The sequence below is a fragment of the Ammospiza caudacuta genome, chromosome 18 (assembly GCF_027887145.1).
Source record: "Ammospiza caudacuta isolate bAmmCau1 chromosome 18, bAmmCau1.pri, whole genome shotgun sequence".
NCBI classification, from domain to species: domain Eukaryota; kingdom Metazoa; phylum Chordata; class Aves; order Passeriformes; family Passerellidae; genus Ammospiza; species Ammospiza caudacuta.
Genome location: NC_080610.1, coordinates 14,782,300 through 14,910,341, shown reverse-complemented (window position 1 = coordinate 14,910,341; position 128,042 = coordinate 14,782,300). Strand labels below are relative to the sequence as shown.

Below are 128,042 nucleotides of genomic sequence, written 5' to 3'. Positions count from 1 at the left end.
TGAATGATGGTTTGGGGCCAGGACATGGCAATGAGAATTTACCAACAGTGAATGATGGTTTGGGGCCATAGTAATGAGAATTTACCAACAGTAAATGATGGTTTGGGGCCATAGTAATGAGAATTTACCAACAGTGAATGATGGTTTGGGGCAGCCCATGGTAATGAGAATTTACCAACAGTGAATGATGGTTTGGGGCAGCCCAGGCCATGCTGGGCAGAACCTATCCCTGGCAGCAGCACAGCTCAGGGCCAGCTCTGGGGACCCTGCAGGCTGAACAAGCACTGCCCTGTGTAATTCAGTTTCCATTTGGGATGCCTTGGCTCAGCTCCAGGCACAGGTAATTATGGCCATTTCTGAATGTTAATCTGACACTTCTCATCAGGGGGATGAGGCCTGAGTGACTCCAAGGCTCAGCTGATTCCTCCTCCCCATCTCACCTTGCAGTGGTTCCACCCCAGCACAGAAATGAGAACCGACCAATTAACTCCATGGCTGAGCACTGCTCCTCATTAATGAAGTGCCTTGAAGATTCAGGGTGTGAATTTGACATTCACTCCTGGTTGTCCAGAGCAGGGGGAAGATCTGACAGGAGTTACCCTCATGGATGCTTTTAAGCCTTTGTCTTTCCAAGTGCCTCAAATTCAAAGCACAACACAGAGAAGCCCTTGTTCAACATGAGAGGAGGTCTCTCAGTAAATTGACTTGTAAAGAATTGCAGAACTAATTAGCATTGCAGGCTAATTACAGCCTCCCCAGGCTCCCACCAGGCCTGAAGGAGGGTGCCTGGTTTTATCTGAGATTACAAGGTGGGTGCATCGCTCATATAACGGTGGATATTTCCAGAGCACAGTAAAGCCTGTTTTTTTCCTGCCTTTGTATCTATACTGAATATCACTCCTCAAAAAAGGGAGCTTTTTTCATTTATTCTGCTTATGTAAACCTCCAGCATGAGTTCAATTACAGCAGTTTGAACATCCATCACCATTTCCCTCTGTAGTCACTCCTGAGTCGGTTTTATTTGTGTATTTTTGGTGTTAACAGAAGTTGCTCAGGGCTGGCATGAGACAAGGCTGCTCAGCCTGACAATAAACTGGTGCTGGAAGCTGCACTCTGTGCTTTCCAAAAAGCAATTTCCAACACCAAATCTTATCCCAGTGATTTTGTTTCTACGCAGAGCAAGCCGTGGCACTGCAGCAGAGCCCTCTGGGGAAGGAGATGAGAGCGGTTCCCATCTGAGCAGGCAGCGTTTGAGCCAGGCTCATTTCTGAGGCTGTGGAACCCAGCAGGGCTGGAGGGAGGGCCCTTACCTGAGAGCCTGCAGCTGCTGGGGCAGGGGCACTGAGCACAGAATGCCATTCTCTGGTTCTTTTTCTGCCTCCTTATACACATTTCTCATTGCAGGGCAGCCCTGCAAGCTGCACATCTGTGAGGAGCAGTGGCAGCAAGGGGCTCCAGGCAGGAGATGCCCAGGGCTGGGCTCACCCCCAGGCCCAGGCAGACACTGAAATAATTAAAATGTGGGAGAGGGTTCCCGTTAATTGACTGCACATTTTAGAACTTGGTCAAACACTGAAAGTCTAGAGATGCCCTAATTCCAACAGACCTGAATGTCTCTGGTTCAACCTTTACCTTTCTCCTTCCCTGTCCCTCTCACTGCGCAGGGTTAACAGCAGGCACTGCCACAAACCCACCTGGCAAAGCCTGGCACCGATGCCTTTGCAGGCTGTAAAGGGTTTAATAATTCCAAAAATTATATTACACACAATGCTCATCATCTCTCAATTCCAGCTCATCAAATGGATGAGCTTTAACGTGAGGAAATTGTTCTGTGTGATACAAAACTGCCCAAATTCAAGCCCTTAGAAAAGCACCAAACACTACCATAATTTCAAGTGGGCTTTTCAAAGCCCTCTCATGCTGCTGGAGCACTTCAAATATTTTTACAAGGATGTCAAAGCAAAATATGGTCAAATAGCCTTTTGAAGTAAAAGCAGCAGACATCAAATCATAAATCCCCAGGCTGAGAAAAACACTTGGAGAGTCTTGAAAAGCAACAATCCCAGCTCATCTGCAGCCTGCAGCTTCCTGGAGCAGCAGTGTGTTTGCTGATGGGGTTAAAAGCAGCTTTGGGTGCAGGAGCGGCTCCTGTAAATACCAATATAAATACCAATATCCACACTGCAGAGCAGCTCAGGTAAATATCAATATCAATATCAATATCCACACTGCAGAGCAGCTCCTGTAAATATCAATATCAATATCCACACTGCAGAGCAGCTCCTGTAAATATCAATATCAATATCCACACTGCAGAGCAGCTCCTGTAAATACCAATATCAATATCCACACTGCAGAGCAGCTCCTGTAAATATCAATATCAATATCCACACTGCACAGCAGCTCAGGTAATTATCAATATCAATATCCACACTGCACAGCAGCTCCTGTAAATATCAATATCAATATCCACACTGCACAGCAGCTCCTGTAAATATCAATATCAATATCCACACTGCAGAGCAGCTCCTGTAAATACCAATATCAATATCCACAGTGCACAGCAGCTCCTGTAAATACCAATATCAATATCCACACTGCAGAGCAGCTCCGGTAAATACCAATATCAATACCAATATCCACACTGCACAGCAGCTCCTGTAAATACCAATATCAATATCCACACTGCACAGCAGCTCCTGTAAATACCAATATCAATATCCACAGTGCACAGCAGCTCCTGTAAATATCAATACCAATATCCACACTGCAGACCTGCTCCCCATGCCCATGCCCTGGTGCCTGTGCCCACGTGGCTGTGCCAGCCTGGCAGCAGCACAGAGCTCTGGGACACTCCCAGGATTTCCAGGAGTGGGTAAGTTCTGATCCAGCAGCCTGATGTCCATGGATTTTGGAGAAGATTGTTAATTTGGGTACAAATTCATTTTGTTTGGTTTTGCAGATACCAGTGAGGTTTGACAGGAGCTGCTTCCAGTGCCACTGGTGCTCCAGAATGCAGTAGGGAAACATGGCACGATAACATCCCCCTCCAATTTCCTCTTTAATTTCTGTACAATAGCTGGATTCTCTCCTGCCTTCTGCAGAGGAGACTAATGCATCCCCAAAGTTAATAAAATGATATGGGGTCATTTTTATTGAAAGAAAGTTAAACATCTGCTGTGTCTATGGCAGTATATTAAACAATATTTTATTATTCTCACTTCCCTGACATGATTCACGTCCCTGGCGGGCGCAGAGCCCCATTGTTTGCTTTTCATATACATGTAGCACTTTAAAATGTGAAATAGAAGCAGGAGATAAAGCCCAGCTGCAGAGAGGGAGCAGACAGGGGCAGGGTGCTGAGGGTCCCTGCCTGTCCTGGGGGTGCTGAGCTCATCCTTTTCCTTTTCCTTTCCTTTCCTTTTCTTCCCTGAGCCCCTGGCACTGCCCTGGGGCTGTCCCAGCCCCGAGCCCTCCCTGCAGCCCCATGGTCAATGTGAAAGCACTGGGTTTGCAGGACTGGATGTGCTCCCCATCACAGGTTAGCTCAGTGAGCTGGTTTCACAGCAGAGATGGATCTTAGCTGATAAAAGCCCTCCTGAATGTGGGTCTCTGTACCTCGGGGTTTTTTTGCCCCCAATCCAGCAATTTTGATAAAGGGAAAAGAATTAATTTACCTCTGAGATAACAAATTTTATGCTAAATTTCAGCCAGATGGTACAGCAAACAGCTGAGAGATTATAGCCCCCAAACCAGGCTTTAAATAGAAATGATAAGTTGCTATAAAGCTGCCACCAGCACCATTCTAACAATGGAAGAGTTATTTCCCTCATTCACTCTCACATTCCTTATTAATCTTCCTGCTCTTCATTATCCATTTTATTGCACTTCTCCCACTGCTCATTATGTCAGAGGGAAGGGCTGGAGCCTCAGAAGCAGCAAGATTTCCTGCTTTGCCTTGAAGTTCTCTTCAAAACTCCTGTTTTACTTCACAGAAACACTCTGGAAGGTGCAGCAGCTGGGAGATTGGCTCAGCAGCAGGAAAAGCTCCTTGGAGGGGTGGGTGGCACCAGAGCCCAGCTCAGGAGCTGCTGGAGCTCTGCCCAGGTGAGCCTGCCCCAGCCCGAACGGGACACCACAGTGGCACTCTAGGGCTCCCTTTCCCCTTTCCTTTTCCTTTCCCCTTTGCTTTCCATTTCCTTTCACTTTTCCTTTCCTTTCTTTCCATTTCCTTTCCTTGAAATTTCCCCTTCCCTTTCATTTTTCCTTTCCTTTCCTCTCTCATTTCCTTTTCCCTTTCCTTTCCTCTTTCATTTCCTTTTCCCTTTCCTCTCCTTTCCTTTCCTTGAAATTTCCCCTTCCCTTTCATTTTTCCTTTCCTTTTCTTTTTCATTTCCTTTTCCCTTTCCTCTTCTTTTTCATTTCCTTTTCCCTTTCCCCTTTCATTTCCTTTTCCCTTTCCTTTCCTCTCCTTTCCTTTCTTTCCTTGAAATTTCCTTGAACTTTCCTTTCCTTGAAATTTCCCCTTCCCTTTCATTTTTCCTTTCCTTTTTTCATTTCCTTTTCCCTTTCCTCTTCTTTTTCATTTCCTTTTCCCTTTCCTTTCCACATTACCCTCATTATTTCAGTGCTCTGCGCTGCCCTGCTCCACTCTCATCTGCCCTGGGTTCAAGGTGTGCTGAAAATGTCTCTCTGTTTTCCAGCCTGGACTTCCATAATGCACAAAATAACACAGCCCAGTGGAGGAAGTTTGCTGGAATAATTTGTGTCTTTTTCTACAAACCGATTATAAAAATTTACCTCCTTGATGTATTTTTCTCCCTTAAACTGTAGTTATGTTTCCTTGAATAGACAAATGCAAGATAAATTCAATTACAGCATAATTTCTCCTGGGGTGAATAACCTTTAGATCAGCTCTGATCTCAGAACACACTCTGAGATAACTCACTGTCCATTACATGGCTGAAATTGGGGCCACGGCCGTGCCTGCACTTGTCACTGTGAATATCAAATTATTTCTGTTCTTCTTCGCATCCCTGAATGCCAAACAAGCTGGGGAACGTGAATGCCAAACAAGCAAGGAGAGCAGCAAGAGCTGGTTTTCATGGGGGAGGAGGTGGTTTCTGAACAAAATAACCTCTCAGGAGTTCAGGACAGCCTGGGGCCAGGCAGTCCCAATAGAAATATAAATAAGTAAATAAAGAAATGTTTTTAAAAAATATATATTATATAATACATATATATATATATATACAATATGGCCATCCACATAAATGTGGTTATATCTCACATATATTATATATATATATATATATAATATATACAATATGGTCATCACATAAATGAGGTTATATCTCACATATATTTATATATATATATATACACAAATATCATATATATATATATAAACATCATACATACATATATATATCATATATATATATATATACACACAATATGGTCACCCACATAAATGAGGTTATATCTCACATATATTGTGTGTGTGTATATATATATATCATACATATACAATATGGTCATCCACATAAATTAGGTTATATCTCACATATATTGTGTGTGTGTGTGTGTGTATATATATATATATATATATATAATACATATACAATATGGTCATCCACATAAATGTGGTTATATCTCACATATATTGTATATATATATATATATACAAATATCATATATATAAACATCATACATACATATATATATCATATATATATATATATACACACAATATGGTCACCCACATAAATGAGGTTATCTCTCACATATATTGTGTGTGTGTATATATATATATCATACATATACAATATGGTCATCCACATAAATGTGGTTATATCTCACATATATTTTATATATATATATATATATATATACAATATGGTCATCACATAAATGAGGTTATATCTCACATTCAGTGGTCTTGGATGGGGGTTTTTATTTTAAGACACAACCTGACCTGAACTAAAATGCAAACACGACCCTGAGCCAGGGAAGCACAGAGCTGCCACGTCCGGGGAGCCCCTGGAAATTCTGTTTTCTGCTCTGAAAGCACATCCTGGTAACACTTGCGCACAGCAGCACGGGCAGAGCAGGTTCCTGCACCACTCGTGGGAAAATGATGGAATTTGGGAACATTTCCTGAAAGGGACGGGAACGTGTCGCATGCCAGGCTGCGAGTGCCACCTCCTGGCTCCCAGCAGCGACATCCCCGGCACTGTCCCGGGTCAATCCCTGCATCCCCGGAGCTGTCCCGGGTTAAACCCTGCATCCCCGGCGCTGTCCCGGGTTAACCCCTGCATCCCCGGCACTATCCCGGGTCAATCCCTGCATCCCCGGCACGGTCCCGGGTCAACCCCTGCATCCCCGGCACTGTCCCGGGTTAACCCCTGCATCCCCGGCACTGTCCCGGGTTAACCCCTCCCTCCCCGGCACTGTCCCGGGTTAACCCCTGCATCCCCGGCACTGTCCCTGGTCAACCCCTGCATCCCCGGCACTGTCCCGGGTTAACCCCTGCATCCCCGGCACTGTCCCGGGTCAACCCCTGCATCCCCGGCACTGTCCCGGGTCAACCCCTGCATCCCCGGCACTGTCCCGGGTCAACCCCTCCATCCCCGGCACTGTCCCGGGTTAACCCCTGCATCCCCGGCACTGTCCCGGGTCAACCCCTGCATCCCCGGCACTGTCCCGGGTCAACCCCTCCATCCCCGGCACTGTCCCGGGTTAACCCCTGCATCCCCGGAGCTGTCCCGGGTTAACCCCTGCATCCCCGGCACTGTCCCGGGTTAACCCCTCCATCCCCGGCACTGTCCCGGGTTAACCCCTCCCTCCCCGGCACCGGGAGCTGTGCTGGGTTAACCCCTCCATCCCCACTCTGGTAATTTCCATCATTCTCCCTGCTGACAGCTCCTTTCTGAGCACTGCAATCTGGCCCAGGAGCGTTCCAAAGCACAGCAACGCTTTGCTGCCATGGCTGCCTGGGCTGGGAGCTCGGCAAGGGAAGGAGAAGGAGGAGTGGAAGCACTGGGGGTCACTGCCCTGTTCCCATCCCATCCCATGGGGTGCAGCACCGGGAATTCCCTGCCTCCCTGCTCTCCTTTTTCAGGTCACCTCTCACATTTCATCAGTCTCGAAGTATTTCTAGAGCTGAGCGCAAGTGAGAGCGCTGGGGAGGGAATAGGGACTGCCCAGGAGCTCAGGCACACCAGCAGGACCTGGGATGCAGCAGGACCTGGGATGCAGCAGGATTTGGGATGCAGCAGGACCTGGGATGCAGCAGGACCTGGGATGCAGCAGGATTTGGGATGCAGCAGGACCTGGGATGCAGCAGGACCTGGGATGCAGCAGGATTTGGGATGCAGCAGGACCTGGGATGCAGCAGGATTTGGGATGCAGCAGGGCCTGGGATGCAGCAGGACCTGGGATGCAGCAGGGCCTGGGATGCAGCAGGACCTGGGATGCAGCAGGACCTGGGATGCAGCAGGATTTGGGATGCAGCAGGACCTGGGATGCAGCACTGGCAGGGGCTCCCACGGGTGGGCACCAGGCTGCCTGCACCTCACTCCTTTCCCAAAGCCATGGCAGGATAAACAGTTTCTCCTGCCGATTCTCACACTTAAACCTTAAAACTTCCCCTTCCCTCCAAACAGAACTCAGTAATAAAAAAGAGTAAGAGCAGAACTCACTTTTTGCCCTGAAGTCCCTCCTGTCCCAGTGGCCTCAGCAGCAGAGGAGCTTCACTGACCTTCACCTGCTCTCCTGTCCCACAGGTGCCTCTCATCACACCCATCACAGCTCCCACCAATCCTGACCTTCAGATGGCTGCCTGGCCAGGTGATTCCACTCAGTGCCCTGCTCCAGGTGATTCCACTCAGTGCCCTGCTCCTGGCACCAGGGGAACACCCAGCACTGGCTCCTTCCTCTTCCTCCTCCTCCTCAGCCCGCTCACATCTCCATCCATCCTTCACAACTGGGAGTCACTGAGCTGCTCAGATGAAATGCTCTCTCTCCTCTAAGTGCAAATTGTGATTAATGAGTTTCTGGCCTGGCTCCTTGACAGAAGATGCACCTTGCAGCCTGTTACCTTTGCCTGTTATCTTTGCAGGATGTTATCACTGCAGGATGTTATCTCTGTAGCCTGTTATCTCGGCAGCCTTACACCCCTGGCACGGGCAGGTTCCTGGCAGGTGAGCTGAGCTGGCAGCAGGGAGGCTCCAGCAGCTCCCGTGCCCATCCCAGTGCTCTGCAACCAAAACTCCAGAGATGTGAATGCTGCATTGAGCCCGTGTGTCTCCAATAAATGACATTTCACAGCCCAGTGCTCCTTCCTGCTGAGATGATCGCTTGTGGTGGCTCACTCTGAACAGGGCTGTGACAGAAATTTTGGTCGGTGCAAGACAAATTGAAAAGTTTCAGTACTGGCCTCTGAAGCTCCATGTTCTGTAGCTTCAGACAAATTAAATGTGAAGGCAGGGCTCAGCTTTTTCCTTTTTTTTTTTTTTCCTTTTTTTTTTTTTACCTCCCTCTGCTGTCTTTTCAATTGCAGCCTGTCCTCCTGTGCCCAGAGCCAGCAGGGTTTGGTCACCTTGCTCCTGTGCAGCCAGCGGCCCTGGGGTCCTGGAGGTGCCACCCCTTGTGGCTGCACAGGGACCCTCCTCAAAAATGTCCCTGGAACTGGTACCTCCTGTGCCACCACACCATCGTTTCTGCTCCAGTTCTGAGTTTCTGCCTCCTCTGCTGCAGCTCCACGCTGTAAATGCCTTTTCCATGTCAGGGACACCTGTGTTTTCCCAGGAAGAGCCACGTAATTAATAAATTAATTAATGAATGAATTCCAGGGGTTGCCCATGCCAGGAGCAGCGTCCTGGAGCTGCTGGCGCAGGCAGAGGCTGAAGAAGATGGATGGTGGCACTGCCCTGCCCTGTGCCTGGCTGAGCTGCTCCTGCCATCCATCATCATCACCAGGCTGAGAGGAAGGCTCAGAGCAGGGAAAGCTCCCTCACATCCCTGTCCTCCCTCCAGAAAGGGGCTGAAATCCAGGGCAGGGATGCAGCACTGCACAGAAACCACAGAGGAGCACCCCCCTGAGCAGAGAGAGGTTAATTTGTCAAGCCGTGTAAAGCATTTTAATTACAATTCATATAACATGTATAAATAAATATTACATTCTTTCAGTCTACAATGCATACTAGGCATACCTTGTTAAAACGTCCATCTATGTTATTGGGTGGCAGGATTGACTTTGTCCAAGTAAAAAAAAAAAAACAAACTACAGAGTTTAGTAATTAAAAAACCCAAACCAAGGAAATTGATGGCAAAGACAGGACGATGCAAGTGCTTCTGGCTAACATAATACTGCTTCCAAGGGCTGGCTCTGCCACCTCCTTTCATCAGGAGAGCTTTGGAGGACACTGCTTTCCTCTTTGAATGGATTCTGATCTGTGCCCTCCATGAATGTGAACTGGCACTGAGCCAGCACAGTTCTGCCAGTTCACACCACAAATTAAATCTCTGTTTTGTATTTATTAAATCTCTATTTTGTATTTGCTTCTGATTTATTACTGCCTTGGTATTTGCTTGTTCAAAATTCAGATTTACAATCTAGTCTAAACTTTTCAGTCTTTGCTGGTCCAATGGCAAAAAAAAAAAAAAATCTATAAAACAGTTCCAGGTATTTCTTGTTCTTGCTTCAGCAATATTTCCCTCCCTCCCTCCCAACAGTGTGCCCAGAGGCCAGCTCTCCCAGTAAAGGGAATAAACGTTTGGGGCAATCAGGGTCCTTCTGTCCATTCCTCTTCTTGCTTTCAGAGCTTGATGAGAGCTGGAGACACCAGAATAAACAGAAAAATGCAGCACAAAATTATGAATTCATGAACCTGGCAAAAAAAACCCCAAACCCAAACAACCCAACTGCAGGCTGTGCATATTTGGCCTGCGGTGGTCTCAGTTCCAGGAACATTTACAGTGCACCAGAGGGGCACTCCCATTGCTTGGTACTTGTAAAAGCTAACAGAAATCAGCACCTCCTTCCCTTGGTGAAACACAGGAACTTTGGTTGTGGAAATTTCAAACAAGCAACTAAACAAACAACCCAGCCTGAAAGGAAAATGAAAATTCTTCCAAACAGAACATCTTTCTTGCCAGGGTGAAATGGAGGCTCAGGCTTTCAGAAGAGACACCATGTGGAAATTATCAGTCAATACTTATCCCCTGAATTCTTTAAATGACAGGAGACTGTTTACAGCTACCTTAGAAACAGAATGTTCTTGTCCCACTGTGAACTTATTGAATTTTAAATTTTCCTGTTTTCAGGATATTTAAAAGAAAAATACAAGAGGGAAAATGATTCTGTTTCAATTTACAAGACAAATGGAAAAGTAAAAATGAAAATACCAGGTAATTTCTTCCTTCTTCACATGTAATGCCAAAGACACATCTTCATTTCAAATGAAGGAAAGACAAGAAATGGCTTGAGAACCAATATAAAAATTCTCCTTGTGGGTCACATGTCCATAACTGTGATGTTTTATTGGAACCAGAACAAGTTATTGTTTGCCTCTTGCTTATTCTTTTCATGCTCTTATATTCTCTCATTTCTTTTTACAGATATTTTTGGTACTGTGAAATATTACTATCGTTATTATTTGTATGACCCATAAAATGAATTTTCACAACCTAATCTTGCCCAGTTCATCAAACTGGTCATACCATTTCCTTGTTCCTTTCCTTTTGTATTCCACTTCCTAAATCCATGAGTAGCAGAATAAGCACTGGGAAAAAAATAAACAAACAACAAAACCCCAACAAAACAAAGCGGAAAAACAAAAACAAACCACGGACAGTTTGGCAAATTTCTTTCCCTGATTATAAAAACTGCCTCATCGTTTCTCCTGGCGATCCCTTCCCCTCCCCTTCGTCCCAATATATACTGTAGAACTGAAGGCATCAAGGTGTGGTCAAACCCAAAAAAAACACCCCAGCAGGGAGCTACGCTTTGTCTTTGAACTTCCCCACGTAGTTTCTGATCTCTTTGGAGTCGCCCAGCTCCATGTCCTGGCACACCCACTTAATGTCATCGTCGTGGCTGCCGAGGATGGAGTTGACGGTGGGGCAGCCGTCGTCGGGCGGGATGGTGGTGAACGTGGTGAACTTCACCCGCTTCCTCTTGGACGTGGGCGAGTGCAAAGGCTCCACCTTGTGCTCCTTGCCCAGCCTCCCCCCCGGGTCCGCAGCCCTGTGCAGCTGGCTCTGAGCGTTCTTCGGGGCGCTGCCGTTCAGCAGCTGGTTGCTCTCGTCGGCGCCCGAGCCGCGGTCGATGATGGTGGTGTGCTCGTCCTGCTGGGGCGACGCGTCCGCCGCGTTCTCCAGCAGCTCGGCCTCGTTGCCCAGCCACACCCAGTCGTGGGAGTGCGTCATGGTGCTCTGTCCTTCCACCAGCACCTGCTTGTGGCGGTACTTGAGCGCAAACGTTGCACAGTTGATGAGGAACACCAGGATGGCCAGGCAGAAGACGCCCAGCAGGGCGTACATGCCGATCTCCAGGTCGCTGAGCCCGCGGGGTGTCTGCACCAGGTCGTTGTCCTCCATGCCAGCACCTCCTTTGGGCAGGTCCACCTGGGCGGGGAAGTTGGTGAAGTCGATGGGGATGTTCTGCAGCTGGCTGTCGTCCGAGAGCTTGCCGCCGTCCGGGCGGTTGTTTTTGACGACTTTGTTTTTGAGGACGGACTTGGCCGTGGTGCTGGCCTTCCTGAGGGGCCCCTCGGGGTCCCTGTCGGCCGAGGAGCCGCCGTGGTAGCGCCCGTCGTGCCCCGGCTCCGGGCCCTTGTGGCGCCGGTCGCTGGCGCGGTTCTCGATCTCGTCGGCGTCGTAGTCGCCGCCCGCCTCGGCGTCCGCGTCGTTCTGCCCGAACTTCACCCTGATGCTGCCGCTGCCCACGGCCAGCACGCTCTTCCTCTTGGACTTCTGGCACGCCTCGGAGATCATCATGTCCACCTTGACCAGCGCGCCCTGGCCCTCGCCCTCGGCCGCCACCACGGGCCACCGCAGGGCAGGGCTCTGGTGCACGGACACCACGGCCTCGTCCAGGGACACCGCCGACAGCCAGAAGTCCTTGGGGTCGTAGATGTCCAGAGGGGTGACAGAGCTGTCACTGAACTGGATCCAGGTGCTTACCACGGCTTCCTGCAAGGACAGGGACGTGGTTAAACACAGGCCTCTATCACAGACATATTTTATGAAAAAATCCTTTCGTTAGGATTTTTTCTCCTGAGAAGCCTCAGAAATGAAATGTAAACAATGGTTATCTGCTGCTGTGGAATGCAACAGGTGGATCTTTGATTGGTCTATGTGAGGTGTTTCTACTTGATGACCAATCAGAGGTCCAGCTGTGTTGGGACTCTGGTCAGTCACAAGATTTTATTATCATTCCATTTCTTTCTTTTCTAGCCTTCTGATAAAATCCTTTCTTCTATTCTTTTAGTATACTTTTAACATAATATTTTCTTTTAACATAATATTTTCTTTTAATATAATATATATAATAAAATAATAAATCAGCCTCCTGGAACATGGAGTCAAGATTCTCATCTCTTCCCTCATCCTAGGACCCCTGTGAGCACCACCACAGGCCTGCAGTAAATCAGCCCAGCCCGCTGCAGCCCATCCATCTCCCAGCTGGAGGAAATGGGACACAGCAACTCTGCACTGCATTTAAAGCAAACCAAGCCTCGACTGATGGGGCACAAAACTGGTCACATTTGTCACTAAGGGTTCCACTGTTACTCTCCCTGCAAATGTTGTGCACAAGGACGTAGAAAATAATTGATACAAGATGTCTTTATTACCCAAGCGCCCATTAGCAAGGTACAATTTTACAAGCTCTGTAAGGAAAGTCATTCCTGTGGTACAAAAGCCAAAAGAGGCAAATCACAGAAATTACCAGAGGCACTTGACAGAACACTTATTTCCCTCATGTAACACATGCACAGGTGTCATGGGGAGCTGTCAAATTAAGGCATAAGGATCTTAGCAGGAGTAAGGAGCTACCACAGCATCTTGGAAATGGCTGGAGCAGAAGATTCATCTGAAAGAAAAACCTCACAGAACAATTGCCATTTTGCTGGAGAAAGGCTTGTTTTAAGCAAAACACACTTTATCCTTGAGATAATTAAAAAGCCCACCAAATTTCTGTGTCAAGAAGAGGAAGATGGGGATTCTGGCATGATGTCTGCAATAAAAATACAAATGGCCTGGATTTAATTGGCCTGTCTTTGTGCTCTGCAGGTAGCACTGGCAGAAGTCATCATTAGAAGCAAACACAAAGCCAGAGGTCAGCTCTCTGCCATGTGAAATCCCACCCAGATGACACAGATATTTACTTCTCCAGATCTCAATAGCTTTCTTTGCAGGGCATTTCTTTAATTTTTCATTTGTTCTGTGCCTTGCCTGCGTAGCCAGCAGACGGCCAGGCAGATTGCCAGAGTGCAACTTCCCACAAACTGAAGTTCTTTCCTTCCCACACTTCAACCACAAATGGCTCTAATAACTTCACCCTTGGGTACATCAGAACAACTGGGCTGAAAAACCAGCTCTGGGGAAAAACATTGCCACCCTGTTAATGTCCACTCATAATACAAATTTACAACTTAATATGGTATTCAATTGGCTGCAATTTGTTATGCTATGGTTATAAACAAAGAGAATTGCTGCCCTTCCAGTTGAATTTAAAGCTGTTCAGTGAAAACAGCAAGGGGCATTTAGCTGGGCAGAAGGTTGGGCCATACTGAATATTTGATTTCCAAAGCACTATCAGCAAGTACTTGAGAGACTGAAAGAAGAAAAATAAATTGTGGCACAACAGGAAAGAAGGCAGAGTTCTTGGTGATTCAAATTTACTTCAAAGAGCTGAAACGGAGCCAGGGTAGCTCAGAAGCTGGGAAGGGTGAACTGCAGAAGGAAATTAAAACATCTGATCCTTCATTAGAGAAACAACCCTGAAATGAGTGAACAAACACAAAGCTGCAGGGCACGGCTCGAATTTCTATCACAGAAATCTATAGCAGAGCAACCCCAGTCAGAGGAGAGCAAAGGGGTTTTTAATGGGTATGGGCAGAGAGAAAAGGATTCACCTCCTCAGGCAATCCAGCATGCTGCTGCCTCCCTTCTCCCCACAACAAAGGTCAGCTCATGTGCCACTGGGGAAGGCACGCTGTGCCAGGAAAACACCAGCATCACTTCCAGCCCACCACCACTGCCTGCCACCGTGCCCTCCTCTGGAGAGCAGGAGAGAAAATAAATTCCTGCAGGATTTTGTTCAGGTGGGGCTGGAAAGGTTGGCACCTGTGCCCCTGCCCAGCTGGGAACAGGCACAGCTCCACACCCTACCATGGACTCACCTCACTGAACCCTTTCTGCATTGGGACAAAGTTACCACCAACTTCAAAGCAACTTTTATTCTTTATGCCACTGCTCTACAAATCTGCATTTCTGGTTTTATGAAGCAGAGACAGAGAAAAATGGGATGGCAGTCAGCTGAAATTTGCAGGCACACTTTGTGATTTACTGTAGGTAACAGAGGTGTGCACTGGCTTAGCCATTATTTTCTACCAGCACTGACATTTTTTATTTCCAAGAGAACATTTCTTCATAGGAGGAACCAATTTTTTTCTCAAAACAACATTGTCATGCCTGTACTACGGACAACATTAATTAAAAGGGAAAGAAAACAAATGAGAGAAAGAGGGAGAGAGTTTAAAATCCTGCCCAAATATGTTGGATCAGACCAAATATTCTATTTGGCAAGAGATCATTTCCTCTCATTCACATCATTAAAGGAAAGCCAAAGGCAGGGCACGGAAGTGAATTTCCCAAATGATTATAAATTCTGAGAAGCTAAAAAGAAAAGAAGAGAGAAAAAGGAAATGATTTAGTGCCGTGTCCTTCAAGGAGCTGTTTCTGCAAATCCTGTGTACCACATCAATAAATCCCCTCCAAATCTCTGACAAGGTCCCTCCAGTTACTCTCAGAAGATGAAGATGGATGGGAGCCTTCTCACCTGCCAAGCTGCTGCCCCTCGTCTCCTGCCCCCAACACTGAGGTGACAAATGCTTGTGCCCTTTAATTACCAAGCACAAACAAAGGGTGTGAGGGATTAGCTTGCTTTCCAGCCTTTATTTCCCTCCCTTTTCCTCTCTCACACACTCAGAGTGACCACAGGGACACATCAGTGCCAGCGCTCCCCACAGAGCAGGAGGATCTCAGTGCTGAGATGTGGAGTCAGAGATTGCTCATCAAGTCATGCTAATGACAGCAAAATCCAGCCCAGAGATGTAGAAACTGCTTCCCACAACACTGTTGATCACCACCAGGCTTTCCTTAAGCACACAAAAACCTTCATCAAGACATTTTTTGTCTAAACTTTCCCTTGTGCCTTTGCTGCTCTCTTCCCCCACCACAGGTGAATTTTCAGCTCTTGGTCTGTGGCAGTTCCACCACTTTTCCTGGCCTTGAATTACATTGTGGCTTATCAGTCCAAAGATACCATTTGATAAATCTTCTTGGATAAACTGGTTGCATTTTAGAGAATTCTGCTGCTTAGAAACACACATTGGGATATTTGATTTTATTCCATGCTCAGAATAAAGCAGCCATTTAATGGTCTCCATTCACTATAGCACAAATAAAAGTATTTGTGAGTAAGCCCTCAATTGCTGGGGTCAGCTGCAAGGGTCCTGGAGTGAGGCAGGACAGCAGAGGGAAGAAATGGTTGGCTCTGCAGAAAAAAAAATACATCCCTCCCTCAATAAAGGCAAAGGAATATTGTTCTCAGCAGCTTCTGCTGGGCCAGCTCTGATTGCTCTGTCTGGGGACTTGGATGCTGGAATGATTTCCCTAGCAATTTTATCACATGAAATATCAAAGTATTACTTGTGCATTTATTTTTAAGCCCGTGGCTTGTGTAGTAAAAAATTGGACTTGATCGTTATGATGTGGAAATGAAAGCAGCCAAGATTCAGATCTTAATTCAAACCATGCATTCCCCCACTGTGGGTTTCTCTCTCTCCTTTTTGTCCAATCTGCTCATGTGACATTCCAGTGGGAATTTGCTTGTATTTGCAGGGGAAGAATTCAGATTCTTATCCAACAATGCATCCCTTCTCCCCTTCCCATGCTGCTGAATTCCTTTGTCATTCCTGTGAGCCACTCCATTGCTCTGTCAGCTTAAAGCAGATATAAATACAGTCTGGGTGTAACTCACACTGCCAGGATGGGGCAATGAACCCACACCACAACAATACTGCTAATATCTGTTATAAGATATAAATACAGTCTGGGTGTAACTCACACTGCCAGGATGGGGCAATGAACCCACACCACAACAATACTGCTAATATCTGTTATAAGATATAAATACAGTCTGGGTGTAACTCACACTGCCAGGATGGAGCAATGAACCCACACCATGACAATCCTGCTAATGTCTGTTCTGAACTGTGAGGGCTCAGTGAATTCTCAGGAAGGCCAGGAGCTGAAGCAGACCATCCAGAAGGCAGGGCCAGGACAATGATCCACCCTGTTCTGCTGCCCAGGGATGTTCTCCCATTCCCAGAGAATGAGAGCAGAGCCAGGGCTGGAGCAGGACTGCACCTGGGGAACACCAGAACTTGCCTTTGACAAAGCACCAACACTGCTCTTTTTCCCTGAGAAAGTGTCTGCAGCTCCCCAGGAGCACTGAGAGATACTTTAATGCACAGAACTGTTTATTGAAGGCTTTTTTCTCCTTTCTTCACTGACCCATTTCAGTTGCTCAGCCCCCATGCAATACCCTACAGTGACAAAAAGCTGGATATGACTGTGAGTTCCCCTGCAGAGCCAGCTGAGCTTTGAGAGTCCTTGAAGCTCACTTAGATCAGAAAACATTTAAACACTGTAGGTTTTCTTTTGTTTACATTTTGGAGAAGCCTTCAGGATGACAGTGTTGATTTAACAACCATCAGCAAGCCAAATGCAGCAGCCTTCTACCTGAGCAGATGGCCTCCAGAAATAGATAACTCACAGCTAGAGTTTCCAAATTTTAAGAAGGCACTTCATCTTTGATATTTAAAAGTTGGTCAACCCGTGTCTATTTTTAGGCACCTAAATCACTGATCCACTTTTCAGTGCCAATGAGCTCCCCATTGATTAAAAAATAATACATGGGCTCAGCATCCCTCAAGGTCACCTTGCCACAGCAGGTAATTAGCTGCTCAGCTATAGATAAAGGTATCTAACTTAAAGCTTCCAAGGTGAAAAAACATTGGCTTATCCTCTTTAGAGAGCTTTGTACTTATGGAGAAACTGCCAAATTTCAGGGCTTGTGCTTTGGCTGCTTTGTGCTGTGTGTGCAGACAAGGTGTGGTCATTAGAACTGAGGTAATCCACTCATTATGGTCACTGAAAAAAGCCACAGCAAAAATGCTGCATTTTTGTTTTCCAGTTGCATCAGTAAGGTTGCATGAGTTATCTGGGGTTTTTATAAACTTGCCTGAGAGGAAAAGACACACTTAAGTAATGAAGAACTCACAATGTTCAAGTACAGGCTTAGTTCTGGGCTGTCTCCTTGGAAAAAACCCTCTTTCAAAAGGGCTTGATTTTCAGCAAACACTCAGCATTTGCCTTCACAATTCCAGCTCAGTCAGGATCTCAGCTGATGCACTCCAAATCATGAGTCACTTCTTGCAAAATTTAGCCACAAACATTTCCACATTTGCATTAATTTTTCTAAGGGAAAGTGACTTAAATGTTATATCCTTCATTCAAGCTGCAATGAAAGGAAAAGATGTCTGTGACTGTATAGGTCACTCCTACACCATTTCCTTCCACTTATTTCCCAGTGTGAAATCTATTCCTGTCTGGTTTTGGTGATGGAGATACCCTGCTCACAACCAGGGCCTGACTTCTGCATCAGAAATGTGTCACCCTCAGCAACCTGAGACTGTCCTGCAGGGAACAGCAGCCTAAACCAAACACTTCACCAAAATAATTTAACAGCTCAGATGATGGGAAAAATAATTTCAGCCCAAATCACATTTACACGTTCTGACTGTTCTGTATGCCTTCCTAACGTGCCAGTTTCAGCGACACGCAGTGACATGTCACATCACATTGCCACGCCATAGGCAACAGGAGGTGGCACAGGGGGCACCCCGGCATCATCTGCCATAACCTGGTGCTGACAAATGTCTCTGCATACTCAGGACAGACCATCCATAAACCACAGAGGCTGACATGGCACTGGGCAGCCTCTCCAGACCCACAGGCTCTTCTGTCTGCAATCAGAGCCACAATTCCTCCAGTGCTGCTGCAGGACTGGTGCTGCTCTGGCCCACAGGACAGGACTGGCTCAGGAGGGCTCCAGTTTTTGTTTCACAGGCTTTGTCTGAAGACAGGATGCCAGATGTGGTTTCTAAGCCCCGAAGAAGGGTACAAATGGGTTAATTACATAAGATTCTTATGTTTACAGGATGCAACAAATGGAACAGATGGGCACCGTGTCCTTCTAGCTTGGACATTTCCCTGTCACTAAGTTATAAAACAAACTAGATTTTTTTTATGTTCCAGAAAATTAGGTAGCAATAATCATGAAAACGGGCCATAAAACTTGACTTGAGATCTCCCTATCTATGGGAGAGGAAAAATGCAGTAGCTGTGGACAGATTTAATTGTGTGGTCCCCAGTCCCAACCCTCAAACCAACTGACCACGGAAAGATGTTCCAGTGCTGACCCTTGGGTTTATTCTGGGCCAGAGTGAGTGTTTGCCTTGACCTGCTGGTGTTCTCCAATCTTCTTTTCCACAGAGGTTGTGACCTAGACAAGCTGTTTGAAAGACCCCCTTTAGAGAGATGGGAATTTGCTGGCTTAAATAAGATCAGCACATGAACTAGATGATGAATTCCCCAAAATCCACATGAAAAATAAAAGGAAAGATGAGCCTGGCAGTGTGTCATGGCTCCAGGAGGGAAAAAGAAATGGATGTGGCCATCTTCTGCTTTTTACAACTCTTGAAGATATTGAATTGTGACACACAGAGCTCTGTGCTCTCCAGAGCAGAAACAAAGGGCATGCTCACGGACCAGGATCACTGTCCAAAATCTGTCTGTGCAGTGAAAACAACACAGGTTCATTAGCTAAAGAAAGTATTAAAACTGTGAACAGCATAAACTTCAGTGCAGTTAGGACTTTTACTGCAGACTGAAGTCCCTGTTGGAAGGGAAGAAATGACAAAGCAATTCCAGAGTATCTGTAGGGAAAAGAAACTAACATGCAAACAGACTGCCCCTGAAGTTTAAATCCTAAACTGGCTGTGAATTCTCATCTGTGCTTCACACTGATAAGTCCTGCCCCACCCCAGAAGGCAAACCCAGTAAATCCAGAGGGCACATCACCTGCTTGGGAGTGTGAAGCAGCTCCTGGGCCACGGCTGTGGCCACGATGGCCCTGCTGGTGGCTGCACTGGGCTGCAGGAAGAGAGACAGCCCAGACACCAGCTGCACCCCGAGGTCTGTGATGGTCACTTTGTCATCCAGCACAGTCACTGTCTTCTCTGCCAGGATGGAGTCAGACAGAGGAGACAGAACCTTTGGAGAAACACAGAAGAATCAATTTAGGAAAAGGCTGATCAACTGATAAAACCTTTCCTAAGGTCATCGTGCCTCCTTGTCTCCAAAGCTTTATGCACAGAAAGGAGGAGCACAGGAAAGGCAGTCTGATTTCATTAGCAGGGTCAGAAAACCTCAGTGGAGAGGCTGTGGCTGAGAACCATCCCAGAGTGGGAGCTGTCCTGTCCCAGTTGTGTTATTTGCATTATTTCACCACGAGAGTGGAATTAAAATTCTCTTCTCCTGTTACTCTGTCTTCCCATGTGGATGAGCTCATTAAACCTCCCAGCTGCTCCAAAGGGGGTTACCAGCCTAGGATTTGTCTTTCCTTTCTTGGCTTGGAAATTCTGTTCCTCCAGCTTTTTCTGTTTCTGATGGAACAGCAAGACAGTGAAATATCCCTCCCTTAGCTGAAACTAAGGGCCATGCTGCTCTCGTCAGGAACCACAGATAGCCAGCTCATACACACGCTGTCCTCCCCACCTCCCTCATAGCCGCACAGATCAGCTCTATCACCCTTTATGCCCTGGTTTGGTCAGGATTGCCATGTGCAACCCCACAGATGAGCTGTGGGGCACGGCAGGAGCGGCACACAGCCCACCCCAGCCCTGCCCAGGCTGTACCTGCATGGTGGTCATGCCCACTTCCCGGCCGACCAGGATCCTGCCCTCCTGCAGCCTGGCAATGTGGGGATCCTCCAGCTTCATGAAGTCCCTGACCAGGTCCGTGATGTCAAAGTGCCAGTCGGAGCCCAGCAGGTAGCTCAGCTGTCCCCAGGGCCCCGAGTCCTCGGCCACGAACTGGGTGAGCACCCTGACCATGGCGTGCTGGTACTGCAGGGTGCAGCCCCTGCCCCTGCGCTCGTCCTCGTCCTCGTCGTCGCTGTCCCGCGTGGGCCTGGGGCAGGAGAGAGCACAGCGTGGAGAAACGCTCCCAAAACATCACTGAACATAACACTGGGGTGATAATGGACAGTGCCCCTCAAACACAGCCCTCCCTTCTGCATCTCTGGACCATGGATGCCCACCTCACGTGATGAAGGACCCCACAACGGCCCCGTGCCACCTTTTCATCTGTGCATCCCAACACCACCTCTGCCAGGGCACCTTACCAGAGTCCCACACTGTGTTTTGCTGCCCAAGACAGACACATGCACAGAAGCAGAACTCCCACAGCTTTTACAGCTTTATTGGATCTGCAGATGCCCAGTGCAAAGCTGTGCCAGTACTGCTGCTCCTCAGGGGAAGAGGCAGCACTTTGGGAGCATTCCTTTCACAAATCACACAAGAAATGCAGTGACTCCAGCCCACCTTTTGTTGGAAACCACGGGGACTCTCCAGCCTTTGATCTGGCTGAGCTCAGTGTCAGAAATGTCGATCTGGAGGGGCAGGCGTGGCACCCACACCGTCATCTGCAGGGGGGCACTCAGGTACTGGTAGGTGAAGTTCACCAGGGCGTTCACCTTGCCTTTCATCTCCTTGCCGTTGACAAAAACATAGTCACACCTGTCAGACACCTGAGAGGGGGAGAGAGGGGAGGAGAAAAGGTGATCAGTGTGACAAAATGCGCTCCAAGTGCCACCCTGGCAGCTCAACCCCAAACAAACAGAGGCTCCCCTGTTTATGCACGTTCACGATGGCCTGGTGCAGTGGGAGCAGCTGAACACCAAACACCTCCCTGGCTCAGGACACAGTGTGCTGGAGATGCCCAAGGGCTGCATGCTGTTTATGAAGCTTGCAGTTGATTTTCTGCCATGCAGCGAGCTCCAAACTGATGGCAGAGCTGGGGAATCCTTAATGAGCAAAGCTCTTCCCAGCTTGGTCAAGAGGAACCCAGCAGACCCAGACTGGGCTCCACAGGGGCAAGCAGCCAAAGCTCTGCCCTGAACACGACCTCCACCAGGGGTGATGCTGCTTTCCCCACTGGCTCTGCAGTAGATTTCACCCACTGAAGAGTAACAGAAGTCATTTCCTCTGCAATAAACATTATCTGTTTGTAAATGTTTACATTTTGATTAAAGCTGTAAAGTATTTCTAAACACTACAGTAGATTTATCATTAATATGTAAATGCTGTCCTGGAATATAAGCAAGCATTATCATAGCCATGTAAGAGTTATATCAGTAATCACTTCTTTAATCAGTGTTGTAATTTACAGACCATTGAGTTTTCTCATTTATTATGTTACTGAGTACCAGTGATAAAATCACTCCTGGATATATAAATCATTAAGAGAGATGCAGATAGTATGAAGTGACTCCATGTGATAAAGTCATTGTCATTTCTATTCCTAAAGGTGTCATAAATGTCTGGGGAAATCCAGTGGCACATTAATCATACATTAAGTGGTGAGCAATGGGAGCTGTTACATTACTAAATGAGCTGGTATGTCTGCAGAAATTACCAGCAAAGCCAGCAGATCCCAGCTCCTGCTCTTGCTCCCATCCTGTCAGAATTCTATTTCATCACCCCTAACGAGCATGGATAATGGTGGAAATGCTTCTCCCACCTGAACATGTATTTATATTATCATCTGCTCCCTTCCACCCATTCCCAGCACCTTTTTATTCAAATGAGGATTATCAGCTGGCAGTGCTGGTTCCCCAGACTAACCAGTTATTCAGGCAGGCTTGGCTACACTGCCTGGATCTGTTCTCCTGGATGGAAACACAGGGCTGCTGGGGACAGCCAAAGGCAATGGCACATGGAGCCATGGAGGAAGGATAGAAAGCAGATTTTTAAAAAAAATGTGTCATATTAGAACCCAAATATTTTTTTTAATTAAAAAGGTATATTTGTTGAAGAGTTTTTGACAGACAGAAGTGCTTTTCTGTTTTCCTCCAGGCTTTTGCCAACATTCTGGAAGGTCAGCGAGCAGTGCAGGGACAATCCCTCAGCTCTGGGTCCTGCCACTCCAGGCCAAGAAGGTTTCTAACAGTGGCTGGAGACTGTGAGCCCTGATGTGTCTCTCATCTCCTGTAGTATTTATGCTTTACTATGAAAACATCCTCCCTCTGAAAGTGCTTTTTATCTCTGCCATCAGAAGAAGTGAGCAATGATGAAGGGAAAGCCTGCTCAGCCACCACCTTTAAGTGATTGGGTTTTTTCTTTCCTGCTTAGCAGATCAGCAAGAAGTTTTGCATTTTAAAGAGCTCTCTGATGCTATTTCAGCAGTTTCTTTCATTATTAAGCTGCATTCAGCTACTTTTCCCTTTTTTCTATTTTCCTAGCTTCTTTCTCCAGATTAAAACTAAAATAAAGAAGCAGACAGCAAAGCCAGGGCTAAGCACAGTTCCCGGGAGGCCTCCTCTTTGTCTTTTCCCTGGCATTATATTTTTGTGCCCCCTTGTAACAAAGGCCATTGCCTTTCCAGATGACTTGGACAGATTCTCTCTGCAACAAATCACATTTTATTGAGCTGACAGAGGAAACTGCTGCCTGGAAATGAAGAGAGCCCCTCCTGGATGGTACCTGTGGCACTCTGATCTGGAGAGGCAATCACAGATGGGCTGCAGTGAATGTAAAGGACATTTCTGGAACTGTCACCAGGCCAGTGCAGAACCCCTGGGTGTCCCTTCACCTCCCCATTGCAGATGAAGCTTTGATCCCACCCTGGCTCTGTCCTGCAGGAGCTGCTGGAGGTCACACAAAGGGTGTGACAAGGACACACAGCCAGGCAGGGGCTGCTGGCACCTCTGGGGAACACTGGGTTTGCCAGGTTAAATCCCACTACAGACTCCTGAGAAATCTCCCCTCAATTACAGGCAGTTTTAGAGAGACAAATTTCACGTCAAACACAGGCTAAGGGATCTTTCCTGTCAAAGGATGGAGAACTCAAGGCACTGGTTTGGGTCTGTGGTACACAGGAGTGGAAAGGATGACAACTGTAAAACCTAAAATTAAATGAGTGGTTGCTCATGTGAGCCTGCTCTAGTCCAAGCTGCTTTATTCTCCAGTGGTTTTCACCTCTGGAGATCCCAGCCCAGTTCAGAAGGACAGAAAGAGAAGTTTTCAATGCAGCAATGCTCTCAGGTTTATGGAGACTGACAAACTGGGAAGCATCAGTGCATTTTCTAGGTGGCTGTGTGGTTTTAGGACTGAAATGGGGAGATGTGGTTACAGTGGATGTCCCGCTTGTATTCATCAGGTTCAGATCTTGCATTTTCGTCTGTAAACCCATTTACCCATTTCTGTTATACTGATGTAAATGTTGCTAACATATTCAAAGGTTACATAAATGTTTAAATATTTATGACAGCACTTCTGTGAGCAGAGAGCTTTTTCCAGTGCCTCTTACAGGAATCTCAATTTCAGTGAAAAAAAAAATAAAATTACAGGATAATCAGCAAAGAATAGTGGTGTTCAGCACTTTTCATCCTCGTGTTCAGCTCATGCCATCCCTCTGGCACACCAGGAAGGCACCTGGAGCCCATCAGGTCAGGCTCTGGGAGCAGCCACTCATTGCACTAAGGAGCACAGAGCACCAGGATCACTCATTCACACAGACTAACACGGCATTTACAGGAATTATTAGGCTGTGATAATTCCACATGCTTTGGATATTCGTGTCCTTGCTATAGAATTTCTCCCAAGATTTCTTTTTAACAAGGTGCTCTGCAGAAAGGGAATTACCCTCCAATAAATTCTCCAGGTTTTGAAAGAGGGACTCTGTGTGGCTGCCCAGCCTTGATTCCAATTAAACACCACGGTCTCACACAAAGGAAATCCTCTGCTACAGGAACATTAGGCTTCCTAAGAAGGATTTCAATGCCTGGCTGCATAATCCTGAATAATCAGTAACCTAGTGGAAAACTGAAGCTGTCTCAAGGCCCATGTACTCATTTTTTCAAATTAAACTCTTTAAGTCTGCTAAAAGTTAAAGCTTCAGACCTGAGCTCTTCCATGCTATTATTTACAGCTTTGTGGCCATGTCAGAGCAGCCTTGAATGGAAACCTCCATTGCAGGAGCTGCTAATTGCGCCAGTGGCTGCATTTCAGGGCCAGCCCTGGCTCCCAGGGATGCAGCTGAGGCTCAGGGGCTCAGGAGGGGCAGCCAGAGCTGCCTGCAGCAGCACAGGGCACACACAGCCCTGCAGCATGGCCAACCCGAGCACTGCAAGGGCTTGGTTTGCTCACATCAGTCCAAGAGCCCTTTCCACCTGTGACCCCCCAAAGAATGAGTCTGTTGGGTGGGACAGCTGAGAACAATTCCCAGCGTGGCACAGGGAGCAGGGCAGCACTGCCTGCATGGGCTGGTTTCAGCTGCACCCCTCAGAATGAGCAGCCTGCAGCTCTCAGAGGCACCCAGGGCTGGGGGCTGGAGGGGCTGGGTGCTGCTGGGAGCTGCACACCACAGAGTGGGGCCAGTGCTCAGGACAGATGACACAGATCCACCAGTAACACAGATCCACCAGTAACACAGATCCACCAGTAACACAGATCAGTAACACACACCCATCAGTAACACAGATCCACCAGTAACACAGACCCATCAGTAACACAGACCCATCAGTAACACAGATCAGTAACACAGACCCATCAGTAACACAGATCCATCAGTAACACAGATCCATCAGTAACACAGATCAGTAACACAGACCCGTCAGTAACACAGATCCATCAGTAACACAGATCCATCAGTAACACAGACCCGTCAGTAACACAGACCCGTCAGTAACACAGACCCACCAGTAACACAGATCCATCAGTAACACAGACCCATCAGTAACACAGATCAGTAACACAGACCCGTCAGTAACACAGATCCATCAGTAACACAGATCCATCAGTAACACAGACCCATCAGTAACACAGACCCGTCAGTAACACAGACCCATCCCAGAGTGGATCCAGCCCTCAGGCCAGGCTCCCAGCACCATTTGGCAGCACAAGGATGGAGCCCCAGCCCTGCAGAGCAGAGCTGGCTAACACCAGGGCTGTGCTCTGGGTGCACTCTGGGCTCTCTCTGCTGAGCAGGGGCTGCACTTTCAGTATCAGCAGCCAGATTAGCAAAACTAAGCAGAAAGCCCCCAAAGCAAGAGAGCTTTTCTCAGGGCAAAGGCTGTACATTATCTAGTCTCATTAGAGAGATTTCAGAGGCAGCCTTGCAGAGCAGCAGCAGTACATTTAACTAACTGAATATCATTCACCACGACAGAACAGAGAGTAAAAGGGGCACAGAATGCCAGCTGGGACTGGAGGGCATCTCTTTGCTCCCACACGCCCAGCTTCTGAGGCTGAGCTGTGCTGTGCTGAGCCACAGGAGCTCCTGCAGCTCCCATCATCACAGAACCCAAATCTGCCTTGCTCTGTGCACTCTCCAGTCAAGCAATTTCTGGAAATGGGGACAAACAGAGGGCTTGGCTCCTGCTCACTGGGGATGTGGCAGCCCACATTTGCAGCATGGCCCCAGATATCCGGCTTGGCAAGGCAGGATCCCAGGGTGGAATCACTTTTAATTCCATCTCACAGTTTGGGCAGTGGTTGTGCATTTCCATCACAGTGTTTGTCATTCCTTAAATCAGTGTGTATCCACAAGGCACAGATCCACAGTGAGTAAACTACAACCAGGGCAGAAAAGCAAAGCAGAACCAAACCATCCTGTCTTCTGACTGTGTCACTCAGGTCTGGAGCAAACTGACCATCCTCCCATCACACCTGGCACAGGACTGGTGTGGTTTCTCCCATTTCCTTTCCCAGACTTTGTGTTGGAGCTTTGGAGGTGATTCTGAAGCACTTTCTGTGGAACTCCAGGAGCTGTTGCTGTGATTTTTCACTTGGCTCTCCACCCCCAGTGCAGGCAGGCAGCTGGGCGATGGCACAAGAAAAGGGAGGGAAGTCTGCAAGGATATAGTTTAGCAGTTTCTGCAAGGATATAGTTTAGCAGTTTCTTCAGCTGCCCTTGAAATTCCTGCCTGTGATGTGATGGCAAGGCATTTACAGCTTCCATGGTGAATGTATCTCGGTCCATGCCCATTCTGAGTTTCAGTTTCCACAGAGGCAGGCTGCTGGGCTGGTGCTGCCCACTCCTGACAGAACAGCTCCTGTGGGAGCTCCAGCCACTGCTGCCCTGGTTATCTGCTGGCATCTGACAGAAGGGTGTGGTAAAGCTTCATTTCTATTAACTCCTCTCAAGTTCTGCTGCTCTGCTGAATACATTGATCCCAGAAATCACAGCACTATGGGAGTATGGAGGAGGGCAAGGAGGTGGAGGTTCCATTTGTTATCCTGTTCAGAATATAACATAGCACATTTGCCAGAAGAGAAACCTTCCAAGTCATGGGGCTTCAGAGCAGCAAAACAATGGCATTTCCATGCTGTGACTTTCTCCCCTGTTCTAAAGGTGTTCAGTTTGACACAGGTGACTCTGTGTTCACACAGCATCAGAAGGGAAGGAGGAGCCAACAGAGAAGCAGGTTGCTGGCCTGGACTCACAGAGATGCTGCTGTGTCACAGACATCTTTTATGAAAAATCCTTTCCTTAGGATTTTTCCTCCTGAGAAGCTGGGAGGCCTCAGGAACAAAATGCAAACAATGGTTACCTGCTGCTGTGGAATGCAACAGGTGCATCTGGGATTGGGCTCATGGGGCTGTTTCTAATTAATGGCCAATCACAGCCCAGCTGGCTCGGACTGTCTGAGACACAAACCTTTGTTATCATTCCTTTCTTAGCTTAGCTAGCCTTCTGATGAAACCTTTTCTTCTATTCTTTTAGTATAGTTTTAATGTAATATATGTCATAAAATAATCAATCAGCCTTCTGAAGCATGGAGTCAGATCCTCATCTCTTTCCTCACCCAAGAACCCCTGTGAGCCCTGTCACACTGCTGGCCTGCACTCACAGAGATGGAGCTGCTGCTGTGCCAGGGCTTTCGGGTTATTTGGAGTGTGGTCAGTGGGAACTGCACTGGAGCTCCTCAGCTGCTGAGCACAAACCTCAAACCCTCAGGGCAGGGGATGTTGTGTTCCTCGCACAGGAACCACACCTGTTCTGCAGGAGCCTGAGCAGGGTTTGCTCTGAGCAAAGGGCACAAAACACCAGCAAAAGCAGCAAAACCCACCTGAGCTGAGCAGATGGCAAGGAGCCCCTGCATGCAACTGCAATTGCCATTAATGCATCCAGACAGATGGATCCTATTGGTAAATTCCAGCTTGGCGAAATAAAATTTGGCTTTTGCTTCCTTTTTAGTGTCATAATAAATTTTGTGTCCACTTTTAAAAGGTTGGACCACTGTGTGAAGGTCTAGAGCACTCAAAGGCATTTAAAGTTCATGAAATCAGCTGTAAATTTGGAAATAAAGACTGGGAACTATGAGACAATAAAAGAAGTAAAAGGAGTAGCAGTCAGCACATTTAAACTGTGCATTGAGCTGCCCTGGGACCATGAGGATCACTCGGAAACTCTTCCCTGCTATTTGCAGATAGATCTTAAACTCAGATTTCCACTGGGTTCTGTCACTGAGAACAATGTAACTCAGCCCAAGTGAAGTAAAAATTCATATAAATAAGCTTTGAGCTGATGGCCAATTGCTGGGCAGGAGCATTACCTTTAAGCTCTTTACATGAACCACACAAAGGACATTTATTTGCTAACTAAATATTACAGGCCAAGTGCAGACAGGCACTGAGCATCTTCAGCTTCTGGCCTCAAACCTGCCAGGTTTGGCTGAACCCAAACTACCAGAAATTCCACACAACAAAAATATCTGCCTGAACCTCTAGATGATAATATGAGTAACTATTAAATAGCTCTCAATAGCTCTCATCAAAAACTCATTTTTTTCCCCTAAGTTTGTGGTTTAAGGTAATCTACAGGCTTTATATGAGCTGTAAATGCATTCACACAGCCCTTGTACCATGGGCTCTGCCCAAAAGACAAAATTTATGAAGACTGGATTTTATTTTTCAGCAGAAAGGTTACTCCCAACAAGGTCTCTACACCAGGATTTCACAGAGCAAGATATTTCTAAAGAATTGAACATAAAAGCTTGATGGAGAATTTCAAAATGAATTAAGGATGAAAGGCCTCTGTGCTCATTTGAAGCTTTCTGAGTGCTTTTTAAAATCTGAACCAATTGAAGATGTCAATTTGCCTTGAACCCCAAACCACTTCCCCACGTAAAGAAAGAAATTTTGTGGAAACAAGAACATTCTAGATGGAAAAAAATTTTTAAAAGCCTTTTCTCCTTAATGATGAGATGAGCAAAGCTTTTTGTTCCAAGCACTTCATTGAGCTGTGCTTTCCAGCCAGCTGTATGTTTTACAGCAGTGGGCACTCGTGCCACAGCCACATCCCTCCAGAGTTCTGCACATGTTCCAAACACACAGGAGGCACCTTCTCCCACCACGTGAGCAATTCCCAACCAGCCCTGAAGAGAGAGAAATTACACCTGAAAGTGTCCCTGCCTGATCCCAGTAAATGCTGTGTTAACCTCCAGTTATTTGTTCCACTTCAGCTCCAGAGTGCCCCAGGCAGGGGAGGCTCCTGAAGCCACTCAGAAAGTTCTGGTGCTGCAAACATCCTTGGAAGGAGCCCTTTTAGTGCAGGTAAATTATTTCTGCACAGAATAAGGGAGGCGCACAGCAGGGCCCCAAGTGCTAATCAAAGGACAGGGTGCTTCAGGAAAACATTGTTCCCAAACAAATGGCTGGAGAGCTGCAGCAGCCCAGGCTGTGCCTATTCCCAGGCTGTTTCCCTTTTCCCTGCGAAATGTGAAAGCCCAGGAGCCACTGGGTGGCAGGAACTTACTTTGATGACGTCCTCCCCGGAGGATTTGCACTCCACAGACTCAGAGATGTCTGTCACAGCACTGTTCTCCTCGATGGACACCACCTTGATGGGCACTGCCACCGTCCTGCCCGTCAGGATGGCCGTGTTCAGGATCTCCGTGTCCTGCACGAAACAAAGCACAGCACTGCTCACACCAGCCTGGCTGAAAATCTCCGTTCATTCCCGGAGAGCACAGCACTGCTCACACCAGCCTGGCTGAAAATCTCTGTTCATCCCCAGAGAGCACAGCACTGCTCACACCAGCTCTGGGGGCTGAAAATCTCTGTTCATCCCCAGAGAGCACAGCACTGCTCACACCAGCCTGGCTGAAAATCTCTGTTCATCCCCAGAGAGCACAGCACTGCTCACACCAGCTCTGGGGGCTGAAAATCTCCGTTCATCCCCAGAGAGCACAGCACTGCTCACACCAGCCTGGCTGAAAATCTCTGTTCATCCCCAGAGAGCACAGCACTGCTCACACCAGCCTGGCTGAAAATCTCTGTTCATCCCCAGAGAGCACAGCACTGCTCACACCAGCTCTGGGGGCTGAAAATCTCCGTTCATCCCCAGAGAGCACAGCACTGCTCAACCAGCCTGGCTGAAAATCTCCGTTCATCCCCAGAGAGCACAGCACTGCTCACACCAGCCTGGCTGAAAATCTCCGTTCATCCCCAGAGAGCACAGCACTGCTCACACCAGCCTGGCTGAAAATCTTAGTTCACTCCCAGAGAAGTGCAGCCTGGTGAAAGGCAATGAAACCCCAGCCCTGTCTGATCTACTAAATAAACACCCAGCACTGTTCAACAGCACCATTCTCTAAACTCAGGTCAGGCACACTCCACAGGTATCACCTGCTTTTCAGATATGAAGGGTTATTCCCAATATTCATCTTCCAACATGTGATTTCAGAGTTTTTACTAATGTAGGCTTGACTGGCAATCGCTTCTCAATCCTGACTTGACTGGCAATCACTTCTCAACCCTGCTCTTCATTTATCACTTTATAATACGAAGGCTTTTGATATCAGCTGCAGAAGAAAAGGGAAATGCTGTCCAGGAGGGACACCAAAAGGGGACAGCCTGACGCCTTAGGGTAAGGATAAAAGAGCCTCCAAAGTAAAAATGAATCCAAGCCCACTGCAGAGACGGGGCCTCTCCGTGAACTTTGTGTCTGGAACTGTTTCAAGATTATTTAATTTCCTCTGATATGGTCAATGAAGCAATGTAAGGAATCCAGGAGTCAGTGATGCTGTTAACTGCAGGGGAAATAACAAGGAAATTTGAAGTCTGAGCTGGGGCTGTGGCATATAAAAGCCTTTCCATGCACCATCGACCAGGCTGACACTTGGAACTCCTCAACTATGTCAGCATCACTGTATTCCCGAGATTCCCACGCAGGAAAAACTTCAAAGTTTTCTCCAACTTTTCAGCTTTCAATACAAAGTGAATAAAATATTCAGCAAATTCCTCAGCACTCAAGTCATGAGGACTGCAGCCACTGATGTCGACAGCAGCAAAATGGGGCACTGACACTGTTGATACTGTTTTCAATTCAAGTTCAGTGAGTCTGAAATTTAGGTCACATTTCCTTTTCATCTGGCACCTTGTTATTTCTCAGGTTCTCCTGCAGCTCTCTTAAGAAATCCCATGAAACTTAAAAGGAGATGCTAAAAAGGAATGTTGACTGTTCCAGAAAGGGAAGAACCCTGAATGATTCCTACTGCAGCACGAGAGATGCCCAGCACTGGGAGGGCACTGGTGCCCACCCAGCCTCAGCCCTGAGCAGAGATGGAAACCTCTTGCCTTCCCCTCCCCTGGAAGCAGCCCCAACTCATGGCTGTTACACAGATTAAGAAAGACTGATGTATAAGCAATTCATATATTACACACTGCACTAAAAGCAATTTTCAGCTCTGCCACTTCCCTTTCCCAGGCTCCAAGTGCCCTGTGATAGTTAAAACAAACCAGAAAAAGAGAGCAAGGAGCAAAGCCTGGATTTTATTGTGTTTTTTGTTTAGAACTAAAATAGAGAAGCGTGTATCCCCCATGCCTGGATGCGGAACAGCCTTGTGGCACAACTGCTGCTGCTCTGTGTTCCCTTCATATTGCTGAATAAAGCCAAAGGCATCCCAGGGAGAATCACCACAAACCTGACACAAAACTGAACAGCACAGGAAACAACCACAGCCCAAACTCCCCAAAGGCTGAACTGGAACACATCAAATCAAAGGAGCTCAAGCAGACTCTGTCTGTCTGTCTGTCTGTCTGTCCATGAGCACCCAGATTTGCCTCCCTGCATTCTCCCACCCCCTGAACATCCTCTGACAAGCACAAATCCCATCCTCAAGGACAAGGACCAGGACAATTCTTTTCCATCAGCAGCAGAACTGGGGCTTCTGGGTCTCATTTTCCAATGCAATATCCTGCCCTGACTGCAGGCTAATCCAGGAGTACACAGACAGCATTCCTAAGAAACTTTCAGAGAGAGACTACAAATTCATTTAAAATGAAGGCACTTTTCAAAATCACAATATCTTGGCCATTTCCACATTCTTTAATTTTTAAAATCCCCCAAGAACTAATCTACTTTCTGTGCAGGCAGCAAGTAGACTTTTAAAATGAAATTTATTTTATGTGACAAAAAAAATTGGAAGCATCTGATAGCAGTGTTGGACTTGTTCCCCAAGAAATTCAAAGATGAGGGAAGTAGAGTAAATTGAAAAAGCACACAAGGAAGATGCACTGTAAGTCAGCACCAATATCCAGGTCAGAAAGAAGTTCCTGTAAGTGAATTGCAAACTCTAAAAAAGCCAGGGCTGGCACTTCCACAGCTGAGACAGAGCTACACAGATAATCCTATGGAAACAAGGGAGATCCTGGCTTTGGAACTGTCTTGGCAGCACAACGCCCAAATCCCAACAACATCTGACTTCCACTGCAGAGGCTGAGCTGCCTTTCCTGCCTGAAGATCATCTACAAACTGTCAGGAAGGTTCTTTCTGTTACCAGGGCATCCCTTCAATGGGTACAACATGTGAAGGAAATAATTACTATTTAAACACATTTCATTAACAAATAGTATAATTAAAGAACAAATTTCCCTCTAATGATTAGAGGAAAACTCTAGTGGTTAGGCTCAAGGAGGTATCAAAGGAGATATCTGGGAGCAAATAATTGAATTTTGTGTGTAAGAAATTACTTTAAAATGTATTGACAGAATTTGATGCAAACCCACCACAGTGCAGGAGATCTCCAAGCGCTGCTCCTTGAGCTGCTTTTACAGCTCAGAGCCCCACAAAGCTCCTCTCGTGTTCTGGCCATGCCTGGGTCAGGTTTATTTGGATGAAGCCACCAGCAGCAACACTCCCTTCCACAGCTGCAGCCACTGTGCTGCTCACAGCAAACTCTGCAGGGCTGCTTTGCACAAAAATCACCTCTTTCTTAGCAAGGGGACAGAATTCCCCAAAGCAAATGTGCTCTAGGCACCCCTAGGGCTGACTCTGCAGCCATCTCACCTTTTATTCCAGCCCTTTTCAGTCAGGGAACCTGCACTGAGGGCAGTGGGAGCTCTGCACACAGAGCAGGAACACAAAGTGCTGCTTGGGCTGAGCTGAAGAGCAAACCTGATGTTCATCCAAGCTCCGGGTTGTAAGAAGGCAAAGCATTCAGCCATGACTGATTCAGGAACTAATTCAACATTGAATTGTGGCAGAATGAGGAAGCAAAGTGACAGCTGTTTAATTAAACTCCAAATCCGATTAGATGGTGTTATCAAGAGAAATCCATGGCAGCCTGAGGTCACGAGAATGGTCCAGCGTGCAGGCTGGAAACTCTGAGGGTGGAGTCTCCCAGGATGATGTTAATTGTGGCTCAGCATTCAGATCTGTCCCTCTCACAGGCACAGCACCTCAGCAGTGACAGACCTGTGGCACAGACCTGAAGGACTGACACACGAACGCCAGCCATGCCTGGAGGGATGTGGGAAAGGGCACTTGGGCACTGCCAACCTTAAAATGAACCCTGCAGTTGTCTCACAGACAAGCATAGTGCCAGGGAGACAAAGGGCTGCAGTGGGGACAGAGCCCACCCAGGAGCTGGGCTGTGCTCCCACCGAGGCTCCCCATCCCCGAGGAACACTGACACTTGCCACAGGAATGTAGGAGATCTGAAGTGCCCACGCCAGCTGCAAACACCCCAGGCAGCTGTGGGGCTGGTGTGGGAGCACAGTGGGTGTGGGCTCAGTCATTAATGCTGCTGAGATTACAGCTGATTAAGGAAACAACACTGGCAGGCAGCAGACTGTGCTTATCCCCATAATCCCAGATTAACAATAAATTATACATTGTGCTTTCTGCCAGCTGGGCCCTCTGACACCCACAGACCCTGGGTGCAGGAGGGGAGGGAATTCTGCTCTGGGAATTCTCTTCCACTTGACTCCAATACCATTGGCCCAGCACACCTCAGTCCTGCTCTTCATTTATCGCTTTATAGTACAAGGGCTTTCATTTCATGAGTAATATCAGCTGCAGGAGAAATGGGGAGACGCTGTCCAGGAGTGACACCAACAGCCTGCTTCCTTAACAGCATCCTCAGTCTCCAAATGTGGAGAACCCAGGCTCTCCATGGCTGGAGCTTGAATCCAGGCTCTCCATGGCTGGAGCTTGAACCCAGGCTCTCCATGGCTGGAGCTTGAACCCAGGCTCTCCATGGCTAGAGCTTGAACCCAGGTTTCTCCATGGCTGGAGCTTGAACCCAGGTTTCTCCCTGACTCTGAGCTGCAGGACTTGCAGCTGGGATCCAGGTTACTCCCCGACTCTGAGGTCCACTCTGCAAAGGAAAATGTCAGCTAAGGAACAAATTACTTGTGGAGAAAAAACAGGCAATTCCAAATCTACATAAAATGGGGCTCTCAGCAGCTTCTCCTGGGCTGGAGCCCTGCCAGAACACAGGGCAGCTTCTTGGGGCCAGGAGCAGAGAAAGCAGAGCTGGGATGGGAATTCTGTGGGCCCAGCTCAATCCTCCCTGTGGCTTTTGTGGACAGTGTAATTTATGATCAAGATCTGAGTGTCTCTTCAGAATAGGAACTCAGTGTTCTGCAAATGCAATGCCCTTTTCATCAAGGATCCTGTCTCTGCTCAGTCTCCACTTTAAGATAAATCTTAATTACTGGCCCCCTACATTAGCAACAAACCATTCAGTTCTCTTCCCTGCTTGCAGAGTTTTCAAATACCCTGCTAGTGGAATTTCTGAGTCCTGATAAATTACACTCTGCAGACAGAAAAGGGGGATGCAGAATATATTAAGAGACAGGGATGCAGAGAAATATCTCTGGATCCTTGGATGACTAATCCCCACTTTCCTTCAGTGAATCCATCCTGTTAGCATTCAGACGTGCAGGAGGGAGCATCACCCATGATTACTTTGATTCAGCAGATGCAGACTGTGTTGCTAAATGTAATTCTATCATCTGTCACAGTGAGCATCCCTTGCAAAGGAAGAAGGGACTGGAGCACCTCATTGCTTGGTTCTGCCTACAGGTGGTGACAGGCAAGGCTGGCACTGCCCAGGTCCCACTGACCCAGGGCCAGGGACAGAGCTCTGGGCTCCACCCACGTTATTGTGACAGCAGGAGTTTTGTAATTGTGAACAAAAATAAAATCCTATCAGCATTCCATGTGAAAACGCCAGAAATGGTTCTGGCCAGCAGGGAAGCAGCAATGGGCACACCCTGGGTTAGGACCTTTCCCAAAGGGACAAATCCTGAGAAATTCTGCTGTAAATTCTGCTGGGAATGCCCCTCGTGCAGAGCTGATGGGAAAGGAATCATCCTGGCAGCCAGGGCAGCGTTCTGTCCCTGCTGAGGGGGACAGCAGCCCTTGGCTCATCTCCAGCTCTGGAGCCAGGGGGAACAAAGAGCCCCAACAGCCAGCAGGTCCAGAGAGGCAGGAACACAGAACCCAGAACCACAGAGACACAGAACCCAGAACCAGAGAACCCAGAACCAGAGAACCACAGAACACCAGAACCCAGAACCCCAAAATCCAGAACCCCAAAATCCAGAACCACAGAACCCCAGAACCCCAAAATCCAGAACCAGAGAACCCCCAAATCCAGAACCACAGAACCTCAGAACCCCAAATCCAGAACCACAGAACCACAGAACCCCAGAACCCCAAAATCTAGAACCACAGAACCCCAGAACCCAGAACCCCAAAATCCAGAACCACAGAACCACAGAACCCCAAATCCAGAACCACAGAACCACAGAACCCAGAACCCCAAAATCCAGAACCACAGAACCACGATGCCTCTGAAGCTCCTGTCACTTCTTCCACGTCTGAACAACTGAGAATCGAATTCAGATTTCTTTTAACAAATTGGTTTCAGAAGTAAATATTTACTTCACTGTGTTTGTTATACTAACTTTATCATATGCAGTTCATAAAACCAATTCAAAACTTAATTTTGGAGCTGTATGAGTTTGCCACAGGCACTGAGACTAACCAGGAAATCTTATTTCCTCTCCCTTGTGAAATAAGGATCTAAGCACTTGCATTAATATTTCTACCAGTGAAGTTCCCCTGCCTGAATGTGAATTCATTATTTCTCTAAAAGCAGCCCCATCCTGGCTCCATGTGCCAGTGCTGAGCAGAGACTGAGATTTTCTGCAGCAAGAGCACCCAGATCAGCTGAACCCCAGCACACCTGGGGGAACTCCTGAGGATTCTCTGCCTTGCTGGAGCTGGGGCACCCAATCCCACCAGGAACAGCTCAAATATTAAATAATCAAATAAAATTAAATATGGAAAAACCAACTATTGCACCAAAGCTGCTTTCTGCTGAGTGAACAGCCATGCCAGGGTTCAGTGGCCAGTCTGCATTTGCAAAGAGAGATGGCATTTCCTGCTGGGTGGAGGAAGGGTCTGGAACTGGAAAGGACTTCAAAGGAAACAATTCTGGAACCCATTAAAACTTAACAAAAACCTTTCAGGACAACTGCAGGAGATAGGAAACAGAACCCCACATTTCATCTTCCTGTAAGCACTTAAAATACAGAATAAGCACATGAAAGTGACTGGAGAAGATGGGAAGCAGAATTCTACATTTTATTTCTCCAAGCATATACATCAACTGAAAAAAAAAAAAAATCCAGATTTTTTTATAAGATGCTTATCTGTAATATAGGAAACTACCTGCTAATCTTTGTGCCATTTCAGTCCTCACTTTCAATATTTAATTAAATTGACTCAGAAATGAAAGCACTTACATAGGAAAGATTATCTAGAGAGAAAAAATTGTAGTTATGGCTGGAAATGTGAGTGATTACCTGAGATATTCCAACTCCAGCACCACAACTGACTCTTTTTAGCATAGGAAATGGGGACAGATGAAAATGAGTGAAGTGGCAGGTTAAAAGCCCTTATTTTGAGCCCAACACACTTGAGAACCATTGCTGCTGCTGTTTCAGAGCACTGCTGCTCATGGACCCAGGTACACTTGCAGGTATTTCTGAGCACACTTACACTTGATAAAACAAGCAGTAAATTGTCCTAAGTTCTCTTGAAAACATTTATGCAGGGCATGAATTAAACACATTTAATTTCTGGCAGATGTATGAAAACACCTGCATCATGTAGCCATACACAGAATTTTCATCTGCTGAGCACCCTCAGACAAGTGCTTGGGAAACTGAGTGGAGGAAACACATGAAGAGCATTGACTTGAGGGTGTGAGGGTGATCCGAGCTCTGCCACTGAGCTGAAGGAATTTTAAATGCTTCATGCACTTCAAGGATGAGGTCCCAAGGACAATTTCTTGTTTTAAAGAACTGGGGGGATACAGGGATGGTTTTTATGGCTGCTGTGGAGGTTGTGAACTTGTTTTATTTGGGTAGATTAATATGCCATGGATTAATAACGAGCTGCTTTCTCCTTCTCACAGACAGAGCTCATGTCCTGCAAGCCCCTGAACTCCTCAGTTCTTGGCTGTGCACTTGCTGAAGTCTGGGGATGTCAGAGCCTCATTCAAACCACAGTGGAAGTGAAGCAGGCAGCTTCTGCTTCAGTATTTCACTTTCATTTACCCTGGTTTGAAATCAGCAAGAGGAATTTTCTACTTGCTCCTTTCTTATTCTGGCTGTACAGTTTTAATTTTTGATAAGCAAAATCTGTAACAAAAACACCACAAACTCTTTAAAAAGTGGCCATAAAAATGCAGAAAATAGTCATTATTATTTCCTATCCTTGTACCTAGATTATTTTTCCTTTTCAAATAATTTATTGATTCCACTGACTTCACAGCAGCAAAGCACACAGAGGGCAGGAACAAGATTATTGCATTAATGGGAGCAGATACTGTACAGACATCAGGAACTCACTGTGGTTAAAAAGATGAGAGAGTGACACAGGAAAATCAAATTATTGATCAGACACACGTCTGATAGACTGGTGGGCCTTATAGAAACCAAACCTGGCATATATCTAGAAGGAGGAAAATGAAATATATACTGTATGTATAACCACAGATGCAATTATTTCCCCCCTCCTCAAGCAGAAACAAGTTTTACCTTCGGGGGCTGCTTGTCCAGACCCTGCTGGAGGCTCCTGGCTAAGAAGCATCCTTGAAAGGGGCTGCTCTGATCGTTGTGTAAGTCAGGGATATGACAGACCAAGGGACCAAAGCCATTTGTTTAAGGCACATTTTCTGTGTTAGTGTGACCTGGAGCAATCCCAGTGACCATTAACTTTATCTGAGCATCTCACAGCAACTTCCAGCTGAAAGAGGCTTGAAAAAAGATCAGTGTGCTTGAGAGCTTGGCCTTTTTTCCAGCTCTATTGGATGGCCTAATAAAAGACATCACCTCTAGCCACAAAGCTGGCTCCACTTATGGAATTACTCTGATTTTTACTCCTCAGGGCTGGGATTGCCCTGGCAGTGCTGGAGCTGGGGAGGCAGACCAGCATCCATGTTTAAGCAGGGAATTTTCCTTCCCACAGAAGCAGAATGATGTTGTACAGAATGATGCTGTCAGCCAAACCTTGCTCAGGAAATCCATGTCCATGCCCATTGCAGAGATGAGTTAACTGCAGTGGGCCCGAGCCACAGGGCCAGGAGAGGCAGAGCCCAGTGCAGACAGACATGTGGCTCCCACCCCGCCAGACAATTCCTATTTTTGCTGTCGGAGCTCCCAGGGCTCAATGAGCAGCCCGTAATTGGGATGAGGTAAGGGCAGCGAGGAGGAATGTCTGAGTCTGGAATTTATTTACTCCCACTGCAGGCTGGTTCCTGCAGCTCGCAGGCAGCCTTACAGCATACGCCTGAGGGTACCTGTGCCAGCTGGCAGCTCCTCCCAGCCCTGCTTTTCCACACTTCCAATTGACATTTTGTCCCAGCTCCAGAGGGAGGCTCCTCTGCTGGCCCCACCAAGCAGCAAGCTGTGTAAAACTCCCCCAAAAAAGGCACAGAGGAGCCTGGACACAGCGATGCCGAGGAGCCAGGGCTGAGACGGACGGCTCTGCTCTCTGCTGCTGACATCATCTGAGCAGCAGGAGGCTCCTGCCTTCTGTCAGCTCCCCAAAAGCAGAGCTCAAGAGCACAGAGGTTACAGCAAGCCTGGCCCTCGGCCAGCCCAGCGCTGCTCCAGAGCACAAGGGAAGGGAGTTCACCTTTAAATCACACAGAGGTGATTTCTGCCCGCACGCTGTTCCCCCAAGCTACGTCCTGGTAAAGCCTGGTTTATGCAAATGGAAATAAAAGTGTTGTGCCAGGGTAAAAAATGTCCACATTACAGAAGGAAAGGAGATGAAGTGGCTCTCCCTGGCACGGCATGCTGAGCGGGGAGCTCAGTAACGAAGCTCAAGGCTTGAGCTGCAAGCAGCAGTTTGGGGGTAGGAGGTGTAAATAAATGTGCAATTCTGCAGAGCCATGAGTATGTGAGCACATTACGGGGTGCACTAACACTCTGCTGTGCCTCTCAATGCTGAATTTACAGCTAATGCTTCCCTCTGTCATTTCCTCAAACTTCCCAGTGAACTTGAGTTATTTTTGCACTTCTTTAGTTTAAGCAAAGCACTCATTGCACAGGCTCCAAAGGACACAGAGCTCTGCTCCTACAGACCTTGGGGAGCAGAGCACAGCACAGTCACTCCTCTGGCACTGACACAGCATTCAACAGTCACCTCCTGCAATTAATAAAACTGCACTGTTGCTATTTTTCACTAATAGAGGATTTCCAAAAGCAAATTACAGCCATAAATTACATCATTACAGCCTCTATTATTGTTCTGTGGAGTAACAAATCTTGCAGAAAGACAATCAGCTCTGCTAGAGGAAAAAAAATACAGAGGACAAATCAGATGACTGGGACCTGATTAAAATTAATGTCAGTGGTACTTTTTTTCCATTTGCCTGCTGAAATTCCCTCTCTCACCAGCATGCTGGTGGTCATGCCATGGTGCTGGAGCATTAAATATTAGGCATGATTTGTTTCTGAGGGGAAAGTCCAGCGTTTGTGTGGATTCTCTTTGCAGTTTAACTGGGGACTAAGGACACCCCACAGCAATGGGGCCGTAAGGGCTGGGCTGGGATTCCCTCAGCACATGGGATCACATGGAGAGCTGGGGCATGTTTTAACGGGGTTTTTGGTGAGGTTTGGTGAGGTTCTGGTAGCCCTCTGGTTCTGGGGTTATGGATGAATCCAATGCCATCCCCACTGGCGCTCCCCTTGAGCAGAGGAGAGCCAGAAGCAGAGTGAGCTCTGTCCTCCGCACTGTGCTCAGCCCTGCCCTGGTTCCTCTGCCTCATCTCCCTCAAGCACAAGCAGCGAGTTTGAAGTGCAGATTGTGAGTGAATTCCATGACAAACATCCCCAGTGATGAGCATCTGTCTGGATAATGAACTGTAAACTGAGAGCAGGGCACGGCAAACATGAGCCGGAGCAAATTGAAGGTGAAAAGTTCCCGGGTTTTCAAGGTGTGGGGGCAGTTCATTAAAACACTAAATCTTATAAAAGTCATGGTGATGCTTTAACCCCATGATCCCTCATTACATCCCATTAGAGTGAGGCATTTTCTGGTGTCTCCATCGTTCCACTGTCCAAGCTGGAACACCTCAGAGATCATAAATTACAGTTCAGCCTGAACAATGCACACTTCTGCTAAGCAAACATTTAAACATTTCACCTGCTGGAGGAGAGTGAGGCCTCCCCCAGAAATACCAGAACTCTCTTTACAGATCAAAATCATCATTGGAAGCTGCCAATGAAGAGAAATCCCTTCTGGTTTTGTGTATGGGTCACAGCTATCCCACCTCAGCTCAGCTGGCTGAGACACTGCTCTGTTTGCAGCTGCCACTTCCTGGGAGTGACAGCATGAGGAGCTGCAGGCCATTTACCCTCCAGGGAAACCCACAAAAAATAAAATAAAATAAAATAAAATGAAATAAAATAAAATAAAATAAAATAATTAAAAAATAAAATAAAATAAAATAAAATGAAATAAAATAAAATAAAATAAAATAAAATAAAATAAAATAATTAAAAATAAAACAAAATAAAAATATAAATAAAATAAAAATATAAAATAAATAAAATAAAATAAAATAAAATAAAATAAAATAAAATAAAATAAAATAAAATAAAATAAAATAATAAAATAATGTTTGCTGTCTGGAGTTAGTTTGGACAGTGGATGTGCATTTACCAGTTAAGTCCAGACAATCACCTCCTAGCTACAGCTAATGAGAGAGCTGACTTGAGGGAGAGCTGGCGCATTATTCCAGAGGAGAAGGCACCACCCAGCCATGGCGGCTGCTGGGTGCCATTCCCTGTCCCGCACAAGCCATGCCACGCTCTCCCAGCTGTTTCCTGCTCCCAGCCCTGGCAGCAGCAGCAGCAGCTCCGTGCCCAGCCGTGCAGCCGGAGCAGCCCCTGCTGCAGCGCTGGCCATGGCTGAGCTCTGCAAAGCCTGAACTGCCCCGCACAGGCTGCAGCTCGATCAGCGCTGAGGAACCCCCCTGCCTTCTGCTCCAGCTCTCTGCCAGCTGCAAACATCTGCCAGCAGCGGCCTCTGGAGCTGCCCTGCCCCTGCTGGCAGTGCCCCCTGCCCTCCTCCATCTGCTCTGGGCCGGGCACAGTCCTGAGCAGCTCCAGCACCAGGGCCAGCCCCGGAGAGTCCTCCTGAGCGCAGCTCGCTCTGCTGGCACGTGCGGCAGCCGCAATATTGCCTCTGTGGCTGTGTTAACCAGCCCGAATTGAAATCAGCTGTCACTTCAAATATTCGCTGCTGTCTAAGATGTCTTCTTCTGGTGGGGCAGTACCACACTTAAAGCTGAACCACCACTTCAAACAACCCCCAAAATACACCACAAGACAACACAGCCTCCAGATTTCACACATTACACAGTGCAGTGCCAGGAGTTGACCCAAGTGTCCCCCTGGCAGCTCTGCTGTCCCTCGTTTCCCTTTCAGGAGCTCAGTTCCACTTGACCCAGCCCCTGACTTGGATCAGCTGGGCTCACACAGAATTCTCCAGAGGTTTCTGACTCTCCTCTTCCAGGGGAGCATTCTGGTATCCGCACATCCAGCAGCCAGTAATTTATTTTGTGTCTCCCTGCACATTCTTGTTGTTCTGCAATGATTTGTTTGCTTAGCAGGCTTTGCCTCCTGTCAAGACTAAGAAGCATCTATTAAGCCTCACATTAACATTTCTCAGAGATCTTTAAAAATCTGGAAGTTAGCTGGCCCCACCTCTCCTCAGCATCTTAAAAATCCCAAAGTAATTCATCCCACAGCACTGTCAGACTGGAGATACTCAAGAGGAAATTGCACATACTCATAGAAAATGGTATTCAGCTTGGACCAATGGAAATACTCATTGCAGCCAGCTGGGACAGCCTTACTGATCCATTCTCATTTTCTGCAAAGGTAGGGCTCAATGTGACTGTACAAAGTAGGAATGCAGTAAAAGGAGGGAAGCAGAAGCTGGAGGCAAAGTGTAAGGGCTGTAGAAATGATCTCTGGGACTTAAAAAGGCAGAGTTAAATTGAGTAATTTTGGGTTCTTTATGCTGTCTGCACCTTCTGACCAATTTGAGATCAATGAACAACAGTTTGCCCATGTTCTGCTTTTGTTTCCTGATGGGCAGGCAGCACAAAAAGCCAATTCTCTCCAGATAAGGTGAATATATCAGCACTGCAGGTCCCAGTCCCTGTGTGACACAGTGCTTTGCACTGGCAGGTGCAGAGCCCTCAGCTGATATCAACAATTTATGCACAATTAGTTCAATTCCATCCCCCCAAACCTGAAGGAAGCAATGCTGTCCTTTAGAGCAGCCTGCACTGGGGGAGGCACAGGAGCATCTCTGTGTGTCCCTTTTCACCAGGGCATTGGGACTCTGCTCTTCCACACTAACTCTGAAATCTCCTGACTTCAGGTTCTGCTCAGGGCTGCAGAGCTGATCCAAGCTGTCCCAGTCAGCACTATTAATAGAATAGCTCCATTTTGCATAAAATAAATTTCCTAAGCTCTCAGTATTTATTTCATGTGAGTCATAACTGAATTATCTGAGACAATACCTGTCAGCTGAAAAGTCTGACACGTGGATGATCTGTTTGTTCATTTGTTTGTTTGTGATAAGCAAATCAGGAAATGGATTTTTCCTTCTGGAAAGCTCCTCTGTGCCTGTTGTCTCCACTTCACCAAAGAGTGAAAGATGAACCAGAGTGAGAATTCTGCACTTGTGTGCCCTTGAACTAGATAGAGCTTTATGGTGTGAACTCACACACTGTGCAGGGATGAAAACTCTATTTATTCAGGTCCATATTTTAAAATGGTATTGCAGGGACTTCATTACAATGAAATACCTTAAAAAATCATTCCCTTAAGGAACAGCAGATACAAATGTGTATATAAAACAACAGTGCTTTGGGAGCTAAGGTTTTGATCAGCTCTGTTTTAATGGAAAGCCAGTTAACAAGCACACATAAAACTGTCCAAAAGTGGTTTTGGCTGAGTCACAGCTCTGCAGTGGGTGCTGCAGCAGGAGCACCAACACTGTGAGTTCAGAATGCACAGAAACACACAAACCAAGCACCATGAGCAAAAGGCACACGAGGAACTGCAGTGCCTGATGAGCAGCTGAGAGTCTCAGCCACACACTGAGGCTGGCACTGCCAGGGTACTGTGTGTGCACACTGGAGACTGGACCAAGCAGAGCTCACAGGATGTTCTTCCACAGGGGAAGGATTCAGTTTGTACTAGGGTGCATCAGCTCCCATCAGCAGATGGATCTGCTGATTTACCCTACCCCTTGCTCCACTGAGCCAAGCCCTACCAGGCTATTTTAAAATTTCAGGTTCAGTTCTTGCTGACAATGTCAATTCTTTAATCTCTTTCAGAACGCCATAGCAACAGTTGCACTAATCTTTTGAAGACCACTTGGTTTTCATCTTACAACTCTTTCTGTAATGTAATCAGGCACAGGGCAATAAAAGATACATGATCTTTCTTGCTTCATAAGTTTGGAATGGCTCACAGGAGACCAGCTCTAGTCCATGGGTCAGAGCAGCCTTTATCCAAGTTCCACCCAAAGCAGAGAGAAGTTTGCTCAGAGACTTTGCAGGTGTCCCTCAGAGCAGGGCAGGACCTGAGCAGCCCCACAGCTGGGACACTGCAGTGTCCTTGAGCAGCTCCTTCTCCTGCTCACTTTTAAAAATGTGCAGTGACAGCTTTGACTCCGCATGTCTGCAGCTCTACCCCGGAACTCTCCATGCTTAAATCAACAAAACCTCCTTTCCCCAGAGGAGCACAAACCCCACTTGCTGCTCAACGCTGAGATGTCGTTCCTGGACACAGCCTGTGCTGCTGCTGTGCTGGGCAGGGCAGACGCAGACTGTGAGCTGCCTCCTGTGCTTGCAGGGACTCCTGGGCTGAGCAGGAGCTGCCAGGTAATCAGCTCAGCTGGACATTAATGCCTGCACCAAGGGAGCACCCTGGCTGGGTGTGCAGGCTTAGCTGAGAGAGAAGTGAAATTCCCTTTATCTACAACATCCTGCCAGTAAAGCCAGTTGTGCTCTGCTGCTCCATCCAGCTGCATTCTGTTAACACAGTGTATTTTGGCTCTGGCTAAGTACTATCACAAGGCACAGCAATGAGATAAACACAAGAAAGCTTTGTAGGGAGAGAGGTTTAATGATTTCATTGTTTGAACCCTCTGTTTGAACCCACAGTGCCCACTGGCAATCTGTTGGGAATAAAGGATCTTGCCTTACATGATTTATTCAACACTAAACTCGTCCTTTTAGACCTCCAGTTCTTACAGGAACCCTCGCAGGCGGATGAATTTTAATGCAGGACAGACACAAGTCTGCAAGAACGCTGTATGCAAGAGCAGAGGCATCACACCCTGACAGGAGATATCAGAATCTCCATTCCCTCAGATATGGAACACAGAGAGAAGCTGATGAATTCTTTCATGAAAAGAGCAAGAAGACACAAAGTCTGCCAGCAGACACATGTCTGTTGTCTGGCAGTGGAAGGCATCTATCTCAAACTAAAATCCGACCACAAAAATTCTGCTTCATGCACGTTCTCCAGCCCTTAGAGGGCAGATGCTCCAATAAATACTCCCTGTTCAAGCTGACAGGTAATGAGGACAATTATTTCCCCCTCAGATCTGGAATGCAGTGCAGCCTTTCTGCTGACTTAACAGACTGTGGATCAGGAAATTGCTGGCCATGACCTCATTTGATATGAGCAGCAGTTTCACTCTTCAAAGGGGAAGAATATATTGAAGACTGGGACTTCCAGGAAATAATACTCATCTAATTATCTGCTGAACATTGTTCAAAGAAAAGGCTGCCAGAATTGTGCCACCAAGATGATGCACTGGAGGGACAACATTCACAAGAAGCACAGAGCAATGTCTAACTCTTCTTCCAGATCCTGAGCAACAGAAAATAAAATGCCTGCCCAACAACAGCACAGCTGAAATGCTGGAGAATCCAGTGAAATTCCTTATTTTCCAAAAACACTGAGCAGGGAGAGCAGATTTTAACCCAAACCATTTACCCACAGGAAAGTCTGCATTTCATGATTCTTAAATATACTATTGAGGCTATTACTGTTTTCTATTTTTGACCTCAAACCAGAAGTTCCTACACTATTAGGTCATCAAGCAGAAGAATCAGTATCAGCCTCAGCCTACCAAGGACCAAGCAGCCTGGCCTTCAGCAGGAGGTCCTTGAGGCCCTAACGAGTTGCAAGTTCAAGGTAATGAGAAAAAACCTACTGGGTTTTGTGGGAAAAGCCAAGAAACTGAGGGTTTAAACATGAGGGAGATGGTTGAAGAGGCAGCATCCCTTCCTCTGAGAATCCTTTCCTCTTGGCATACTTCCCCTCTGAGCATCCCTTCCCTCTGAGCATCCCTTCCCTCTGAGCATCCCTTCCCTATCAGTATCCTTTCCCTCTCAGCATCCCTTCCCTCTGAGCATCCCTTCCCTCTGAGCATCCCTTCCCTCTGAGCATCCCTTCCCTCTGAGCATCCCTTCCCTATCAGTATCCTTTCCCTCTGAGCATCCCTTCCTTCTCAGCATCCCTTCCCTCTGAGCATCCCTTCCCTCTGAGCATCCTTTCCCTCTCAGCATCCCTTCCCTCTGAGCATCCCTTCCTCTCAGCATCCCTTCCTCTCAGCATCCCTTCCCTCTGAGCATCCCTTCCTCTGAAAATCCTTTCCTCTGAGCATCCCTTCCCTCTCATCATCCCTCTCCTGTGGGGGCAGTGCAGCACCTGGGTGCTGTGCCCAGGGTGAGGATGGTTCCTGTTCTGTGGGGCCAGTGTAGGGTGCTGTGCCCAGGGTGAGGATGGTTCCTGTTCTGTGGGGCCAGTGTAGGGTGCTGTGCCCAGGGTGAGGATGGTTCCTGTTCTGTGGGGTCAGTGCAGGGTGCTGTGCCCAGGGTGAGGATGGTTCCTGTTCTGTGGGGTCAGTGTAGGGTGCTGTGCCCAGGGTGAGGATGTTTCCAGAGGCAGTGGCAGGGCAGGGAGCACTCCCTGCTGAGGCTGAGGCCGGCCCTGCCTGCTCAGCACGGGTGGGCACGGGCTGCGAGGGGCTCTTACCATGGCCAGGGGCACGATGCCCACCAGGTCCTTCTGGCAGATGAAGATCTCGGCCAGGGCGGGCTCGGAGGAGCCGTGCTGGGGGTACTCCACCTGCCAGCTGATGGGCTGCGTGCCCGACAGGCTGCTGAAGCTGGCGATCTCAAACTCCAGCTGCACGACCTCGTGGAACAGGCTGGTGCTCCTGGGGACAGCAAACAGAGCCGTTACTGGGGTGCAGGGCTGCTGAGGGGAGCCAGCTATTCTCTGCAAGCTCAGATGTTTATTCAGCACTTCTACAGGACTTTATCCAATCTACAACTGCCTCAGAGCACACAAACTGGACTTATCCAAAATTACCAAAGCTTCTGCTATGGGCACTGTGGAGGGATGGAATCCAGGTTATTGTAACCCACTTATTCCATTCCAAGTTCTGTTTGATTTTTCAAATATGTTTCATACTCCGAGTTGGATCTGAACTCTGATAAACCAAAGTTAAGGCCAGTGCAGCTCATGCAGGCTGAGGAGCCCAGAATTGCTGCAGCCAAAAAGAAAACCAAGGTTTCTTGAAGATGTCCACCACCAAAACCACAGAAATCCGCAGCAATCAGTGCTGAGGATCACAATCAGAAGCTCAGTGTAACCAGTGTGGCAAAGCCATTAAACAATTAACAGGATTAAATGAAAAAAATGACAATTTTAGTCTAACCTTAGAGGTGCTCTCTGGAAATTAAAATCTCAGGCAGCTGAGATGAAATAAAGAAAAAAGCTGTGGCAGGTAAAATATACCACAAACTCACTAAGCAAATTTGAAAAACAAATATGAAAAGACATGCTGGAAACATTTCTCCTCATATTAAATTCTGTAACTACACCAGAAATAATAAGAATATATGAAAGACATTTGCTGGACTAGCTGCTGGCTTAATTAAAAATTAAAAAAAAAGTTGAAATCCTCTTCATTAGAAATTATCCATTAAATTCCCTGGAGCTGTCCAAATGCCTTCCCACAGTGTTAATACTCCACTGAAAATTCCTGCAACCCAACCCCAGCTGAAATGATTTGAAAATGAAGGGAATGACAGGTAACTTCCCAGCTCAGTAACCCAGTGCCAGCCTCATCACACCTTTGCCTGCATTCATCACGTAACAGCTCCCATTTTTCCTCTCTTTTTTACATACAATACATGAAGGCCCGTTTCTGAGAAAACCCATCAAGAACCGACCGTGTACAAAGCACTTACATTCTCAAGTGCTAGACTGCCTTTCTCCCTCTGAACGGAAATCACCGTTTTCTGCTGCTTAAGACATATTCTGTGCTTTACTTTGCATGATTACTTTGAAAGCAAATGGTTCCCCTGATAATTATTATTTTGATTATGGGTTTTCATTTGGATGGCTCCCTCTGAAAAGTCTTAATACTACCTAATGCTTGAAATTTATTTCCTTGCTGTTTTCTTGCTGTGTCAAAAGAGAGACATTGAGCACGTTTGTGACAGTGGCACATTTCCTGCCTGCATTCAGAGAGTGATTTTGGGCAGTGATGTGATGGGTGGATGGGTTTAGCAATTCATAACTCAAGCCCAGCCTATTGCCACTTGAAGAGCTCCTACTAAATAAATCTCACAGCCTGTAAATAGGAGGCAGCTGCAGTGACTGGGGTTTGCACTCTTCTGGGACAGCTCCAGGTGAACACACACTGCAGGAATTTGGTCATTTATGTGCACACATGAGCACAGGTGAACACACACTGCAGGAATTTGGTCATTTATGTGCACACATGAGCACATGCAAGGAGACCTGAATCACCTGAGCTGCAGTGTGCATTTGGCTGCTACAGGCACCACTGTGCCCCAGATTAATGACACCTGAAATTACATTATTTGCACCATTTCTAGTTCTGATTCTTAGTAACTGGCAGAGAAAAAGTTTTTCCATGTGATTGACCATCCCAGTGCTTTCACTCCCACCAAATGGAGAATAAATCTTTGCACACATCAGAGCTGCTCCAAGAGCTAATGAACTCCAGGAAAGGTCTGTAGATGAAGAAGTTTGCCTGCATTTCCCCAAAGATCCTCTGCAATCTTTCCAACACAAGCCCCACAGCTCTGCTGGCAGCTCCAGAGAGCTGCAGGAGGGACCCTGCAGGTGGGGAGGAGCTCATTCCCAGCCAGCCCTGACTCCCAAACCTCCTCTCCCTTCCCCGAGTGCCCCAGCCCTGCTCCAGGACTCAGGAGGGGCTGGGGACACTCTCAGGCCATTGGAAGGCTGGCACAGGTAAGGACCAGATCTGGGTTTTGCCAAATCTTTTTGGTCCTGGTGTCACTGGCCAGCACAGCACTGGGTTCTGGAATGGCTTTCAGCATCCGAACACCATCCTGCACCCGAGGCCTGGTTTGGTGAGTTATTCTGGGACAGAAATCATTGTTATCACCTTTCACAAAACACCTCCAAGCTGGCATTTCCAGTTCTCCCCAGCACTGGTATCACTGAGCTATCCTGGCCAGGTGTCCCCTGGCCCATGACCAAGACAGGCTGCTTTAGTGGTGGAGGGCCATAAAAATGGTACCAAAATCCATCTACAGTTCTCTGATTAATGCTAAAGTATTTTTTTCTGTAAAACACGAGATACAAAAAACGTCAAAAAATGTGCATGGTGCAAGACAAAGCTTTTCTTGGTGCTGTTCCAGGCTGACCTGCACCAACATCCCAGCTCCTGCATCTGTGAGAGACGCTCCCCCCACAGCACAGCAGCCTTGGTGCAATGTCACACCATCATCGCTTTCCTCCTTCCCTCTCCTCACAGAGCAAACAGAGGCGAGCAACAGCTGGGAAAGCATCCACTTGAAAACAAATCTGCCTTCAGAGATGTGTAATGGCTGAGGAAGAAATGCTTCTCCTGAAGCACATTTAATGTTCAGAGCTTGTTCACTGACTGAAACAGCAGTTCCTTAATATCCAGCATTTAGGAGTGCTCAGCAGCCGGAACAGCAAGTAATTATAAAACTTTTTTAAAGTACACAGCACGCAGTGATTGCAAATGAAGCTTCCTCAAGGAAGAGCTTCCAAGGAATCGCTCCAGGGTGGATAGATGAGTCTAATTTGATTGGATTGAGAGCTCCCCCGGGCCAGGTCGCTCCTTGGATGTGTTTGAATTTCCAGAAATGCGGATCATTCATGGCCAGAGTGCAGCACGTGCTGCCACGGGGGACTGGGGGCTCCTCTGCATGTGCTGAGCAGCCCTGGCAGGGTGGGTGTGGGCAGGAGGCACCAGCAGCAGCTGAAGGCACAGCTCCTCCCTGCTGGGGCATGGCCATGTGAGGAGATGCTGAGGAGGTGCTGAGGAGATGCTGATGCTCACAGCTGAGCCTGCAGGTCAGGGATGGGGGAATGCACTCCTGGCAGGGGCTGGCAGCAAATGCTGCCCCAGGAGAATGGGCACAGAGCCCCTGCATGCCTCTGAGCAGCACAGTTTTGGGAAAAGGAGGTGGAATGGAAATGTTCTGTTAATGGAAAGATAATAAAAGATGCATAAAAAGCAAAAGAGAAGTGAAAATGCCATGAAAGTTGCCAGCTGCTGCCAGCTGTGTGGGCAGCACACACCCTTGGGAGATTAGCAGTGCTAACTGCACCAGCATTTTTGGTTTTAGAAGATTTTTGAGTATGATATTAAGCATTCCTTTGCAAGTACTTATTGATCATTCAAACCTTCAGTGAAAAAAGAAATATTTCTCCCTAAGAAACATTTACCCTTGGAAGAAGATTTTCCTTCTATCCACATGCGGGACTGGCTCTATCCAAAGCTGTACTTAATTTAATGCAGGGGATTTAAAACCTGGTACTGTGGGTGTACAACCCAGCCAAGCTCACACCGAGGGTAATGCCACAGACACTGAACACAAAATGGATTCTGCTTCTTTCTCCCCCTTTTCCAGACTCTCAGGGGTCTGGAAAACGGGGAGCAATGGGAAACCTGCCCAGGGCTGAGCTGAGGCCAGGATCAGTGACCACTGAGCCCAGCATCAGTGACCAGGCCTGTTCTGCACAGGTTTCCCAGGGCAGGGGGCAGAGGATGACCAAGGAAAGCACCCAGAGAGCTCAGCTGCTGCCAGGGCCATCAGCAGACAGAAATCTTTGCTGCGTGCCCATCTGCAGGTGTGGCCCAGCAGTCTCTGATGAGAGATTTCACAGTGCTGGGTTATTGCTCCAAGTAATAGAGCAGTTTCCACTCTTAAATGAGTGAATCTGAGCACTGCTACGGGCTAAATCAATAATTTCGATTTATTACAGTGACTCTCAAAAGAGAAATTTCAAAAAGCCTAGATTAAAAACATTTTTTAGCCATCCTTTATTCCAATAGATTTTTACAGAAAGTGCCCAGGGATCCGAGAATACTTCGACCTGCTGGAAATTCAGCAACTCCTTTCGTCTCTAATGCTCTCCAGTTCTGACAGTGACATCTTAATGCAAGATCAGCACTTAGCAAGTGACATAAAAAATGGAGAGGAGCACAAAGCCCAGCATCCCCCAGTTACAGTGCACATCTGACTCTTCACCAAAGGGATGGATTGAAACGTTCTCACCATGTGCAGGGACAAAGCCACCAGAGACTCAGGGCTTGTGTTCCTGCCATCCTCCATCTCCTGCTCTCCTGCACCCTTTCCCAACCACATCTGCTCATGGGATTTCTGTAGGGAACACACCCTGGGCCAGGCTGAGCCACAGCAACTGAAGGAAAATTAATGGTACAGAATTAGAACTGGAGCTGGGAGAGTGTGAGTGAAGGTGGCTTTAAAGATCATGGAATGGTTTGGGGGGAAAGGATTCTAAAAATCACTGAGTTCCACCCTCCTTACACCAGACCTGGCTGCTGCACCACTGCCCACCTGAAACACTTCTTCACATGGAGCACAAATGCTTAAGTTTCTTTCAGCAAATCCTTAATAAAAGCTGTTCCAAAGCAAACCCCCTCAACAAACTGGGGGAAGGATGTGGTAATTACAGAGTAATGCTAACTACTGGAGACAAAATGCAGCTAAAATATCTGATTTTGCAGTATTAACCTAGCTTTTACCTTTAAACCATAAAAACCAGCAGAGGATAACGAAAAGGATGATCTATTTTGACATTAACAGAGAGGAAGACATAATTTCATGGAAATCTAAGACATTAAAAGTGCTATGAAGTTCTCCAAAGGAAAGTATCCAAGGTACACCTGTGCAAACTCTTGATCACCACAACATAATATCCGTGTGTATCCTCAGGAGGATGATATAATGCTGCACTTGATTTCTTTGTACAGCCCAGATCAGAGTTAGATTACTTAATAAGGTTTCTTGGCTTTCTTGTCATAAACTGTGATATAAAACATTGCTTTTTGATTAAGGTGTTTGGACCAGGACAGGAAATCTCATTTCACTTCCCAGCTCTTTCCACAGCATCCTTGAACGACCTCAGGCAAGACATGAAGACACAGATCCTTGCAGCTACAATAAAATCAATAGGCATTAGGCATTTAGAAACCCCTGGTGCCTGTCTGCCTCACCTGAACGTGGCACCTCTGCCATGAGCCCAGGATCCAGCTGCCTTCAGCCTCAGCAGGGCTGGGAGAGGCTGAAGAGCACTCCTGGTTCAGAGCTGCCATGTGGGAGGGCAGTTCTCAGCTAATAAATGTGCACTGCCTGCACAGAGAGAGCCTAGGGTGTGATATTCCTGTGCCTTTATTTCCCAGGGGAACAAGGTGAGGAATAATTTATTCTGCCAGTCTCACAAAAACAACAACCCAGTGCCTGAATTCGCTGTCCAAGCCTTGCCTACAGATGCTAATGTCGGTGATGTTCCACTGAGAGCAAACAGCAAAAGCCATGTTGCTAACTGGAGTACAGAAAGCAGAAATGCTCCTCTCCTGGACAGGCAGGAAGCTGAACAAGACAGGCCCTGAAGGAGGGAGACCTGACTGGGGAGCACAATAAATCCCCAATCCCTTCCTCCGATGCAGAGCAGGTTTCAGAGTCACTAATCACCGACAAAGGCTGCACTGAGGACAGCAGGCTCATCAGTCTTCTCTGATCCTACACCACACGAGGCACAGGGCAGATGAGATTGATTTCTCCCTGTTCCCAGAGGAACCAGGTGTGCAAGGCTCTGCCCCAGCCTGGAGCAGGCTGTGTGCAAACACAGCTCCTGAGCTGCCACCATCTCCCACCACCGCTGCACTCCCCTCTCCCTCTGCTCCAGGTACAGGCTGCTCACGTCTTCATTACAATGGCACGGAACAAAATCCACAGGCAGATTGGTCAAGGCATCACTTCCACAGTGATTCATCACCTCCCCTGCCTCTGAGGACATTTTCTACTTGGTATTCACTCAGGGCTGGAACCTCTCCAGCAGCAGCAGCAGTGAGCAGCATTTCCCTCTTAGGGGACAGCAAATGTGCAAGCACTGAAAAGCTTCCAAGGGACAGCACTGGAGAGGAGACCCCGAGCAGGTATTTTCAGAGACTCACTCCAAACCCAGGGCTTTCAAAGGGAAAAGAGGAGGCAGAATCTTCTCATCATCAGCCCTAGATTTCATGGCTCTTGCAGCTTGATAGATGCAGCAAGATGAGATCAAATACTCCAAAGGGGTTTTATCATTCCCATTTAATTGCTGACTTTAACAGCTTGGGAGCAGCCAGTGAAACATTTTCAGAGGCAGGAGAACACCTTTGACATAGCAGTCTAGATAAGACATTTTCTGGGACAAATATCTTGCACATGTGTTTTACTCCATTTAGAAGCAGCAGTACCCCTGGAAATGATGTAAACTGCAATTATTAAATCCATTTGTGGACAGGCTCAGTCTCCACCTTCAGCCCAGTGAAGATGGAGACTGAGCCTGTCCACAAATGGATTTTGGCAGCTGCTGAGCAGTTGATTTCTGTCCCAGCTGGGCCCTGGCCTGTGGCAGAGCTGTGCCCCAGGTGACACAGGGACCACAGGCAGGGACACAGCCCCACTGCTGCCTGCTGGGCTCCTGTGCAAGTCACAGCACCAGACACTCACCCTGAAACTAACTGAAATGAACCAGATGGCAAGAAAAATCCCATTTAGATGTAGCTGAGTGTGCAGATCACATGTGGGATATGCACATCTCATTTACAAGTCAGGCGAATTCAGATTCCAGCTCCTGTAGTTCTTACTGGGTTGGGTTTTTTACTGCTCTGCCACCGTATTGGTGTTTGGCTCTGTTTAAAACTCCAAAAATATTTGTGCATAAAGGTCCCCATTCTCTCTCAACAGAGAATCTGCCTGCTGCAAAAACACCTACCAAGTCAACCATCCACCAGGCATGTTAAGCTGATATAATATCTGCATTTCCCAGAGGCAACGGATTAAAGAATGCACACATTTAATGCCTTAGTAAGGAGAATAACAGCCTGGAAGTGATGGATTTTGTGGTGAAACAACTAAGAAAGTAACACTCAGGTGAACTGAAGTAGTTTTTCACACTTGGACAAAGTGCCTGAGCAAGGAAAATCAATTTTGTAGGTGCCAGCCCCAGGCTCCCCCTTGGACACCAGTGCAGCTTTCCAAGCTCCCCCTGCCAGGGGCTGTTTCTGAGCAGAAGCAATGATCACAACTGCTGTAGCAGTGACTGAACAGAGCTCCAGCTCAGCTGCACAGCTTCCCTGGGTGTTTGTGAAGCTGCCTGGACAGAGAGAAAAAGACCTTGAAATGAGCTGTGTCCTCTGAGAAATAAACCCAACAGCTGCAATTTCACCACACAGCAAACCCAGTTTGTGTGCAGCCCCTTGGACTGGGAGCTGCAGGGAATTGAATAATGCTGTGTTCAGCCCAAAGCTGGAGAATACCAGTCTGGGGAAGGTGCAGAAGAAGTTTTCTTTCTAGGAAGTCAATATAGTTTTGCAAGCTTCACTAAGGAGCCCTCTGCAGCCTGAGTGTATTCCTCTCCCCCAGTCTCAGGTATCTCCTGTCTCAGACCATATTTTTCCCCTTATTTGTATTTGTATGATGTCTTTTAACCCTACTCTTTTGTTATAAATTCTCTTCAATGATGTGTGCTGCTCACATGGTCTCTCCCATGCTGAAGTCACAAGTAGGTGAAGCAGAAACCCAAACCAGTCTGAGGAAAACACTGAGCAGCAGCAGTGGGATAAATCCTGAGCTCATGGAACTCCCTGTAAATGGGAATGGCCCCAGTGAAAACTGGGAGGGCCAGGTCAGCAGAACGAGATGGGTTTTAAGCTCCCTTCCAGCCCAGGCCGTTCCATGATTCTACAATTCCCTGTCTGCTTTCTCTGTCTTTTTTCCTTCTTATGAATGTTTAAAACAAAGGAGAATGAGCTGGTGCTAGTGAATGTCCTGGGGAAATCAGACAAAAACGTGGCCAACTTCAGGCTGCAGTTATAAACCAGCTCTTATTCAAATTTACAAAAACCACAGACCCTGGGGCTTTCAGTAGCTGCAGTTCTGCAAGTCTGATGGACAAACCTTTATTTTACAGTTCATAAAGCAAAGCTTAACAACGCTGCCTTCCTAATGCCGTCCAAAGCTCTTGCTCATTGTAAATTTAAAAAGAAGCTTAGTGAAAGTGGAACCAGCATAAATACTGGAGGTAGATCCATTACATTTCATGATACAGTTATCTGGTGGTAGCTTGCTCCTCCTGCTCAAGGATAATAAAAGGGAAAATGTCCCCATGACATTCAGTGGCAGAAATGTCATTGCCGAAGTGCCAATGATGTGCAATTAACATTTTTAAGGATTCATTTAAAGGGATACTGTCACGGCTGATAGATCTGAGATCACACCAACTATCTGCCTTTGGATTTCTGCCTAATTCAGCTGCTCACTAGCAATCTCACCCTCTCACTTCTGGATATTTATATTTTCCTTTCTCCTTACGTCTACTGCATTGAGGGTGCTATAAAAATTGGATCATTTTATAGGTTTATCTTTTTATGTTTTATCATTCAAGGCCAGGCTGGACGGGACCTGGAGGAACTGGTCTGATGGAAGGTGTCCCTGCCCAAGTTAAGGGTTTGGAATTGGATGATCTTTAAGGTCACTTCCAACCCAAACCATTCTAGGATTCTCTGACTTCTCCCCCACTCCATCACTAATGTTGTATCACAATTTGAGTTGCTACCCAAAAAAGTTTTCCTTTTTTCAATGTTCTGCTTTCCACAAACAAGTTGTAATTTTCACAATGAAAAATACTTTGTTTTTCAGAGAAAACTAAGTTGTGGGGCAAAAGCTGTTTGGTGTTAGTGTGGATTAACAAAGAAGTCACTGTGCATTGTGAATGAAGGCACTGTCAGGAGCAGGGTGGGGATCCAGGTCTGGACTCTGTTCATGAGGAGAAGTGCTGGGTCTTTGTTCCATGGCATTTGTATCCAACTGCTGTTTAACAGAATGGAAAGGCAGGGAAATACAGAGGGTATCTGCTATAGCAGAAAATCTGTCTGTCAGCAAGATGTCCATCAAAGTTTGCAGGAGACTGCAGCTGCTCCTGGAGATCTCTCTGGCTGTGTGAGTGTTTGTGCCCCTGCCCCGAGCTGGGGGTGCCAGGGCTCTCCAGGCAGGCTGCAGACACTCCTGCCTGCTGCCAGCACACAGAGAGAACGTGTCCCCAGCACCTCAACGAGACAGCTGGAGGGACACGAGCCTAATGGTGGATGGCCTGGGAGGAAAGCAAGTGCCTCTCACTGCCACAGCACCTGCAGATAAAGAGCAGCTCTGAAGTGATGCCCTGACATCTGTGCCTTGTCCACATCTGCCCTTCCCCTACAGCACCTCAATTAGACAATTGCCATGTCTCATTTGTTGGGAAACTTCCGTTTCAAATGCGCTAAATCAGGCAAAGCAAGGAAACACAATGGCTTGGATGGGGCTTGTGAGAGATGTGCTTTCCAGAGGTGACTTTCCATTGTTAGGAAAACAATTTCATCTTCTCCTGGCCCCCAGGAAGAGGGCAGGAGTGCTATGGGGAACCACAGGCTCCATGATATCAGAATTCTCTGTAAACAGCAGCAAGACTTCTATTGCAGAAAGTAATAAACAAGAGCCTAGCACAGAATCCCTCCATGCAGCACACAATTACACATTGCTCACTGCCCAGAGCAAAGATTTCTAACTCTGCTGTGATTTTTTTTCCAAGCAATCATTGCTGCCTTTTTATGCCCTTCTTTCTATGCCTTTCTGCACTAGATGAGTCAAAACAGGTTTCTATGTAATTATACAAATGACATTTAGGGGACACTGTCCAAAAAAAAAAAAAAAAAAAGAAGAAAAAAGATTCTAAAGAACACAAGCTTTCCCTTTGTTATTGAAATCTTCAACAATATGAGTCACCACTCCTGCACCTTGCTGCTTTTGAACTCTGTTTGATCCCAGGTGGGACTGCACTGATGGGAGTCCAGCTTCCCAAGGCTCTGGGGAAATACAGACCCAAAATCAGAAGCTCCTCTGGACCTTCCAGTTGCTTTTCCACCTTTGCCTGCATGGTAAGAAACTTTCTTACCCTTGTTAATGGTTCCTGCAGGAGAGCAGCAGCAGCAGCAGTGAGGGCACAGCTGTGTGAATATCATGTGAGAGACAATTCTCAAAGACAAGCACCCAGCACCTGTGAGCCCAGGCTGTCCCTGCTCCCACCTGAGCTGCCAGTGCCAAGCACAGCTGAGGGCACGGCAAACCCAGCAATGCTCTCACGGGTTCTGTTTGACACTGCAGCCTTGCAATGTGGAAACAAGGTTAAACAGGGGGAAGGGTGATGCCAGCCAACCAGATAGGGTGGTCTTGGAAATTACCAGCACCAAAAGAGAGGGGTTTGCCCCTCCCAGCCTCCTCCCAGCTCAGATCCTCCAGCTGGTCTAGTTTTCCTGGGGTAGCAGCCTGCCAGAGTCATTGGAAAAGGAGTGAATCAGGGACACTGTTGTTCCCCTCAGTGCGCAGCAAAGGATCCATCCTTCCTTAAAACACAGAAACCTGAGTGTGCAGCAAACCATTCATCCTTCCTTAAAACACAGAAACCTGAGTGTGCAACAACAATCCATCCTTCCTTTAAACACAGAAACCTGAGTGTGCAACAACAATCCATCCTTCCTTTAAACACAGAAACCTGAGTGTGCAACAAACAATCCATCCTTCCTTAAAACACAGAAACCTGAGTGTGCAGGAACAACCCATTCTTCCTTTAAACACAGAGACCTGAGTGTGCAGCAACAACCCATGCAGTAAAAGCTGTGTCAAGCCTCTCCAAGGTCCTGGGCTGCTCAGTGAGTGCTGCTGCCCGTTCCCTGTGCCCGAGACAGCAGCACGGTGCCAGCCCCGAGCCACACTCCTGTGACACTTGGGGCCTGACCTTCCTTTGGCTGCAGTCACTGGTGGTTCTGCTCTTGATGTTGATGGCAGTGGGGCACTGCTCCAGTGTCACCTCTCCTGCACCCCCAGGGGCTCTCTCCAGCAGGCCTGTCAGCTTAGAGAAGGCAGGACAATTTGAAAGTATTTCCTGAAGCCCAAGGCAAAGCAGGAGATGACCTTTTCCACCAGCAGAGAGCTGCTCACAGGCGTCTATTGAATATTCCAGCAGCTCCGCGCTCTGCTCCCACAGATGGATGCCCTGGCTGCCTGGCAGGAGGGCTGGGTTCCCTTTGTGCTGTCCCTCTCCTCAGTGAGCTGGGCTCCCAGCGTGGCTCTGCTCTGCTGCACACCTTTGTTACAGCCCTGGGCTGTGCCCTCCCTGGGCACCTGGCAAAGGCCAGCGCAGCACACAGGAACTCTCTCTCTGCTCGGGGATTGTTCCACCAGAAACAGAAACTTCCCCTTCCAGATACTTCCACTCTGCTTAATGCAGAGGCAGAAGCTCGGCAGGGCAGTGTGACCCCGGGAGCTGAACCTGCAGCAGTGCCCAGCTCTGCTGCTCTGGGCAGGGTGAGCGTGGCACACACAGCCCTGGCAAACCCAGGGCACAAATCTCTGCAAACATCCTGCTGTGCCTGCCTGCAGAATGAACACTTTGCTCCACAGACAGAGAGGATTCTCCCGCTCTGCAAGGGAGAATCTTCACAGCCTGTTACACATCCCTAACATGCTCACATCTACATGACATTCAATCAAAAAGCTTTTTGAAAATGGACAAATATTTTCTTAATAATTTTTAACAGCATTGCAAACTCTTCCAAGAATTACTTTTCACTAGGAAGTTGGCTGGTTTTTTTGCAGATAGGATATCTGTGCCATCCAGTTTTTCTATAAAGAGACTTGGCCTTTAGGACTAATTTAAAGGGTTTCCCAAAGCAGATGGAGCTTTTTGAATATAGAAAAAGGGATTTACAGGATTACTGAGCTCCAAGTATTCAAACATAAAGACAAAATTATGCCTAAGGCAAGTAAGAAATGTTCCAGGCTATCAGAGATTGTCTCTTCATCCTCAGCAGATGACATCTAGTGTAAATTGACATTATTTCCTGACATGAGTAGATTTTTATTCAATTATTCTTGTTGATGATGTGGTTCACAGATCACCAACAAGACACTAAATGTCTTGGTGAAGAGGACAGAGAAAGGGAAGAGAAAAACCAGAGAAGTTCTAAACTGGCTGTATTAAATTACCACAGAGTACTCCCATGCTCTACCTGTGCCAGCAGACACAAAAAGGAGCTTCTGGAACCACTGATGTCATTTACTGGCAAGCACAAAACCTTCTGTGACACGCCAAGGGCTGAGGACATGGACCTTGTGAATGAATGAGTGCTCAGTGAGTGTGCAGGGGAAGTGACACAGACACAAACAGGCTGGACAGGCTGAATTTATCCAGCTGAGGTTGTACCTGCTCCCCTTCCCCACTGCACATCTCAGATCCTCCATCAGATTCACGTCACCCTCTGCTAGCCAGGCTCCTGTGACACTGAGCACAGAGCCTGGGTCCTTACAGGGGATTCACAGCACATCTTCTATGTAGTGATAAACAGGGAATCCACAGAAAATCTATTTACTGCTAAACTCTGTCCCTTGCTCGCTGCCCCCTGCTCTCTCCGCTCCCAAGCTCTGCAAACTGGGAGGAGCACGCAGCCCCATGAGCTGCTGGCCTCTGGAATATATATATATTTATATATCCTGTGGTGTTCAGAGCCTGTGTCAAAGCCCTTTGTGGGGCCATGAGGGGCTGCATGATCTCACTCCAGGCATTTGTCTTCCCTGGCCTCTATTAAGCCTGTCAGGAGAATTGGCTCAATGAGAGAAAAACAGGAGATCCTTAAAAAGGTATTGGCACATCTGAGCTGAACTTCCTCGGGTGAAGAAATTCTAAAAAAAAACCGGCTCTGCTGTGAACTTTGAAGTATCAATTTGCCAAAGAGGCAGTGATTTCCCTCTCTGAACAATGCTCTTTGTGGTGTGAAGCCTTGCAAGGCAAGTGCTGTGTGTCAGAAACATTTTTAGAGATATTGGTATGAAGGACTGGGTGATGCACAATGCTCCAGTAACAAATGAAGGCTGCCCAAACAGCTGCTCCCAGCAAGCTGAAGTTACAGTTTAGATCCTGCACTCTATTTATCAATATTTAAATTTCCAGCAGCGTTTCCTGACATTTATACCAAAAGAAACCTCTGCAAAAGGTCAGCACGGGACTCAGGTTTCATTCAGGGTGTGATCTGGCAAAAGAGCAGGTGCCTTTCACTCACACCTGCCTGATCATTCTGTGAGCTCACAAACAACAGGTCCTGACCCCTTCCCCAGGCCCAAAGACCATCCTGGGTGAAACTCCCCCTGCAGGGATCAGCACTTTAAATCTAACCCGCTCCAAAGCAGGCCTGAGCCACGGCTCAGACTTTGTCCAGCTGGTTTGCCTTCTTTATTTTCAATACTGGCACAAGAGAGCCCTAAGTGGTGCTTTACACTGAGACGGTTTCACCCAACAGGACGCTGCGAGCACACTCACACTGGACAAACAAGAACTGTGAAAGGATGTCTGTTAGCTCAGTGATTCACTGAAAACTGAGCTGTTCCAGATCCCAACACCCTGAGCCAGCCCCCAGCGCTGTGCCTGGATGGCAAGGGCAGCCCCTTCTCCCACACCCCCAAAAAGGGAGCACAGAAATGCGGGGCTGAGCTGAACTCCACCTTCCCCATCCCTCTCTGGTGCCTTTGCTGCAACACTGCACTTGCACTTCCTGTTCCTCGAGCACATTTCATTTTATTTCTCCCACATTGCTTCTCAGACTTTTGGGAAATTCCATAATACCACACCAAAAGCTCCCAACAGCAGCCAGAATTGCTTTTATGGCTGTTTAGCACAGTGCTGAATTTAAATGGCTAATGTATATGCCTCTCTCACACATGAGTACAAACTGCTGCGCAGCAAAACTTTATTTTATCAAATTAAAATGCACCGTAACACGTATTTATTGTATCTTTGCTCATAAGTGGTTTTATGCATTTGAATTTTTTTTAGCCTTTTAGGTTTTTGGCAGTAGATGGAAAGCAATCAAAGTCCCATTTGAAGCAGCCATGTAAGCAATTCTCATTTACAGAAGACAATGAAAAATTAATCTAAAATGAGTGTAACTAAGTTTTCATAGAAACAACAAAACCACTCAGACATTATCATTTTCAACAGCTGTTTACTGTCTTCATCTACAAAATCACCTGTCAAATTTTACTATTGCCTCCAGGGGAAAAGAGCCAAGCCCAAGAGCCTCTGTGAGTTAATAAAACACTCCACATGTAACACAGATACTGAGGCTCCCTTTCTTGCAATTCTAACACTTAGCTGCCATGATGGAGGTGACGTTCAACACCCCTCTCCTGCAGGTTTGAATTGCACACCATTAACCGCAGGGGGAATAAATCAGCCATGGCTGGTGGCTGAGGCTGGGTGTTCTCCTCTCAGTCCTGCTCCACGGAACATCTGCCTCCTGTACCCATGGGCAAAGCAACATCTGGCAGCCCTGGAGAGCTCCAGAACACAGCTTCTGCCCAGGAAATGCAAACACGTGAAGGACAGGAGGGATGTCAGCAGGATGGGGTTGTTCTGGGGGAATGGGGGTTCCTGTCCCAGCAGCAGCTTGTTTCAGCGCTGGGTTGGTGAGGAGTTTGCTCAGCTGCCAGGGCACATGGAGCTGCTCCATTCCATGCGATGGCTGTGATGGAAGGGTGCCAAACAAGCAGCAGAAGGAAACCAAAGGGCTCAGGGGCTGTGCTGCTGGCAGAGTGATCCCCTGGCATGGAATCACCAGGGCACAGCCCAAACTCCTGCTGGTGGCTGGGGCTGACCCGGGGCAGCAGCAGGACAGACAGACACAGCAGCTGAATTTATTGTCCCTCCCATGCAGATTCTCGGGCTGAACCTCTAAAAGGCTGTCTCAAGTGCTGCTGCTGTCCCTAATTTCAGATTTAGGAGAGGGGAAGGAGTTCATTATTGAAGGGCAGCTATGGGGAGTGGGATGCACAGCTCCTACTGACTTCCTTAATGGTGGTAAAATGTGCAAATCCTGTGGACTGTAGCTGAATTTAAATTACAATGATTACGAAATATAAAGCCTAAAAAAGAGGATTTATACATGAGCAGATTTAGCTGAGACACAGACTCCCTCAAGACCTACATTTTGTTTACATGCAAAGCAGACTGCGCCTCCTGAATGCCTAAATCCCGATGACAATTATTTATATATCCCAGCACCCTCCTGAGGGGCTCTGAACCATCACTCCTGCTGCTAAATGCCCTGGGGAGTATCTGCTGGTCTTGGGTTCATCCCTGTTTTCTGGCCACTGTCCAGCAAAGCACTTTGAGTGTGCAAACAGCCCTGCTCACATGAGGCACAGCCCATGAGGACACGTTGCTTCAACAGATCCATAGCACCGACAACTGCAATGCTTTTCTCCTGCTGCTTTCAGCCAGGACTCCCATGCACAGCACACAACTATTAACCTATTTGGTGTTATCACACACGGGGGACAGGGAAATGCAGTGACTTGCCAAGGTCAGGCAGGAGTTCATGGGAGGAATGAGGACACCAACAATGCCCGTGTTTAAATTGAGTCCTGGGGAGTTTGCAGAGCTCTGCCTGCTGCGTGAGGGAGGCTTTGAGTGCTCTGACGCTGGAATAAAGGAATCAGTGAGTTATACAGCAGGAACCAAATATTTTAAAAATTATTTGCATCTAGTCTCATGTAAACCAGTCCAGATCCACCTCACCCAGAAAGTCCAATGACTGTTTAATTAATGTCACAGCTAAGAAATCATGAAACTGAGGCTGTTCTACACTCCTGATCCAGCTGCAGGAATAAACTCAAACACCAGCCATTATTCTGAATTCCTTTACAACAATCAACACACAGTTACTTATAATGGAATAAAATAAAAAAATGCAGTGCTATCTTTAACCAAAACCTAGCAGCCACTGTTGAGCACAAGCCTGCCTTTCCCTGCAGCCCCACGGAGAGCAGCTCCCTGTGCTTCCTCTCCTCCTCCACCTCAATCTGAACACAGATTTGCACCAGGAGGTCCCCATCATGTATGTTACCATTTTACACCTCACTTTTTGGCTCAATTTTAAGAAATTAATTTGCTTTCACATTTAAGTCTGTTGCAAGATTCTCGTTGGGATGCAGGTGAAATTTCCATAAGTACCTTGCAGCCACATTCCAGAGTGCTGGGGCAGCTCTGGGGTTTTCAATAACACCAGCTCCTTTCAGGCTCTGATTGCTTTCAAATGCCTCTGCTTTCTCCCAGGCACTGGGAATTCGAGGCCCCAGAAGTTCTGAAAATTCCAATAGGTGTTGGGCTGCTGAAATAACTGCTTTTTTAAATTTAGGTACTACAAACTATAGTCATCCAAGTATTTATGCATTGCTTCACTTGGCACTGCAAAGCCTAAGTGAAACAGATGGCCAGCTCAGGTTTCCAAAAGTGACTCAGATACTCAGGAGCCCAACTCACACAGGAAGTCAATACCAGTTAATCTTCCAAATGTCAAATGGCACTTTTGAAAATAGCACTTTCCATTACCAGCAAGGACCTGAAACTCTGTGCTTTTTAAATGTTTGCTTTGTACCAAGCAATACCCCAGGCTCCACCTGTCTGTCTTTTTGTGTTCAAAGGACAAGTGAGCACTTGGGTAATGCAGTTTGTGCAGGCAAACCAGCCAGTCCTGCAGCACTGAGGCTTTCTCCCCTAAAGGACACTTGTAAGCAGCAAGCTAAAGGTGGGGAGGAGGGAACTGAAAACACCCAGAATTAGCAGCACAGCCTTCCCCGGCTGGCACAGCGTTGGCAGTGAAGTGCAGAGGCTGCAAGCACCCACAGCACAGCTCTGACCTTTGGGCTCTCATCAGAGTCCAGCAGAAATGCAAGGCTGGGCTGCATCAGACAAGGCTATAGTGACACCAGGGCTTTAACCCAGGGCTGGACAGAAGCAGCACCCAGGACAGAGTGCACAGGGTCAAAGTGAATGTCCTGAATTCAGATCAACCCTTCCGACCCAACAGACCTGGGCTGGCCCAGGCCAAAGCTCTGCTCGTGATGGGACTCCCCAGCAGCAGCAATTCCACGATCAGAGGTCACCTGAGAACCTTCCAGCCCTTTTCTGCTGCAGATGGGTAATTAATGGGATCAATGTCCTTCCCAGAGATTGACTGAACTGGAGGGGGAACTGAGCTGAGTGCTTCTGGCATTTTTAGCCTGCCGTGTCAGGCAGTGAGTCAGGGCCATTATCTCCAGTTTATATCTTAGGAGAAGTTAGGGAGGTGATTTCTACCCACATCACTAAGTCTCAGAGCAAAATGACAGATGGATGTGGAAACTGGCTTAGAGAAGAGACTAGAGGGACACCAGTCCCACAAAGACTTTGAAGGTTAACTTTATACACCTTCAGGAAACTCTGGGAAAGCCTGCAAGTTCCAGACTTGCAAATCTAGAGTTTTCAGGTACCTGGGGTGAGGTACCTACATACCTTGGACAAATGTCAAAATGCTGTCACTGGCTGATGGCAATAGGGAAATTGTTTCTATAGCCTGGTGAGCAGCAATGCACAGAAGGAAGCCAACACCAGGAATGGCATACTGCAAACTATAAAATTATAAATGCCCGTATCTCCCTCTAATAACTTCAATCTTTAGTCTTTGTTTAGCACTCTGCTGTTTTCAGTACAAAGAAAGAACCTTATGGCATTAGCCCCAGAAGAAATGTGACTTTCCTTAGAAAAGAACAACCATTATCCTTTTGTATTCTCTTTGAAGAGCAGTAATTTCAACACTTTCTTTTAAAATATAAGTTACAAGTACTTAGCAAAGAAAGAATGACTGTTGACATATCTTTCCTGCATCTAATAATCTATTCCTTTCACTTAAACTATCTTTTTCCCTGTAGAGGATTATTATCATTGAGCTCCTTGGAGTCTGACAATAATTGAGATGTTTTGGCTATTGAGTCAGAAGCATTAAGATTTTAAAAAGAGCAGTACAGAGACATGGAAGAATGAAATTGAAATGCCCAAATCACGTACACTTGATTACAATGAGAGACAGAAAACTTTTAAAGGCTCAGGACAGGTTTGGTCTGTTCCCTTCCATCCCACTCAGAGCCCTTTCCCTCGCAGCACTCCCTGCAAGCCTGGTGACCCAGCTGATTAACCCTGCTCCTTGTTGTTCTGCAGATCCTGGAACAAGGGACACAGGCTCTGGTGAGCCGTGCACAGCCCAGTGCTGACCTGCACGGCCTCTGAGCTCTGAGCTGAGGAGCAGCCTCAGGATGTGAAGGCCCAGCTCTGCACTCAGTGCTCAGAGCAGGTTTGGACCATGAGGAACATGGGCAGGCTGCAGCCAGGGCTCCTTGAGCCCCATAACCAGTGCTCCAGAGCTGCTCCATGTCCCTGATCCCATAACCACTCCATAACCAGGGCTCCAGAGCTGCTCCATGTCCCTGATCCCACAAACACTCCATAACCAGGGCTCCAGAGCTGCTCCATGTCCTTCATCCCATAACCACTCCATAACCAGGGCTCCAGAGCTGCTCCATGTCCCTGATCCCATAACCACTCCATAACCAGGGCTCCGGAGCTGCTCCATGTCCCTGATCCCACAAACACTCCATAACCAGGGCTCCAGAGCTGCTCCTTGTCCCTGATCCCATAACCAGGGCTCCAGAGCTGCTCCATGTCCCTGATCCCATAACCAGGGCTCCAGAGCTGCTCCATGTCCCTGATCCCTCAAACACTCCATAACCAGGGCTCCAGAGCTGCTCCATGTCCCTGATCCCTCAAACACTCCATAACCAGGGCTCCAGAGCTGCTCCATGTCCCTGATCCCTCAAACACTCCATAACCAGGGCTCCAGAGCTGATCCATGTCCCTGATCCCTCAAACACTCCATAACCAGTCTCCAGAGCTGATCCACGTCCCTGATCCCACAAACACTCCATAACCAGTGCTGCTGCTCCCTGCCCTTCATCCCTCACACCCACCCATGCTCATCCTCTCTCCCCAGGGTGTCTCCACCAGGATTTTGGTAAGAAAAGCAGCGGCACTGACCCAGTGAGAAGGTGGAAACAAAAAGGGGCATCCAAGGGCCACCACAGTGCTCTGTACACATGGAACAAGGGAGTTCTGCTCTTGGGAAGAGGGAGCTCTCCCCAGGGCAGCACAGACCAGGCTGGGGTCCCACAAAAAGGAGCTGGGGGCTACAATCACCTAAAAGCTCTTGAATGTCAGGAGCAAGAACTTCGGCACTCCAATGCCTTGGAAAATTCCATCTCTCCCTGCTTCAGGTGAAGAACCAGCAGCAGTTATAAAACTGAAGGGTTTGCACACTGTCCTGAGTCTGATTTCAGCAATATCTGGAATAGGTAGAATAAAGAAGCTAAAGAGAGTAGGAGCTGCTAACAATTAGTGACTAATTACATGTGTGGATGCTTAAATAGCAGCATTTCCAAATCTTGGAGCGTACATACTGTAAATCTTTCATGTAAAGGATTTGCAGAGAAAGGAATCCTCAAACCCTCTTTAACATCTTCAGTGGAACAAAAGATCTTTCTGTACACTCTCTGACATTACTCAGGAAACAGCAAATTATCTGATTCAATTGGCTCATGAGTAAAACAGCACACAGCAATTAACTCCTTAGAAACCAAATCCACCTTTGAGAGGATTTATTATATAAAAAAATACTAAATACATAATAAAATAAGTAATGCAAGAATTTAGAACTAAGCACAGTCAAATATAAGAAAATATAAGAAAAAATCTAAGATGGAAAAGAAAAATAGTCTTAAATGTAAGAAAAATTCTCATGCAGGGCTGAGCTACTCAGCAGTCATTACCATTACAAAGGGATGAAGTCTCCAACAATCTAAGTAATCCGAACAGATAAGTTACCCACCACAGTCCACAAAAGATGTGGCTTCAAAGTAGGCAGGATTAATGGTCTTGCTTCCTGGCAAAATGAAGTCATGCTTGTGTATTTGTGAATAATTTTCCAGAAGGCAGGAACAGCTACAATAGAGGCTGATAAACATTCCAGCCAGCTGCTCCCTCCACATGGGCTGGGGTTTGTCTTGAGAGTGTCACTGAAACTGAAACTCTGCTCTGTGTCTCACATGTACATGGGGAACTGAAAACTGCAAACACACAGAAAAGATGGCAAATGATAAAGAATGGAAATGATTTACTGTGCTTTGGTGGTTAAAGCATCTCAACATCTGATGTGTGGGTGATGCCCAAGGAAGGATCCTCTTGCTCGTGCACATCCATGCTGTGCCCTTGCTCCAGGGTCAGCGTGTGACCCAAATTAGAGATTTATGTTCCCACAAACACAGAGATGTTAAAGCTGATGGAAATTCTTCACTGAACACTGAATCAGGCTCCAAATTACAAACCTGGTTACTTCTTTCTGTCCTCATAGCTGGGTCTGAACTCCTGCTGCCAATTACTGACACATCTCTTCCAAATCAGTTGCTGAGGTCAGAGCAAAGCCAGGGAAATCAGGAATCCCCTGGGAGCAGATGGTGCTGAGGAGCTCATATTTCCCAACTTTTAAGAAGTCAGACCCTATTTATGCCCAACAGGTAAATGCCACTTGCCCTCCATGTCCTGGCTTTGCTCTAAATGCACTCTGTTCCACGGCTCTGGGGATCTTGTGGATTTTTTGTTTAATAAACCCACAATAAATTAATGTGTGATCCACAGTGAACCACAACAAATCTCTACTGATTTGCATCACTGAGGAACGTGGCAATTATACCATGTTTGAAGACTCTGTGTTTCATCTCACCTCAGCAACTCTACCAGCCCCAGAAATACTGGAGAGAACAGGAGAGGCTGCCTGTCAAAGTAATTAACACAGCTTTAATTACCAGAACATGGGAACAATCCCCTTCTTGGGTGTTTCTGGGAGTAATGTCAGCAAAAGCTGAGTTTGTGGCCAGTTCTGAGTGAGCAAGTCCCCTGCCCTTACCATGACATTTCCAGGTTAACTTTTCCAGGAGTTCTGTTGGGAATTTTCCCTGCATTTAATCAATGTTTATCTGTAATGTACAGGAGTTGTACAGCTGGTGAGGAAATCACAGCAGGCACAACCAAACGGTGGAACTGCACACATGCAGCCAGCCAAACATCCCCAGCAACGAACAGATCCAGCTTTTCAATATTCCTTACCAGTCTCATTAAATCTCTGGGCATTTCTCAAGATAAAAATTGACAAATAGCATCTCCAAGTGGAGAGCCTCGCCACGCTCCTGCACTTCCTCAGACGTGACAAAAAGTGCCACAGGAAATGATAATCACAAGCAATTAAAGCCTCCAAACCCAAGTGAACAATTGCTAAACTAAGCAGAGATCCCGCTCCTTTGGGGATTGTCAGTGGTGCTTGCTGAGCTCTGATTTGGCTGGAATCTTGTTCTAGTGGAGTGCAGCCTGCACATCACACACATCACAGATTCCCTTTGCTCAGTACACTCCAGTGAATGAATTCCATGCCACACAGAACTGTGAATTCTGGCTAAGAGAACAGATGTAAACATTGAAATTCAGTGTTGGCCCATCAGTGGACAGAACACTTTGCTTTCCAAACCATCTGATGGCATTGCTAAATATGCCAGGCTCATTAAAAATAGTTGAAATAGGGATGAATTCAGTGTCTGAGGTCACTTGAGTACTCTGGCAGAGTCATTATTGAATTTCTACCAGTGTGATTACAAAGAGTGCGTGCTCAGTCCATTAATCTGCAGCATGCAAACCAAAAATCAATGGGGTGCTACTTCAAACTCCTTTTTGTAATAATTACCATCATGTATGAGGGTGTACACGTGGGAGGGAGTGTGGAAGCTGCTGTCACAGCCCTGGATGGAAAAGAGATCACCTGGTTTTCTGAGCTGGACACCAGAGAGGAGAAACGAGAGAAAAGTCAAAATTTGTTCTAAACTTGGGCTCAAATTCAGTCTGCAAAGGAAATTTTGCCATTTGCTTCAATGAAGACAAGGTTTCTTCCCTGGAAACTTCCCTGGAAGCTGGGAATTGATGTCAATGATGTGAAGCAGCAGGAAGGGCGCTGCAGGGACAGCTCTGCTGCCAGGGGGGAGCAGGAGCCCACAGCACCAGCAGCAGCATCCCAAAATCCCCCCAGCCAGCACCACCTGCTTTTCTGACCATCCCTGCTTAACCTGTACGATTTACAACAAGGACTCAGCATTTATGCAATAGTTTTCCATTTATGCAATAATTTTCCACCTGTTCCACAGCGCAGTCCCTGTTATTACATAACAAAATAAATAGAGATTTTTATCAGTACTTTGAATAGGCAGTAACACATCAAACCAAAGTAACTTTGATTGGAAGAGTAAATCTCAGTGAGCCAGTGCAGAAACAAATGGCTCAGCTGTCCAATATATTATATTTTGTGTAAGGAATGGAAAGGTTTCAGATAAATGGTGGTGCTTCAGCACTGTTAGCTGGTCAACTGTGACTGATCTGACAGAGACACGAGATAGAAATAATATTCTAAATAATCTAATTGCCTTTTGTCATATTGTAGCCAGCTTTCCAGAGGTCTCTCCTCACCAGTTTAAAGTGCCTTGAGCTCAGAGGAGTTTTGTTATTACAAAATTCCTCAAGCACAGAGGGCTTACATGTGTAAGAAACATATTTCAATTCGCTTCGCCGAACACTTACAAAGTTCTTATTCACTTTATTCTTGAAAGGTTTGGCTTTTGGCACTTTTTCCTAAATTTTCTCCATTCTTTAGTGCCTGACTGATTTATTTCCTGCGCTGTGAAAGTTCCAGGGGAAAGCAGAGTTGCTTGGCAGCGTGATGGGGTATTGCTGAACTCAGCTGTTTGTGCCTCTCAGCAGATGTTCCTGCTTCAAAGGGACGGAGAAAAAAATACACAGCACAAATTCCTCCTCCCCAATCCTGCATCTTTTGTCTCTTATCTTCCACCGCCCCCAAATCTCAAGGAAGGCTCCATCACAATAGCAGCTAAGCCACCCAAAGGGTTTCACCCAGAAATAAGGGCTGACCCTGCCCCAGAGCAGATTGAGAGTGCAGGGAGGGAATGAGCAGAAGGTCACACCAGGGATGGGCTGATCAGAGGAATCTCATGGATAACTTCACTGCAGTCACAGGTCACTGACACGGCATTGCTGGGTGCAAGGGGCCAGCAGGCAGCAGGCTGGGGCAGAGGATGCCAGGGGGACTTTTCCTCCTGTGTATTCCAGGAGTGCTCAGAACACCTTCTGTAACTGAGCCCAAGTGAAAGCTGAAAAGCAGAGTGAGTGTTTGCAGGTCGCTCTGGAGAAATGATTACCTTGCCAGAGAGTCAGAAAATCCTCTGACCCTGGACATCAGGAGTTACAGTTATTATTGAACCTGTCCATCAGTCTGCATGGATGGAGAGCTGCTGTCCCATTATTCCATGATTGCACATCCATTCTGTTTGTGTGGGCTCTGCTCTATTTACATTATAATGGAATAAAACAACACATCCAACCTGCCTGGAGAGCAGGGCAGGCACTGGCTGCAGCTCTCAGCAAGGCTGGGTTACTGCAGGCATTGACTGAGCCTCCAGCATTTGGTCTGATAAGCATGTAAAAAGCTTTTCTAAATTATACAAAAATGCTGTGCAAACAGATTTGATGCTTTCATGTGGGCAAGAAATATGTGAAGAATGCCCTTTCTCTTGGAGCTTCAGCCCTGCTGCCTCTCAACAGACCCAGGAACTTTAAAGTAGATTAAAAAAAAAAAAAAAAAGAACAATTATTGCAACCGAAAGTTCTGTAGAGATCATGGATAGATCTCTAATGCATTTTCTTATCTCATCTCTACTAATTAATTTAATCTCTTAGATAAAAAATCTCATGGGCATGCCTTACTCCTTGGCTACAACTATTTTAAGTTATGTATGAAGATTATTATAGTATTTTTTGAATGGTCAGGACTAAGTCTAACAGTGGTTCTGTTGAAATCCAACAAGAAAATTCCTCCATCTTCCATCCTCCATCTTCCATCCATCCTCCATCCTTCATCCTCAATCCTCCATCTTCCATCCTCCATCCATCCTCCATCCATCCATCCTCCATCCTCCACCTTCCATCCTCCATCCTTCATCTTCCATCCTCCATCCATCCTCCATCTTCCATCCTCCATCCTTCATCCTCCACCTTCCATCCTCCATCCTCAATCCTCCATCCATCCTCCATCCTCTATCCTCCTCCTGGCTCAGGCCTTTGCTGAACCCTGCTGCCATCCAAAGCACACAGAAGAGGAGCCATGTGAAAGGCTCCTTTGGGAAGGCCCCTCTAACCCCAGCCTCGTGTGCCCTGGGGCAGCCACAGCTGCAGGCACAGCTGGAACAGATGTGTCAGATGTGTCCTGGCACCTCCTGTGCCCACTGGAGGATCCGTGCCCTGCGTGCCCTGGACAGGCATCCTGCCAAGGAGAGCCCTGCCAGTGCAAGGCCAGCAGGGAGGTGATCTGGGACATGAGATAAGATAAGCAGGGAGGGAAGGGGGCTGGAGCAGCAGGTGAAGGCTCAGCTGGAGCAGCCCTGGACAGCCACACACACATTCCCAGTGGCACTGGAAGCTCACAGATGCTCAGCACAGCAATGACTCACTCTGCAGGCTCCCAGGGCTGCTCCAGTTGCTTGCCAGCAGCCTAAAAGGCTGCACTGGAATGTGCACGGTGCTTCAAACAAGGGGCCAGAATTATTGAGCATGGAAGAATTTAATTAAGGTCGTTGAGTCCAGCCATCCTCCCAGCACTGCCAAGTTCGTCACCAGAGCACATCCCCAAGCACCACATCCCCTTGTTTTTCAGCACCACATCCCCTTGTTTTACAGATATTCCAGGGACTCCTTCCCTGGGCAGCCTGTCCCAGTGCCCGACAACCCTTGCAGCGGTGAACTTTTCCTCATATCCAATCTAAACCTCCCATGGTGCAACCTGAGGCTTCTCCTCTTGCCCTGCCTGAGCACACACCTGGCTCATGTTCAGCCAGCTGCCAGCCAACACCTCCAGGCTCTTCTCCCAATTTTCCCTTGAATTATGGAGCTTCATTCTGCTCAGCTGAGGGCATTTAGCACCTCAGCCTCTTCCTCATCCTTTGTCATGGTGTTTCCCCCACATCCAGTGAAGAATGGAGATTCTCCTGAGCTCTCCTTTTGTTCATATATCCATATACAATGTCTGCTCATATGTGAATTTCTTGTAAATGAATGGAAATTGTTTCTGTTTCAGGGTTTAATGGCGTAGACATCCATTGCTGGTGCCTTCCTCCCAGAGTGTCGGTGCAGTTTGTACAGCTCAGTCCCTGCAGACACACATGTGACCTCCTGCAGACATGCACAATTTCCCAAGCACCCACAGCAGTGGCATGTGCCATCCCAGCTCTGCTCCCGCCTCAATTATCAGTCAAAAGGATAAACAACTGGCATGAAAAAATCCTGACCCACAAGCAAAAACCTCTGAATCCTTGTGAGAACTGAATCCATGCTCTCTGCTCGGGCTGCAAGGTTTTGAGGTCAGCAGGCACCACTGCCACTCTGCTGAGCTCTGCACACCCCTCTGACCCAAAACTGCCAGGGCAGGGTGACCCAGATTCTGAAATAATTAATAGCATCCTCCCTGCTCATAACGTGTGACTGCTGCTGTCTGTTCCCATCGTGGGCACGGGCTGGCTGTGCTGTGCTGCAGGCAGACACACCCCACATGGCTCACACTTCCCAGGCCTGACTCATGCTCTACACACACACTTTACTTTTGTTTTTCAATCACAAGGGAGTTGATTTCACTGACATCCCTTGGCAGCATATGGTGCTAGCAGACAGAGCAGGGATCTGCACAGAATTGCAGCGGCTTTGTTGCTTTCCCCCACGTGTTAATGATACCAAACACAGCCTGGGAATGAAATTACTGTTTGCATGGGCATGCAGGGACTCCCAGACAGGGCTCCAAAGCAGCCACAACAGCCCCAGCCCGACAGAACGTGCACACGTGGCACATGAGAGGGGATAAGTGGCTGTGACACGGCCTGAAACATCAGCACAACATCTGGAAGCTCTGTTCCCCAGCCTGCCTCTCTATCAGACAGATGGCTGCAGGGCTGTAAGCCACAGGCCTCTCCAAAGGTTCAAGGCCAAGAGGATAAAGTGCTCCATCACAGCAGTTTCCCATTCTGGCAGTGTTTCTAAATCTCTCTGCTCTACCCCGCTCTGTTTCTGTGCCTGGCTGAAATCAACAGCTCTGGGTCACTCCAGTTCCCCCATCCAGGGGCACAAATGCCAACCTGAGGGCAGCTGGTCCCAGGACAGCCCGGGTGTGCAGCAGCAAGAGGAGCCAGGCCTGGATCAGACTCACCACAGGATGCTCTGGTGCTTTGGCTTTGGCGCAGAAGCCAGCCTAAGAAATTCCCTGAGCCTTCCTTGCTCCCACCTGCTCCTCATCCCCACAGCAAGCCAGAGTTCTGCGGCACTGAAATTTGATATTTTAAAAAACAAACCCCACAAATACCCCTTGCTGTGCCTTGGAACATCTCTCCTGCCCTGTGGGGCAATCCAGAATAAGGTACCCAAAAAGCAGGAGCCCTTCCACAGGGGCTGTTCTCAGCTGAGAGTGGTACCTCACAAACCACACCAGCCTCAGGCTGGACCAAACCAGGCCATACTGAGAGATGGAGCTGGTTCCAAACCACACCAGCCTTAGCCTGGGACCAAACCAGGCCATACTGAGAGATGGAACTGGTTCCAAACCACACCAGCCTTAGCCTGGGACCAAACCAGGCCATACTGAGAGATGGAACTGGTGCCAGGACTGACCAAAAATAGCCTTTTTTTGTCTACCCCAAGAACACCCAGCAAAGCTCCAGAAGCAGAAGCAACAAAGGAAAACAAAGCAACCAAGCAGTTGTGTAAGCCTTGTTTTCACTAATCAGCACTGTTGTTATCCTCATCAATAGCTACTTGAGTCTCAGCAGAAACTGCATTATGAGGCACACAAACATTGCTGATTTCAAGCTGTTTGCAGTTACTTGCCATAGTTGCAAAGCCTTTCTGAATAATTTTAAAGTAAACTCTGGCTCCTGGCTTGAGCACCACAAAGTATTTCTTAAAAAAGTAAAGAAGCATGACCCACTTAAATTCTCAAAGGTAATGGTAAACAATTACTGATGTGATGTATCTAAAATATCTCTTGTGTTCTATTATTTATATAATGTGAAAGGTGTATTAGCTGCTGCTGCATTCAGATTCAAACTGCTTCTTTCAAGGTGCTTACAGTGTAATTATATCCACAACTAATGACAGAGAAATGAGCAAAAAGGAAAAGCAAAAATCAGTATTTTTACTGAGTCTGGGCACTTGTCTCTAGGGTGTGAAGGGGAGAGAGTGCAGTGGTTCTCCCTGGTGCAGCAGGGAGATTTCTAAGCAAACACAGAGGAACACTCCTTCTACTACACCAATTAACCAATGTATTTGTGAGCTGGCTGAGTTGGCTGCAGGGAGGATGAGGCAGTGCTGGAGCTCCGGAGCTGCTCTCACACCCAGCCTGACCTCAGCACAGAACTGCACATCCCCTCTGTGACCCAGCCTGGAGGAGCTGGGGGCAGCACAGAAAATTCCCATTAGGGACTCACAGTCCTCCAGCAAATTAAATTAGCCTAATGGAGTATCTGTGCTCTGTGCAGAGGGCTCCAAGTGACACCCAGAGACTCAGCAATGCCCATTTCACCGTGTGCTTCCCTCAGGTTTCCCTACCCAGCTCCTCCCTGCACACAAACATTTCACTCCAGCCAGGGCTCATCATGCTTTCAGAAGGCAGCAACTATTTACATGCACAAGTGAGAGAGGCATTAATTAAAACATTGAGTTTTATTTGCATAATTAGTGCCAAAAATATTTTTATGGGTTAATTAGACTTCATGCAAATTGGATTGAGGAGATTTAATTTGGGGTTTGATAACCTGACTATTATTGTTCTGCAGTTGCAAATCTGCTCAGAGCTACATGCTGTTCTACAGCTACGTCCTCCCTTTCAAACTGGTGTAGTTTTTACTCCTGGCAGCCTTTTTGAATCTTTCCTTTCCCTTTGCCAGTCCTGAGGTAGGTTGACCCTGGTAGGATGCCAGGTGCCCACTAAAGCAGCTCCACCTCTCCCCTCCACAGATGGACAGGGAGGAAAAAATAGAATGAAAGCTCAGGGTTGAGATAAGGACAGGGAGAGATCAGTCACCAAGAGGAAATACCCTGACTCAGACCATCAGCTCATCAGGAGCTGCTCGTGGTAGGAGGAATTTCTGCTTTACACATGTCCAGTATTTGGGCACAGAATACAGAAGTTAAAATCTGCTCAGGTTCTCTGTGCCTGAAGGTTTGGTACAAAGCAAAACCAGCCCAGCACCCAGCAAGGATTCCATGGTGCTCCTCTGTGAGCCCAGGTTTGTGATAACTTTGTGATAACAATTATCACAGAGCTGGGGCTGTCATCCAAGCATTGTTTGGATGTGTACAGTGGGAAATTCCCTGCATGGGCTAATGCACAGCAGCGTTGTGAGAATTCACTGTGATTCCTCAGGAGAGCAATAGGATTTCCGCTGAAAATACACAACTTTACTGTGTGCCATGGAAGCCAGCCCTGCTGATGGAGCAAGCCCTGCTCCTGCTGTGGGACAGCCAGAGCAAGCCCCTGCAGACACTGCACAGGCAGAGCAAGCCCCTGCAGACACTGCACACAGGCAGAGCAAGCCCCTGCAGACACTGCACAGCCAGAGCAAGCCCCTGCAGACACTGCACACAGCCAGAGCAAGCCCCTGCAGACACTGCACACAGGCAGAGCAAGCCCCTGCAGACACTGCACACAGCCAGAGCAAGCCCCTGCAGACACTGCACAGCCAGAGCAAGCCCCTGCAGTCACTGCACAGAGGCAGAGCAAGCCCCTGCAGACACTGCACAGCCAGAGCAAGCCCCTGCAGACACTGCACAGGCAGAGCAAGCCCCTGCAGACACTGCACACAGCCAGAGCAAGCCCCTGCAGACACTGCACAGCCAGAGCAAGCCCCTGCAGACACTGCACACAGGCAGAGCAAGCCCCGGCAGTCACTGCACAGAGGCAGAGCAAGCCCCTGCAGACACTGCACACAGGCAGAGCAAGCCCCTGCAGACACTGCACAGGCAGAGCAAGCCCCTGCAGACACTGCACACAGGCAGAGCAAGCCCCTGCAGACACTGCACACAGGCAGAGCAAGCCCCTGCAGACACTGCACAGCCAGAGCAAGCCCCTGCAGACACTGCACAGGCAGAGCAAGCCCCTGCAGACACTGCACACAGGCAGAGCAAGCCCCTGCAGACACTGCACACAGGCAGAGCAAGCCCCTGCAGACACTGCACAGCCAGAGCAAGCCCCTGCAGTCACTGCACACAGGCAGAGCAAGCCCCTGCAGTCACAGCACACAGGCAGAGCAAGCCCCTGCAAGCACAGCACACAGGCAGGCAGGCAGTGGCAGCCCAGCTCATCCCCACAGGCTCTGCCTCAGGCAGCACCCAGCAGGCCAAGGAACCTCCTTTGGAAGAACCCACTGTTTGGCACAGAGGATTACTCTGTGTTACCCACTGGGTAACACAGTTGAATTACCCTACCCAGTGGCTCACTGGAAGTACTCACTGCTTGCTCCATGAGCCAGCCCCAGAGGCTATGCTGCATTCAGAGACACAACGTCAAAACTGCCAAGGCAGAAAAAGTAAAGGTTCAGTAAAACCCTTTGAATTCAGAATATTCATATTGCTGCCAAAAGGACACCACCCCCAGCCCCAGCATAGGTCTATTCCGTTAATTTTTCCCTTCGAAGTGATGAGTTTTATTGCCCATTGCAGGTCAGCAGATGGTACCACAGCTACCCTGAGTGCCTCCACATTTCCAGGCTGCAGCTTTAGCAGCTGTGAGCAGTGCTGATAGGAGCCTTAAGCCCTTCAAGCCCTGAATGGTACCATGGACATAAATGCGTTTAACGTGCCAAGAAGAGGAGGTTCCGTACCTGTTCCTTGAGCTGGGGGCTATCCTCTGGCACAGGACTGTGGTGGTGGAGTGCTTGCCACCATTGCCCACCTCCTGCTTCACGTCCCACTGCCGCGGGTCGCTCGTCCTCACGCCCAGGATGTTGACACCCTTCTTCACCTTTGCCCTGTGGGAAACGGCAATGGGAAAGGGTTACAAACTCATGCAGGGCTCTCTGAATGCAGCTCAGGCACGGGCATCTCAGCAGAGCAGTTTAAAGGTAAGTGTCAGGTGTGCTTCTCATCCAGCAGTAAACAGGAGAGTGATATCATGAATGTGGCAACATCACATTGTTTGGACAGGGTCTTTCTATGTTCTGCTGGAGTTAGGGGTCAAACTGAACTGCAGGAAAAACCTGCACTCAAGGTTCTTTTCTCTATTCAGGCAATATTGTTCTCCCAAAGAGAAGCTTGTCCCAGCACAGAGGAGTCTGGCATGTTTGTCTGCATCAAGACAAAATTGTGCCTCACCACTGCACAGAGGAATATTCCACTGCAGGCTTTTTAATAACACATTTTATTCCAGATGAAATCCTTCTAGGTATCACTGGACAGGCTGTTGCTCCTCTGCCTGACAATTTCCTCTTTCCTGCACATTCCCAAGGAAATTTCTGTTTGAAATCTCCAGTCTGGAGAGAATGCAGCTGTTGGTTGAGACAAGACTTTGTAATCCAGAGATGTTCTTAGAGGATGCAGCTTTCTGCCACTCCCAGTTGTCATGCCCTGTGGAAAAGTTAACTGTATTTATCTAGTGATGCTAATAACATCAGCAAGAACCGCATGGAAGGTTAATTACAGAACACTTGCTAATTAAAGAGCACTTGTACAAAGGATTCTCAGCAATGGTGTTGTTTGGGTGCAGAATGCTGAACTGCTGATGCTCAGCCCTACCACAAAGCACCAGGAATGGGGCAGATGAAGAGTTATGCAGCCCTTCTTTTCTGAAGTCAGCGAGGGACTGAAGGATGATGAGGATGTGGGGAGGAGGAGGCCACTGAGGAGTCCCCGGCCCTGGGAGCAGCGTGGCCTCACCCTCAGAGGAAGAAGGGAAAGGGCAGCCTGACTCCAGCTAACATCACAGGTCACCACAGCACAGAGGCTGAGCTTAAAATTACAATTTTCTAAAATATTTATGCAACACAAAATGTTAGCTACTGGGCAGAAATCATCATCCAGCAAGATGCTGGTATCTTCTTGACATTTATGAGGACTTGGCACCTTTTCTTTAAAAAACTGGTCTTTCTGCATCTTCAGCCAATAAAACACTCAAAAGCTGTCGCTAGGAATGACTGAGAGTACCTGTCTTCTTGCAGCTTTTCAACAAAACACAATTAATTTAAGGTATTGAAAAAGAAAAGTTGGTGGTTTTTTCTTCCCAGTATAAAAGCATAAAAGATTAATTCTCTCATTTGTAACATGAAACGCCATGGAGCTTTAGAGAATGCTGTCTTGCTCCTGCAAAAGTAGCCTGATGAATCTCTCGTGCCTTCAGCTGAATTACTCAGAAGCAAAGACAGAAAGGCAAAGGAAGAATCAAATTCATTCCTGAAGGTTCATTAAAGCTTTGAGTCCCATTAGGTTTTGCAGTGTATTACAGTTCAGATAAATGAACAATAAATAAATGTTTCAGTATTTATAAAACACCCCTGCCAATCCTGAAGCTGTGTAAATCCATCAGTATTTCTACGGCAATCTGTATTTTAGGAGATCTTTGGATGCATTTTAGGAGGCTGCAATTTAGCAACTGGAGAGAAGTGAAACCTCATTGTTTATACTTTGTTCTTTGAGACAGGCTCTGAAATGACAGAACGCCACTCAAAATGAGGCTCCCGTGCTTGGATTTCCAACAGAATTCCAACTCTGTCAGCAGCTGCAAACTGCTCTCTCCACCAGGGAACGTGACACAGTCAATACCTGGGCTCCTCTTAATTAGGATGGACATGTGGCTGGGTGGCCAAGGTTAGTGGTCACATACACTGCCAGAGGACCAGAGCAGGGCTGCAATGCCACTTTGTTAATTAACTACACGATGGGGCATTAAGTTGAGTGGTTTGCACATACGCCATTATATAAAGCCCATTAAAAAAAAATTCCATCCCAGGCTAAAGTAGGTTATGTTTAGTGAGAAAAATCAATGTTGTGATTGCACTTAGGACTGGAATGAGGGTATGAGCACCCGGAAGATTGAACTTCCGAAATAAATATGCAGAAGCACAATTTGCAACTCTCCCTCTAAAAAGGGCATTGGGTTTTACATAACAAGGTCAATGGATGAATCAGAATTAAGTCAGACAGAACTGAGCCCCACACATTTCCAAATGCAATCTGTACATATGCTACAAATGTTTTCACTCCAATTTTTATTTACTTGGTGTTTGAGTGCTAGCAAGGAAAAGTCTATTTAATTACTTACCAAAGATTTGTTGACCTTGTTGGATGCTTGTGATTAAATATTCATTTTTTTAAATCAATAGTGCCAACTTTGTACATTAAAAATCTGTAAGTTATACTACCTCAATAAACCCCAAGACCGAGGACCTGGAGGCCAAATGACTTGACAGTCTGCTGTATTTACCCAGATAACCTTACAGTATTTATAAATGCACTGTGTTTACTTGAGGGTGACAATAAATGGGGAGGACAAACAGCTGATGGGGTTCCCCGCTGCAGCTGGGAAGTTCTTTTCTGCACAGCTCCATGGCCTGCAAGCATCCACCAGCCATGAATTGTCAGCTTGGAATTCCACCCAAAGTGCAGCCAAAATCTTCCCCTCCAATGTTATTCTAAACAACCCCCTGGGAGTGTCACCAAATCTAAAACTGAAAATGCACAAAGCTAAATATGTACAGAATTAAAAATGCACAGAATTAAAAATGCACGGAACTAAAAATGCACGGAACTAAAAATGCACAAAATGAAAAATGCACAGAACGAAAAATGCACAGAACCTAAGGGCAGCAGCTCATTCATTTGAGGGTGATGGTCTGGGAGCTGGAAGTTAAGCCCAGCTTTTGATCTCGTGACAAAAGCCAAGGCTGAATGGGAGCTGGAGCCCAGCCCAGCAGAGCAGAGCTCAGCCCCAGCCCTCCCTGGGGAAGGGATTCCCTCCCTCTGAACACATGGCACCCAGAACAAGGGGGGATTTTCTAGCTTGAACTCCTGAGGTTATGAACTCATAGCACAGGGAATCTCTGCCTCAGCTTTGTCTCAAAATAACTGTCTCTCTTTAAATCTCTCCAATGGAGAATTAGAAGATTCTGCTGGCAAGCAGAGCAAGCAGCATCTCAAAGATATTACAGAGAGCCTCCAGCAGCTTACCTAGGAATCATTACTTAATTTGTGTCGAGACCAAGCAAAAGCATTTATTTACTCACACAATCACACAGCAAATGTGCAATTTCCAAGCAAATATTTCACTTTCAACCTGAAGCTTTCAGTTATACACAAAGATTTCCGTTTAGCGCCTCACCTTCCTAACGTGTCAAACCCAGAAATGATGCTTCTAATTAATGCATTCTGATCAATTGCAGATGAAAATCTAATTCTTGCATTTTGCTATCCTCAAATTACAAGAAATGTCAGCAGTATTTAGATATAATACTGTACAGCTATTAAAGACAGCAACCAAAAGGCAATTGAATCAGCAAGAGCCAGAGCTGGAGATGTGACTTATGATTTAAGCAGCTCAAATTATTGCTTCTTATTTAAATTTAAAAGTTAATCTTGCAGAAGTGCTGTGCCATGGAAGGGCTGTGCTACCTGCAGCAGTGCTGGAGAGAGGGCACAGAGTGCTGAGAGCTCCCACCAGGCCTTCCCATGCAGGATTCTGCTGAGTGTGCTGACACCGGAGAGCATCATCCCTTTCACTGCAGAGGAAGGATGCTCAGAGCAGCAGGGCAGCTGCTCTGCCAGGCTGGGCTGGGCTGGGACAAGGGGAAGGCTCTGGGCAGCACGGGGAGCCGGGCACATCCCTGGCTGCCCTGAGCTGGCAGCATCCAGAGCAGGGCTGAGCTGCGGCTCTGTGCAGGACCAGGGAAACAGCAGTGCAAGTGCCTGGAAGGGCAGCAGTGCCAGTGCCTGGAAGGGCAGCAGTGCCAGTGCCTGGAAGGGCAGCAGTGCCAGTGCCTGGAAGGGCAGCAGTGCCAGTGCATGGAAATGCAGCAGTGCCAGTGCATGGAAGGGCAGCAGTGCCAGTGCCTGGAAGGGCAGCAGTGCCAGTGCCTGGAAATGCAGCAGTGCCAGTGCATGGAAATGCAGCAGTGCCAGTGCATGGAAGGGCAGCAGTGCCAGTGCCTGGAAGGGCAGCAGTGCCAGTGCCTGGAAATGCAGCAGTGCCAGTGCCTGGAAGGGCAGCAGTGCCAGTGCCTGGAAGGGCAGCAGTGCCAGTGCCTGGAAATGCAGCAGTGCCAGTGCATGGAAATGCAGCAGTGCCAGTGCCTGGAAATGCAGCAGTGCCTGAGAGGGCAGCAGTGCCAGTGCCTGGAAGGGCAGCAGTGCCAGTGCCTGGAAATGCAGCAGTGCCAGTGCCTGGAAGGGCAGCAGTGCCAGTGCCTGGAAATGCAGCAGTGCCAGTGCATGGAAATGCAGCAGTGCCAGTGCCTGGAAATGCAGCAGTGCCTGAGAGGGCAGCAGTGCCAGTGCCCGGGAATGCAGCAGTGGGGCTGGAGGGGGAACAGGTCCATGCCCTCAGCAGCAGGTACCAGGCACCTCTCACCTGGGCTCATTCTGCACTCCTTACACGGCAGGGCTGCTCTAGAGAACAGCTAAATCAACACTCAATTCCTATAAGCAGTGAGCTGCACAGTGTCTGGAGAGCTGTCCAGCCTCTAAGCCCTGTGTTTCCTGCCAGGCTGTTTGCTGTCTGTGCTTATTGCCATCCCTGGCGTGGAGCAGCCTGGCTGCGGGGCAGGGCACTGCTCTGGGTCTCTGCAGCTCACACTGCAGTCCAAGCAAGGATCCCAAACCCAAACTCAGGGCAGCAGCAGCAGCTCCGAGGGCTCCTGTCCGGGCTGTCCCCGAGGATGCTCCTGCTCCAGAGCGAATCCTGGCATTCCTCAGCCTGGAGCTTGAGCTGAACAAATGCTGACCCCTTTTGGTCAGCCTCCTCCGAGCCTCGCTGCTTCTCCTGCTCTTTGCTAGTTCTCCTCAGCAGCCCCTGAGTTTTGTGCCAGTAAAGGTCAGGTTGTAAGGAATTCCTTCAGTGCCTCCTGCAGCCCAGGAGGGAGCTGAATTCCTTCAGCTCTCCTGCTGGCTCCTTGCCGGGCTGCACGTTACAATTAACACTCAAAACTTCATGAGTTCTGCCAGAAAAATTTCAGCTTCTTCCTGCCATGATTCACTCCCCTCTTCCTTTGCTCCCAGAGTAAATCAGGAGATTAAAGCCAGCTGCAGGAACCCATAAAAGCCAGGCAAGAGACTGACCACAGCAATTAAGCAAGATTTGTTTTATGAAGTAAATATTTTCCCTTTCATCTTTCTGTACACAATGAGTTGCTGGATCTCACTGCAGCTCTGAAGGAACAGCACAAACATCTGCCTGCACCGCATCCCTCATGAAGAGCTGGGAAGCCAGAGGTGGGACAGAAGATGTCCTGATTAGCTGGGTCAGCCTTTCAAACACGATCCTTTAATTGGCAGAGCACACGGGCAGGGTGAGTGTGATTGAGGAGCTTGGCTCAGCTCAGGGAATTTGGGGATCAGGTATCAGCTCAGCTTCAGGCTGGGCTCCACACAGGGTCCCTGATCATCCCCCTCCAGCAAGCTCCCTGTGGCCACCTCTTTCCTACTGAAATTTCCATTTACAAGCCACAAGTCCACATCAGCAGGAAAAGAGAGCCCTCTCTCAACTGCAGGATTTAGGTACTAAATGGATGAGGTAATAAATTACTGCTAAAAGCAGCATTTCAGATTTGGTCCCCAGCACAGGAGCCACTGCAAAGGGCCATCCATGCAGGAATCACCAGTAAAAGCCAAGACCTTGCTGCTCAGAGCATCCTCTCTGCTTCAGGCATTTCTCTCTCATAGTGTACCCAAAAAAGGCCTCCAGGAAACCACTTTTGTAGAAAAACAGAAAACAGCCTTTAAAATGTCAAAACAGCTAAAGTAGGCACACAGCTCTGGCTCTTCAATCCTTACAATTTTCCTTTCACTTCCAATAGGCCACAAGGTTGGTCTATTTGAAATGACTTTGGAAAAGAGAACATGTCAAAACAAAACAAATAGAAATATTTCACTTTGAAAGTGCAGTAATAAAACCCTTTAAGAATCTCCAAAGCAGAATGCTTAAGCTTCTTGAATATAGGGAGCAGCTGAGGCACATTTCAGTATTTCTGAAACCTCCTCAGTCTGGCAAATTGGACTCAATTCAGCCCAAAACTGCATATTCTGGTGACTTTCATGTCCATCAAAATGATACAAATTCTCCCATTGCTAGAGAGGAGTCCTGGGATCTGAAATAGCTCAAGGGCTGATCTTCTGCAGTGTTCTTACATAACTGAAATTCCCTGAGACCCTTGGAAAATCAGCTGTCCTCTATTTCAATAGCAAAAGGTGCTTCACATCCCTTAGGAAGCTTTGGAGAGCTCAGCTGCAAGGCACGAGGTGGATGCTGCCAGCTGTATTTTAGATTTATTTTTTCTCCAAAAAAGAAATCCAGTGTATTTTGGGATGTTCCAGGGACAGAGTTTTTTGGGTTTTGGGCTGATATCTGTGGTTAACTCTTTGTTAACATCACCAACTCTCTTGAGGAGTCAGCTATCCCATTACTGAGTTTTGAAAGGAAAGCAGAGAGAGGTGATTTCTGCGAAGTTTGGATAACCCTACTCAAGGCACAGACAGTCACTGAACCTGACAGATCCATGGCAAAGCTGCTTTCTCCAGCCCTGAATTTTAATAGCACTAGTTAAGGGGTTAGGAAAGGGGTGTGAGGGCATGGGGAAATCCTAAAAATATCTATAAATAAAAGCAGGATGGAAGTACACAACACAGAGAATGTGGATTTGTCATCCAAGCCAATGTGAATTTACAACCTGCTAACATCCTGCCTGCAGCAAAGACAAACTCTGCAAGCTCCTGAGCTCCCAGCAGCTGTCACTGAGCTGTGCTGGGGCACTGAGCTCCATTCTGAGAGCCCAGGCTGGGCACTGAGCTCCATTCCTGCCTGCAGAGAGCACCCAGAGAGCCCAGGCTGGGCACTGAGCTCCATTCCTGCTGCACAGAACACCCAGAGAGCCCAGGCTGGGCACTGAGCTCCATTCCTGCTGCAGAGAGCACCCAGAGAGCCCAGGCTGGGCACTGAGCTCCATTCCTGCCTGCACAGAACACCCAGAGAGCCCAGGCTGGGCACTGAGCTCCATTCCTGCTGCACAGAACACCCAGAGAGCCCAGGCTGGGCACTGAGCTCCATTCTGAGAGCCCAGGCTGGGCACTGAGCTCCATTCCTGCTGCACAGAACACCCAGAGAGCCCAGGCTGGGCACTGAGCTCCATTCCTGCCTGCACAGAGCACCCAGAGAGCCCAGGCTGGGCACTGAGCTGTGCTGGGCACTGAGCTCAGTTTGTATGCAGACTCCTCTCTCTCATTCCTTTCATTAGCATAGATCAGCTCTGAACCCTAACTGCATCACTGCCTGGCAGAATAACTAATAATTTCCACCAAGAATGCCTTCTTTTGTCCTTTTTGCAACACCTGACCCGGCCTCTCAGGATAGAAAACCCCACTCCTGGGTTGAAGGATGGAGATCCCCTCCTAACAAACACTGTCCCAGGTGGCACAGGAAGGGCTCCTGCCCAGAACTTACAATGTTAACCAGCAGGTTTGCTGATTAAATTAGCACATGTAATTAGGGACAGGGGACAAGGCCAGTGTGTTTAGCTGTCTTTTCTCTGCCCTTCACCTTTTACTCATGGAATCAGCACAAAGTCTGGGTTCACAAGAAATGCAGGGGAATTGCAGAGAACACCAAAGTCCTGCAGGGCCTGAGGGGTTTGCAGAGTGTTTAAAGCCTCTGCTCCCCTCATCCCAGCACTGGGGATGCCTGACCCCAGCAGAGGTGGGCACAGCCTGGGTTTGCAGCTCTCCCTTTCCTTTAGGGGCGAATGAGCAGCAAAGCTCTGCTCTGGTTTGAAACTCAAACAGACTAATGGGTGAGTGACAGATCCATCTCAGGCACTCTGCAAGGAACGAGAGAAGCTGAAGCACAATCACATGCAGGTAAAATCCCTGGGCAGCCTTTGCTGGGGGATCAGTATCTGGGTGAACACTCATTTATGAATTCATCACCTGGGGAGGCACTGGAGACCTGCTGCCTGCTCTGCTGTCACAAAGGCAGCTGGAATAATCCTCCTGACACCAACACATGCCTGCTGAGAGAGGCAGAGGAGACAGAGATGGGTGCTGTGTAAATAGAAATCCCACCAGGGTGAATCCAGAGCACAGATTCAGCTGCACATGCTAAACACAAGCTCATGGATCTATTTTATAGGACCAGGGACACTTTTTAGATAAGTAAATGCTTTGAGATTATATTTCCCTACTACATCCAGTTTCTATTATTACCAGAAAAATCTCTAAGCTGCATATTTGTGACATTCCCCCAGCTGGCAGAGCAACAGCAGTGCTGAGGAAAATACTTACTGTTTGCAGTGGTTATTAGGATTATTACTCAGACCCCAAGCGACTTTCTGAAGTAATCTTCCCATGCAGTCCCTTTGTGGTTTAATCCCATCCTCACTGCCCCTCAGCAGCTGCCATGAATGCAGCTCTGCCATCAGGCACGGGGCTGCAGGGGCTGTGCTTCCCTCTTCCCTTGGGGAAAGCATTTTGCTGGGATCAGCTGCTGGAGAGAAGGGGCAAGCATCCTTAAAGCAGTGAGGAGGGGAGGAGCCTTCCACTCCATATATATAAAATATATGTATATACATCCTCCTGCCACTCCCTCAAGGTGCTCAGGGCTGCTGCACACTCTGCTCTGGGCCCCAGACAAGTCCATTTCTGTGCTGCTGTGCCAAGCACCTGCAGGTACAGCTCCATTTCTGTGCTGCTGTGCCAAGCACCTGCACACACAGCTCCATTTCTGTGCTGCTGTGCCAAGCACCTGCACACACAGCTCCATTTCTGTGCTGCTGTGCCAAGCACCTGCACACACAGCTCCATTTCTGTGCCAAGCACCTGCACACACAGCTCCATTTCTGTGCCAAGCACCTGCACACACAGCTCCATTCCTGTGCCAAGCACCTGCACACACAGCTCCATTTCTGTGCCAAGCACCTGCACACACAGCTCCATTTCTGTGCCAAGCACCCGCACACACAGCTCCATTTCTGTGCCAAGCACCCGCACACACAGCTCCATTTCTGTGCTGCTGTGCCAAGCACCTGCACACACAGCTCCATTTCTGTGCCAAGCACCCGCACACACAGCTCCATTCCTGTGCCAAGCACCCGCACACACAGCTCCATTTCTGTGCTGCTGTGCCAAGCACCTGCACACACAGCTCCATTTCTGTGCCAAGCACCTGCACACACAGCTCCATTCCTGTGCCAAGCACCTGCACACACAGCTCCATTTCTGTGCTGCTGTGCCAAGCACCTGCACACACAGCTCCATTTCTGTGCCAAGCACCTGCACACACAGCTCCATTTCTGTGCTGCTGTGCCAAGCACCTGCACACACAGCTCCATTCCTGTGCCAAGCACCTGCACACACAGCTCCATTTCTGTGCTGCTGTGCCAAGCACCTGCACACACAGCTCCATTCCTGTGCCAAGCACCTGCACACACAGCTCCATTCCTGTGCCAAGCACCTGCACACACAGCTCCATTCCTGTGCCAAGCACCTGCACACACAGCTCCATTTCTGTGCTGCTGTGCCAAGCACCTGCACACACAGCTCCATTCCTGTGCCAAGCACCTGCACACACAGGTGACAAACACCTGGTTCCTCTCTCCCTCTGGCTGTGAGGGATGCTCTGCACCAGCCCATGGAGCTCATGAGGCTGCTCAGCACCACCAGGGTGGGGGTACAGCACCTGCACATTCAAGGTGCCAGCCCATTTAATGCCTCAGCAAAGCTCCTCCTGCCTCCTAAGCCATCCACTTCCTCATCTGAAAGGTCTTAGATAAAATGGCCAAGAGTTATGGGGTATACAACAACTGAGGATAGAGAGAAATGACAAGTACAAAGAGAGGAATATGAATAATCTACAGAAGAGGCCATTATTCTATGTGCCCAGGGAAAGTGTTTCTGCTCCTTACAAAAGGAAGGATTTATCTTCCCCTGATCAAAGGTGACAAAGCTGGAATGTTAATGCTAGAAAAACACAGGGAGGGCAGGAAGAAGGCTGCCAGCAATTTCACTTTGATTTCATCAGCTGATGGAGCAATTATACATTTATTTTTCCTGTGAGCAGCAGACACTTTCACACTCAGAGCACACCAGGAGGAGAGACAAATTACTGATTCTCACAGATCTTTCTACAGAATTCCACACACGTTTCCCTCAAGCGAGACACCGATGCTCTCAACCTCGTGTCCTCTGGGGCTGACACAGCTCATGGCACTGACATTAAGGGGCCAGGACTGGCCATCAGCTACTGAGTCTTCTCCCAGCGACAGCAGTGCCACACAGACATAATTCAGGGCCAGCTCTGAGCCTGCTCTGCTGTGCTTGAAAACCAGGTCAGGCCTCCAGCACCTGGAGCTGCTGAGAATTCCAGCTCCCCGTCCCTGTGGATCTGCAGGGCTGCATTCCTGGGATGCTGAGGAGGAGCAGGAGCTGCTGTGCCAGGGACATCATACAGAGGCACTGGAACAGGCACTGGAACATCACCCAGTGGCTCTGGAACATCACCCAGTGACACTGGAACATCACACAGGGCACTGGAACATCACACAGAGGCACTGGAACATCACACAGGGCACGGGAACAGGCACTGGAACATCACACAGGGCACTGGAACATCACCCAGTGACACTGGAACATCACACAGAGGCACTGGAACATCACCCAGTGACACTGGAACATCACACAGGGCACTGGAACATCACACAGAGGCACTGGAACATCACACAGGGCACGGGAACAGGCACTGGAACATCACACAGAGGCACTGGAACATCACACAGGGCACTGGAACATCACACAGAGGCACTGGAACATCACACAGAGGCACTGGAACATCACCCAGTGACACTGGAACATCACACAGGGCACTGGAACATCACACAGAGGCACTGGAACATCACACAGGGCACGGGAACAGGCACTGGAACATCACACAGGGCACTGGAACATCACCCAGTGACACTGGAACATCACACAGGGCACTGGAACATCACCCAGTGGCTCTGGAACAGGCACTGGAACAGGCACTGGAACATCACCCAGTGACACTGGAACAGGCACTGGAACATCACACAGAGGCACTGGAACATCACCCAGTGGCTCTGGAACATCACCCAGTGACACTGGAACATCACACAGGGCACTGGAACATCACACAGGGCACTGGAACATCACCCAGTGGCTCTGGAACAGGCACTGGAACATCACCCAGTGACACTGGAACATCACCCAGTGACACTGGAACATGCAGCCCTGCTCTGCTGCACTGCTGGGTGCAATGCCAACACAGCTATGTCACTGTGGGCACATTTTCAGCTCACACAGAGGTGACAAGGCACCAAAGGCAACCCACAGCAGGTCAGAGCTTGGACCATGTCATTGTTATCAGCAGGAACAGCATCCTCCAGAGCAAAGCTGGGAGCTCTGCTGTGCTGTCACACCAATGCATTATTTCAGAGTTTGTACCCCAGAGAGGTTTGTTGAAGGGAGGAAAAGGGGAAAAATTCACATCAAAAATTGCCAGAAGAGCCCTGACCTTGTTTAGATCAAACTACTCAAGCTCCAGGTATTATCTATTTACACATGGAGCTGAAAATTCACCCCAGTCCCAGAGACCTGTTGTTTCTGTCACTGGCAGGGAGAGTCAGCGCTGATTTCCAGCACAAAGCAGCAGTAAATGGAATAAATATCAAGAGCAGAGCTGCCCTGAGTTAGTATGCAGAGCGTGTGCCAGCCTTGCAATGAGCCCACACCACCATGGTGTCATCCTGAGCCACCCACGGCAGTGTCCCAGTGCACAGCATCATCCCTGACTTCATTTTATGTCATGGGCTACAAGGACATTTTACACCTTCTTAGGAAATTTTAAGGCCGCCCTTTCAGCATATAAAAAACAACAAAATGTGTAATTGCTGTTATGGAAAAGTAGCAGTGGAACTTATCTGAAAAACACCTCTCAAAGTGAACACTTGGAATGTTTTCCTTGGAGTTCTCTGGAGTAAGAACTTGAGCTGGGTGTGACAATTTCAGGGGTGTGTGACCAGAGATCCAGGGCAGGACTGAAGGACTGCCTCCCTCAGCCAGCCCCAATCCAGCTACTGAAGCATGCTTTTAGTTCTCATCTAATTTAGTCTTTCACTACCAACCCGCTCTCTCAATCCAATTTTCCTAATTTTTAAGAACCTTTGCCCTCCTAATCCCATTAGATCAGTGATTCTAAAAAAAAGATTTTACTGCAAGTGATGCAGAAAACAAACATCACCCCTACCACGTGCTTTTACTCCTTCTTCCCTCCTCAAAGTGATACCTTTGCATGTTAGCCCCTAACAACTCTTTAATGCTTTGGAATGCATTTGAAAATGTGAAATTTGCTTATTTGGGATTTTAGCAGAGCCCTCCTTGCTGGAATCTCCCAGTCTCTGTTGCAAGGGCGGCGTTCAGAGGAGCAATGACCCATTTTTTATTTTTCATTTTAATTTCCACCTCTGCTGCTCACACAGCTGAGGGCCCTGGGATGAATGCATGCCCCCAGCGCGTGTCAGATCCTCTCAGGCTTGTCCAGAGCTCCTGGTGGGAATCAGGAGCTGAGCTGAGCCAAGGGAACAGGGGTTCAGAGGCAATAAATCCATCTCGGCACCGGGGAGAGGGAGATTTCCCTGCTAGGCATCAGGCAGAGGGCTGAGAGCTGGGGGCTGCGAAATCATTACTGCATCACAGAGGGTTTAAAGGAACAAAATTGCATTTCCGCGTTTGTATTAACACTTCTGTGAGGGAAGAAAAGCAGAGATTGTGTTTGTGCTCCCCTGGCTGAGCACTGGGCGTGTTTCAGTGAGGAGGATTTGCCCTCTGTGTACATGCAAAAAGAGGCTGCAGTAAATAACATGAACCCTCTGGAATCCTGGAGTCACCTTGCACAGGCACAGTGGGGCTGCTCTGTGCTGCTGTGCTGAGATTTCCACACTGCAGTGACACGGACACTGCCCAGGGGCTCACAGCTGAAAAACAGCAGCACCTTTTCATCTGGGGTCTCAGCAAATGCAGTGGAGGAGCCACTGATGGAAAACCATCTTAGAACCTCACATTTCTCTTTTTTTTTCCAGGGTAGGGCTGCACTTTAAGTCACTGCTTTATTAATGGAATAAGTGCATTTGTCTCTTGCAGGCCTGAAAAATAAAGCACTGAGCAGTAACATATGGAATATGCCTTAGGCAAGAGACTTTCTTCTGGTATTGCTATTTTTCTAATAAAATTGAAATCATGGCACGAGTGCACATGTTCTTGTAAAGTATTTCACAGGGGGTGGTCTGAAATAGATGCACCCAAAAACAACAGACTTTTTTTTATAAAATTGCTAATTACAACAGTTGAAAGCACAGTGATCTGGGATCCCTAATCTCATGGGATGGAAGGAAATAAAAAAGAACTCCATAAGTTCTCCTCTTTTGAGTTCATCCTGCAAATTCTTGGGGCAATTTCCTCCGTAAATATAAAATAAGGGCTCAAAAGATCATTTTATAACGTGAAGTCACAGTCACAGTCCTCCTGCCATCCCTCGGCTGTAGCAGAGCATGCTCCTATTAAAATAATGAATGAGACTGAAATTCCCGAGGAAATAGTGAGTGTTCAGAGCACCACTGATGGCAAAAAGCAAGGCAGGCACTGCCTAAAATCCTACAAATTGTTAAAATCCTACCGAGCTTGTTTGCAGGCAGGATAAAGAACTGAGGGTGCCAGGCTGCGTTTGGCCGCACCAGTGCCCAGGCAGAGGAGCAGAGCCAGCCTAACAGCACACATCTCATGGAGGGGGGATCCATTTAAAGCTGGTACCTCTCCAGCCTTTGAACCCTTTTGCTCAGGTTCTCCTGTGCTTCAGGCAGCTTTCTGCCTGCATTTCTGTTCCCCAGGCAGTCCCTCCCTGCCTCGGGGCTGTCTCACCCTCCTCTCCGCCTGTAGGACAGGAGCTCTAGGGCAGAGCAGGGATAAGCACAAAAAGCACAGAGCAGCCTCAGGCACTGAGATTACCTTTACACTGCAACCCCTTTGATGCCAGCTCCCGGACAAGAAATGCAGTTGACTTATGCTCAGTAAAAATTGATGTTTCCTGCCACGCTCATCCCAGTTATCAAGCTAAGTCTGAAACTTAGAACAAGCTGGAAAAAAAATAACTGCAGTAAAAGGTCAAGACATGCAAGAGGGTTTTCTCCTCTTGAAAGCACTCGGGGAGTGGGTCTGCCTGGGTAAAATCCTGCCCAAACCAACAGCTTCATTTCCATGCAGTCTGTTTTGGTTCCAGGCTCATGTGCCAGCAGCTCCAAAGGTAAAAGTCCCCTGGTTTGCTGTTCCACACTTACAGGGTGGCTGATGGAAAACTCAGGCACCAGGGAGAGAACTGGGAGTTTTTGAAATGCTCTGGAACAGGAATGTCTGTAACAAACAGCCTGATACAACACCAAACCACCCAGAACTGCAGAGCCTCTTAACTGCCTCTTAAATTAGCTCTCCTCTTAACATTTTTTGCCCCTTTTTTTTTTCCCCATTGGCTGCAATAAAATACAGAAAAGTGATATCTTCCCCCCTTTTCTACTGGTAGCATCAGATTCCTCAGGAAACATCTAACATGGAACCTATCTGCTGGTTCCCACCAGGAGCTTGTGTTTGTGCCATTTGTGTATGTGGGAAATGGGCACCTTCTGCAGAACCACTGGAACCAGCAAACATGAGCTGCAAAGCATGAAAAACTCTACCCTGTGAGTGTTCTGACAGCAGAAGCTGTTTTACATCAGCTCCAAATTCCACAGGTACATATCAGTGTCAGAAAGGACCATGTAGATCCTCTGAATGGGAAACAGAAATAGAATTAAATAAATGGAGAGGGCAATGAGCAACAAAATTTAACAAGCCAGGGTATGATCAATGTCCTGTTCCCTTCCAGGATCTGGGTAATGAATCAGATTTTACACCTTGAGTTTCCAACAATGTCTGCAGAGATAAGGTAATGGCATGTCCATTACCCTGGCCTAAGATTGGCATATTCTCATCAAATGCTTTGTGATTGTATAAATAGCGTGGAACAAGGGAAAATCAGGAGCACACAGCATGTAGGAAACCTCCACAGACACCTCATTTTTTTTCTATTCAGCAGGAAGCAGCAATGCAAGCAGAGCTGGAGGCATTTGTGCATTTCAGCATTCCTGTCTTACCTGAAGGTGCTTGATAAATCCAATGCATATAAATAAAAAGGAGAGGGGTTGGAGCACAGGCAGTTCCTGGTGCTGATGCTGCCTTTTCACTGCTAAGGTTCTAATCCAAATGTGATCCATATGAATATTATTTCTAGCTGGTTATCAAAGGGCTCAGAAGGGTTGGCTCACGCAAGGTCACAGTGCCTGAATGTCAAATAATGATTTCCTCCCCTCTGCTGTGGTGGACACCATAAAATCCAGCGTGAGCAGGTGGCTGCTCTGTACGTGTGAGCTGGGAGTGTCCCCAACGACAGCAGGAAGGGTCTCCTGTTACTCAGAGTCTCTCCACTGACAGCAGGAAGGGTCTCCTGTTATTGAAATGCCCAAGCCAAGATCACAGAACAATCAATGACAGAGCAGAAGCAACACCAGCTCAGCCATGAAATGCCTGTGTGAGATATTACTGATCAAACTTAAAGTTTTCCTTCATCACACTCCACAGCCACGTAAGCAGATAAAGAATTCCAGGGCAGAGGGAACTTCCCAGACCCTCTGTGCAATCCCAAACACAAATAAACAGTGAAAGCTGAGCTTCCTGACAGCTTTATCTGTCCACAATATTCACCTGTTGGTTTTGGTCACAACTGATACTGACACAGTAATTCACACTCTCATTTTGCAAGCTGTCCAATTTACAAAGCTGTCAGTCCTTGATGACACCTGTGGCACCCTTTATAAGAACACTTTTAGTGTGTCAACATCAAATATTCAGTGAATATGGTTGGATGATGCAGCATTTCCAAAGCAGCTTTAGAAATCAGGCATTTCCCTGTCCATTCCAGGATGGGATAAGCCCAATGAATGGCACAGATCTGCAGTAGAATAACCCAGCCTGTTTTGTTCCTGTGTGACTTCAACTCACCTACAGTGAAATTCACTGCCTTGCACACCCCCAGGCTGAGGCCTATTCACCATTTAAGTCCCCAAAATAGGATTAGGGGATTTAAGAAGCGCAGAAGCTTTGCATTTTCCATCCACTTTCTTAATGATTTTTCTGCATTCATGGGAGTGAGCACTGCAGCCAAGCAGTCAAATTTCTCAACAGGGCTGCGTCAAGGCTTTGGAGAAGGCAGCTCCAACCACAGAGGATGAACAACCTCCCCAGAGCTGAGCAGCAAAATATTGTTTGCTTTAGTGCTGAGACGGGGTTTGAGCTCAGATGCACGGAAGTGAAAAATAAGCAATGATTTTTTCCTACCTTCTCTTTATTATAAAGGATTTCTTAGCGTGATATGTTGATGCTCAAAGCCAGTCTTGAATGGCTTAGTACACACTACTCTTTAAACAGTCTGACTTAGAAGCAGTTCTTGACACTCTCAACAACCCAGGGAAAGGTTTTTAAGACAGCAAAATGAACAGCCCGCATTAATTAGCAGCTATTTACTCCCTTTAATAAGCAAACACGTAAGAATGAAAACTGGAAGTCACCCCATCATCCCAAGCCATGTGAATCTCACACACCCTGTGCCGCAAAAGTTTCCCAACTCTTTCTTGGCACCTGCTGCAGGCTGTGGGCAGGCTTTTATCTGAGATCTGAACACCGTGTAGCAGCATTAGCTAATTAGATCTCTTGCAACTCCTATCGTATCAGAAGCACTTAGAAGAGAGATAAAGGCAGGATTAAACCACAGAGCCAGGTCTCATGAGACAGGCAGTGAGCTCAGCACAGGCTGCCTGCACAGCCCCTGAGCTCCTCTGCTCCTGCTATCAGCTCCAGCTCTCACAGAGGGTCCATGTTCTGTGTACTGCACGCCCAGGGGCTCCAGGCACAATCAAAACAGCAGGAGGGGAAATTTCAAGTCCAAGAGATCGGTGCTGCAGCCTGCCCAGAGATAAACTGCTGTGTCTCGGCTGCCCAGGTGAGCAGGAGACAGGCAGAGGGAAGCCCTGTGTCCTCACCTGTGGGCACCAAAAGGTCCACAAAGCCTTGGACCTGTCCACAGATCACCCCTGAAACACCTCCTGACCCAGCTGTCACTGTGTGCAATCCTGCTGCAAACCCTGCACAGACAGAGGGACTGCTGCTTTGGGTGCAGGAGAGCTCCCAGGGCACGGGCACAGCCCCCAGGCTTCTTAAAACTGAAATCCCAAATCCTGAGCCTGCACTACAAAGTAGTCATCTGTCCCTGTTGGGAGCTGCCTGGGCTGATAGATAACGCTATTCTCCCAGTCACAGCACATTTCACATCCCCTTTGCCTGGATGGGAGAGCTGAAATGGGAACTGAAATCAGTGGCCATCCAATGGATGGTGGGAGCCTTTGGAGAAACTGAGGTGTTTCACAAAGCTCATGGATGCACCTGAGACAGGCAGCTGTTATTGGATGCATGGGGGGATTGTTGGGGTGTCTGTGTGGGGCCAGGATGATCCCTGGGGGTCCCTTCCAGCCCAGGACATTCTGGGAGTTTATCTGGGCTCCCACCACTCACACAACTCAATCTCCTCCCCAGGAGGAGGTGAGTGCTGGGATGGGAGCAGCAAAGCAGGCAGAAAGCAGCAGGCACATGGGAACCTGCGAGAACAGCAGCTGACTACCAGAGATGGATCCTACATCCAATCCCTGAGTGCCATCCCAGCTTACTGCCATTATTTCAGGCTTTTAGGAGGTTCAGAACCACTCTTTCAGGAATTAAATGTAAGTGCAAGCTGGTGTCATTAATTTGCAGCTCCCTGAACATGAGCAGAGCAGGGCAGGGCAGGCACAGCTCGGGATGGAACCACCCCAGCTCTGCTCTGACTGCATGGAGAAAACAGAATAAATGCAAAAGGAGCAGAAGGAGGTCTAGGCTGGGAAGCAGACATATGCCTGCCTCTCATTAGAGTTCCTGGGAGATGTAAGCAAGCATCTGTCAGGAGAAGCAGAGCCTATGAAGAAGCAGGGATATAAAATCCCAGATCGCCTCAGAGAGGCAATAAAAACAGTATGGGAAATTTATACCAATCCAGAGTAATTGTTCAAAGGTAACTGCTTCAAGGACTCTTAGGATGCTTGTAAAGGTTTCTCAACTGATAAAAAGGAGCAGCATTTTCAGGATGGGATAATTTAAAGCACAATTCAGCACTTTTCCTGCACACAATGTGCAGGAAAACAGGGCAGGGATGAGCGTGTGTTTGCTGACCTCCCAATGGAAACCTGAAGGAAACCATTCTTGCTAATGAGACGTTGTGATATTTATTTTTGCACAAAGCATTTTCAATCTGAAAATCCATTCAATGTCTTTAAAACTCAATAGTTAAACACCAAAAAGTAAATTTGCAGGTCCCACACTGCCAGCTTTGAGTGCAGGGAGGCACCAACTGGCCCCAGCAATGACATTTTCAGAGCTTTATGCAAGAAAGGTTCAGCATCTGCACTGATCCAAGAGCTGCGATGGAAGCAGGGTTGGCACCTGCTCAGCTCAAGAATTCTCATCTTTGATCACACAGATGAGGGAAGGCACACTGAGAGCTGGAGCCAAGGACTGGGAACAAGGTGTGCTGCTAAAGCTTAAAAGAATATATTCAATTTTTAATCAGAAGTTACTGTAATGATGCTTAAAAAATTTGGAAGTATTAAATTTTTGCAGAGTCCAGCCCACTCTGAGTTCTGCTATATTCTTGGGAAATGTATTCTCACCTGAAAAGCAGTTTTATAGGTCTGTTTTATAGGTGAGATATAAAATAATTCCTAGCTTCTGGAGATTTAAATTTAAGATGTTATTTTTCCCTTGAAAGCATTAATTTTCTTCTGAATAATTTCTTAGTCTATTCAAGTGTTTCCAAATTTTGCTCTGTTATTAAAAATACATCATTTAGCCTAATTTTTACTTTAATCACAACAGAATCAGGCCAGGTGTCTACGCCTTTATTTGATAAATGTCTTGCTCCCAAATGAGAATATATAAATATTAGCAGGAACCAACATAACAACTATTTATATTGAAAAAGAAGGAGTAAATATTGTGGGCTAAAACATCCCTCCCTGGGAAGGAACACTAATGCTGAAGGCATAAAACATGCAAGGGGTCTTTTCCAGCATGTTTATTTACAATAACATAATTGTCACATTTATTTGTTTGTGCTGCCTTTGAATTTCCTGAAATCACTGCTGGAGAAGGTTAAAGCCAAAAAGGTCATTCCAATCACCCCAGCTCAGCACCAATGACTCCAAGAAATGGAGCACACCTGTAAATTACAGAGCTCAACCCAGGCTCCAGCCACCAAGAGTGGCCACAACTCCAATTTTCCTCTTTGGCCAACCACCAACGATGGGGAAATCAAGAGAATTCCTGTCTGCAGAACAGCCAGGGCTTTGCAGGGACACAAAAGCCTTTCATTTTCCTGCTGCAAAGGGAGATTTTTATGTGCTGGAAACGTTGGGTTTTAGACAGAACTTCTTAAAGTTAGGAACACAGAATGCCAGGGAGAAGACGCTGAGCTCATTAAAGCTTTATGGGCACTTTAAATCCTATTGACAAGAAGTGATAGAGATTAAAAGGAGGGATGGAAATGTGGCAGCCAACAGCCATTGTACCAGAGAGGGAAGGCAGGAAAGGGTCAGAATTATCTGTGAAAGTCCCTGGTCACTCCTGGTCTGACCTAACTTGCTGATCCACTTTCTGCATTAATTGGCAAAGGAAAGATGATGCATTAAGATAGAGAGTCCTTAAGTGATCCATATTTTATCCCAGTTAGCTTTATGCTCTCTAATTGATTTTGTACATCCATACTCACATTCCCCTTCAACCTTCTCCAGGTCCCTTTTTTAATTAATTCCCATTCCTTCCCCAGCAGCCCAGAACAAGCCGAGGTCAGGGACCCCCCTCCTGTCCCCTCCTCTCAGAGGGTCACCACTGAGCTCAGAGCAGGCTGCCCAGGGCTGCTGGAGTTGAAATCCTTCAATTCTACATCAAAAAACATCGATTCTACAACCTGAGCTCCCTGTTCCATCCTTCCTCTTCTCCAGGCCGTTCAAGCCAGGGGTGCCCTGCTTTCCTCACAGAGACCATTGCAAAGAAAAGAACTTTCCCCATGGATTTTCCCTCACAGAGACCATTGCACAGGAAAATAATCTTTCCCATGTTTTGTTTTTTTTTCCTCACAGAGGCTACTGCACAAGAAAAGAACTTCCAGAACTCTGCAGCAGCAGCCATATTTTCTTACCTCTGCCAGTGTTTGCTTTAATTCCTAAGTGAGCATGGAGCCACAGCCATGCAGGTGAATCAGGAAAACCCAGAGACTCCAAACTCAGGAAATCCTGATGGGCACTCTCAGCCCCCTGGAACATACTGAACACTTTGTATTTGTATTTGAAATATGCTGGTTTCAAAAACCTGAAACCCTCCAAAGCTGCATTGTAGGTAAATAAATTCCTTGCCTGCACACAAGACAGCGGATCATGGATTATGTTTGAAAAGTGAGGGCTGAGGTTGAGATCAGCTTTTTGACTCTCTAGATGAATCATTGTGGTGTCCATTTCTGAAATGAAATCAACCAGCAGCACATCAGTGCTGTCTCCCAGACATGAACTGAAATATTTGAGTATCCCTGGGAAGGCAATTTTTTATTGACTCAACACTTGGCCATCTAACCTTGAAATGCTAGATGCTGTAAATATGATATAGAGCTGCTATAAAAGTGGGGGAAAGTGTGTGAAACTCAAAATGAGAAGGCAGTGGGAGGAGGATTTCCCCCCACCTGATTGCTATATCATTCTACTACTTAAAAATGAAATCCCAAATCCTGATCCTGCACTACAAAGTAGTCATTTGTCCCTGTTGGGAGCTGCCTGGGCTGATAGATAACGCTATTCTCCCAGTCACAGCACATTTCACATCCCCTTTGCCTGGATGGGAGAGCTGAAATGGGAACTGGCTGCCATCAGTGGCCATCCAATGGATGGTGGGAGCCTTTGGAGAAACAGAGGTGTTTCACAAAGCTCATGGATGCACCTGAGACAAGCAGAAATTCCCAGTTGGGGATTCTTCATTCTCACTCAGTACCACCAGGGCATTGCAGCATAATCAATAATCAATCCCCAGAGCTGGTCCTGCACTGAGCCTTCCTCCCCTTGCTGAGGGCTCAGCCTGAAAGGGAATCCGATGCAGGTAATGCAGAAGTGAAATAAAAACTACACACTGCCCTGGGAGGAGAACTTGCTCTTTCAAATGTCAACAGAATTGCTAAGGTTCCCTCTACTGAGGAAACCCAAGGATTCAGAACCACACAGCCTTAATGAGATTCAAATGCTCGTGAATTTTGTAATATAATGTATTTATTCTCCTGCTCAGTCGCCAAGGGCTGCCTCTTCCTTCCCTCCCTGCTCTGCCACCACAAACAGCTGAATGCTGCAAGCAAAGGGAGGAAACCAGCCCAGAAACCTGCCCTGAGTTTGTACAAAATGGTTTCATAGCCAGAGAGACCCAAAGCCCAGCTTCAAGAGAGTCCTCGGGGAGCAATGCAGACGATGTGGATTTGCACAACTGCACTTTCAGTTAACCTCATTAATACAGAATTATCTTGGTGGAAACACTAGAGGCTGATACAGAAACCTATGGAATTTCAGAAAAGAAAATCCATTCTGTTTCCAACTAAAGATTCTCTCCACAGAGGGCAGGGACAAATGTAGATGAAGCAGGACCAAAAAAAAAAAAAAAAAAAAAAAAAAAAAGAGGAAACTTTCAACTACCCTACCTCAAAGGCAGGAAAATGACTCACTTCTAATGTCAAAACTACTTCACTTTCTAAGCTGCTCCCACTTCTCCCAGTCATCACTCAGCACACCTGGCTCTCTTACAAACTGCACCCATTTCTCTACTCTCTGGCACAGCAGAACCACTGCAGACTCTTTACTGCACAAAACCAGGGTGATTCTCAGCTTCCAAATAAACTGCTATTATATAAATAAATAATAAACTTTGCTACATAAGCTGAATTTTCAAAATATATTGCAATAGAAGAGGTCACATGATTAGTTTATTCCAAAATGCTCTCTTTATTCAACTCTCCTTAATTGTTTCCTACAGGAGGCAGCTGCAGTTCAAATTTCTCAGATTTAACCCAACTACAGCTGTTGGCAGCTTTTGATCGGTTCTAAGTGGACAGAAATCCAAGGTGGAAAGCAACAACGCTGCTGTACTTTTAGGGCTCTGCTTGCTTATCAGTGGGTTCAGAATTTGAACTTCTGGCTTTCAAAGGAGAGGTCCCAGCTGAGAGGAGCTGAGGTCCCTTCCAAACCCAAATTCTGTGATTTAATCTCTGGAGTTGTGCTGCAGAGCTGAGCTCCATGAACAGGCAGAAGTGACTGTGTGCTGCTCAATCCAGCCCCTGAATAGGAATTTTTAATGCTGCGTCCAAAACTAAAGCCAAACTGCTTAACCTCTGATTTTACTACCTGACCTTCAAAGCTGATAAAAGCATTCCCTGAAAAGGAATAAAGCCATTAGGGAGCCAGGAAATAAATGCTCTATCTCCATCTCAGGACTCTCATCCAAAAGCCTGCATTATGTTTTCCTTCTCCTTTGTGCCAGTTTGGTAATGTGATTAAAGAATGGTCTCACTGGCTCAAGTGTGGCCACAGCACAAAACAGCAGAGACTCGTCCTGCCTTCCAAAAGAAGAAAATCCACGTGTAAAATACATAAATAAGATGACATTGACCTGAAGACTCAAAGAGAAACTTTGTGGAGATTTTGCCAGCATAATTGTGTTGAAATAATAACGCTTGGATTTCTTTCATGCATAAGGAGCAAGAAAATTCTGTCACAGAGTGCTTGCATGGTAGCACCTTTACACAAAAATACACAAGGCACACATGGCTGTGAGTGACCTCAGGGCCAAACTCCATCTGCACATCCCTCCTGGAGAGGGGTCCTCACCCTCTCTGCAGCCCAGCACTGAACACAAAGAGCGCAGACTTGCTTGGCTCTCATGAAGATTTTGGAAACCTTGTCCCTCTCGCCCAAGGACAGTTGGCTTCCCCCACACCTGGAAGCTCTGTGCAGCAAGAAGTGACTTGGAAAAAGCCTCAGCACAGGAGGCTCACAGTGTGGGATCAGCAGGAACACAACTGCAGAAATGCTGCTTCCCCAGGAGGATCCTGCCAACCGTGAAAAGCACTCCCCGCATTTCTAAAGGATATTAAAAAGGAAAAGCTCCGAAATAGAACTTTGTGAGTAATTGGTTTGGGGGTTGCTGGTCAGACTAAACCACTAACAGAGGTAAAACTATTACTGTCAACATAAAATGGTTTTGGAGGTTGCTATTTACCAGAAGGCAGGAAAAAAATGTTACTGGATGAAATGAATTTTTTTTCATAAATTGAAAGACTCGGTTTCATTTTGAGGTTGTTCAGCTCTTTCTTAAATTAAAATTTGACATATTAATTTCTTTGGCTGCCTCAAAGTTATACTCGTCACTGAACACATCATTTTGCCAAGAATTTCAGCCAAACTCAGCTCCTAATAATCCAGAGCTATAAACACCACAACAATGGAGTTTTTTCCATTAGTGGAAAGAGGGAGCCACACAGCATTTCATGGAAATAGGATGGGAGGCAAGAGCAGAACTGTGTCTAGAACTGCTGCTACAGAAAGGATTTTGAGAAGATAAAAGAATGACACTAAAACATTACCTCTGAAAAGGAGCAAGAAAGAGTTTTTAATCCACTGTAGATACTGAGGGTTTAGATTGCACTTCACCTAAAAATCAGCCTCTATCACAAGAATGGGACATTTTAAAATGCTCAGAGGAAAAACCTCTCTCTCCTGATGCTCTCTGTACTTCCATCACACATCATTTATCTATTCAAATGGCCCACCCATCTCTCATTATATTCATGAAAATCATAATGCAGAGAGAGTTCAGACTTTTTTTACATTTTCTGTTCTCATTTATAACTCCAGCCTCCTTTTTTTTCCCCTTTTTTTTTGCTTCTGTAGTAGACCATGAACTGTCCAAGCAGTGCTATTGCAAAATGATAAATACTTGAAGCTGGCATTATGTATCAGCCTTTGTTACAAACAGAGGAGTTCTCTGTGACTGTGCAATCCAGGGCAGGCACAGCCATTTGTTCAGTTTGAAGATGTTAATAGAATATTCATACCTCATATCTTTTATGTTGATGGAGTATGAACTAATCAAATTTTCATATTATCTGTGCTCTATGAAACAAAACTAGTCCTTACACACATTAATTTCCAGCTGAGACTTTGCCACTCTGAAAACATGAGATTCTCAGGCCAAATGCTTTGGTTACCAGGATGGTGCCATGAAATGAAGTTCTGATTGTGTTTCCAGCCAGGTTAGAAATTGTGCATATACATTATACAGTTTATGAAGCTTTCCTGTGCATTCAGAAGTCACACACGATCCTGTTCTGTCCTTCTAAAGGCAGCATCTCTTTCATCTTAGTGTTTACACCCCTTGCAGATGGGATTTCTACTTTGAAGATTGAATTATTTTTGTTTATATTTTGATGACTTGACTAATCACAGACTGACTGTTGTAGGCTGAATGTTGGCAAAATTCAGCTCAAAATTTTCTTTTGCTGGCCTATAATTACAAGCACTGGTGGTAACATGCAGGTTGGTCTGTGCCACATCTGTCATTTCTGCTGGGAATTTCCACTTGCTCCTGTATTGTGGGACTTTGCAACGACATTTCAGAGCATATTCCTACTTTAAAAATTTTTAAGAGCTTTTCAAATGACTTCTGGGCAAAGTGAGAATTAGTTCTAGGCAGAGGAACAGCACTGACCATTTGGGGCATGGTAAAAAATCCTATTGCTCACAGAAGGAAAGCAATTTATTCAATGAGTGAGAAAAAGGCCTGACTTTTCTATCTGCATCATCCTGGTAAAGATACAGAAGCAGGTTTGGGTTCTGAGCTTACAAAGCTTTTACTATTTCAGTAGCAATTCTGCAAGATGTACAACTCCTTCCCTTAGAGCACCTTTAGTTGAGCTCACAAATCACAAGAACTACCCAGATTTTTAAAGGTTTTGCAACAGTTAAACACACAATAATGACGTTGAACAAAGCTCCAGTTCTAGGAAGACAGGGACACTCATTCTGTTTGGATACCTTATAGCCTCTCTTCAGGCACCTCAAGGGTGATCTGCTGAACAACTGATCCATGGCTAGTTAATTAAAAGAACCGGCACCTATCAGCCCTCCACAGAGAATGACAGATGGAACTAAGGGAACTATCCAGGGTAAGAACAAGAAAAATGGTTTAAATAATGGGAAAATGAATATTATACATATATATACACACACATATATAGAGTGAAATAATTTATGACCCTAAAAGACTTCTCAAAAGTATCTACAAACTGCAACATGGGAAGAAGCCAGATTTGAGGGAAAGATGCTCTGGTTCTGGATTCCCTTTAGCACGTCTGATTTTACAAAGCAGATAATGGGCCTGAAGCATCCCCTGAGACTGCTCTGCTTTGCAGTTTCTCCCCCCTCAGTGCTCAGGGAGGGCCCTGGTTACCTCTGGCCCTGCCAGGTCATGCTAAAACACACAAACGTGCTCCCTTACTGTGCTGCTCACACCGTGGAATTTTAAGGATGCTTTTAGCCCTCGAAGAGAAGCAGGAAGGGGCCAGCAATGGGATTTGATGTGGCTCCCCCTGTGAGTGACAGAGTCATTTCTCTTTTGTTCCTATGAAAATCACTGCACAGAGGCACCGAGCGTGGGCGGCCAATTAAGATGTCAATAAAAGTAAATACACTCAAAGAGGTCATGGCCACGCATTATGCAATGAGAAAAAAAACAAAAGGTTTATATTTGTATCATGCTAATTAAATTGACGTGGTTATTGCAAATCATTTTGTTTCACGGGGAGCTGTAATTAAGTGACACCACTTAATGAGAAGGAGCCAGTGCTGACTGAACGTGCCTCTGTGCTGAGGCTGCCCTGACAATGAAGGATGTTTCTGTTTACATCTCCCATCATTTCCCATTCCCAAATGCCAGTGTCTTTCCAGTGAGGTAAACACCGTTTTTAAAAATAAACAATCATTTGTAATTTTGGGCAGCCTTTAACCCAGCTTTTCTGCATGAGAACAAAAATAAATAATGCAGGCACTCTACAGTATTACTTCCCCAAAAGACAGATTTTTAAAAGTAAAACATTGAAGTAATCAACACAAAAATTGAAGTTTTAATTGTCCAGCAGGATTTATTTAATCTGGATCTACTGGGTTAAATTCTGTTCTCTTTCCTGGTGATTTTAGCAGGATTATTCCTCATTTAGAGCAGATTTGTGCATGGGTTTGGCTGCAGAACTTCTACAAGAAATCGGGATAACGAGACACTCCAAACTATTTGTGTGAGGAGCTTATATAATAGAGAGAGAGGAGACAGGGAGGTACTGACACAGCTCAGTGTCACTTTTTGTTAGAGCTGCAGCTGCTCACCTGAGCCCAGAGCACACCCTGAGCTCACGGGTGTGGGAACCCATGAATTCAGAGGGGCTTGGGAAAGCTGCAAAAGGCAGGCCTGAAACAGCAGAACTGGGATTGGAGCTAAGCAGCAGCCATGAGATAGGTCTGCAGAAAAATTATGTAAGATGTAGAAAAGTAAGGACAATGAGAACAATGGTCTGTGCATTAACACTTGTCTAGAATAATTCCCTAAACTACAGAAAAGTTTATCTAGTGAGATATTAGGAAGGTTGCAGCTTAATAATGGAGCTCTGTGCATTGTGTTTAAGGCTCACAAGCAGGTATTGTATTTGAAATAAGCAAGCATTGTTTAACCAAAGGTGTGTGTGCTTATGGTGGTTGGACAGAACTACTGTCAATATAGAATATATACTATACAGACATAAATACTGTCAATGTGCTTTTGCTTTGTGTGATTTGTCAAAAAACTCTGAAAGTAAGTTGTAACATTAAGTTCTGTGTCTGCTGCCTGGGATGTGAGCTGGTGGCATCTTCCCATTGTCATACCCATGGAATGAGACTGATGCTGGAAAATGAAACAGCTCAAGGCACGTGCCCAGCAGTCCTGTCCTGTTGGTGATTTGTACAGAGACCCGGCTGGGGATAATGGGGAGGGGCTGCAGCAGCTCCTGCTGCTCCCTCCTGGCACCTGTGGGGGCACCTGGGACACAGGAGTGGCACCTGGGAGTGGCACCTGGGAGCAGGAGGGATGGCAGGGACACAAGGCAGGAGCCAGCCCTCAAAGCACAGTGCCAGCAGCAGCCATATGTCCTTAATCTGCACAGCCCAACTTGGCAGAGCTCCCTTACTCCGGTTCATTCAGTGGGCTCTGCAGATCCCATAAATATTTTCCTACCCAAACAGGCTCCCCACATTAATTATGATGGGATTGCTTTGCTAGGCACGCGGGAGCACTGCCAGCCTCCCAGAATTTGGCACCTCGGTGCTTGATGCTGAGAACAACTCAAATATGAGATGGAACTTTAATGCCTGCTGGATCTTTCAAGTGCACCATCAAATCTGGATCTCCAATTTATTCTTTTTTTTTAATGCTTTCAAACTTGAAAGTGAATTCAGTGCTTTCAGAAGAGCAGGATAAATAGAAATGCTCTGAGCCAGGAACACTGTTGGCAGGGTCTGTGAAAACTCTTTCACCCATTTCTGTGAGGAAGATACTATTTTTATCCTGGGCTGTCCTTAAAAAAGATTATCCTTCAGGTTTACTGTGTAACACACTCAGAACAAGACTGGGAAGGGAGTCTGACAGATTTTAAATTATTATGGAGATTGTATTTCCCAAGCAAAAGCTAGGTATGTCTGGAGAGAAGTCAGACTGCTAGAAAAGGCTCATTAGAATGTTTCACTCTCTTTATCATCACTCCTGGAGGTAGCTCAGAATATCTTAATATCCCTGTGTTAGCAGGAATGAATATTTTTAAATCCATCCTCAGCTCTAAGGCCAAACCCAACACTGACAACACAAAATTTTATGATTGTTCTGACATCAAGATGTATCTGAAGTGAATGAAGATGAGACCCAACTGTAAGCAACCCAAAGAGTGGATTCACTCCTAGGAGGAAAACTGATTCTATTATTCAGTGTAATGAAAATCTCTAGCACAGGAATACCTGAGCCATTTGTGACTCAGGATACTTCCAGGTTTGTAGAACCAAGTCCAGCACCCACCAAGTTCCAAACAGAACACCAGGGCTGCACACAAGATTGCCTCTGTGGCAGATGAACCTTTCAGCTTGAGTTTGGCTGTGAAGAAATATTTCAAGAACATATTCCTTCTGGGTAAAGAAGCCCAGCAGTGGAAGAGATTTTTATCTCAATGTGTGTAAAACACAATCTGTGCATATTTACTGCCTTATCAGTCACCCAAAATCACAGATACAGCCCTGTAAAAATAACAAAATTAGACTTCAGGACACACAGCGCAGCCCCACACCTGGTTTAGACTGATGAAGAGTCATTTGATAACTGACTCCAGGCACTGTGAGGAATGAGAAGGAAAATTCAGGCAGTTCATCACCTGGGGCAGGGCAGTCAGTGTCCTGAGAGCTGCCCTGGCACCTCCTGCTCAGAATCCTGCAGCCATCCATCCTCAGGGCAGATGCCTCCTCTCTGCAAACCCCTCAGCAAACTGGCCCACAGCCAAATCCCCTGCCCCTCCTCTCCCTCCCTGGTTTTTGGGCTGCAGACAGAAAGGAAACAAAGCCAAACAAAGCCTGGCAATTGTCCCCGAATTTGTCACTGCTGTCTCTTGTTTCAGCTGTTAGCAGTGTTGGAACGTGCACGAAAAGGCAAGAGCAGCATCTGCATGGAGGGGAAGGCAAGAGCTTTGACCCATAAAACCTAATCCCAGCCTAGAGCTGGTCCCAGGTGCTGGGCAGCATGTGAGAGCAGCAGGGGCAGGGGAAGGTGTCCCTGCCCTAATCCCAGTGCTGAGAGCAGCAGGGACAGGGGAAGGTGCCCCTGCCCTAATCCCAGTGCTGGGCAGCATGTGAGAGCAGCAGGGACAGGGGAAGGTGCCCCTGCCCCAGGGGCTGGAGCTGGGTGAGCTCTCCAGCTCCTTCCAGCCCAGTCTGTGACTCTGTGACCAAAGGGACTCTGTGACGAACAGGTACCAGACCTGGGCACACACACCTGGAGTGCTAACCCCCCTGGCACACCCATCTGTGTGGTGGCACACAAACCCTCCTTTCAGCAAGCACAGGGTAACAGAACAGACCCTGCAGCTGGGAGGCACCTCCTGCACCAAGGCTCTGAGAGGTTTCCATCGATCCTGCTGGCTGCAAGCCCTTGGGGACGGTCCCCGTGGGTGCTTTAAATGCACTTCACTTGATTAGGTCTCGCTGCATTGTTTGCTTTTCAGCCCCCCTGTGTCGGTGGAACACAAGCCTGGCCAGCTCTCAGGAGCTCCCTATTGATCCCCACTCCCATCCTGAGGGTGGTGAAGCTCCCACTGACATCAATGAGAGCTCTTTGCCTGGCTGATGAGCGTGCCATATGTTTATTTAAAAATAAACAAAGTGAACTGAATCAAAGAGAGTGGTGGTGGATTGGAAGCACCATTTGGGGAAAAAAGGAAAATCAAAAAGTGCTTTATTCCAGCCCAGGGAAGGCTCTGGGACCAGAAGGGTTCAGTGATTAGGGGCTGATTTGACTTCAGCCTATTCCTGCTTCAAATTTCAGCTCTGCTAATGGATATCTTTTGGAAAGCATAGCCAGAGAGGATTCCTGAGTTATGGCTACCCACATGTTTTCTGTAAGAGCCAACCAGTTTTAATAACACTTGCAATAACTACAAACCTTGGATGGTTTCAGGCACCCCACAGAAAGATTTTACATCACCAGTGTCCCACTCCTGCTCACCTTTGCTCAGACACCAGAACCCCTGACAAAGATTTCTCTTCATCCCCTTGTCCTTCTTTCTCTTTCTAAAAAAGCAGTAACAACATTTTTTCATTACCAAGCCCCTTTAAAGCTTCAAATACAGCCAACAGAGGAAAACAAAAAAAAAACAAAAACTACAAAAGGCAAGAATTAAAGTCCCACAGCTGAAACTAATAGAGACCATATTTATATAAGTATGTGCATTTAAGTGTTTCAGGTTTAGGATAAGACACCCTTTGCCAAAAATGTGGCAGCTATATTTGCTAGTCTCTATGGGAAATGTTATAAAGAATCAAAAGCAAACAAATTTTCCTTTCAAATAAACTTGACCCGTATGTTTCAGACATGTGTTTCCCTTTGAATCCCCGTCCCCCTTTGATGGTGTCACATACTTTCCCCTCTTTAAGAGCAAATAGTTTGTTGTTACAGCAATTCTTTCCCACAGCTCTACCCTGAGAGCCCCCCTGGTTTCCAAACCTTCAGAGTCCTCTTTCCTTGGGCACAGCTTCTCCAGGGATACCCCATCCTGTGCAATGGTCTGCAGGCAAACTCTGGGTACTGCCCTGCCATCACTGCAGCTGGGGAAAATAACCCAGGGGCCAGACACCTCAGGGGAGGGGATAATGTACCAGATACCTCATGATATACCTGGATAATATACCACATATAAAATGTACCAGATACCTCAGGGGAGGGGATAATATACCAGATACCTCACAATATACCTGGGTAATATACCACATATAAAATATACCAGATACCTCACAATATACCTGGATAATATACCACATGTAAAATATACCAGACACCTCAGGGGAGGGGATAATATACCAGATACCTCACAATATACCTGGATAATATACCACATATAAAATGTACCAGACACCTCAGGGTGGAGGAAATCAGGATTCGCTAGGGAGCTGCTGCTGTGATCTCCTGCCCTTCTATGTTCTCCCTTCTTGCACTCATTGATGCCCTTTTTACCCCAGAGCAATTTGTGTGGAAATAGCTCTTGCCTTCCTCCTCTAGCTCAGAGGAGAATTGTTTAAGATAGCTGAAAAAAACCCCTTGTTTCACTGCAGTTTACACAACTTTTACAACATTCCTGTTAGTTTAGAAATGAACACCACCCAACCTAACACACTGGGCAACATGCTGTCAAAGCACCACACTGGACTGGTCAGCAGGATTGAATATAAAGGTAAGAGAATATAAATAACTCCTAGTAATCTCTGGATGCTGTTCTGGATAACATACACAAAAGGAAACCATCCTAGCCAGTCTGCTCTGCAGGGTGAAACACACAACTCTCATGAGAATTTCACCTTGCAAAATAAAGGAGGGGGGACCTTTCAAATCAGTTCCATGTGTCATCTAAAAGCTAAACCTATTTAACTTCTTGTACAGGCCAGAGGCTGCAAGAGAAACCTCTGATTGCTCATCTTCTCACTTTATCCATCCATCCATGGGAAATAGCCATCTCTCTGATTCAGCCCCTGCACAGGGACTCAGAATCAGCTCTGAGCTTGGAGAATGCCATCCCAAGGAAAGGCTGGAGATGGGAACAGCACCAGCAGCCCTGGAAAAAGGGAGCACTGCCTTTTGTTAGCTCTGCTAGATCTGCCCTCTGCTTGCAGCACCTTCCCTGAGGCTCAGCACTTGTCAAAGCATTTCCTACTTGATACAACACTTGAAATAATATAATTTAATTTATATATTTCATCTCTATTATATTCATATTGTACATAGAAATACCCTAACAGCAGGCTCGCTGCCCAGTGAGAGACTCTTGGTCTCTAACAAATTTTCACTCAATAAGCAAAAAACCCCAGAAAACACCAGGAAAAGCTCCCTGATAAATGTGCCTGTTCACAGGGCTTTCACTAGCTGAGTTCAGAATGACAAATGAAAGCTTCAGATCCATTTTTTGTTTTCAATAAAAATCTTGTTTAACATTGTCATGAATATTCATGTTTTTGGCACAGCTCCAGATGAAGCAAGAAGAGCCAACTCAAACAAGAAAACAACAGTCCACTTGGCTTTGCAAAAGGATGCACTGGATTTTGGACACTAAACCACACACTTAGGGAAAGGTAGAAATCTCAAGTTCTAGTACAACCAACTTCCTCACTTACATAAATGTACCTGTATCAGAATAAAAAACTTAATTGAAATGAAAATTGGAAAAAAAAAATACTGACTATTAAGCACAATCAGCTTTACCCACCAGATCAGCACCACTCATTTGGAATCTTACAAGAAACTTTTCTCTAAAGGTGCTTTAAGTCTTACAAACACACTAGGAAGATGGTAAAAAGCTTAAATGGCCAGATTTTAAGACTTTCCTATGAAAATCAATCCAGATTCCAATTTTCTCCAAAATACCCATCTGAAATGAATTCCCACTCATGGCTCTTTCTGCTCTAAATAACGAAGCTCTAATATAACACAGAGAATAGCTGGTCTTTTTTTTTTTTTTTTTTCAGCCTCTAAGAACATGCTCAGATTGAGTTAAACTCATTCTGTGTTTCTTATTTTTCTATCCTTTTTGTGTTTCTGGAGAAGACAAATAGAAGGTAAAACCAGTTATCCACTAAACAAACACTTAAGTACGCTTCAGACTGGCAACTGTGAATTTCAATAGAACCGACTGATTTTCTTACATTTGGAAAAACTCAATTACCACAATCCACGTGTCCTTTTCCCCTTTTCTTTCATGTTGCTGGATCAGTTGAGTATTTGGTGAAAAGGCAAATCACAATCAAATCTAACTAGACTAGGAGGCCCATTAAGCAGCATTTAAATAATTATCAAAGCAAAATTCCTTATCCTTTTAGATGTTTTTTGTGCAGAGGAGGACACGTGGACGTTTCACCTGCTTTTGCTGTTAAATTTCCTCTCTGAACAGGCAGTACTTAGATAAGAACACCAACAGGAACGAGCAGCAGTGGATAATACAGGGAGGCAGATATAATTACACACACAACAGGACAATCACTGCCTCTGAACAAGCACAGCTCCCAGAACAAGGAGTTCTCAGCCCTTTCCCATTGCAGGAATTGCTCTTGCATCCAGCTGAGATCTGGCCATGACTCACCCTCATTTAGGGAGATGAGAACAGAGCTGTTAAGGGATGAGAAAAGAGAGAGGCTCTTACCTAACACATCTCCTGCACGGTGCAGGACATCCCAAAATGACATCCCCAAAATGACACCTCCTGCCCTGCTTTATTGGCATGGAACAGGAGTGCCCCCAAAGCAGGATCAGTTCTGTTTAAACCACAGCAAACTGTGGGATCAGAATAACCCTGAGAGGCACAAAAGCATCACCCTCTCAAGCAGGGGAGCGCTCAGACCCTTGCAGCAATTCTCACCGCACACTGCCCTCTGCAGAGTGAGGCTGTTCACACAGCACAGCCCTGATTTAGAGCGCTGCACACAGGGCACTGAGCTCTGCAGGTAAACCTCGTGCACAGCTGGGGCTCAGCCCTGCAAACACTGCTCTCCAGGCACAGCATCTTCAGCGCCAGCACCCCAGCAAAATGCTCTGCCAGAACAAGCTCTGCTGGGTTTTAGTGCAAGGTGGCACAGAGTCATTTCCTCCTGGGAAACCCCTGAAGAGTTAACAGAGATGAACCCAAGAGGGTGTAAAGATGTTTAATGAGGTTCCATCTAAAACCATGCAGAATGTAACACAGAACATGCAAGCCTCTTCTTGTAGATAATTATTAGATTTTTTAATTATTTCTTTTTAATTTGTTTTTTACTCTAAGATGAAAAGATAATTGCCACACTTATCAGATAATTGTGATAGGGAGCAGGGAAAACCCGAGAAAACACTTGCAGAAAGACTTTTTCCAGGAGAATTTTTCCTTTCAAGAAGAGCCTGTCCCTAGCAGGGGTATGGTTCTCAAAGCAAGCTGCCCATGCTGGGAGGAACTGGGAACACTTTATTCTGCATCACTCCCAGAGGATGTGAGGAACAGCAATCTGGGTAGCAGAACCTTGTGGAGGGGACTTAGGCTCCTGCAGTTTTGTAGAGCTTTTCATGAGACATTTGGGGGTTTTAAGGCAACAAAACAGAAGTACTGACACAGGGAAAGAACCTCTACTCCCTTCATTAGTGCTCACAAAAAGGTTGGGAGGGATTTTGAGCGGCTGCCAGAAGTTCATGGGATCAATTCCGCTTCAAAATGGAGCTGTTTAAGAGCAAAAGCAAAGTTCACATGCCTCATCTGCTGTTAGAGCCCATTCCCCCACAGCACGTCCCAACACCCAGCCAGGGACTGTTCCCACCCCGAAGTGTCTGAAATCTCATTAAACATGGGCAGGAATAAAAGCAGAGCTGACATAAAATTCATTGTGTGCTGAAAGGTGACAGCAGTTACACACCAGGGCAGGAGCCCTGCAGGTTACTGCTCTCCATCCAGCACAATCATGGCACATTTGCACAGCCCTGGCATCCATTAGGTGTGCACAGGGAATAAAAAGGACACGTAGTGGTGGGGTTTATGTCAATGTTTTCTTTGAGTAAGAAATAAAGCAGCAGTTACCATAGCAATGGACAGAGGGCCCATCAGCCCTTGCTATGAAAATTAAAGAATGCAGGCTGGAGATGACAGCACAGCCCCACTTCAGCAACACAAAGAGGGATGAGGCATATTAATTTCTGCACAACTATTCAAGATTTCTTTAAAGATCTTTCAGAAGATATTAACATTAACCAGCTGTCACTATCTACAAGCAGCTGATAAAATCTTCATTCAGCCCTCTCAATATTTCTGCCCAGTACAAATTACAGTAGCATTGTCTCAGAGAGATAAGAGAAAAATTCTCCAGCAGTACCCTTGAGTCTGGAGGAGGGAGGTTACACATCATCCTCACGTGCTGTGCCCAGGCTGCATTGTCACCTGCAGTATCCTGGCTGGACAGGGCTCTGAGCAGGGGGTTTGGGCACTAAAAGGAAAGGCACTGGGGAGGCTCCTTCCACCTGGAATTTACCACTCTCATGGATCCTGAGGACAGCACGACTCTCCCACAAACCAAAGTCCTGTCCCAAGGACCCAAAGCCACCTCCTTGAACACTGCTGGGATGTCACCTGCAGGGCTGTGACACCCCTGTCCCCACAGCTGGCTTGTGACACGCTGCCTGCTCTTTCTTGTGTTTGCCCTGAGCCTCTGCTCAGGCCAGCTCTGTTCTCTTCACAAATGAAGCACAGCTTTAAAACCAGCCTTTTATCATCTTCTGTCTCAAACCCCAATGATACAAGGGTACATTGTCCACAGTCATCATCACACAACCAACAGTGACTAAGTAGGTACCAAAAAAATGGTTTTGTCATTCCTTTCTACTGGAAAACTGTAATCAGGCTGCCATAGAAAGGAAAATCAGAGGCTGCTGCTAATGTGGCCTGTCATGGATGTCAGGAATCCAGAGGAATAAAAAGTAGCCTAAAGCCTGTGAATATCCTCATTACTTTCCACAGGATTAAATTTGGGCCTGTTCCTAAGTGACAGGCTCCTGCTGAGGGCTGCTGCTTCCTTTCCACAGGAAGAATTCTCATTGCAATCACAGCTTTTTCTAAGCTAGACATAACCTCAAGCAGAAAAATATTTTGGTTGCTACTGGTGGTATCCGTAGGACCTGCAGAGAGCAGGCACAGGAGTGACTCAGTGACTCCAGCAATTACCATCACAGCACCTCATTTCTTAAAAGCTGCAGCCAAGCTCACAGCCCTGAGCAAGCAGCCATGCAACCCATAGGAAAATTCAGTTTCCTGAAAACAGGATCCACACATGTCCAGTATGCCAAATAAGGAACCCCTGAGGGTGGTCAGCAACATTTTTGTCTCAGTGATCACCTGTAGGCTGAACTCTTCCCCAGCACGCCTGGGGTGAATGAAAGATGAAGCAGGACTTTATTGTCTGATCCGTCAGACACACTTTTATCTGCAAAACCAAGCTGTGATTCATGACCCACAACTATTTAAGTGTTCTGGTTAACAACTAACCAGGGAGGTTGAGGAAGCAAGCTCTGCGTTTGGGAAAGTGCCACATCTTCCCCTTAATGAGCCTGTCTGTCTTGGACAAAGCTCGCTCTGGTGGCATTTTGGAAACGAAGGGTTACATCTGAGAGCCAGAGCTTGGATGAAAAAGAGATTCTTTTAAGCAGCCTGACAGCTGAAAATGCAGAGGGCTATGTCTGAAGTGCTTCCCCCCATTTTTCTTCTCTCCCAAGACCCAGGCTGTTTCTCAAGCCCTCCTCTCTCAGCCTTGCTGATCTCAGCAGCAATATGAAAACCTAACACGGTGTCACTGGAGATGATTAGGCTGTTAGTGCAAATTAACCCCCTGGCAGCTTTGCTAATACACACACTTTGTAACACACCAGGAACCCGGCAAACAAACAAAAAACATGCTGAATTTCCTTTTAACCCAGTCTCATCTCAGCTATGAATTAATCAGCTCTTCTGTGTATTTAAAGTCTGTAGAAATGCAACTTTCTTTTCCAGAGAATACTAAACACAACAGCACACACCTCCCTCAAGGGACAGCACACCTGGGCAGGGTGGGATTTCAAGGAAACACACCCAACGGGGTCCCAGAGGAAATGGTGGCAAAACTTGGAGTCAAACATTCTATAATTTACAGGAAAGGTCAGCATTCTGTAGAAATTAACTCAAGTGCGGAGCAGCTCTTCCCAAGCTCCTGGTGCCTTTTGTGGGAGTTTTAACTGTGAAGTGCCGCAAGAACATATCAACAGTGTGATTTCTTTGTGCCTGTGCTATGGTGAGTGAGGAGCAGCATTCTGCCAGAACAGGAACTTCAATCAATCTGACACTTTCTGTCTTAAATAATAAGCTCCACGAGCACCAATAAAACAACAAACCCATCAGATTTTACAGTTCTGCTGGCACTCTTGGCTTACCCCCCATTCATCCTTGCACCCCAGATCCTCCTCCCTGCAAGCTCTGAGCTGGAGCTGCTGGTGTCCCCCCAGTGTGGCTCCAGCAGTCACTCCTGCTTGGGCATCCCGAACAGATGCACGGAGGTTTCAAAGCCTCGCTTTTTCTCAGGGATGCTCATTTCCATTCAGACCCAGAGGCTCACACACTTCCCTGCTTCCAGCGGCCCTGGAACCCAGCAGCTTGTCAGATAATGACACTGAGGATTCCCGGGGGATCCCCTAATGCAGCAGATCACAGAAACACAGCAGACGGCCACGAAACATCCTCTTGGTTCAATGGAACTCCCGGCAGAGCGGGATTTCCCTCCTCTCTGCTGGCTCGGGAGGATTGGGGTTTACGCCGTGTGATCTCCTAACGAGCCACCATTGTCACTAATTAGGCAGGGAAGCAAGGATTTCATTAACGCTTGTAACTCGAGTCACACGAGCGCTAACAGTCCGAACAGGAATTAGCAGCGGTGCCCCGTCCCACTGCAGGCAGCCCCGCGGGGCTCCCAGAGCTGGGCAGGGGGCTGCAGGCTATGCTCAGGAACATCAGCAGCACCGGGGCAGCCAGCGGTGGCACAGCTGGAGGGACGGCCAGGGCAGCATGGCACACCAGGGGGTTTATCAGCACACCTCAGCGTGAATTCCTGCACCCCAACGCCTTCTGCCAGCAGGGAAGGCAGCCCTGGCTCCAGCACCAGGAGTGGGGCAGAAACTGGAGCCAGGAACTCGGATTTCCTGCTCTCCCAGTCACGGCCAATCCCCACAACTGCCCCCATCCATTTCCTCCACTTCCCCGATCAACACATTGGGAAAAGTTTTCAAACACACAAGTCTGACATGCAAAAGTCGAAATCCATTTTATATTGTGTGCGTGGGTGTATATATATATATATATATATATGTATATATATATATATGTATATGTATATATATGTATTTATATGTATATATGTGTGTTTTTATATATGTATATGTGTGTATCTAAATATGTATACGTGTGTATATATATACACACAATATATGTATATGCCTAAATATACACACACAATATATGTATATGCATACATATATACACACATATAAATACGCTATATATACTATGTTTATATTTGTATTTATTTATATAGTTATGTATAGTTATATACATTTAGTTATGTACAGTTATATATATTTTATATATATGTACAGTTATATATACATATATATATATGTGTATATATATACATAGCTACATATATACACTACTATATGTATATACTAACTATATATATACACTATAACTATACATAACTATTTATATTTACATATAAATATATATATATTTATATATAAATGTCTATATATAGTTCAGGTTTGTTTACAGTTCCATGGAGATAGGCTGAGACCTAGCTCAGAGAATATATTTATAAATATACATATATATTCACTATATATATTTATATATGGTGTATATATATACACTATGTTTATATATGTATTTATTTATATATAGTTGCATGTATTTATATATAGTAATACATGGTGTATATGTATTTATACATAGCAGTGTATATATACATTTATACTCAAATATTGAGATGTAGTTCAGGTTTGTTTACAGTTCCATGGAGATAGCCCTGGAGCTGGCCCGGAGAACCCACAGCTTTGGGAACACCTGCTTCCACAAGACCAAGAACATTCTGCAAGTGCTGCTCAACCAGTTTAGGTAATTCTTGCACACTCTGTGTGACAGAATTCACCGTACAGGAGCTGACCGAGGTGTTCAGGGGATGCTCTCAGAAGGGAGGCTCTAACCTGGGCTCTCCATGGATTTCAGCAGCACTGAGCTTCCCTGCCCAGCCCCTGATCTCAGCAGGTTCTGGAGTCTCCTCCTGGCTGCAAAGCTGTGCTTCACCAACCTGGTCAATCAGCAAATTTCCAAAGCACGGAATGCAGAATCAGCCTTCCAACAATAAATCCATAGGTTATTCTCAGAGGTAATGAGTACATTTCGTTGGAGAATTGTTCAAAAGGTTTCTCAGGCACCACAGTTTTTTAGAGGCATTTAAAGAGTCAGGCGGGAGTGCCTGTTTCCTCTTTCCTAGGTAGCTTCAATTTCAAGTTAATAATTAGTTCTTTTTAAAACTTTATTAAACCAGACTGCTGCTGCCACAGTGAGCCCTTCTCTGCTCCCCTTGCTCTGGTGAGAAGCACCTTTCTCAGATGTTTAAAGGACATCCTCCTCCCCAGCTTAGCAGTTCTGAGAACGAGTCATTAGTTTGGAGGACCCAGCTGCCTCTGGTGTGACACCAATGTCCCTGAAAAGTGCCTGCTAAGGGCTAATGAAATTAAACTGGAGCGCATGCCACTCTCTCAAAATAGCATTAACACGTTCCCTTCTTTGAAGAAGTATTTTTTACATCACGAATGCTTTTTAAAGCTACACTGGGAAATATTCCCCTTTAGTGTGTCACTTCTCCAGTAAATGGTAATTAGGAGTGCTCCAGCAGACTGCCCCCATTGCTTACTGGAGCAGAACATCCAAGCTGATGGCACCACTGCTATGAATCTACTGGGGAGAAGTCTCAACAAAGCTCTGCAAGGTGCTGCTGTACCCCAGCCCTTGCTAAAGCCATAATCCCCCAGTGTACTCCTCTTTCAATAACTGCTCCACTGTGGATGTGTAGCTGAATTGTTACTAATCATTCTAGAGAAGGGAAAATAAACAAAAATAATCAGTAAGACTTAAAGTTCCACAAGGCTGAACACCAGACAGTGAAGTATATAAACCTCTGTCAACAAAAGATATAAAATCCCTCAAGTCATAATTCAGATCTCTGGGCATTTTTGCAGAGCAGCTCTGGACTAGCACCTGGCTTTAGGGGCCCTATCAATGCCATAAAGCAACTCAATTTTCCAATTAAAATATACCCTGAAATAATGAGATTCAAGCTCCTCTCCCTTCAGATGCCACCTGAAATGCTTTTGTGCAATGAAATGACTCTTAAATATTTAAGCAATGCGAAGCTGCACAGGACATGTAAAATGCTTTGTTGCAATTCCTGCCATTTGGAGATGGACACGTACACCCAGAAGAGCATCCCACCAAACTCTTCTGTCTCTCTTCATTTCACTCCAAGCTCTGCTGGTTTTAAATATGAATCAGTGTAAAAGAAAACACCCTTCACCTCAGAGCTGAAAAACTGCATTCCATTTACCATGGAAAATAGATCCCTGGGAGAATGCATCCCAAATTCTGGGTTAACACAAAACTCAGAGTGATTCCAGCTCTGGTTTAGGTTTGCAAGTTTTGATATCTTCAGTTCCTCATTATGATGTCACTTGTGTGTGCGATGATGCCACCACACTGCAGTGTCAAGAACTAATGAACCAACAATTAAGTACAGAACTCAGGGTAGTAAATGTTATTTCATCATATGGTAAGATGAAAATGTCACTGTCTAAAAGCAAACAGTAACTGCTTGAAAACGTTACTATTTTTGGTTATTTTGGTGCAGCTGAGGGCAGTGCCAAGCTCCTGGGAGAGGTTTATTCCCTAGGGAGCCTCTTTCATGCAGAACAGGCAGAGTTAGTGTTGAAGATGTCCCTTTTTCATGACCAGTTCCTCCAAACTGGCTTTGTATATTGAGATTCCAAAGCACTTACACAGATGTTATGACCATAACAACCTTCTCTAGCTCTGCTGCTGCTCTTCACTGCATCCTCCTCCAGGTCCTTCAGCTACTGCCAGCACCACCCAACACAGCCCCACTGTCAATACTCATTAGGCAGTACAAGCTGTCCCAGCTCATGGGTTTAATAGCTTTCCTCACTGCATTTATCCTTATCCAATTTGTAGATTTATTATTGCTCCTAATTATCCATTGTGTTGGGTTGATTTGTTTGCTGGACACTGATTACACCCGCCATCCCTCCAGGTGCAGGAGCTGCACTGCAAAATCTCTGCTAAGAAGCCTGAAGGGAAGGAAAAGCCACTCCTGTGTTACACCTCTGTTCTCTAATCAGGATGTAACAACTTCATCCCCTTTCTCTTCACTTCTCCCGCTCAACAGCTCCTGTAAATCAGGTTATCTGCTGGTTCAGCACCTGGCAGAGTGGCTCAGAGCTGACCTGCTGCCCAGGGACAGACAGCACTCAGCACTGCCACCCTTCCGCTCGGCCCTGTGCTGTGCACAGCTCTGCCCAGCCAAACGTGGCACAACCTGGCATGAGAAACAGCTGGCAGGATCCCTCTGTGGTCAGTACCTGGAGAAGTATTTGGAGCTCCAAAAACGTGGCACAACCTGGCATGAGGAACAGCTGGCAGGATCCTGTCCTGGTGAGCACCCGGAGAAGTATTTCCAGCTCCAGAGCAAACAGCAGTGCACCTCACCCCTGCCACACCAGCCATCCTCCTGACTTTACTGGTGCTCCTGGGCTGATAAATGCACAGATACAGCATCAGGATGCTGAATTAAGACAATTTAAGAACATGGATAAATTCACATATACAGTACCAGGATTCTGATAAAGACACAATTTAAGGACATGGATAAATTCACAGGTACAGTACCAGGATGCTGAATGAAGACACAATTTAAGGACTTTGATAAAGTTACATATATAGTACCAGGATGCTGAATTAAGACAATTTAAGGACACTGATAAATTAACAGAAACAGTACCAGGATGCTGAATGAAGACAATTTGAGGACACTGATAAATTAACAGATACAGTACCAGGATTCTGAATGAAGACACAATTTAAGACCACACTTTCACTCGCCATGATTTGTGGCTATGAGGTCATTGAGACCAGTCTGCTTCCCTCTTGCCAGAGAAGATTTGTAGCTATCCCACCCCCCAAGCGATGATCACATGCTGTTTCCTTCAGCTCTGCATGTTGCAATACCTCAATGAATAATATACAATATAAGGAGCAGAAAATAAACAAGCCCACTGTGCCTGGGGATAATGTGTGGTGTGTTTTTCTTTAGGATTATTAAATGTGAGTGCATGTCACAGGATGTAGGGCTTGCTCTGCTGGGAGCCCAGGAGGAGGAGAGCACACAGCTCTCTCCAGGCAGGCAAATGGCCATGGAGAAGGTTAAGGGGGCCCCCAGGCAGCCCCAGCATATGCACTGCTATTCCCTGGCTGCTCTGCTCTCTGTCTCCAGACACAGACACTCCGTGGGCTCCTGCTCACACTCCACCCCTTCCACACCTCAAAGTTGCACTGAAGACATCAGATTCCCACCAGAGAAAGGGAAGCTCCATTCTTTGCCAGCCTTTCACCAGCCCTCTGCTGATGCCTTCAGTTTGAGCTTTCATATTTTTACATTCTGTACTGCCTTAGTGTGTAACTCTGAACTCTGTACAAAGTGTCAGCAAGTTCTCCTCACAGTTCAGTCAGACAGAACAATCCTTTTCCAGCCCCAGAACCAACCTGGGTCAGACTGTGCACTCCAGATAAATGTTCCCAAAACTAAAGCAAATCCTCTCTGTCCATAACAGCAAGTCACACAGGCAGCTACCAACATCCCACATTGCCATCCCTGTCTCCTGCACCTCTCAGCCAGACTCATTTCTGAGCAAAGAAACACAGCCCCAGATTTCAACAAGCTTGTTGCTCTTCAACTGGCTTTTCAGGAAAATAGAGTGACAAGGACCTACAGAGAGTGATCCCCACTCCCATTCACCCAACAAACACCCAGCTCACTGCCTCTGCATTTCTTCTTTCACCACAGCTATGTTTGTTATGTGCAAAAGTATTCTGTTTATACTACTTTGTGTAAAGGGATTTTCAATAGAAGGGAAGTAACAACATCAGAAAATACTTCTAGCACAGAGGTTTCACTGAGTAAACAGGTGTCTGGGAGATTATCTCGCCAATTTAACCAAAGCTGCAAACACCACAACGCTTCTGGGATGACTAAAATCCCCCTTTTTCAAATAAAAGCCTTTTATCTGCCAAGCGACACTTCCTGTTCTAAAGGCTATTCTCCTCGGTGGTTGTCAACTATGTATTAATCTAATTCATATAAGCCTTAGAAATAAATTCTTTCATGTGCAGAATCTTTTGGGAAACTGATTCCCTGAGGCTTTAGAGAGTAATTGTTGCTTATCACCGTGGAAATTTCCACTGAATTTAAAGCCTGGTAACAAGTTAAAAAAAGATACATCAAATTTTTCAGTGATTAACAAGTTTCCCAGTCTTTGTCATCCTCAAAGGATTTTCATCTGATCGGTAGGGAAATGGCTAAAAATGAAAATAAAAGGGAAGCGATCTGACCCAGTAAGGCAGCTCCTGTGTTCCCACTCCTGTCCAAAATAATGGCACTGACTTCTAACAGTCCCTTGCAGGCAGCAGCAATATCAAACACCTTGGGCTTTATTTAAAGGAAAAATGTGCTGCCAAAGACAAACACTGCTTAACTGCAAGTGGATAGTTAAACCCTCCCTACAGAGCTCTCCTAACAAAACCACTCTGTGTGTGGGAGAGGCAAGCTCTGCCAGAGCACTTACAGAAAAGAAAGTAATTGAAGTTTTTCTGCATTCAAACTCCATGCTTGCGTAATAAAAACCTGATTTTAAAAGCGCCATAAAGCAGAGAAGTTTTCTGATGCCTGGCTGTCTGTCACAGCACAGAAACAGCCCTGCTAAAGCAGCACTTTTGTACCTTGCTGCACACCGTGGGCCTGTGATAAACGGCACTGCAGACACGCTGAAAACCTGCCCGTGACAGGGGCTTTCAATCCTCCTCACAGCATGCAAAGAGGAAAATAAGGTATTTCAGTGACTAGGAGCAACCTTCATTGGGATCAGCTTCAAATCAGCTGAGATCCATCCCACGTCCCCAACATCTTTGTGTGCCAGAACCACGCCCGGCCAACCTCCTTACCTGAGGATGAACTGATCCACGGTGGAATTGTTGGCAATTGTCACATAAACATTGACAACCTCGCCCTGTTTGACGGGCTTGGAGGGCAGCCACACCACCACGTTGCTGTCCAGCCGCAGCTCCGTGAGCTGGGAGGCCTCCTGGCCGCGGTAGAGGCTGACAGAGCCAATCCTCTGCAGGTGGGACATGCTCTCGTCCACACCACCATCCTTCCCGGGCCGGATGGCGTTGCCCTTGCGGAGATCCTCGGCCGTGCACTCGCCCTTCTCGTCCCCGGGCTGCACCGTGTAGTAAAGCTCCACGGGGCTCCCCTCCAGCTGCTCCGCCGGCTTCTTGCGGCCCGTGAGCACCGTGGGGGGGCTGAACCAGCTGGGCAGCAGCTCCAGCTGTGCCACGCAGAGCCCCAGGTCCCCGCGCAGGCGGCAGCTGCCGCGCACCTCGCGCGTCTCGCGGAAGGCGAACACGCGCAGGCAGGGCAGCCGCTCCGCGGGGCTGTACTCGTCCCAGTCCCTGCCCACGATGTAGAACAGCACCTGCACCCGCGGCTTGCTCAGGTAGATCTTGCTGCTCAGGATGTAGGCCTGCAGCTTCCAGTTGTACGTGAACTTGTTGGCGGATCCAAAAGAGCTGGAAGTCAGCAGGAGGTCCTGGGGCACCGCTTGCTCCACCGAGAAGGGGCCGTAGCTGGCGTTTAACACGGGCGGCCTCTTGGCTTTGTAGGGGAAGAAGGACTCCACCCTGGACTGCAAACTGGAGTTCCTCATGAAGTCCTGGTTGGCTTCTTTGAGGAAGAAAGATGTCTCGGCGTTGAAGAGCCGGTAGCTCACAGGTAGGTACGTTGGTAATGAAGAAAATCGCTGATTATTGTCCAAGACCCCTCGGCACTCTGTCACTAATAAAAGAAAAGGTGAGTTAGGCCAAGTCTGCTTGCAGACTCAAAGGGACAGTTAGCACAGCTTCAGTGCTGAGTTACGGACAAGCATTATTCCATGCAAAGAACATTTACAGGGTAGCTGCATGTTTAGATACAAAATAATTTTTTTCTCCATTACATTTGCAAAAGAAAATATAATGTATCATGTCAGGAGAGCCCGATGACCAACAGCCCCAGGGCTGCTAGTCACCAGCCTTGCAGGAACAAAGGCAGCTTCCCTTCTAGGTGCAAAGAAACTGCTTTTCTAAGGACACTCAGACAACCATTTCACGCTCTCTGTCAAATAACCTTGCTCTTGTATTACTGTGCCAGAAACAGTCCATATCTCTGTGGCAAAATACTGTCAATCTCCTATGTTCTTTAAATGCAGATGGGCATTAAAACCCAGAAATATTTCAACAAGTACCAATATGTAAGATGCACACAGAGTGAACCAGCTGAACATCAGATCCCTTTTGACCTAAATGTTTTCCTGTTAAGATTAACAACACACTGCTGAAAGGCAAATGTATTGTCTAAATTAGGGTAGATAACAGTGGAGAAGGGTTCAAATACACGTTGATTATGTCATACAGCTTACAACTCCTCTCTTTAACCCCTGCTGAAGGGGTTGGCCATAGGTACAACAGGTAAATGCATTTAGTGCTGGACTTCTTGAGTATTGATAAAACAGAGCTTGCCCTCAGTTTCTCAGGGAACCTCATCAGAATCAGGAGTTAAGGTTCTGTGTATTAAGGTTCTGTGTAGGTTCAGCTCTTTAAAGAATAAAGGTAACCACAAGGACAACACAGAATGCAGAGATTCATCTGGAACCCAGAACACCTGAGGATCCCAGAATACCCCACAGACTCTGCCTCACCACCTTCCTCACCAAGGGCTGCAGCCTGGGGAGCTCTGCAAGTCACATTTGCTGCTCTGGCATGTGTGGCTGCTAACGTGCTAATTATGCAGTCAGATTTAATTAAAAGTTTTCAAGTAAGGAATAAACAATCGATATCTGTCATGACACCAAATGGCTGCTGACAGACAACCCCACTGCAGCCCTGCAGAGTGTGCAATGCCAGAGTGCAGGGAATGAAGAGCTTGGCGAGGCAGGTGTGAGGTAATTAAGAAAAGAAGGAGACAAATGTAGAGGAGGGGGAAATCAGAACTCTCAAAGGACAGCAGCCATAAATTTGAAATAAGGAATTAAGATGTGTTCACTCATGTTTAATTCATGAGCCACCATGGAACTGCTCTCCTAACTGAGCAAACTGCCATGACTGGACAGAAATTGAAACAAAACAAAATGAAAAGGTAAAAAAAAAGAAAAGAAACAGTGAATTAGCAGCACAACACCCTCTGTGTCAGGCAGAATCACATTTAAAACATAAAACACTGTTTTAGCTCACTGTTACAGCCCTGCAAGGCTCCAGTCCTTGGCACACAGTTTAATTCTGCTGAAAAAGATGTTACAAATGCCACCTCCTGAGCTGATTGATTTCCCTTACCTGAGTCTGTCAGGATTCCATCCCTAAGTGCTCTAACACTTGTAAAAGGAATGCAAGGAAGATCCACTTTGGACCAGGGACCTTTCAAGGGAAGAGGAAAACCTACAGATTTCTTTGGAGTTTCCTCTCTAAGCCCCTTCAGCCACCCTGGATGAGCCTGCTGGGATCTGCTCACCTCCCAGCAGCCCTCTACAAAAAGCAGCCACTGACACCCTCTGTGACAGATGCCACCATGGTTTTCAATTAGAACACCTGATTTGCTAGAGAAGAGTTCCTTGGAGGCCAGTTTGGCAGCTGAGTTTGACTTGGTGACTGGTGAGAATTTCTTCCCTAGGTGTCCTGCTGCTCAGGCGTGGTACCAGAGGGCAGGGCTGTGCTGAGGGGAAGCACAGGAACACTTGGTGAAGGAAAGCACCAACTGGTTTAAGCTCACAAGTTTTCTGAAGGGTTTCCATGACCAGGGATTCTCCAGACGCGGCCCCACTGCTCCTGAGGGAATCCCTGCCTTCCACAGAGCCACACAAATCAGAAATGAACTCAGCAGGCTGCACAGACAAGTGAAGTCCTGTGATTCCAAAGGGTTGCTGGTCAGGATCTAAGCTTGAGGCTTAGCAGCTGTTTTTGTGTAATTCCCAGGACTTTTGCTGCAGCACATTATCCTCAGACAGACAGTGGGCTCATTTTTGCAGGCACTTCATTTATCCTGGGCTAATCACATGCATGAGGTATGCAGGACTTGGCCCAATATTAAGAAAAGCAGTCATGCAACTTCTGCCTTAAGAAGCTGAACACAAACAGCAAAACCCATGTGGCCAGACTGACAGCAGAAAATAAAATCTTCACTTTTTTTTTATCGTAGTCAAAAGATTTCCACCCACTTTCATACCATACATAATGGATTCCTATATTTCTATACTGAAGGCTGTACTTTACACAATTTATTTCAGCACTTTAAGCTTTTTACTGATAAAATTGGTAGTTAAAATTGTCCATTTTATTTTTAGAATACCAACACCATGCATCAGCAACTGCAGGCCATCACTTAGGGAATTTGTTCTATTCTCTTCATCTCTACCCAATAACTTTCACATCCTGGTATAATTAATTACCTGCATTTTCAGAGAATACTTTTGTATGCTTAATAAGCTCAGTTTCAAAGTTCTTTAATTTATCAGAGAATCTATTTAAACAAGATGCCATGGGTTTTCCTGAGTTTCTCAGCACAATTTATTATTTTAAATAACCATTAAGCGGTGTTTACTTTATCTACATGAAAAACCAACTTTTAAAAAGCAGCTCTGCCTATCAGTGCTTTCAGGTGCTCTAGAACAGATTTTTGCATTTTGAAATGCTTTACCCCTTTCCATCACCCAGCAGGAGTCACAGCTGCCCAGAGATGAAGTCCTGCATGGAAGAGGTTAACAACCATCAAACAAAGCCAGCATTAGCCAAGAACAAAAGCGAAGGCTTACAAGTAATTATTTCTTCTTTGTAACAGCCTGGTGACTTTTTAATCCTTCTTCTGGCATCATATGCCTCTACAGCACTTCATCTGAACCCAAGCAGGCATCTGCTAAGCACATCACTGGCTCCAGTGTGACAGAGCAGCTTGAATTCCTGCAACCCAGTGAGCTCATTGGATGGGAAACAGCAACTTCTGATCTGTGGTATTATTATTAGTTCTTGGATTCCAGCATAAGAGGAATTTTCTTTGGGGGTATTTCACATGGAGCTGGATTCACTGGAACAGTCATAAAAGCTTAATATCTTGGAGCTGCTCTTTTATGAGCTTGGTTTGAAGTGACTTTCTTTGGGCAGGGAATGAAGGGCTTAGCTCGTGGGTGGGAGATTACTGGCCAATGGCCACGGATCTTCAGTGCCTGGTGCTGGATGAGCCTCTGAGCCTTCAAGACAACCATCTGCCTGTCCCCCCAGCCAGGAGGTTCTGGGCCAGGGAAGTCAGTGAGGAGCAGAAGACATCTGCCCATGCAGAGGAGAGTGATGTGAGAAGCCTTCCTGCACCTTGTCTGCCCTCAGAGGCACATTTATAATTGTCCTTGCAGGAGGCAAGGCAGAGGAGAGGAGAAGAACAGATTCCAGTGCCTGTGTGTCCTCCTGGAACCCCAGCACAGCTGGAGCTCCCACCAAGAATTCTGTAACTTTTAAGGCAGGATCTTCTCCCTCCTTTTTCCTACAGCTTTACCACTACCTTTCCTCCATTCCTGAACCCAGCTATCATTGAATGATACACCATATTAATTTTAATTTTTGTTCCACTTCCATACCACCAGAGTTTTAAGAAACAAACCCCACCTATATTATTCATAGCACCACCATCACCTAAAATCCTGCAAATGCTGTAAATTACCATCCCTGTTCCTTCAATGGACACCCATTCCCACCTGCCCCTGCACCCAGATGAGCAGCTGACACAAACTATGCCCTCACAAAATCCCCATCCTTGGATTCTCTTCTGACTCCATCTTCCCCTACAAACCTGTCCTGCTCCTGCAGAGCAAATCACATATTCCAGCTCAGGAACTGCAGAGCAGAATGAAAGCAGGGAAGATTCACTTCAATCAGCACAAATGCTTCCTTCACCCAACATGTCAACAGCTCTCTTTGCTGGTTCATTTTCCCTTAATTTTCTGTGCCAGCACCACACTCGGTCACATTTAGGGACTTCACGGTGTATGAAATCTTTGTAGCAATGTTTTGCTGAGAACTAGAGCTCAGCAAATACATTCACTTAGACCTCAGGATGACCTTAGCTGTACTCTCATCCCTTCCAAGCTCCCTTTTCTTACCTTCTAGAAATAGGAGATTTTGCTGATGGGAAGGCTGAGTGGAATCTTAAACCAAACAAGCTCAGATTGAAGATATGGAACAGATTTTGGACTGTGAGGTGGATAAAATACGGCAACAAAGGGAGCAGTGGCTCAACCATGTCTTCCCATCCAGATTCCCCCCTGACAGGCACAACTCAGACTCTCACTCCCCTCTGGGTTAAAAGTGCAGTTCTGTGAGCATCCCAAAGCATCAGCTGGGGACCTGCAGAAGCCACAGCTCCCCACGTGTGCCCACCAGAGCTGCCTCCCCTCCTCGGAGGGACTAATTGCACACAGGCAATGTCAAGTGTCAAATGCTTATGATGACCAATTTGTGAAGCTAAAAATAAGCTCTGCAAACCAATCTGGCCAAGAAATCCACAGAGCAAACATTTGAGGGAAATTGCAGCCTATTATCAAATGTTCTGCGAGCACCTGGTGAGGGCAATTTCATCAAACAAAATGAATGCTAACAAAGCTATTTCAGCAGTTCTTTTTTGAATCCAGAGCTCCCCAAACTGAAAGCTGAAGCCCAAGGATAGGTTTGTACCTGCAGGGTTTTGCAGATTGACCTGGGATGGGGTATTCCTATTCACATCCATGGGAGTACAGAGGCTGGTGGATTACCAGACATATTTCAAGCCCAGATATAGACACACAGTCTTATTTAGCCTACATCAGAGTTCAATTAAACCACAATGCAAAGATTTTTGGGAGACATTATAATCAGTTATTGTGAACAAATTTCCCATTTTATTTCAGTGGGAGATATTAACTTCATTCATTCAGTATATTGTTAAATGAAAAACTGCAATAATATTCTATTAAATAGACTTCTCTCACATTTTGAGAGCATATCCTTAATGAATTTATCCTTTGAACATTACCACAGATCAAACCTGCACTGAAGTCCTACAGAAAACCCTGGATTCAGTACAGAAGTGAGCATTTGCCCCATTCCTCTCCAGCAGAGGCAGCACAGTGGCATTTCAGAGCTGTCAGAGCACGACAAGCACCTAAAGCAAGGACTGAGCAAAGGTACACCAGCAACCTCTGCGCTCTTGAAAACACAGAAACAACGGGATGGGCACTGAAACCAAATGACGGGAATTCCAAGGGGATGAAAAACATTTCAAACAGAACATGGCTGGATGCTAGAGCTCATTGCCAGGGAACTCCCCCAGAATTAACAGGGTGATCACTGACGTGCAGCCCATCCAGAGCAGCCCCATTAACCACATGTAAAACTCCTTGTTTCAGTTGCATCGATTAGAAGCCAGGATTAGACCTCTGCATTCTAAAGCCTTATCCAACATCTGTCAGGTTGTTCCATTTTCCTCAGGATTACCAATACAACAGACACATGTGTAAACCACAAATAGCTGCTTGGGAGGCACAGCCTTTTCACCAACAGGAAAGAGAAGCTTTAAAGTCTATTTTGGAAACACAGAACTCTCAGAAAACTGCACATCAGAAAGGCATTTCCAATATTTTAATAACAGC

At 46.8% G+C, this 128,042-nt stretch overlaps 1 protein-coding gene across 1 annotated transcript; it reads right to left on the bottom strand.

Annotated features, from left to right (window-relative positions):
• Positions 1 to 11,004: 11,004 nt before the first annotated feature.
• Positions 11,005 to 122,066, bottom strand: TMEM132C (transmembrane protein 132C). Its single transcript, XM_058816851.1, has 8 exons — positions 121,288 to 122,066; positions 77,021 to 77,167; positions 46,530 to 46,713; positions 29,401 to 29,544; positions 20,964 to 21,169; positions 20,277 to 20,550; positions 19,441 to 19,632; positions 11,005 to 12,198 (listed from the first exon to the last, which is right to left on the bottom strand). The coding sequence occupies exons 1-8, from the start codon at positions 122,049 to 122,051 to the stop codon at positions 11,005 to 11,007; spliced, it is 3,105 nt and encodes a 1,034-aa protein (XP_058672834.1). The 5' UTR covers positions 122,052 to 122,066.
• Positions 122,067 to 128,042: the final 5,976 nt, after the last annotated feature.

What these genes read in the sequence shown, in the direction of transcription:
- TMEM132C (XM_058816851.1), bottom strand. Translation starts at nt 122,051, where the DNA reads ATGAGGAACTCCAGTTTGCAGTCCAGGGTGGAGTCCTTCTTCCCCTAC. An exon ending in CCCGTGGTTTCCAACAAAAG is followed by an intron (nt 20,551 to 20,963) that starts GTGGGCTGGAGT and finishes CTCCTGCCCCAG; the next exon opens with GCCCACGCGGGACAGCGACG. An exon ending in TGGGCATGACCACCATGCAG is followed by an intron (nt 19,633 to 20,276) that starts GTACAGCCTGGG and finishes GTTTCTCCAAAG; the next exon opens with GTTCTGTCTCCTCTGTCTGA.